This window comes from Dryobates pubescens, chromosome 9 (assembly GCF_014839835.1).
Source record: "Dryobates pubescens isolate bDryPub1 chromosome 9, bDryPub1.pri, whole genome shotgun sequence".
Taxonomy (NCBI): Eukaryota; Metazoa; Chordata; class Aves; order Piciformes; family Picidae; genus Dryobates; species Dryobates pubescens.
The window spans coordinates 22345059-22489237 of record NC_071620.1 but is presented as its reverse complement, the minus strand read 5'-3'; the positions used below and the strand labels follow the sequence as shown (position 1 = coordinate 22489237).

At 39.9% G+C, this 144179-nt stretch overlaps 1 protein-coding gene and 1 long non-coding RNA gene across 6 annotated transcripts; both read right to left on the bottom strand.

The window, feature by feature from the left end:
• Window positions 1-56732: 56732 nt before the first annotated feature.
• LOC128897447 (uncharacterized) lies at window positions 56733-62678 on the bottom strand. Its single transcript, XR_008462388.1, has 3 exons — window positions 62583-62678; window positions 62055-62077; window positions 56733-56776 (listed from the first exon to the last, which is right to left on the bottom strand). It is a non-coding gene; the product is annotated as an uncharacterized LOC128897447 (long non-coding RNA).
• An 8988-nt stretch (window positions 62679-71666) lies between these two features.
• Window positions 71667-128928, bottom strand: TENT4A (terminal nucleotidyltransferase 4A). 5 transcript variants are annotated; one of them, XM_054164166.1, is made up of 12 exons: window positions 127770-128928; window positions 115259-115382; window positions 112541-112587; window positions 111096-111216; window positions 109447-109554; window positions 108615-108743; window positions 107445-107658; window positions 101360-101486; window positions 95567-95667; window positions 95144-95316; window positions 84996-85154; window positions 71667-73940 (listed from the first exon to the last, which is right to left on the bottom strand). In XM_054164166.1, exons 1-12 carry the CDS (start codon window positions 128597-128599, stop codon window positions 73764-73766), a joined length of 2310 nt encoding a protein of 769 aa, XP_054020141.1. In that variant the 5' UTR covers window positions 128600-128928; the 3' UTR covers window positions 71667-73763. The 5 variants fall into 5 exon arrangements, with proteins under 5 accessions (XP_054020141.1, XP_009904867.2, XP_054020143.1 ...); XM_009906565.2 differs by having other exon boundaries at window positions 71667-73943; window positions 127770-128927; XM_054164168.1 differs by lacking the exon at window positions 84996-85154 and having other exon boundaries at window positions 127770-128926.
• Between the last annotated feature and the right edge of the window lie 15251 nt (window positions 128929-144179).

Below are 144179 nucleotides of genomic sequence, written 5' to 3'. Positions count from 1 at the left end.
AAGTAGATAAAAGAAAATTACAAATGATCACAGAATCACAGAAACATTCAGGTTGGAAAAGACCCTCAAGATCACTAAGTCCAACCAATAACCCTACTTTAAAAGGTTCACCCCTAAACCATATCCCTAAGCACCACATCCAACTGACCTTTAAACATCTCCAGGATTTGTGACTCAACCACCTCCCTGGGCAGCCCATTCCAATGCCTGACTACTCTTTCCATGGAAAATGTTTTCCTAATGTCCAGCCTTCTAGAAGAGAGAGAGAGAGAGAAAAAGACAATCATTCATGAAACATATGAGTATCTATGTGTGAAAGTATTTATGTATTTTTGAAATACTAACACTATGGATAGGTTTATAACGGTATAGCAAACAAGTTGTTTGCGATACATACCATTATATATATATTATATATAGTTATATATATTGCTATACATACCGTTATATATATACCATTATGTATACCATTATATATACCATTACAAACATATCCATAGTTTTAATATCTTTCCAAAATATTATTGCCATTTTCATTGGTACTGAAGTTTACAACCGGTTTCTATAACCTGAAGATTATTTTCTCCTTGGAGAATTTCTGGATGTTTGATACAGGAACTAAAATTTAATGAGAGGAACAAGTGGCAGTAAAAGTCTGAAAGTGGTGACATATATTGAGCTGGCTGAACTGGTTGAAGTAGATTATTATATATCAAATTCTGAATAACATCTACTGGCCAGTTTTCTTTGGAGGACTTTCTCTCCAGTGGAGTAATGGTATATCAGAACTGATGGTGTGATGAGTTGATTTAATTTTAATAAATCAGTCAATCTGTACTTTGTGGTATTTAACGGGATGCTGCTTAAGTCTAATAATGTGCAGACCTGCTGGTGCTGAGCTGAGAAAAAATACAGTAAAATACCAGTAACAGGAAAGGTCAGCGAACAATGCCCTGATACTGCAGATAATTTCATCTGGAAAACAAATGAACAAATCCTCCCCTCCTCTCCTTCCTCCCCTCTCCTCCCCCCCACTCCACCCCACCCCAAGAAAAAAATCTAAGGGAAAGTCTCTGATCAGTAAGACAGAAGAAAACTTTGCTGTGGTATGAGCAGCATTGCCATTCTACAAAAAAACCCTTACGCTAACTGTCCTGGTTGGCATCAGTTGTCTTTTTATACATACACTCAGAAATTCAGACTTAAATCTTGGTCCTTTGGAACAAACCATATTGCTTTAAAGTCAACTCTTTTCCATCCCTGCAACCACACACAGCACGTGATTTTTTTCTGCTCTGTTCACATGCTGCAGTATAGATCACCATCTGGCTGGCAAAAGTCACCAACAAAGATTGCTTGTTATTAATTTCTTGTAAGCTTAAATCCTGTATAATATTACTGTTACAGGCTTTTGAAAAGGTAAATTTACAGCATTGATCAACTCACTTCCTTTTTACCTATTTTTTGTCATTATACTTGTGGAATTCTGTGTTACCTTATATTGCTGTCTTCTGCTTTCACTCTATGTGTGCTAAATACTGTTCAAAACTGGAACTCAGTGATGTGTAAGGAGGTTAGGACTGCTCTTTCCATGTGTGAAAAACTGAAGCACATATGTTGTAGCTAAATATCACCAACTCCTCATCCCCATCCTTCCTTCATGTAATAAATCAACTCACAGAAGACACATGGGGCCATAAATTAACTAGATGATCTATATTTAAATCTTTTGTATCAAGTCTAGTTCAATGCTGTAGAAAAGTGCCAAATGACATTGCATTAGTTATTGTTAAGGATCATTTGAAATAAAACATACCTAAAAGTTTAAACTTCACAAGATGAACTACCAGAAAGAACATAATAACATGGAAAACAAGAAGATAGAAATAATCCCTCATGGTGTTAAATTATATTTAGAAAATATATGTTGCCTAAGAAAATCTCTCATCTATGGAGACTGCCATCAGATCACATAAAATGGGATCCATTGATCTCTTTAAAATGAACTTATGAAATAAAATGCTTCTTGTATTTTTCTGATAGAGAAGCCAGAGTTGATTCTTTCTAGCTTCCTAATACTGGACTGGTATTTAGATAAAGATTTTATTAATTCCATAGTTATAAATAGTGTTGTGCTGAAATGATTTAGTATCTCTTTCTACTTGGGTGGGAGCCTGCCTCCACAATGACCTTGTCCATATGTTTTCAAATCCTGCTGTTTGAGCCTTGTTGTGGTGAAGGAGTACAGGAGGAAGCTGTCAAGATACAGTTTTAGAACTGCATAGAAGTGGCACAGCAATATAGTTTATTTTCTGATATTTTCCCAATAATTTACTAGCACTCACCATGGGTTTTGGCCATCACTGAGCAGTGATCTTGTTTCTGTGAAACTTATTTTTCACAAAACAACTAACTCTGAAATATGCAAAACAACACATACACACAACCCCCTGCACCACCACCCCCCAAAAAAAACAACAACAAAACCAAACCAAAAATAAACAAGCAAACAAAACCCCAGAAAACCGAACCCACCCAAAACCATTATAAATTGTTAATTTAAGAGGGATTGCTGTGTGCTAACAGAATTTGTTTAGACCAGTCCTAATTCCTGGGGGGGAATCTGTATTATTTTATTTCTTTTGTTTCTTGAGGGGAAAGCTGTAGGGTTTTATTTAAGCAATAAGGAAAATTCTGGAAAAATAATTTCAAACCCTAGAAAGGCAAGAATCCTGTATTTTGGGGGGGTCAGTAAATGTTGTGGTAAAGACAGATGGCTCAGAAACTCTACAGATCCTTTTTGCCCCATTACATGGAACTGTGTCATTTAAAAGAGCCAACAGTTGGATAACATTTTCTAAATGCATCTGAGTCTCAACTCAAAATGAATTGAATTGCAGATTTTCTGCATGAGTTTTGTTTGTGTGGATTTAGTACTTTGATCTGCAATTCCATTATTTTTCCATCCTTTTTAATCTACTGGTTTAAATATATGTCAGTCTCTGTCAAATAAGGCACGAACTTGAGTTTAATACTTTGAAGTGTAACATGGAACATAAATGTTTAATTACTTCTATAACCTTAATGATTAAGATTTCCTGATCACTTTATCCATGAAACAGGGGGGGTGGGGAATGAAAGTGCCCAAAACTTTTTCTACCAGCAGTAATTTTTATGGCCTATTCATCTGAGCTTTCACAGATTATTCTTTAAAATTTCTTTTTTTATTATTATTCTATCCTCCAAAACTGGGAAATAAACAACAGAATCTGCTACTAAAACTTTATTTAGTATCTTTTAATGCTGTGAAACAAAAGAAAGTTTGGAATAATGCTTTTGGGGAAAAAAAAGTCTGTAAAATCTAGCAACTTACTGATCCATTGTACTTCGAGTTCATGTAAACATGATGCCTAATCAGAAAGCAGGAAAAAAATCCTTATATAAAACTCTATATGACTACTGAAGTAGATCAAGTTTTATTAAAATGTGTTTACCCTTGAACAGTATAGTGAAGAACAGTTACCTTCACTTAATGGCATGTTATATTATTCAATTGGGTACTCATTTACATGAATGGGATTATCAGTATCACTTGTGCAATAAGAACACTAATAAGCACACAGATATACTGCCTGGACTTCAGAAACATTGGGTTTATTCTGTGCTCAAGTGAGGCAACTATAAAAGGAAAGACCCTATTTTTCAGAGTGAAGCTTGCTTGAAGATGCCTATGAGACACCCAGTGGCACTGAAAAAACACAAAGTACAAAAATACACACAAAAAATGTGGCAACCCAGAACTCTCTGAAAGACATGCCACATCCACAACCTGATTCTGTCTTCACCCATTTTACTTATGACAACACAGCTGCAACATTTCAGTGAAGATCTATTGGCATAAACTCAGAGAAACACATTAGTTAAGCCCACTTTGCAGAGAGAACTCTAGTGTCAAGGAAATGGGAGATGCAGTTCCCAAGATCTACACATTTGTCCAGTGACTGGAAGATACAAGGATGGCAGCTCCAGGCAGTGAAGCAAATATGGGGGGAAAATTAGGGAAGTTACTACAGCTTCTACTAAATTCTGGGTTTGCACTAAGGGGGAAAAACAAACAAACAAACAAACAAACAAAACCACCCAAACATAAAACCCCAAACAAACAACAGCACACAAAACCCTCACAAACTAAACAACAAACAACAATCTCAACACTAAAAAGATAAATCATCATTTCTCATTTCATACTTTAGATTTGCTGGGGTTTTTTTAGGTTAAGTCTGTCTTTTTTGTTCTATTCCATTAGTTTTTCCCTTTGTGCTTACTGTGGACAGGTATTATTACTATTTGTACTGTAGCAATGCCCAGGAGCCAACAGAGATCAGAACCTTGATATATTTGGAACTGTATGTACAAGTGGTAGAAACAATTCCTACTTCTAAGCATCTGCATCCCAAAGGGCCATAGTAAACAAAGTGAGAAGAGAAAAAGAAAAATTATTGTGGTTTGGTCGTCTTAGAATTACAAAACTGGTTAGTGGAAGAAGCAAGAATAGATCAAAAGATGATGTCTGCTATTGCTTTTGCAGCACAACAGAACAACTATAGTCTCTCAGAGGGGCACCGAAAAATGGTTGAGGAGCTAGTACACATGACATAGAGTGAGAAGATGGGAATTTGTTCATTTAGATTAAAGAGAAGGCTTGAGGAAATCAGCTCAGACTGTGTTTTACCCCAAAATAGAGAAAACAGAGTCAGACCCTTCTCAGTGGTGCATGAAGAAAGGAGTGGAGACAATACTTACTGGCTGGGAGAAGGAAAATTCCAAGTGGTTGGAAGGAAAAGATTCAACTCCACAAGAATGTCTGAGCTCTGGCAGAAGTTACTGCCATGGTTTAAGCCCATTCAGCTGGAAACAAAGCACCATGAAACTGCTCACTCATTCCTACCCTGCCCCAGTTCAATGGGGAGGGAAAACTATAACAAAATGCTCAAGAGTTGAGACAAGAAACAGGGAGACCACAGATATTGGTTATGGTCACAGGCAAAAGACAGACTCAACTTGGTGAAACAAACCCAGTTTAATTTAAACAAAATGACCACAAATTCACTAACTGAATCAGAATAGGGCAGTGATAAATACAAATTAATCTGATATACAACCCTTCCCCTGACCCCTCTATTGTCCGTAGGCTCAAATTTGCTACTTCCTCCCCTCCAGTGGGTAATGGGGATTGTGGGCATCCACAATCCGTCCTACGTTGTTTCTGCTACTCCTTCCTCTTTGGGGGAAACACTCCTCATAGTCCTCCACTGTGGCAACATGGCAGCCCTCTCAGCAGAGATAGTCCTGGACTTCTCCAACTGGTGTGATTCCCTTCCACAGGCTGTGATGCTCTCACTGATAAACCACTCCAGCACAGATCTTCTCCCTCAGAGTCATGGCCTTCTTTGGGATCAGTCCCTGCCCATCACAGGGTACTCCACATGCTACAAATAGGATTCTTCTCCACTGTTGATCTCCAAGGGCTGCAAGGACTCAGCCTGCCATCTTGACATGGGTCAAAGGGTGTGCCTCCTCCACACCTTCTTGGTGTTCGCATGGAGCTCCCAAGTCAAAGGCATTTGCCCAAGTGGTTTTCCCACCTTAAATGTGTTATTGCAGTAGTACTGAATGGCTCATCCTTGGCCAGAGGTGGTTTCAACTTGGAGCTGGGGAAGCTTCTTGAAGGCTCTTCAGGAACCACACTAATAGCCCCTTCTCCCTCCATTAAAACCCCATGAGACCCCTTTGGTCCAACCCCTGTGGTTGTCCAAAGACAATGAGGAATCTCCATCCCTGCAAATTTTCAAAACATGTCTGCATAAACTCCTTCACAGCTTGATCAAGCTTTGAAGCAATCTTGCCTGGAGAAGGGGCTGAATTAGATATATCTGAAGTTTCCTTCAGTCCTGCATCCCTCAATAATTACATGGATTCTCTGTGGGATTTTGGTCACACTTTCAATAGATGCAGTGCTGTTCATTACCTGACAACAAGATCTAGCAGGTTGTGAAAACATCTGCATTTCCAACAGGGAACCAGGTGAGATGACAACACAGTTTGGGAGAAAAGCAATGATACACAATTGCTTAAATAGTAGTCATTTTGTGATCTGATACAGGGGTTTTCCTGCAGCCAAACCAGCATCCTTTTCTTTTGGCCAAAGGTCATACAATTCTGTGCTATCACATTGTCTGACTGATTATAATAAGACTCTCTGATGTTTTACCTCTGAACTGAGCCTCTGGTCCTGTAGACAAGGCAAGTCATGAGTAATCCTGATAGCTAGGACACAAGGACTGAAATAATTGCTATTGTCATCCTCTGTTACAACAAACATTTTTCTAAGATATTAGTGAATCTCTTTCTGCTGTGTTTTATGGTGAAACTTACTTTTTTATCACTGTTTCATTCAAGCTGCATCTGTAAATGCTTTTTTTATTGCACAGCTGACAGAATCTGAAAGTAAATACGGAATAGTTGGAAGTGAAGGAAAATAAAAACCAGAGTCTTCCTGATTAGCAGAGAGAAAATCTAAAATATCACTTTGATGCTGAGTAAAAAAGTCTCATTTTGAATCCTTTATTATTCAGCATTAGTTAATTCATTTTTGGCAAACAGTCAGAAGCCCTTAAGGAACTGTTGGCATGGTGAATATAGTGTTCTCTACCACTTCCATTAAATAAGTATGGTGTATTAATGTGATGTATTTGTATTTTCTTTGATTAAATATCCATTTATATGTCCAGGTCTTTAGCAGTTATTATCTCAACAGGAATACCACAAGAAGGTGGGTTTGTTTGTTTGTTTGTGGGGTTTTTCTTTGATTCAGCATGAGTTAATGCCTTTAAATATAGAATACATAGAATAAACCAGGTTGGAAGAGACCTTCAAGATCATCGTGTCCAACCCATCAACCAATCCAACACCAGCCAAACAACTAACCCACGGCACCAAGCACCCCATCAAGTCTTCTCCTGAAAATCTCCAGTGATGGCGAGTCCACCACCTCCCCAGGCAGCCCATTCCAATGGGCAATCACTCTTGTTAATTTTTAGGATGCTTGAGTGAAGCTCCATACAAATAGACAAAATCTTACTTTTTGACAGAGTGAGTGTATGATTGGTGTGAGAGGTCTCTTAACAGTGGCCAAAGAATCATTAAAAAAGGTCAGCCCATCCTCAGCTTCTCTAATTAAACAGTTTGCCATAAAACAATGTACTTAATGTAAAATATTTGGCATTTTTACCTGCTCTGTTATGATGTGGGTTGCTGCCTTTAACATTTCAAACAATATGTTCAAACAAAATTTCAAGCAATATGCTCCAAACAGGATTCCAGTATATTTTGCATCAGGTCCTAGATCTCTTTAGGAAGAAGCTATTTTAAACACACGTAACAGAGCAGACTGTAGATTCATGTCTATTACCTTATGCTTTAGTTTTAATCATCAAGTAAAAAGGAAAGGGTCATGCCTAAGTCATCATGAAAGCTCTTGCATTTTAGATTGTTTTGGCATACTCTTTATGTTTCATGTTTGTATATAAATTGCTCCTCTAATAATTTTCCACAGAATTAATTATTCCAATAAACACAATAGGTATTTATTTATTTGGTTGTTTCTTCAGAGGAAGATGGTATCTTCATACATTATTCCCAAAGTAAAATGTTTCTTCTTCTTTTTTTCTCTCTTTTTTTTGGGGGGGATGGGGGAGTGGGAGGCTTGTGGTTTTGAAACACAATAATATTTTACTGATTTGTGAACTTCCTACCATCAAGTGTTAAAAGTGCATCAAGTGAAACATTTGGTCCATAATATTGACTGTGCTAAACCCAGGTACTTAGCCAGTATTTTTTGTTCTAAACACTGTGTTCATTTAGAGAAAATAATGATGGAGGGCAGCTTAGTCATTTAACAGAGGATCTCTCAAAGTGGCATATAGTTTTACTTTCTCACACTACCAAAGTTAACATTTAGTTTATTTTCTGACAACCCTGGAGCTCCAGGGACAGTGAGTTCTCAAAGCCATGCAGTGTTTTCTGTGCCTGAGGCTGTGGTTATTTTTCATTCTTCTATAACAGCTCTTTTCACTGCTTTTTTTATCTGGCTTATGGAGAATTAGCTTCTGGAAATGCATGACACAAACATTTAAACCCAATTCTGACAAACTCTTTAGGAAACCCTCTTATTGTTGGGACAGTAGGCTGAAGTGTTGAGAGTCCTGGTCTTCTTTATTAGCTTGATCCTAGCTTTCCACAATATTTGGACAGTTAGTTTTACTCATAATTTGACATTAACTCATGGTGGTCCAAAGGACTCATTCAGGTTGGGGGAAGCCTAAGTTGGAATCAGTGCTTTTCCTGACGACACATTCTCTCAAGCTGTCTAGTAAGCTCCAAGGACGAGTATAGTTTAAGATATCTTTCTCTCAGAAGCACCTCCTGAAGTGCAAGATGCTAACTCTTCAACAGTGCACTGAAATCAGAATTTTCAGATTTTCTTTTTCATCAGCCTTCCTGGAGTAGGAACTATATTTGCACATCTGTCATGTAAAATGGGACAACAGTGATGTTATGGGAGGAGTTCTGATCATATCAAAAGATGGCTGCATAAATTAATGTAGTTCTGCAGAAGACAGCAATTACTCTCCTCAGTTAGATTGCTTGTCTGGATTCAAATAGGTACTCTAATAATTCTTGAAGTATTTTACATCAAGTATTCATTGAATGAGAAACTTGAATCCAAGTCACTTTCTCCTGAGTTGAGAGCCTCTGCTGATAGACTGAAGAACCACAGGAAGGGGGATCTGGGGCACTACAGGCCTGTCTGTCTGACCTCCACGCTGGGGAAGGTTATGGAACAGATCACCTTGAGTGCCATCACATGGCACAAACAGGACAGCCAGGTGACCAGGTGCAGCCAGTTTGGGTTTATGATAGGCAGGTCCTGCTTGACTAACTTGATCTCCTTCAATGATAAGGGAACCAGTTTATTAGATGAAGGAAATGCTCTGAATGCTGTCTACCTAGACTGTAGTAAAGCCTTTGACACTGTTTCCCACTACATTCCCCTGGAGAAAATGGCTGCCCATGTTTTGGATAGGCATATGCTTCACTGGGTAAAAGCCTGGCTGGATGGCTGGGCCAAAATAGTGATGGTGAATGGTGCTAAATCCAGATGGCAGCCAGTCATTAAGGTTTTCCCCAAGGCTCAGTAGTGGGACCAGTTCTCTTCATCATTTTTAGCAATGACCTGAATGAGGGCATCAAGTGCATACAACACCAAGTTAGGCAGGAGTGTTGATCTGATTGAGGTTAAGGAGGCTTTACAGAGGGATTTGGACAGGATGGATGGATGGTCAGTCAGGGCCATTGATATGAAGTTCAACAAAGCGTCCTATACTTGGGGCACAACAACTCCATTTAAAAATCCAGGCTTGCACCAGAGTGGTTGGAAAGATGCTTGGCAGAAAGTACCTGGGGATATTGATCAACAGCCAGCTAAACATGAGCAGGCAGGGTGCCCAGGTGCCAAGAAAGCCAATAACATCCTCACCAGTATGAGGAATACTGTGGCCAGAAGGGGTGTGGAAGTGATTGTCCTCCTGTACTCAGCCTTGGTGAGGCTGCACCTTGAACACTGTGTTCAGTTTTGGGCCCTTATTACAAGAGAGCCCTTGAGATGCTGGAGTGTGTCCAAAGAGGGAAATTTGGTGAAGGGTCTAGAGACCAAATCCTGTAAGAACCAGCCAAGGGAACAGACTGGAGGCTGAGGGGAGACCTTATTGTTCTCTACAACTACATGAAAAGAAGTTGCAGCGAGGTTGCTACTTTTCTCCCAAGTAACAAACAATAGCACAAGAGGAAACAGCCTCAAGTTGCACATGGGGAGGTTTAGGGTGTATATAAGAAAAAATTGCTTCAATAAAGCGTTGTAAAGCACTGGAAACAGGCTCCCCAAGGAAGTGGTGTAGTTACCATCCCTAGAGGTATTTATAATAATTGTTGATGTAATGCTAAGGTATAGATATAGTTTAGTGGAAACCTAGTGGTGCTAAATTAATGGCTGGACTTGATGATCTGAAAGGTCTTTTCCAACCAAAATGATTTGATGATTCCATTCTCTTTTAAATTCAGTAAATTCACAAAATCATAGAAAACGTATAAGCAAGTTTTCTGCCTAGGTTGCAGCATATTGTATCTGTTGTCAATTGTAATTAGCATGACATGAAAGAGCTAGTTTATCTCTCATTCCTGCATGTTAACATCATTCTCTCCTTTACTGTTTTAATTATGGCTTAATAAAATACACAGAATGCAATATAACCAGAGCTAGCACAATAAACACTCTTCAGAGAATAGCCTGTAGGCTATGCCAGGGTTCACATCCCTATCAGAATGTGGCATCCTTCTTGATTCTACAATTGTCTCACTAGCCTGAGAACCCCAGTATCATCAGATTTTGGCAATTCTGACAGCTGCTTGTACAACAACTGCCTAAAATTCTTCAGAATAAGTCATTTTTACTCCAGTGAAGAGAAGAAAAATTGTTTCTTACACAAATTTAGATGGGTTTGTCTGCCAGCCAGTGGCTCTGATAAATGAGTGAAGTGGGACCATCCAACAGATTCTCTGGAGTCATGGGCACTTGGAGAAGATTGATGGGGAGTGATGGATAGCAGGAGAAACAGCATTGTTGTCAGCAGCACAAGATGTCCTTGATGTGCTGATCACTGTGCTTGGTTTGCTATAGATCTGAACTACCACTGCGTAAGGGGTGCTTTTTCTCTAATGCATCATCACACTGAATTTTCTAACTGTCAATGTCCTTTCAGTATCTAAGAGTAGACTCACAAGAATCATAGAATGGCTTTGGTTGAAAGGGATCTTAAAGATCACCTAGTTTCAACCCTCCTGTCATGAACAGACACACATCCCAATATGCCATGTTGCTCGAAGCTCCACGCAGCCAGGGATGAGGCATCCACAACTTCTCTGGGCAACTCATTCCAGTGTCTCATCACCCTCATAGTGAATAATTTCTTCCTAATGTCTAATCTAAACCTACCCTGTTCTCGTTTAAAACTATTGCATACCACCACCTGCCCTCATAAAATGTGCCTCTCTATCTTTCCTGTATCTACTCTTCAGGTACTGGGAAAGCCACTATAAGGTCTTCCTGGAGCCTTCTCTTGTCCAGACTGAAAAACTCATCTCCCTCAGCCTGTCCTTGTAGGAGAAGTGCTCCAGCCCTCTGATCCTCTTTGTGGCCTTCCTCTGGACCCTCTCCAGCAGGTCCATGTCCTTCTTGTGTTAAGGACTCCAGATATGGACACAGTACTCCAGGAGAAATCTCACCAGAGCAGAGTAGAGGGGCAGAATCACCTCTCTTGACCTTCTGACCATGCTTCTTTTAATGCAGTCCAGGATGCGACTGGCCTTCTGGGCTGCAAGTGCATATTGCTGGCTCATGTCCAGTTTCTCATCCCATGGCCTTCCCTGCAGGGCTGCTCTCAATCTCATCATCCCCTAGCCTGTACTGATGCTGAGGATTGCCCCTACCCAGGTGCAGGACCTTGCACTTCACCTTACTGAACTTCATGAGATTAACCTGAGTCCACTTCTCCAGGCTGTCTAGGTACCCCTGGATGAAATCACATCCCTCTGCCTAATTTAGAGAGAAGGATATTGTGGGAGAATGTCAAAGGTTTTACAGAAGTCCAAATGGATGACATCTGTTGGTCTTCCCTTATCCACTGATGTAGACACAACTTTGTAGAAAGCCACTAAGTTGGTGAGGCAGGACTTGCCCTTGGTGAAGACATGCTGGCTGTCTCAAATCACCTCCCTTTCCTCCAGGTGCTTGAGCATAGTTTCTAGGAGGATCCATTCCATGATCTTCCCAGGCACAGAAGGCATATGAGACTAAAAATGTACAAAGGCACCTCCTGGTAGATGTTCTTTTTAATAAGAGGGAGGTTGGGCATCTGTTCACACTCCCACCCCCTTTTAATAGCAGTCCTTATAGCTCTAAGAAGAGACATGGGCTCCCTGCAGCTATTAGGTCCCCACCATTTTGATTGCATCAATCCCCATGGCTTGGCTGTATCTGAGGAACTTCAAAAGGACCATTGCCATTGAGCTGCAGAAATAGTGCAATACAGTGGCTCAAATTATCAGCCAGAGCACCAAATGTTCTCTTGAAATACCAACTATGGGAATTTTTAAACTTCAGTCTATCAGAGTTGCAAAGGCTCTTTTGTACTTGGTTCCTCAACCAGAAGAATGGGCCTCCCCGTAAAAAGTGTAAGAGGAAAAGTTAGGGGAAGGCATTTTAATGTTTTTTTTCATAATGCTAGCAAATCTTTGACTAAAGCAACAATGGAAAAACCTCCATTAAACTGGCAGTTACTGTTTCAAAAGTGAAGACAAAAATGTGTTTCACATACATCAGCAACCAAAAAGAGAAGAACAGGGCTAGCAGAGAGTAACATTTTTCTGTCAAATACTGGAAAGACCACTTGTAATGGGAAAAAAAAATACAATTAATTATTCTTCAGTTAAGGCACTAAGGAAAAAAAAAGCCCAAAATCAAATTATAGCTCCAGTAAGAGCAAGAAACTCTCTGGATGTGGTGGTAAATTCAGTCTTCTGTTTTGATAACATAATTCTTCAGGCTTTTTGTTTTCTTTTTTATGTTGTAGCTGGTTCTATTCCAAGATGCCAAGGCTTGAGCTTCAGTATGGCTGGATTCATGGCAATACACTAAGTGTGTTTTGCAATATGTCACATCCTTTGTGTAAAGCAAACACAGGCACTTAAATCATAGTTTTCATCTTTGCGTCTGGTCAAAAGGGATAACACAATTTATTAGGCACATTTCATTTGTTATCTGGCCAGACTGTTTACACAGTCACTTGTGAATGGATGAGAAAATTTACCATGGGTGTGCTCATGTCAACAGGCAAAATGGATGTCCTCAGGCTGAAGTCACTTCTTTGAGGGACTTCCCAAGTCAAAGGCTATATCCTTCTTTTTCTTTGTGATAATATTTTTTGGGGTGATCTTCTGTGGATTTGTCTAATCACTGCTATTAATTATTTAAATTTTGGACATTTTGGAACAATGAATTCTCTAGTTTAATCACACTTTATGTGGAAGAAGTCCTTCATTGCTTCTGATCTGCAGCTTAGTCATTTATTTTGATGTTTACAGTAGTTATTGTAAGAAAGAGTGAATTATTCACTCTTTACCTTTTTGAGGGCAGTGATGACTTTACAGACATTGTCATTTTGCCTCCTTCAGTTATTTCTTTTCCATGGTGAAAGATCCTGACTTCACTTGCTCTCTGCTTTCTTGCATTTGCCTTGTCACGTGTCCAGCCCTTCCATGAAATAAATTTTAGATGTGAAGTTGTGCATATGTAAACCTAGGAAAACATTTGTCAAACATTTACTCTGAATAAGCAGTCTGTTGAGCTTGCTGACACAACAAGGTAGAGTCTCTAGTTCTCCAGACCTACACTGATTTGCAAGAACGAAACTTCTTTTCTTCCTAAAAAGCTTTCTTCACTGACTTCAGTAGCTGCAATGAGTTAGAATCTGGCCTTCACAATGCTGCCTTCCCTGCCTTCTCCACTGCCTTCATGTGACTGAAGCATAGGGCAATGCTTCAAAACAGTCTAAAAAACTTCTTAGTGGGAGCAATCAGATCAAAGTTGCAGAGATAAGAAATATCAGGATTAAAATAAACTTTTTTCTGCTTGATTGTGATGTAAGTTTTCGATTTTTTTCTCTTCCAATAGAAAATCCATATTCAATTCACTGAAAGATAAAAATAGGAAGCAAATTTTGCCAGCCTTCATCCACCCTGCAACAGTGAAGCTAACACAGGTTTCTCAAGGTCATGTCCAGACAAGGTTTTTACTGTCTTTAATGACAGAAATTTCACCATCTCACTTGGAATGTTTTTCCACTGTTTAACCAGCATCATTGTGGAATTTCTTTGCTAGTATCTGAAAAGTGATTTCCTATTAATATCTCATGTGACAAGGGCTTGAACATTCATGTAGATCTGATAAAGGGGTCCTTCTCTAGTGTCCCATAGTCATTAGCTAGACCATGTAACGTGAAGGCTTCTGGAACACCCTGACAAAGGCCAGAATATAGCATGGTGAGTGCACACTTTATTTGAACTTGTCTGGGATGCAAAGAAGTAAGGCACATGAGTGGAAAGCTTACTCATAGAACCTTAGAAAGACTTTTTTGGAGAGAAGGTTGGCACCACATGGATACACCAACTAGTGCTAATGATAGCTCTCCAGAATATTATCTCCTCTCTGCATTTCCCCTTGTTATACACCATTAGCAGGGAAGGGAAGTGACAACCCACAAGTTGTCAGGGTTTTATGTTGATTGCTGATGGAAAGTTACTCCCACACAGTGATTAACTACTGTCGGCTACTGATTAGCAGTAGTGGGACTGTGCAATAGCATGACTGCCAGACAAAACCAACCCTCAAAGGAATCAAGGCTCAGTTTTGCACCCAGCTGTGTTCAAGTAGCCTTCTCTGAGTAGAATTGAAAAGGAGCTTGCTACAAATACCATCCTTTTCCTGACACCTCCATGTTTTCATACACAATTTTAAAAACTGCACAGTGCTTTGTCTGTTTGAAAGAGTCATCAAGACATCTATTACACATGGCCCCACCTCACTTCCTTCCCTCAGAAAAGACTTTCCCTACTCACATTCCACTTAAGATATGTGTATACTTATAATGTAGTTCATAACTAATTGAGCAGTCTGTGGATAGGAAAGCTTCCTAAATTCACAGGAATTTGCATTCATTGTAATTCTTTCATGGAAATTGCAGAATACACAGGAAGTAAGCAAGGTTTTATTTCACAGAATCACAGAATCATAGAGGTTGGAAGAACCCTCTTAGGAGATCATCTAATCCAACCCCCACTGCTAATGCATGTTCACATAGAACAGGCTGCACAGGGGTGTGTCCAGAAGCATTTAAAAATTTCCGGAGAAAGAGACTTCACAAAATCTCTGAGTAGCCTGTTCCAGTACTCATCACCCTTGAAGGGAAGATTTTTTCCCTTATGTTTAGGTGGAACTTCGTGTCTTCCTGTGTCCTAGTTTGTACCCATTGTCCCTTGTCCTATCACTGAAAAGAGATTGTCCCCATCCTCTTGACACCTGCCCTTTAGATATTTATAAGCACTGATAAGATACCCTCTCAGTCTTTCTTCCCTAGGTTAAATAGATCCATGTTTCTCAGTCTATCCTAGCCCCCTAATCATTTTTGCAGCCCTCAACTGTATTCTTTACAGTTCCTTGTCTCACTTGACCTTGGGAGCCCAGAACTGGACACAATACTCCAGATGTGGACTCACCAGGGCAGAGCAGAGGGGGAAGAGAACCTCCCTTGACCAACCAGGCACACTGTGATTAATGCACCCCAGGATATGATTGACCTTCATGGCCACAAGAGCAAAATGCTGGCTCATGGTGAGTGAACTTGCTGCCCACCAGCAATTACAGGTCCCTCCTTGCAGAACTGCTCTCCAACAGGCCAAATTCTAAGCTGTACTCGTGCATGGGGTTACTCTTCCCCAGGTGCAGGACTCAGTACTCATCCTTGTTGAAATTCACTAAGTTCTTGTCCACTAAACTATCCATCCTGTCCAGGTCTCACAGCCTTCTGATGTGTCTGCCACTCCTCCTAGCTTTGTTTTATCAGCAAACTTGCTCAGAGTATACTTGGTTTCTTCATGCAGGTAGTTGATTAAGATGCTGAACAAGGCTGGACACAGTACTGATCCCTGGGGAACACTACTAGCTACAGGCCTCCAATTAGACTGTACTGCTGATTGCAACGCTCTGGCCTCTGTCATTTACTTAGCTCTCTGTTCACTTCACTGTTGTGTCATAGAACCCAGACTTTGTAAACTTAAATGAGGATGTTACGGGAGAGTATCAAAAGCCTTTTCATAAGCTTTCAGCTGTGAAAATTTCCCATATAATCAAAGTTCAAAATTTAGCTTCAAGGCCTATTCAAAAGAATGAATCAACAAATAATTCCTTCATAAAATTCTGTTAACGGCAAAAATAAGCACCAGGTAGAAATCAAGTTTGTGTCATCAAGATTAAGGTATTACACAAGTAACTTTGATCTAAATTGGTAGAAACAAATTAGTTGAAATCAGCAACTAAGGTAATATACATTTCCTGAAATACATGATGCACAAAACAACCCACAAAATTCTGCCATCTTACAAAACGTTTCAAGGCATGTCTTCCCAAAATTTGGTTGTACTTTGTTCTCACTAAGTAAAAACCAGACAGGCTATATAGGTTTAGCTTTAGCTGGACTCTAATTCTGCACTACCACACATTTCAGTGAAAATTTAACTTCACTTTTACAGTTCATAGTAGCTTTAATACATGCACACGAGCATCAGCCTGGGAGTTGCGAAGGAATGAGGTACGTACCTTCAGTGTGGTGAAAGAATACAGCCCGGTAGTCAACATGGAAAATTCTGGGATACTTGACCTTGTTCAGTGAAAAACAAGTCTTCAGAGACTTTACTGAGTAAATTCTCAACATTCTTTAATAATATCCACAGGATGAGCTTCTTTCAAAATACTGTATCTTAATGTCCAGTTAGTTTATTTCTATAACAGGAAAAATTACATTTATGATTAAATGTCTTTTTTTTTCCCGTCAAGATATTTGCATAAATAATACAGTCTCTGAAAGATCATCAGACCATTTTCATGAGAAATACATGTTTTGTCTCATTAGATATACCTGGGATTTTTTGTTTGACTTTTCCAAAAAGTGTGTCCTGAGGTAGAGCTGTTGGATGAGATCTAAATGTTAGTTTGGTAAAAATTATTAGTGGATGCAGACAAAGTGTGACATTTCAGAGGAGCCCCATAAAACTATTTGTGTTTTCAAAGTTAACTACATTTCATAGACCAAATTTTTAAAAATCAGGTTTAGGAAAAACCAACATGGTGTATCCTGAACAACTCAGGCTATATGAGTTCACTAATACCTTCTGTCAAGAGTCTCCATCTTTTAATAGACAATGATTTGAAGACTTCAGATTCCAGAGAACCATTATGTGCTAGGAAAAATACTTCAGTGATTAAAATTTAAGTTGCCACTAAAATTTGCAGTTTTGAGTTCATCAAGATTCAAATTCAAGTTCATATTGAAAACACACTAAATCTTATTTCAGGTGGTTTTCAGTTACTTAAGGAGAAGTTTACTATCCGAAACCTTTCTCCTATGGAGTTACTTGCGGGTTTAAAGTTTTGTATTTGATTAATTGCATCATCCTTTTTTTTTTCTCCTTAAATCCTTAATGACGTTCTTGTTCCTAACCAGAAAAACTTGCACAGCATTTTCATTTTGAAAGTGTTTTGGTTTATTATGCAGACACATAATATGCTTGATTTCATGGAAAATGTATGAATTGACATAGTTATTTGCTACACTTTTTGATTCCTGCCTTGGGCACTTTCATTAATTTCATCTCAGAAAGATTAGTCTAAGATTTTCTATATTGAAAGCAATGGTTGAGTATGAGATGTTTCAAGGCACAAGGATGTTTGGATGCTTAAATTCTTGCAGATTAATGGGCAAGTTATAATTGTAATGAACATTTCAGGAAGGCATGGATGCAGCACTGACTCTACATTGCTTTTAGCAAAGTTTGGTTTAATTTTATGATTTCTCCCATGACTGTTTCAGATCAAAATTTTATACTAAATTAATCAGCACAACGGAATATTTCCAGATGAGAGGAAATATGCACATGCAAAATAAAGCAACTTTACATACTAATTGTTACCAAAATTGACTTTGCAAGAAGTGAATGAGCTTCATCTGACTTACATTTATTAAAAGTAAAAAAAGAAAAATCAATTTCTTCTTATGAATTAAAGTCATAGTGTTTTCTAATATTCTGACAATGAATTTTTCAATGGCTGGTTCACTTCAAAGGTAATCTAATTAAGCTGACAATGTTAATAGATAGAAATGGATAGAAATAGTAGAAAATGGAAATGGATAGGGATGGGTAGAAAGGGATGGCAACAGAAAAAAAGGATAGACATACTAATGTAGAAGATGAAGCAGCTATGCAAGAAAGATAAAACATCAGAAAGCCCATGTGAAAATCTACCTGTCTGTGGTTAGGATTAAAATAAATTTCTGCTGTTGTTAATAGCCCTTTTAAGTCACCCTAGGCTTCTTGAATTAAGTAAGGATAATCCAAACAGCAACAGTTTTCTTAACATTTCTACTCTGGTTAATCTGTGCTTTTCAGTTTCATTTTCTTTCAATAGTGATCTTACAGTTAAAGGTGTGATTTATTGTAGTAATAGTGTAACATGAACAGCCCACAACTTCAAAATCTGGCTTTACTTGACTCATGTTCTAGTTTTATCATTTTTCTTTCTCTCTTTAGTACCATGACTTTTGTACTCATCCCTACAGATGGTGAATACTTCAAGATCCTTGAAATGAGGACGCTTCCCTGGAATGTCAAAGATGTAATTCAACCCTCTGCAAACTAGGAAAGCTCAGAAATTAAATGTTCCACCTTCCAGTATGACAACTAATAATTATGTAAAAGGGAGCCACATGAAGCATCAAAGTTACAGAATCACAGAATATTAGGGCCTGGAAGGGACCTTGAAAGATCATCTAGTCCAACCCCCCTGCCAGAGCAGGATCACCTACATCAGGTCACACTGGAATACATCCAGATGGGTCTTGAATATCTCCATGGAGGGAGAGTACATAACCCCCCTGAGAAGCCTGTTCCAATGTAGTTTCACCTCCACAGTGAACAAATTTTTCCTCATGTTCACATGGAACATCCTATGCTTCAACTTCCACCCACTGCCCCCTGTCCTGTTATTTGACATCACTGAGAAGAGCCTGACTCCATCCTCTTAGCTCTCACCATTTGCATAGTTATAAACATTAATGAGGTCACCCCTTGGTCTCCTCTTCTCCAAACTAAAGAGCCCCAGCTCCCTCAGACTCTCCTCATAAGGAAGCTGTTCCACTCCTTTAACCATTTTTGTGGCTCTGTGCTGGACTCTTTCAAGCAGTTCCCTATCTTTCTTGAACTGAAGGGCCCAGAACCAGACAAAATATTCCTGATGCAGCCTCACCAGGGCAGAGCAGAAGGGGAGGAGAACTTCTCTTGATCTACTAACTACAACCCTTCTAATACACCCACAAGAGCACACTGCTGTCTCATGGTCAGCCTTCCATCCACTAGGACCTTCAGGTCCTACAAAGTTACTTGTAAGTGAGCTAAAAACATTCTGAGTACATTGGGCATAGGTCTTTTGTATACTTAATTTTACATGTTTCCTGACGATTGGTGCAGAACTGACCTTGGTTTCGAATCATACTGGGTACACACATGTTTCCATCTCTCTCTTGATTGAGGTATGCCCAAGCTTACATAGTTTGGAATGCTAAGGTACAAAATCAAGATTATTTGAACAATTGTTCAAATATGTTTGCCAAGTTAATTAATTATTTCAGTTTGAATTCTTAACCTTCTAGTCATTCACAATGCTCTGATTTTGAACAATCCAGCTAATCCTTCTCATGAGGCTGAGGTCCTTATTCTACAGCTTGCTCACGAATCATCAGTAGATTTTGCTACTTCTTCCAATTACAATCTTCTAAGATATTTAAGGATATCTCCTGTGCTCACAAGTTTTGCCATGGCTTTATGTGCAAACCAGGAACTTGTCATTATGCTGTAAAACATTGTTTGTCAGGCTTCACATGGCACTCCTACTATATGTAACATTGTGCTTATTAATTTTCACGGCTTAGTATCAGAGGAAAGTAACTTGAAGTCCAGAGGGAACAGGTGTCAGAGTCTGCATTTGGAAAGAACTTCCTCTTGGCCACAACTCTGCTGTGTTATGAGTCTATGCTGTTAGACCCATGAAAAGCCTTGTGGACAGTTCAGCACTGCTTGTTCCCTGTATTGCACCAAGCAATGCTATTTTAAATATAAGAAATTTAAATGGCCTATTTGAAGGTATAAAACCACTTGAACAGGCAAAAGCATTAGCTAGTTATGTTCACCAAGACTTCTCTTTCTACAATCTGCATCAATCCTTTTCTAAAATAGAAGCGTGTATTTGTGAGATGCTCTGCTATAAAGGTGCAAAGGATTATCTGGTCCTGGCCAGAGGTCTCTAGATGATAAAAAGAATGGATGTGAGAAATGTTATACCACTTGATTCAGAAACCAAGCTGTGTACACAGTGATGATGGAATATATAGAAACTAAAAGCTTCAATTTAGAGACAGTGAAGGGGCAATGTACCCTGCAGGTACACTTAGAAGTGTACCCAATTTCTATTAACTTTCAATATCAAAATGTTAGACAATTTTTCAAAATGTGGTCTTTTTTTCATGAGAAAAATAGGATATTTCTGATAACTTTTCATTGTAACCTGCATATGCATTCTGTCTATCCATTCACCCAATTTATGCAGACCTTATATTACCTTATATTCCTGTGCTTGCTTTTTCAGAAGTATTAAGAAATCCTGGAAGGATTGTTTTCTCTATCAATTGGAATCACACTAAGATTTTTCAATTTGATTTTTTATAAGTGGATCTAAACACACCCTTTTTTATAGTTCCAAGTTTCCTCGATTTCTTGATCAATTGAAAGCCATGACAGAAAATGTATTTTAATGTATTTGATCATATTAACTTAGCAATTCACAGTAATCAAAATATTTTAATCTAAATAACTATTGAAAGAATTACATTTATTACTTGAAAATGCAGGGACAAACATTTCAAATGTGAAAGAATCCCAAGGTCAAATCCAACGTTTTCAAGAAGTTAGATGGTGAAGGAGTCATAGACCTAAAATTACATAAAATTATCTCAGAGGATGCTCCCATTACTATACAAACTTTCATAAGGTTCATAAATCATTTTCATAACTGAATTCCCATAACAATTTAAGATAGTTGCTTCTGTCATTCCTCATTGTTGATTTAATCTATTAGGTTCCAAATTGTCTAGAATTGCAAAGAATCCAAAATATATGCTAAGCTATTTCTACCTAACTCAATTTCTTTATTAAAAAAATCCCTTAGGTTTCGGTGCAATTACTAACAGTCTCCAAAGATGTTCTTCCATAAAGGAAAAAAATATTTTGGAAAGATCACAAGAACATTTTGGTTTAAAGACTTAGAGACAATTGTTCGCTTTAAACTAATTTTACCTAACACTTCACCAAGGGCATGCTGCCTACCAGAAGGCAAGGAAGTTCACTTCCTTGGTGAACTGGAATTTATCACCTGTCATTCCAGACTTACAGTCTGTAAATCCATTTTTACCTTATTACAATTGTGGTGCTCAGCACATTGGTTTAAATCACTTTGGGTGCCTAAAATTATCGCACTGAATGTGCAATAACAGAAGCCTGGGTATGTGAAAGTATAGTTGCTACCTTCCAGGTGATGTGTAGTGACACGGCTGAACTGCAGGAACTTGGTTTTACATGCTTCAGCTCTGTGTCACATTGCCTCATATAAAACAGTGTTTGTCACTTAAGTAGCCATACAAGAAGCTTTCACAGATGGTTTCTTCATTTTGCTGGCTCCAGAGATCTCTCCTTACAGCTTGGTGATATTGTCACTATCTCCAGGTGACATGTGTGCATATGCTACAGTTTAGTATTTTTCTGTCTCATACTTCCCTGTGACTTCAAAGCATCTGTGCTTCCCTGAGAGCCGTGACATCTCATCTCAGAAAGGTCAGCTTTGAATAAGCCTTTCACCTCTTTCTGTAATTGTCTCTTCAGCAAGATGATAAAAAAAAAAAAAAATGGATTTTCCTTCTACCAAAGTAAAGACTCTTTCAGAGCCCTACCCAGCTCTGCAATACTTACTGTTGCAATGATATAATTCTGAAAATGCAAAGCTATGCTATGTAGTTGAAGAGGCAGGAAGTTTGCTAATTTTGGAGGTAGCCATTGCAAGGAATTGTGTTAGAGATGTTTGTGGCATGAGCTTGGTACTTGTAATTTCTTTGTGATTAACACTGTTGGTATTTTAAACTGGTGTGTTAGATGTTATCTCATGTGAGCAAAGTTCCTGCCTGACCATCTCAGACCACTTCTGAATAAGAGCTTTAAAAAAACGAGTGGGCACTGTCACAGATTTCAATGGTTCCAATTCAGTAAGCTAAGAATGTATTTAAGTGGTTATTTAGCAGCTAAATGAACTGGGGTTTTGAGATATTACAAATCAGAAGCATTCTTCCTGGAACTAGCAGGGTATTCAGTGTAAAATTAGGCCAGGTGAATGCTTTATCTTAGAAGTCTGAGAAAGCAGATTTTAGAGGAAGCTGAACTTAAAGGAAAGGCTAAAAATCAACTTTGTTCTTCACTGGTATGAAGTGTCCATAGAGTTCTAAAACTTTCCTCTAAGAAAAATCTACTTTGCAAAGATAATTATTTCACTGTATGAGTAGAGATAATTCATATAAATTAGTGCAAAAATCAATAGAGGGAGAAGTTTTAATGGAAATGCTTCATTGCTTGTAGAAAATATGAAAAATAATTAAATAATTCTTTCATTTTCTCCCTTATTACCATTTAGATGAGCTCAAAGTGAGAACTTAGCACAATATAATGTGATTACTTTTTAAGTTATTCAAAAAGACCTGAATAAAAGGCGGTGTCTAAGTGTCATATCACAAAGCATTTAGAATGCAATTTTTGCCATGGATTTAATAAATATTATGTCTGAATAACAGATGTGCTAATGATGAGAAATAATTCTTTTCCACTTTTGGTGAATGAAGCCTTATATCTCACTTGTACAGCAGTAGCAATGTCAGAACTCAGGCTTTCATTGTGCGTATTGTGATACATGAGACAGAGTCTGAAACTCCTTTCTCTTTATTGCATACACAGTTCTGATATTATTTTAGGTTTCATTTTTGAAACCAGTAGATTTCCAGGTCTTACAACCATAATTTAAAAATAAATAAATAAATAAAAATAGTTCTCAAGGAAGCTTACTATCAAACAGCAAATGCCAGAGATTTTAGTTGTTTTGTTTGCTGGGAGGACTTGTGACTGGGAGGGGACTCATGCTGGAGCAGTGTGCTCCTGAAAGACATGTACTCCCTGGAAAGGACCCATGATGAAACAGTTTGTGAAGAACTGGAGCCCATGGCAAGGGCTTACATTGGAGAAATTCATGGGGGGTTATGTCCCATGGGAGAGACTCCATGATGGAGCATGAATGCAATGAATTGACCACAACTCCCATTCCCTAGGGCTGCAGGGAAGGTAGAGGAATTGGGAGTAAAGTTAAGCCTGAGAAGAAAGGAGAGGCATGAGGAATATGTTTTATGATTTGGCTTTATTTCTCATTAGCTTACTCTAACTTTTGATTGGTAATAAACTAATTTCCCCAGGTCAAGTCTGTGTTGCCCGTTATGGTAAATGCTACACAATCTCTTTGTCCTTATCTCAAACCATGAAGCTGTTGTCATGTTTTCTCTACCAGTGGCTTTGATGGGTACTGGCATCCAGCCAGGGTAAGCCCATTACACATCCTCAGAAATGAGCTGAAGATGTATAGACTAGATAAGCCTACTTCCACCACTATCCTGCACTTGTTATGTGAGTGCACACAAGATGAACCCCTCCATAATCTTCTCCGGTACTGAGGTCAGACTGACAGGCCTATAGTTCTCTGTATCCTCCTTTCCACCCTTTTTGTAGATCAGTATCATGCTGGCAAGCCAACTTCATGGTGGTGTATGGTGGTAGGTTTAGAAGTAATGCGCATAAGTTAAAAAAAAGAGATTCACACTGGCTATATGGGGATTTTTTTTTCACCTTGAGGACACTGTGTGATGGAACAGGTTGCCCAGAGAGTTTGTGCAGTCTCCACCTTTGGAGATTTCCAAAGCCAGATGAGATAAAGCCCAAGGTAACTGAACCTGGCCTCATATAGCTGACTATTATTTTTTTAATGAAATCCATTCTTTCAGAAGGAAGAGTATAAATACAAAGTTTTTTAAAAACTTGTTATTCATTACATAAATCCCCCATACTAAGGCCACTGTATTTCACAGACACCTCAATAGTCATTTTCCCCCAGGTTATAAAGGTGAAATTATATTACTATCTAATTTTGCAAGTCTGTTCCAGATCATGTTTAACTGATGTAAACAGTTTTAAATGTATTAAAGAAAACAGTTGCTATCAGCACTGACCTTGCAGCACTCATCAGCTTTTAGATGTCCTGTTCTATTATGTTTTCAAAACCACAGTCAAACATCATACAAAAATCTTTGTGTTTCTGAGTACTTAAAAACTCTCAGCTTTGAACTCCTTTTCCTGATTTGCTTCAATTAGTCTAGTGAAGAGATTAGTTGAGCCCTCCGAATGTTGTTATATATGATAGCTTTCAAACTTTAAACTGAACCTACCCAACTGTTTTTAAGTTGTTCAGTTGAACAAGACTTTGGGTTTTGCATACAATCCCCTCAAAAGTATGTAAAAAAGAAAGTGTTCTGAATTACTTCTGATGTTGATCATTATTTGAAATTCAGAGCAGACAATTATTCTACTGCTAATATTTCAGATTTCTTAAAAAAGCTCACAGGAGCACTGAAAGGATGTGCTTCAGTTGAACGCTGTGGGACTCTCCGTCCACATCGGCCATGTATGGAAGGAATATCAGGAAGTGCGGAAAACTCAAGTTTGCAAATTTCTTTGTGAAAACTACAATAATATTGTAGTCCAATAATATTGTAGTCAAAACTTCACACTCAGTGCTAAAAACATATGAGTTGGCTTTCTGGGTTTTGGGTGGTTTTTGGTTTGTTTGTTGATGGGTTTGGGTTTTTTAATTATTAAAAAAACCCAAACTTGTGCTTATTTGGCATACAGAACGTATTATTAGAGCTTGAAATGAGGAAGTCTTAATGAGTGCACGCTACTCTGCTTTGCTGCGGCTATGATTAGAATCACCACCAGGTAGCACTAAGATAATGAAGGGAAGCTGTTAGAAAGGTGGGTACCACTGAGAAGACATGAGGTGGGAAGGGTCCCTTTATTGGGTTGTCCACCTTTTATTGGATGCGGGGGGAACATTGTTATCAAGGATGAGGAAAACGCTGAGGTACTTAATGCCTTCTTGACCTCAGCCTTTAGTAGTCAGATCTGTTATCCTTAGGGCATTGAGCCTCCTGATAGGGATGGAGAGCAGCATCAACTCCCCATAATTCCGGAGCAAGCAGTTTACAGCCTGTTATGCCATCCAGAAACTCACAAGTCTATGGTGCCAGATGGGACTCATGCAAGAGGAGGGAGCTCATCCTGGCAGATGACCTTGCCAATTCACTCTCCATCATCTATCAGCACTCCTGGTTAACAGGGGAGGTGCTAGATGATTTGAGGCTTGCCAGGGTGACACTGGTCTACAAAGTATGCCAAAAAGAGGATGCAGGGAACTACAGACCTGTCAAGCTTGACCTCAGTACCGGGGAAGAATATGGAGTGGAGTGGTTCATCTTGGGTATGCTCATATGGCAAGTGCAGGATAATGGTGGGATCAGATCCAGCCAGCATGGGTTCATAAAAGGCAGGTCCTACTTGACCAACCTGATTTCCTTGTATGACCAGATGACCTGCCTATTGGATGAGGGAAAAGCTGTGAATGTTGTCTACCTGGACTTCAGTAAAGCTTTTGACACCATCTCCCACAACATCCTCCTCAAGAAACTTGCAGCCCGTGGCATACACAGTTATACTCTTGGCTGGATGGCCAGGCCCCAAGAACAGCTGTAAACAGTTCAGTCCATTTGGTGGCCAGTCACTAGCAGTGTCTCCCAGGCCTCAGTATTGAGGGCAGTTCTATTTAATGTCTTTATCATTAATTTGGATGAGGGGATCAAATACACCCTCAGGAAGTTTGCTAACAACATTAAATCAAGTGGGAGTGTTGATCTGCTTGAGGGTAGGAAAGCACTTTGAAGAGACATGGACAAGTTAGATCGATGGCTCATGCCAGTGGAATAACATGACCAAGTCCTTCACTTTGGTCAGAACAGCCACAACCAACAGTACAGGCTTGAGGAAGAGTGGCTGGAAAGCAGCCCAGTAGAAAAGGATCTGGGGTTGCTGTGGATGGACAGCTGAACATGTGAGTCAGCAGTGTGCCCAAGTGGCCAAGAAGGTCAACAGCAGCCTGATCTGTATCAAGAACAGTGTGTTCCACAGGAGTAGGACAGCGATTGCTCACCTGTGCTCGGCCATGGTGACGCCACAGCTTGAGTACTGTTTTCAGTTGTGGGCATCACAGTATAGGAAAGACAATGAGGTCCTGGAGGGTGTCCAGAGAAGAGCAATGAGGCTGGTGAGGGGTTTGGAGTGCATATTGCATAAGAAGCAGCTGAAGGAACTGGGCTTTTTCACTCTGAAGAAAAGGCTAAGAGGAGATCTTATTGCTCTCTACAGCTACCTGAAAGGAGGTTGTAGTGAGGTCGGTGTTGGTCTCTTCTCCCAAGTAACTAGTGATAGAAAGAGAGAAAATGGGTTTAAGTTGTGTCACGGGAAGTTTAGACTGGATATTAGGAAAGCTTTCTTCACTGAAAGAATGGTGAGATGTTGGAACAGACTGCCCAGGGAGGCAGTGGAGTCATCATCCCTGAAGGTATTCAAGAACTGCATAGATGTGGTGCTTCAGGATATTGTTTAGTGGCCATGGTAGCTTTTCCAACCATAATAATTTTGTGATTCTATAAAGGTACAGATGATTATAGTTTGGGAGAACTCCAAGGGAGTTCAGTGGGAAGCAGAAGATGTCTGCTTCTTGACAGAATGCAGAAAGGTTGCAGCACTTGCTCCCACTCTTGAAGCTTAGAAACTTCTATAAAATGCCTTCTTAGCCAGTGAAGACAGCCACAGTGATCTGACAGATAGGGAGAATGTGTTGTAGTAAGCTTGAATGTGTGGCCCTTGTGTAGCATATAGTCTTAAACATCTGAAGGAGAATTATAAGTTTCATTGTAATAGCAATAGCTTCTAATTATCTGAGCTGGAAATCTAGAAAATGAGGAAGGTGAACATATACCTTTAAAATCTGCCAGGAGATTATTTTACAGTCATGACCAGATTTGTTACCTGTTCAGGAGAAAAGAAAAGGGGAAAAAAAGGCAAAATAAACAAACCAGAAGTTGTATTACAGAATTAGAAATAAAAAAGTCTCCTGGCACCACAAAGCATTTTCAGACATCATTCTCAGATGCAACACTTCTGAGCAAGTTGGAAGAAAATTGTGCCCACTGCCTTTTAAAAAAATCCTGTAACCTCTGAAAAACTAATTTTCAGAGATGTTCTGTATCATAAGCACTTAGAGCACAGAAGTAAACCTTAATCCCTCAGCACTTGTGCTAAAATAGCAAGGCACAGCCACATTACTTCATTCTGTTTGTTTATTATATTTTTATAATTTCTGCTATTGGACATGGAGAAGGTGCCTAAGGCTTTTCAATTCTGTGCTGGGTTACACCCATCCTGGGGTTGGGTTGCGAGAGCCCTGCTTCCCCCAGGGACAAAAGAAACCTGATCCAGGAGGATGTGGTTTCTCTCTCCTGGGAGGAGGGGTCCCCTGAGTCTAAGCTGGTCTGTTCTACTCCCCCTTCCTGTCCAGCAAGACTACAAAGGGGAGGCCATTTCAGCCATCTTTTTTTCTTTGCTCCTGCCTTGCCTCTTGGAAAGGACCCATAGCCACTGCTGGCTTCCTGTTTCTGCCATGCGGTGGGGCCTGATCTCCCTGCCGCACCCACGCTTCTCTAAAGGGCTGCAATCCACATTCATAGAGGGAGATACAAGGCCATATTCTTTACCCTTGTAAACTCTCCCTGTCATTGCTATATATATATTTTGTTAAAAAAATGTACTTCTCCTACTTCCAAGCCAACTCCAGATTAATTTTTGGTAGATTAAACTCCAGTTAAGGCTTAAACCACCACAAATACTTATGTGCTTAGCTTGTTTCTGCTGTTCCTAGAGAAGACTTGAGTCCCTTTCAGACTAAGACTAAGGCTAGACATGACTAATAACAGGCAAGGTCTAGAATGTGGCAAAAAAACATCTCTGGGAATGTTATAAGAATACTTTTTTTTTCCCAACACACTACTGCATTGCTTACCCAGCCATAACTCATTGGCATGTGAAGTCCCAGGTAGTGGTACCTAATGTAATCCTGTCTAGTATCTGCATTTCTGGCTCAGTACATAGCACCAGATAAGGCAGGAGGGTGAGGAAGTCTTTGTGGGTTCCCAGGTGTAAGGAAAAAGTTAAGTGTTTATGGTAGAAGGTGGTGAAATTGTGTTTGGATTCCTGGCTTGGACAGACAAGACCTGGAACATAAATAGTGGCAAAAATGGGGAGGATGAACCCGACATTCCATTTTAAGAAGGTAGGTTCTTTTTTCAAGCGGACTTTTTTTTCTGTTTGTTTTATCTGGCAGACTGAGAAATATACTATTCTCTCCAGATTAAAAGGTGAAGATAGACTTCAATGGAACTGAAAGAGGTATTTCATTCACTATGCTAATGATATCCGTGTTAATAGAACTATGCATTGTAGTGCAAAGTCTGACTTGCTTTTGTATTCAGAGCAGTTCAACTTGGTAGTAGAACTTCACGTTCCACTATTAGAAAATCAGATTATCCATCCTGAAAGTGCTTTGGGGATGAATAAAACAGGCAGGCAGGCAGTGTGGCAAAAATGTTTTGTTCTTATGTTGATTTTTTTTATTCATAAAGGAGCTATACATCATGCTCAGCCTATATGCAAATGCTGAAATCATTTGCCTGTAAAGTTGTGTTTGATAAAACCCCTCCATACAAAACGTTGGAGCTATTCCCCTTCTGCATGCAAAAAGATGGAAAGTGTCATGGAAGAGTACTATGAAAGCATGTATGTTTCTCACCATTCCTTCACTGAAAAGTTTAGCACCTGCACATCACAAAAGACACTCTATCTCTCAAAGCCTTAAATGACTTGCCTAGCAAAGTCTTCAATGTAAACAATATGAACTTCTTATGTTTCCCTTAAAGAAACTACTAGCTTCTCCTCCTCATAGAGCTGCTCAGTGCAGGGCTCTTTCTGGATCTCAGTATGAAAGGCACAGCAGCAAATGATGTAACAAAGCTGTTACAACAGAAATAGGAAATCTAGTTAGTGATGAAATATGACATTTCTTCAGGCTGGGAACCCTGCTCTCTTGCAGCATTTGAACAGACCCCAGATGCATAGCCACAGCACACTGAGCAGATCCCATCCATGGAGAGGTTCCCATTCAGTTCCATGTTATCAGAAAAAGGTATACTTGAAAGAGGAGTACAGATGGGAAAACAGACAGTGATGGCATGACAGCCTGAGGCAACTGATGTATCTTTCCACTCTGGAAAGTATAATGGTGCTTACAGTTCTCAAGTTGTATCATTCCTCTGCTGTCAGCAGATATCTGTGAAATGAAGACTGATTTAAATAGAAGATAAAACCAGCTGCTGATGTTAGTCTTTCTGTTGTCTTTAGTGACAAACAGGTGTGCAAGAGATCTGCTTATGAGGGGCTCTGTGACCATCCCCTCTCTCATCAAATCTATGTTCTTTTAAAGCAGAAGAAAGGCTTACAAATGTTATATAAAAGAGATGTTACGACTACATTCAAATGCAAAAGGTTCAGAAGCATGAACATGTAAAAACCCATTTTTTTTTTTCTCTTAAGTAGCTAATTCAGCACATTAGACGTTGTCTGCCCTGTGGATGAAACAGGACAGTATAGTAACAAAATATAATGACTACTGTCAGAGTCTGAAGGTATGATGTGATCAAGGCAGAGAGCCATGTCATACCACATTGATCCCCTGACCAAGGAAATTAAATGCTAATTAGTAGACTTAGTATGCAGCCTTGCCTTTTAGTGTTCCTGTGAGCTTGTTAAATTAGTAAATTAAGTTACCTGAAGGTAATAACTCATTTATGTTCCTTTATTCTTAGATTCCTTAACTAAGACTCTATTGCTTTGTTTAAATTCTTTTTTTTTTTTCTGATTTGGGACTGTACCAAGTACTTGCAGCTTGAAATTAAATGAATAGTGCAGTTTCTCTAAATATAGGAGAGCTTCCTTCCCCTCAGGGGTGCTGTGAAGATACAATAGAAATGCATCATATATACTTGTAATACTGTGATGAGTTCCAGACAATATTTTGTGAAGAAAATGTTTGTTGTTGTTTTTCATCAGGGTGAGTTCTGAATACTGTACAGCGTATAAGATTTCACTGAAAAACAAGGGGGGAAGTAGACAATAAAGAGGTACTTTCTTAAATTAATTCATATACTATATACTGAATGAGGTAGGATGACCATGAGAAATATCTAATGAAGTTCTAAGGCTCATAGTGGACTCAGAGATAGAAGATTTCAGGGTCCAAAACCTCATTACCTTCTGTTTGTGTAATGTTAGTGGCTGTTCTTTACTGTTCTAAGTGTGAGAGCCCTGAGGGCACTAAAAAGCCTTGGTCTATTTCACCTGTGGGCTCCATTCACCCTCACTGTTCATGAGCCCATTTAAGCTCTGTCCTGGGCTGCTAGCCCCATTAGCCTGATCTATGTTGTAGGTTTGCTCGTATGTAGCCTATAGAAGGTCTATGGCTGTACCTGGCCACAGACTTTCTTTTGCTGTGCCTGAGATGTGGACTGACTACCTAGTTTGACTTCAGACTTTTTTGTTACCTGCCTTGAAACTGATGGACTGGATCTGACTGAAACTAGCGTCAAATGATTTGGCTTGCACTCATAAAGGAATCCTTGTCTTACTTAAAACATGGTCATGTATTTTTTGCTCTAATTTTGAAATCTGAGGAAAGTACAGTTTTCTTGGGACTTGAAAAAGTGCTACACATGAAAAGGTTGTGATCAAGTCACCTTTAGTGAGCTGGATGACAAAACACTCTTCCTTGAAAGATACATAAGTTGCATCTAGTTTTCTTATGGTACTCAGGAAGTTCCAGATTATATGTTTGAAGATAAGCATTAAGTCAGGGGGGAGGGTCCATTTACTTCTGTGGCTTTGAAGGAGATTTTGAATGCCATATGAGGCCAGTTATAGTGAAGGGCAAAAGAAAGACTTGACTTGGGAAACAAAATTAACTTAATTTAAATCCTCCAGAAATTTGCTAAATTAATCAGAGTAAGACAGTGATAAATACAACTGAGTCACACCTATTTCTCTTTTTGGCTTCAAATATCATTTATCTTCAACAGGTAATTTTATTTGTGAATGACATCTTTTGTTTCCTTTATTTTTTTGAATAATTTTACAGTTATATGCACTTTAAGACAATATTTAGACAACTAGTAGCACCAGTAACATAGAAAATTGTAAAAAGCTTCAGTACTTGATCAGACTTCTGAGAAGATTTTCACTGGCTTGAAACCAAACTAACACGGGTTCAAAGAAACTAATTCCCCAATAGCCTGTTTCTCCTACAGCACTGCCAAGTTCCTTGTTGCCAGAATTAGAGTCACAAATGCTTTCCAACTTTTTGACCCCATATAATAGATAGAGGGAACCAGACCATATGTGTCTCTCACCAGTTACTGCATGTTGCAGCTCATATCAAACATAGAAATAATAATTAGTGTAATAAACATTTAATATCAACATGTCCAGACTTCTCACCATAGAAAATATCTAGAGATCAGAGAGTATTTATTTGTTTCCTGATTTGCCTCTTGAAGGCTCTGCTGGCTTTGAGTTTGGTGGACTTGTTTTTCTTCACAGTACTTAATGTGGAGCTATTTTTTCATTTTGTGCTGGAAGCAGTGTTGATAACACAGGGATATTTTAGTTGCTGTTGAGCAGTGCAAGAACAGAGTCAAGGCCTTTTCTTCTCTTCACACCACCCTACCAATAAGTAGGCTGGGAATGCATAAGAAGTTGGGTGGGAACACAGCTGGGTCAGCTGACCTCAACTGACCAAAGGCACATTCCATAGTATATGTTGTTATGCTCAGCCAGCATATAAACCTGGAGAAAGAAGAAGAAAGGGGATGAATTTTGGAGTGATAGCATTTGTCTTCCCAAGTAATGGTTAGTGGTGGAGTCCTGCTGTCCTGGAGATGGCTGAACACCTGTCTGCTGATGACTAGTGGTGAACTTTAGGAGAGAGGCAGATATGATACACCTTGGCTTTAGGTACTTCCTCCCACAGCATCCAGCATCCTTATTTGAAAACTGTCAATTAGTGTAATGGACAAGACTGTTACATGGGCTTCAAATCATCTGGACTAACATGCTCAGACAGTTCAGTGCCCAGTGGGTGAAGATTTGTACTCATGGATATATTGTTCAACCTTTTCATCAGGGACCTGGATGGTGACAGAGACCACCTTCAGCACTTCTGTAGAGGACACTGACCTAGGTGTATGTTTATGACTGTCAGGGTTTTCCAGACCCAGTAGCCTAGTAAAGAAGTGCTGCTGCAGCTCCATGTCTCTAGGGCCAACCAGAAGAAAGGCTGAGTGCATACTGGCCACAGACACATGCACATGTGAACAATACATATACACATATAGGCACATGCGGCTGCACAGATCAGCACAGACAGACACACTCAGCCCACACACACAGACAGCAGCAAAGGCTTTGTTCCCTTCTCTGTCTGAGAAGTATTTGGCAAAGAGACTGTGAGAACGACGTGATCACTGCCTACACTGCTTGAAAACTACAAAATCAAGGGGAAAAAAACATTTCACCATTATGCTAGCAACATAACAAACAGCAATAGCATTCTGCCTCTTGTGGGCTTCTCCAGGTGCACAATGCAGCACCAGAGCAGGTTGCCCATGGAGAGGTGGACTATGCACATTTGGAGAGTTTTAAACTGTTGCTTGGCAAAAATCTAGCTGGTACAACCTGGTGCCGTTACACTTGGTAGAAGGAAGCTGAGGAATAGAATAGAATAGAATAGAATAGAATAGAATAGAATAGAATAGAATAGAATAGAATAGAATAGAATAGACCAGACCAGACTGGGTTGGAAAAGACCTTCAAGATCATCAAATACAACCTGTCACCCAACACCATCTAATCAACTAAACCATGGCACCAAGTGCCTCATCTAGTCTCTTCCTAAACACCTCCAGTGATGGTGACTCCACCACTCCCTGGGCAGCTGAACCTGCCTAATCTGATTTTCATAAAGTGAATCTGATTATGAAAATGGAGAGTGCTTGCTAATGCAATTAGCATTTCAAAATATGTATGATTCTAATGATCAAACTTGACAAAATTATGTTTTTAAACATATATTCATCTTGAACTTTCTGTATTCCCATACTGTCTGCAATGTATTTTGTCTGCTGACATGTGAATTTTCTGTAGTATTCCTTCTTAGCTTTTTCTGTGAACCAAACCCACTTTGTTCTGTAGGGAGAAAAGAAAGAAGTATCAGTTTAATTTTTTTACATACTGGGGTAGCAACTATAAAAATAGAAGGACCAAGTAAATCATATGAGGAAGTACACTTTGGTTTCAGCATTAAAATGATATATATGAAGGCAAAATAAATATCTCTGAGTGATCAGCTACTCAAAGTATTGCAAGAGAGAAGGGAATGATAATTAATCATGAGATGTGAAGCCAAATCTGTAGTTGTGTGCAAAAAAACCTTGCATAATGAGGGGCAGAAAGGGAGGCATGATGAGAGGCAGGCAAGTTTAGCACTATGAGAAAAGGGAGGTATGTATGAGATATGCCAACAAAACCTACTGTGCAGCAGAAAGGAACCCATTCAGTGAGAAGCAAAAAAGCAAGGAGAAAAAGAGAGAGAAAACTGTTTTCTGCAGAGATACAGAATGAAAAGTAATACAGAAAAATGAGCATATATATATAAGTGAAAACTGAAATCTTCAAAAGTCATGGGTGAGTAGAAAAAGGCATGATGAAAAGGAAAAATCACAATGAAATTCAAGTATGGAAGAAGAGGAAAAAGGGAAATAAATGCAGAAAGAATCAGAGACTGACGTGTAATATAAAAAAAATTGTGAACAGGAGGCAATGCAGAAAAAAAGATACATAGCGTTGTATAAAAAAGGAAAGATAACAGCCTGAGGAGGAGAATATTCAAAGTAAGGTGACAGAAGTAGAAGAGGTAAAAATAAGAAGCTCTAGTGTGAAACAAAAAAAAAAAGTGCATGTGCTCTGAAAGTAAAAATGTGCAACGTTGTGGCAAGTGGGAAATAAGAGATGCAAGAATACATGCAAGGGGATGTGAATGCATGTGATGGGAAAATTAAAACAGATGCTGAGCTACAGGGAAAAGAGTATGTGTTAGAGAGGAAAATATATTCTGAATTGTAAAAGTGAAATGCATTAATGAGAGGTGACAAGCTCTGGTGAAACCCCACATGGAGTACTGTATCCAGTTCTGGAGCCCCTGTTACAGGAAGGATCTGGACATGCTGGAATGTGTCCAGGGAAGGGCCACAGGGATGATTAGAGGGCTGGAGCAACTCACCTATGAGGACAGATTGAGAGTTGGGGCTATTCAGCCTGGAGAAAAAGTGGCTCTGAGGAGACCCTTATTGTGGCCTTCCAGTATCTGAAGGGGGCCTACAAGAAAGCTGGTGAGGGACTTCTTAGGGTGTCAGGTAGTGACAGGACCAGGGGGAATGGAGCAAAACTAGAAGTGAGTAGATTCAGATTGGGTGTTAGGAAGAAGTTCTTCCCCATGAGGGTGGTGAGACACTGGAAAAGGCTACCCAGGAAGGTGGTGGAAGCCCCATCCCTGAAGGTCTTTTAGGCCAGGCTGGATGTGGCACCGAGCAACCTGATGTAGTGTGAGGTGTCCCTGCCTGTTGCAGGGAGTTTGGAACTAGACGATCCTTGAGGTCCCTTCCAACCTTAACAATTCTATGATTCTATATGCAATTTAAAACCTAATCAATTGCAATAAATAAATAAATAATGCCAAAAGAAACCTATCATAAGAACATACATAACAAATAGAAAATCTGTGAAATATATAGCAAGATGATAGACAAATGGATAATGAAATGAGGAAATATCACATCTGGTACATATAAAGCTACTCAAAAACACAAGGAAGTACTCATAAGTGGGAAAATGCAACATAAGCAATGCACAAGGACTTGTAAAATGGAAATGTGAAATGGCATTTGTAAAGACAAATGGAGAACAAGACATGACTAACAGCTGCATAATGAAATGCAAAACAGATACAAACATTAAAAGAGGAAACACAAAAATCTAAAATGGGTAATGTTATGTACCAAAGGAGGTACAGAAGTTAATTCTTTCAGCTAATTCAGGAAATCTTATAAAAAATATTTAAGCTTGGTAAGTGGCTAAAAGGAAAATTCATTCTGAAAAAAGAAATCCATATGGAAGTGAAAAAGTAAAAATTAACAAATAGATAACTAAAAGCTTGAGAGTATTTAAAATCAGAAATGTGTCATGAGCTACAAAATATGAATCATAAGTTCTTTACTATGAGGGTGACGGACCACTCTAACAGGTTGCCCAGGGAGGTGGTGAAGGTCACAGCCCTGGAGACATTCAGTCAGGGTTACTTATGTTCTGAGCAACCTCATCTAGTTGGGGATGTCCCTGCTTACTGCACAGGGGCTAAACTACATGACCTCTAGAGGCTCCTTCCAATACAGTGCATTCTATGATTCTATGAAATAAATCAAGCTGCATAATTGTGTGCATTAGGGAAAGTGCAGGAGCAGCTCTGAGAAAGAAAACACAGGAGAAGATGCACACTCTGAAAAGGAAACTTGGGAGGATCTGCAGGTATGAAAATGTGCACTAAGCGGCACCACCACTCTCAAGTCTCAAAACCCACAAAAATGGATGTTCGTTATACATTCTATAAATGAAAACTTGGTATGAGAGAAAAAAGTGAAATCTACAATATGACACTATTCAAATTATTAGTGAGATATTAAAAGAATATATTTATTGAGGTATAAAAAACTCTACAGATCTCAAAAATCATAGTAAGATGCTAGTGGGAATATATTAAATTTACCGTGAGGCATATGAAGTTAACTGAAGAACGTGAGAAAAGCAAAATGTCTGGGTGTTGCAAATGAAAAGGGGTGAGGTGGGGAATTAGTACAAATATAAGTTATTTATTCATTTAGCTCAGCCACCCATGTAACTGTATGCAAAAGTTATGAAATATTATACAGGTTCTTATGTTCGGTTGAGAATATCTTCAGGAGATAGGAATGGTTACAAATGGTTGGAGAAAACAGTGTTTGGAAAAGATAACTCCAAAAGCAGTATGCTACCCCTGCTAACAAAAGGCAGGTATTTCCCAGAGATTTAGCAATACTCCAATTTACTCACAAAGCTGCTTGCTGGTTGTAGGAATTTCTCTGGTGTCTCTTAATTAGAAAATCCTCCTGTAACTGCAGCTGCTTGATCCACACATGTAGGGGGCGCAAAACCCAAGAAGAGAAGCGCGAGTGTTCTGCATCTTACCCATTTAAATACCCATACTGATTTGTTATTATAAACAGCACCAGAAAGTATATCCCTGCTTAACCATGCCCAGGCTTGCCCTGGCACGGGGGTCTGCACCTGATATGTGGTTCAGCAGGGGAAGAGCCCATGTGCATCCACCAACCACAGCCTTGGGGAGGGGGGAGGTGCCTTCCCCCCTGCTCCCTTTTCCCACACTTCTCTGTTTTCCCCCCGTTCCAGAACCACAGCAGAGGAAAGGGGTTTGGATGCATTGCCACCCTGGGGAAATCTAAAATCTCCTGCTCAGAATTCTATGCATAATATGCAATGGGCAGTAAAAATGAAATTGACTAATAAGTGATGATACATTAAATTACTAATTAGATCTAAAAGTACATAATGAGGCACTGAAGCAAAACCAAGCAGTGAAATAAAAATGAACATGAACAGCAAAAACCAGTGAAAATCTTTGGAGACTTTCGAGGCCCATCTGGAGGTGTTCCTCTGTGACCTGAGCTACATTGTATGGTCCTACTCTGGCAGGAGGGTTGGACTCGATGGTTTCCTTTGGGTCCCTTCCAACCCCTGACATCCTGTGATCCTGTGAAAGGAGATGGGAAAGAAAAAAAGCAAACATTCATATCAAAAAGCAGAATCAAAAAAGTTGGTAATATCTACATCCAGTCCTTCTTTATTTGTTAACACAAGGTCCAGCATCACACTTCTCATGGGTTCTTCAATCACCTGCAACTGAAAGTTGACATCGGTGCACTGCAGGAACCTTTTGGAGAGTTTATTCTTGACTGTTAGATCTTTCCAACTAATATCAGAGTGACTGAAGCTGCCCATGAGCACCAGGGCAGGCACTTGATCTTGAGTCTACTTCCAATTCTGACTTGAAGAGCATTCACCCTGGCATGCTGGTGATGCTAGAGCAGAGTCCCATCTGCTGGGCAGAGTAATCTGAAAATTCTCACATGGTATCTCTAGGGTATTTCCTTATTTTAGGATCTGGCACCAGCAAGAAGTGGTCTATCATCTCTGTAAATGCCCATTAAGATGTAGGAAGCGATTAGATCATCCATCACTCTCATCTTTGTCAGAACCCATCAACATCCTATGTTTCCTCAAGTTAAGTTCTCTGATCATCTTTGTCTAAGTGTTGTCATACACAACCAGCTACTTTAGCTTAATTTTTAGCTCATGTAATGCAGCCATTTCCAAGACAGATGTGGCAAAGCACAGTTTCCCCCAGTCTGAAAATAGTAAGTAAAAAAAAGAAAAAAAAAAAAAAGAGAGAGATAGAAATCCCTTCTTATAAATGTTTCTTTTAAAAGCTTGAGTAATTTTGCCAATGAAGGAGTTGCTACAGTCACTACATATGTAACAAGAAGGCTTTTTTTTTTTTTTTTGTGGTTCTGAAGGCTGCCACATTCAAAGGATAATCCTTTGGAAATGAGGACATTTAAAAGCTAAAAAATTGTCTAAAGATGCGCCCTTCACCAAGTATGGTCCATCCCTTTGCTGTTTCACATAGAAAGCAAGCAGCAACTGCTCAGCGAGCCACAGAGCAGATCTGTGCATACTTCATTGCTGGGCTGAAAGGACTTTGCCGGCTGATCTTCCTCCTGACTGACAAAACAGAAAGTACCTCTGATTTTTGCAGTGCTTCCTCTGACAGCAAAGAGCAGGAAAAGAGGCAGGCTCTTTTTCTGCTTATCCTTTGTATGATAGGAATGGGAGCCCTAGAAACAGAAATAGGAACAGATTCTCAGCATCTCTCTGCAGACATGGGAATACCACCAGCAAAACATATGTCTCCATTTTTGTAACTGCAAATTCATATACAAGCATCCCATTTAACAAAGGGATAGAGGACTGTGCTCTGGTGCTTCAGGCCCCCATTCTGCTGATGACTCATCTAAAGTAATTTAAAAGGCAAGCTGAATTCTTTTTAAACATTTCCCACTAAATTCGAAGGCAACAAATCTAATTACACTTTATGCTTTAGAGCACTTAGAAGAACAGCGTGATTTGGAAACGGTGCTTTTCATAAAATGGCTTTGTAGAACACATTTGAAAGTGACTGCTTTTCTGAAAGGAAATGTATGAGTTCTTCTAATTATATAACTGGGGGGAAAGAGCCTATTTTTAGACTGCAAATATCTGAAGAAAGTATGAAAGGAGACAACAGCTTCACCCAGTATTCCTTTTTTAGTATATTTTCTACTCTAGCTCTACATACAAATAACCAGTGAGAATGGCAGCACTTTCTTTCTGTTATTTATGTTACTCTTAAAAGAAAAAAAAAAAAAAAAAAAGCAATATTTTAAGTTTCAGCTTGTCAGCCCTAATTATCCAACATTGTCACACTGAAGTTGAGAGCCCCTGCACGCTATCACATGGAGTTCAGAGAATTATATGGAGTGTCTCCAGGATTTCTTATATACAAACCTTACTTTGTCTTTATGCTGACAGGTAAATAACCTCCCTGTACTGAGTACAGCATCTGATTATCTGAAAATGCAGCAGTAGAACTTGTATTTTTAGTTTCTTTTAATGTAATCTCACAGCAGGAAGCTGGAAAAACAAGCATCTGCCTCCACCTGAGCTCATTTCAAATAAGATTTAGAGAATAAAACAGCTTCTACCCTCACTGCTTACAGGTGAGATCATCATCAGAACTGAATCCAGAGATCTCTGCTCAGTTTTCTGGAGTGGGTATGGGTAGGGTGTCCACTGCAGCTTTTATTTAACACTCTTCAGAGTCAGTCAGTCAGCCCCCACCCCCTGACCCTTCTGTTAATGGTATCAGGCAGAAAATTATAGTCTGCATGTCTTTTCTAACTACAGGAGAAGGTATGGCATATAGGTATTAAGAACTTGATCTGAACGCTTGTCATACAGGTGTCTGCATCTCTGAAAACAATATCTGTTACTGCTCTTCTCATGATTTGTACTGATGAGGAAGCCCAGGTCTCTCAGCTGTTTTCTGAGACGGCTGCAGTGGGCAGCTCAGATACAGATGGAGTCTGAATAGCCCCTAAAGAAGCTGTCAGTCATGCCCCTGCATCCTGATCTTCCAGCTGCCTCTCTGCTTACTATCACAAGTGCACTCTAATCTGTGCTCTTGAACTCTCATTTAAACTCCAATCCATCAAGACTTCTGCCCCTGAGGACCAAATTTCTTCCTCTGATCCTACTACCTTATTCTTTTGTAGCCAGTAGGACAGAAAGTGGAATAATGAGAGGTTTTCTTTGCAGCTCAGTGGAATTATCTTTTCATGGTAAATGTGCTGGGATTTGTTGTGAAGGTTTCTCAGCGTACAAAAGGTCTTCCCACAGAGCAATTGACTTGGATAAAGGAAAGTTATTCTACACTACTGAATATAGACTGAGTTAAATTAATTTTTGCTCTATAATTGGCTTTCTTCCCTCAGTCACTGTTTGGGTTCCTCTGGATTGGATGCAGAGGATGACATAATTTGCGTGCAGTGGGGACCAGATCTCTGGACTACCCCGAGCAGGTGATCTGACAGCATGGTGGCACTGGGAGCACAAGGGAATTCTAGAGATGGTGCTCATTCAAAGCAGGACATGGAGTGTGGCTGGAGATTCACAGCACTTTTGTAGTGTCCTCTCAGTTCAGGAACATTCTCCAGCACCCCTGGGTGTGCGGTCAGATTTGCTTCAGGGAGGTGGCAGAGGCACACTGTGAGCACTAGTGACAGTACTGACAGCAGCAGTCCTCCCTTGTCTCTGAGATGTTCTTCTTTTTTAATAGGACATTGGACACTGCACTGCTGCAGGCCAGTGTGAAATTGCACCTCTTTTTTATTTTAATGTAAATCCCCTGTGAATACAGTTTTCCAACAGCCTTAAACTGCATTTGCTTCATAGGCCATTTCATTGCAGAGTGCTCTCTCCTGTGCTTTGTGCTTGCTGCTTCCAGACAGCTCCACCTTCAAACAATCATCAAAGGTCGATACCCTAAGAAGCAGAGCTTGGGTTTTGTTGGTAATTACCCTTGATATTTGCTTATTTTTCTTTCATAGGTTGTACACAGTTTAGGGCAAATGTAGTGGACATTATCAGAAGACTATTGTTCATCAAGACAGTAGTGAACCACAGAATGGTTGAGCAGACACAAGCCTGTGTGCTGACTAACAGGCACAGGCAAGGTTAAAAGGACAGGTCCAAGCTCAAGCCAGGAAAGCCAAGCAACACCCCAAAGACTTGAGCTGCTGTTGCTAACAAGGTGTAAGAATTTTGAGGGGCCCTTGCAAACCACAGAGGAAGGAGATCATGGTGCTTGAATGTCACATGTTCTGTGAGAAAGGGTGGTGAAAAAGATTAATCACTATGCCACTCTATATTGATAAATCTTTCAGTAAACTACACTGCTCTGTAGTTCATATCCACTTAACTGGTTTATGTTTCTTAAGCCTAACATTGTGACACTCTTGCATGCAGATGACTATTAGAGAAAAAGCTATTCCACTCTATCTATGCAGTGCCATATTTATGTGGCCAAAAAGGCAAATATTCTAATCTATCACACATTACAAAATAGAAGATAGAAAGCGGGCATCTAACTTCTTGGGTGACTGACAAGCTTTTGAATTTAAGGGGTGCTTTTCCCACAGCTGTGCCAAATGTTACCATGGAAATGATTGAAACTCTCTGGCAAGGGCCAACTCCGGGCACTTGAGTTACACAACATAACAAAGCATGGACCACCTGAAGAGAGCAGGTGTTAATGTGTGCTCTCTGCAGGCACACAAGTGGCCCTCTGTGACAAAGCCAGGTGGAACTCACGCAGTTCTTGGCTGGGAGCAAATGCTGCTGATCCTCAGAGGTGTGTTTCTGGGCAATGGGTTGTATGCCTTTTGTATGATGCAGCAGCCACTATGATTACTATGATTTTACTGATCTTCATCACCATTAAGAAAGCAATTCTGTCTTGAACATCGCAGAGTTGTTTTTGAGATCTTTGACACCCTGACAGCACGCTTTGAACTGGTGAAAGAAAGCACTTCTGCTACCAGTAGGAAACAGCCAGATGACATGCATGGCTACCTCTTTTCTCTGACACTTGCTGTGTCTTCCTATGGTTTTGTTGAGGTGTGACCCTGGAACATAAGCACTAACACTTTTGTAGGTTGTTTTGTCCATGCCTAGAGCTTAATGACCTCTTAGGTGCCTTCAAATTCCACTGGCTTTATCATAATGCAGACTCCAAGATTTTTGCGAACTGCTCAGTGGACATGAACGCTCCCAACTTGGTGACTGTTTAGGTGACTTGATTAAATCTTGGATTACAGCATAAATTCAGACAGTAATGCACCCCAAAATATCATGATAATGCAGGAACAAGAAATGTGTGACAGAAACAAGGCTACTTCAAAAGATGCAGAGATGCTCTATGACAAGAGGGTACTCAAGAATTTTATGGCACTTAGGATCCGTGGTCACTGTTAGGAACATCCTTTTTCTGCTATTCTGACAAGGCAAAGCAACTGTGGAAAAGGTTATTTTGTAAAAAGTCTTGAAGAATGCCAGCTGATTGCTTTTTGCTGTTCCTGAGAGCATCATGTTCAGTTATAGTTGTTGGTAATTGTTAGATCAGAACTATGATTTTAAATCAGATCTGTGGAAGACTTAGCCAAAGTGACTGTCCATATGAGGAGAAGCTGAGAGAGCTGGGATTACTCAGACAGGAAAGGAGTGGTCTTAGAGGTATCCTATCAGTATATATAAATACCTGATGGGAAGGTCTAAAGAAGATGAGGCCAGACTCTTCTTAGTGTTATTCCATGACAATGAACACATATTGAAATACATGGAAAGGTCTGCACTTTCCCCCTCAACTCAAAATGCAGGGTGTTGTTTAAGAACCCCTGAGGTAAGCTCCAGATTAGGTTCTTAGCCAGGTAGGTGTATGCTATTAAGGTCTACTTTTTTTTTTTTCAGAAGCATGTGGGTGGCTGGCTGACAGTTTAGATGCCTCCTGAAGCTTTTTGGATAAGAACTAATTTGTTTGTTTCCTTTTTTGTGAGTGCAACTGGCCATTAATATACTGAAAACATCTGCTAATATTCAGCATTAAATGTTGTAAGGAGGATCCTAGGAAGGATTCAGAACAACATCCCGCCTTGCCATCAGAACAGGCTTAGAAGCACGATAACCCAATGTGTGGTGTTTCACCCTAGCCGGGGCCAAATGTCCACCAAAGCTTCTCTATCACTCCCCTTCTTAAATGGACAGGGGAGAAGCAAATTATAACAAAAGCCAGAAGCAATTTAATAATAATGATAAGCACAAGCAATAGCCCACACAGAAGCAAAAGCAAAGAGATGTTATTCTCTACTTCCCATCAGTATGATGATGGTCAGTCTTGGGAAGCAAGGCTCTCTACACATAGTGGTTCTTCTGGACAACAAACACCATGGACAAATCCCCACACTTCCTTCTTTCACTTCATTCTTATATCTGACCTGACATCATATGGCATGGAATACCCTTTTGGCCAGTTTGGGTCAGCTGGCTCAGCTGTGTCCCCTCTGAGTATCTTGTACTCTCACTGCGGGGAAATGTTGGAAAAACACAGCCTGGATGCTTGCTCCTCAGCAGCCAAAACACTGATAATATTACCGTACTGCAAAACACAGCACTAGAAGGATACTTTGAGGAGAGTTAATTCCAGTTCAGCTAAATCAAATTCACACTGGTATACTCAGGACTATGCCATCAGTCATTCCATGCATGCCTAAAGATGTTTCTCTGGCACAGGGGGTTACTGAAAAGAAAAAAAAAAAACACAACACCAAAACGCAACTGTTTGACGTCTCTTCACAGTTAGTCTAAAGGCACATATCTCCTCTGGTTCATTTCTATCATATTCTAAATATGCTGTCCATGATCAAATTAACAGTGGTGGTCAAAGCCCCTGCAAAGTATATTTCTGCTTTTGTGTCTTCTGTTTTAATCAAGGAGTAGTGATCAGCACATTGCTGATCTGGAGACAAGTTGAAGTCACACAGGTTATAACCAGGGCTGAACTCTTCCCTGTTGGCTGACAGCATGTATGTTCTTTCATACAGCTGCCAATCCTCTGTATGCAACAGAGGTTTTCTCTCACAAAAAAAGCCTTTACTAACATCAAGCTGCTGTGGTTTCACTAAGGTCTGTTCTACAGCCACAAAATTTATACCTCCATGTTTAAAGTTGATAGCATTCTAAATATAATTGCTGTTAAAGGCACCATTATCTACAACACAATAACAACAAACTCCAGCAGCTGTCCCAGAAACAAATTTTCCTGGTTGTTGACATGGCTGCCTGCCTGTTATGTTGGATGCTTTCATGCCCATGCAGTCAGCTAGGTATCTAGCAATGGTCATGTGTAAAGACTTGATGTGTCCCAAATGTATCCTGCGTGCCACCCACACCCTTTTCACAAAGAGCAACCCACAGGGAGTAAGTGGCTTGCAGGCCTCGTTTGCCAGTGAGCTCATCAAACAAATGCTGTCTTTGCTGCTCTTCAGCCTGATTTTTAAACCCATTCAGTTTTACAAAAGCTTTTCTTAAAAGAACAGATCATGGCAGAGTGCCTAGTCCTCCTACTCTGGGCCATTGAAGTTGAATGTTGTCTTGACTGCTTTCTATTTTCTGATTCCTGCTGCCCAGCCATGTCTTTGCAGAACATCCCCGTGAAGAGATGTGTGGAGAGAGTCACTGCTGTAACTGGGGAGTGACAAAATTAGTGTACAAGAGGGGTTGCTGTTGCTCTGGTGTGTAAATCAGTCCCTCAACATGAAAGATGGAAAACAGAGGCTGGCAAGACCCACAGCTTCACTGATGCTGAGGTTGGACCCCCTCCACCTACCACATATTTCTGCCCTAAATGCAGACAAACCCTTTCCATTACGCTAGAGTTAACACAAAATTATTTAATTCAATGAATGTAGAAGCTGAAAGCTGTATTCTACTTCCCTTGTACTTCAAGCTTGTTTTTTTTTAGAAGAGGTTGTACGTTCTTATCTGGAAAATCTTTTCAATGAGACTCCAGACTGGAGGTTGGAGGTAACTTTTTGCAGCTCAGTCCCAGCTGCTTGCAAACTGAAGTGCTAATTTCCCATTGTCTAGATCTGCACAGACAGAAGCTGGATCACAACAAAAACAACTGTTGCTTCTGACTTAATTTCCAAGGCATACATATCACCCATAGGGAAGCTTAGGGTTAAATGTAGCAAAGCTGATATTTGTCTTACTTTGGGAAAGTATAAACAAATCCACTGTGATTTATTACTACTGACAAACTAAATGAAATAGATAAGGAATTTCCATTGATGAGGTACTTAAAAAGTGCAGGAGCAATGCTCCAATGTGTGAATAATAAAAACGATCTATCAAGATAGACTGCATGATGCACAAACAATTTGTTACTCACTACAGTTTTAAAAATCCAAGTTTTATTTTTAACACATTTTTGCAGAGCAAAGTACACAAAAATCGGCAAAGAGATTAGGAAACTTCACTGTAAGGGTGCTGGAACACTGGAACAGGCTGGCCAGGGGGGTTGTGGAGTTTCCTTCTCCAGAGATATTCAAAACTTGCCTGGATGCATTCCTGTGTGATCTGGTATAGGTGATCCTGCTCTGACAGGGGAGTTGGACTAAAGGATCTTTTGAGATCACTTCCAGCCCCTAACATTCTGTGATTCTGTGATTAGTCTTTTACTGGATTATTATCATTTACATTTTTGTTTGGATTGAGTTGCTGGACCGTGTCCACAGAAGGGCAACAAAGCTGGTGAGAGGTCTCAAGCACAAGCCCTATGAGGAGAGGCCAAGGGAGCTAGGAAGAAATTCCTCACAGAAAGAGTGATTTGCCATTGGAATGGGCTGCCCAGGCAGGTGGTGGAGTCATCATCACTGGAGATGTTTAAGAAGAGATTGGATGGGGTGCCTGGTGCCATGGTTTAGCTGATTAGATAATGTTGGGTGATAGGTTGGATTTGATGATCTTGAAGGTCTTTTTCAACATGGTTGAAGGCAAGCTTACTCTTTCAAAAGTTTGCTAGCAAGACGACATTGAACAATTTCTCTCCTACTGTATTACTGTCAATATACTGGGAGTACTTCCTTCAGGTATTTCAGGTCTGTTCACATTTTTCATTTCCATTATCCTCATCTGTTTCCAGTATATAGATATATTCATGACTTGAAGTATCTGTAAGCCCTGGATGGTGCTTTCCAAAAATATTTTTTATGGTTTATTTGGTTCTTCATCTTCCCTAACTGCCTGTATCCAAAATCATCACAATGTGCAACAGCCTTTGAAATACACTCTAATCCTTTGCCAAGTAAATTTGGCGACTTTCACCCTTTTAAACATCTATTCTTACTTTGGGCTCGGTTGTATCACTGATTTCCTGTCTTTGAACCCTTCTATTTCTTTTTCCACCTATCTTACCCCTTCCCACTCCAGCACTCTCTGAGCTTTTCCATTATTTTTAAGTGTTGGACTGGCTGAGCTCTTATTGCAAATGACAAGAGAGAAGATTTCCAGGCAATAATTCAGACATCCAGACTAGAAACAAGAAATCTCTGTATAAATCTTGAAAGCCAAGATGTTCTTGCAAAATCCAGGCACTAAATTACAAAATGCATAATGAATTTTTCATCTATTCTAAACCTTCCTGTACCTGAAGGGATGATTTTTTAAAATTATTTTATTTCCATGTCAAGATCTGAATGCTAAGAGACAGGAGACTTGAGACTCAAAGTCCTAAATCTCCAGATTCATAATTGGTTAGCTGGATCACAGTGATTCCCTTACTCCCCTTAGCAAAAGGACAAGAGAGTTCTCCCTCCCTTCTGGGTGTACTAAATATCTTGCCTCTTCCCCAGTCACTGTTTACAGTACTAACATATCTTCTTTTAACGATTATTGTAAACAGGAGCAGACACAAACCTTATCCAAATACAAGTGCTGTATAGCACTTATACTACTGTGCCATATAACATGTCAGCCTGCAACACTAGCAACAGTTCAAGTCTTATCACAGCAGGAGCTAAATATGAGTCTCAGCCTACATCCTTTCTTTATACAAATAGGAGCAAGGCTCAAGACAATTTTGCAATTCTTTTTAGCTTGAAAGTGGAGGCAGTGAGAGCACATGTGCATTTGTGCACATCTTGTACTCAAATAATTGCATATTGGTATTAAGTTATTCTTTGTATTACAGAACATTTTAGTTACATCTGCGTGCAACTGCTCTCACTTTAAATTCCTTGCATTTTAAGGGCCTGTTAAAGGGGTACCACCTATGCTGTGATGACAAATATTTAGTGAAACTACTGCTCTTTTAAGTGTTTCTGTCAGACAGAAATTTCAGGCTGTTATATTAGTTACACTCAAACTTGTAGAGCATGGTGTTCAGTCTGTTCTAACAGAGTAACACCATTGTCTGTATGGAGAGCACAGTGCAGTCTCCAGTCTAGCAAATCAACTTGAAGATCACATGAGCACTCAGTGCTTACCTTGACCCACCCCTCCAGAAGGTAGAGCAAGCACCTTGGAAAGGTGGACAGGGCAGCTGCTGGCACAGCACTCAACCAGCAAACCATGCTGGTTGGGGGTGTTACTAGAATAAAATACTCTGTTCTTCCATAACTCTCTGCTTGGAAAGTATTATCTACACTACTATCTGGCTGTAATTGTCCCAAACAGTGAGGACCTCACTGCAGGTGCTGTTATTAGTGAGGAAGAGGAGCAGCTCAGGTCTTCCTGAGGTCTCCAGGTAACCAGGCATCTGATGAGTGAAAAAGGGCTTCTGGTTGACAAGGCATGGGTCAAGCCTTATTTTAAGTAAAGCCACAGTTCAGGGATTTATTATAATATTAATTTTGACTTTGAGCACAAAGCCTGCTAATAAACCTTTTTGGCCAGCAAGCAGGTAAAAGACCTATCTAGAGCAAAGGGCCTTCTGGTCTCTCATTCTCCCATCAATCCAGAGAACCTTAGCAAAGATGCTCAAGCTTTTCTGTTAGAGGACAAGAATTTATGTACTTGATCCCATACATCTCAGATAACACTTTGGAGGCAAAACCAGTGGAATGACAGGCACAATGTAGAAAGCCAAGGTGGCTTAGCAGCAGTGCTATGGTAGCAGGCTAAGGCGGAATTAGTCAGAGTCAAGTTCAGATAGCTACCTAACAATAGGTATATTCAGGTTACTGTTGTACAGACCTCTGGACTAGCTGAGGGACTTTGGTGGGGCTTTCTTACTCAGTGTCAAAAAGCAATGGAGAGATGCACATACACCGTATTTTGGATCCACAGTGAGCAGAGAGGAAGTCATGAGTGTGTAATGAGGCAAGGCAAGGATGCTGCAATGATTGCCTTCGTATTGAGCATTTATTCACTACTAGCTTTCGCAGGTGCATTATCTTCTCTCAGTGAAGATTAATTGCCCTCTCAGTGAAGTTCCCTTGGCTTTGACAGGGGTGTTAGTCATAGTGGGAGCCTAGATAATGGAATTCAGTTCCCTTTGTTTGCAGCTTTTCTTATTTATTTTTAAGGAGGATATCTCCTCAGCTGAACTCAACTTCTCTTGTTACTTCTGCCAGCTGGGAGGACCACTAGAACTTTACCACTTGTTAGCTCATTAGAGTTCACTGCCTGATTTTCTTCTTTTTTTCATTTGTCCCTGCTAAGGAGAATGCAATCAATGTAGTTGTTTCTTGAACACAATTTTCTCTTTATAGGACATTAAGAATTTGTCATTTGATTCTGGCAACACCTATCTTTCCTATATGCAATAAATCTGTCATTCGGCAGTAGGACACTTAATCAAACATGCAAAAATTCCTTATATTATTGACTTCTGGCTTATTGAAATATATGTCCTTCAGGATCCATAATTAGTAAATCTCTGAAGAAACTACTAAATCTCAAGATTTTACATGTTGCAAATTCTGTAGATGTTCATTTTGTACAAAGATTTATATCAGAATATGCACAGGAATAAGAAGCTACATCATAAAATTAGACAACTTGGTAATAGTTACTTAAATGCAAGTTCAATTCTGGTTAATATTAATCTCCCCCTCGTTGTGATAAATTGAATTTTCAGGTCAGCTGTAGTTGTGGAATTTGAAACTTAGTTGTGGGTACATGGATGTGTGGTGCATGCACACTAGAGACTGACTGAAGCAAATGAATAGCTCCTTTTTTTGTGGCTCCTTGTCATATTCCCTCACTGAAGAGCTAAAAGATTGTTATGGTCCTTAATACGAAGAGGAACATTTTGTTTTAAAATTTAATAGTACAGTTTTTCATTTCCCCACTACTTTAAATGTTTATTACTATGCAGTTTTTCATCTTCATCTGAATTAAAAAGTAAAACCTCTCCACTGACCATCAAAGTATTACTTCACTGCCAGCGTATTATACATAATCCCTTCCATCTATGTTGTCTTAGTAACCAATAGCATACATTTGGAATCCCTCAAGAAATTTAGGGAGTGCCAGAGTAGACACTTTTAAATATTGTCCTCAAAACGAACTGTGGCATCTTAATCAAACATAGGGAATAATTTTTCCCTTGTGGATAAGCTAAGTCAATTTTTGAGCATTTTCTGTTTGTGACCTGAACAGTTGGACCACTTCAACTTAATAAATTTGTGGCTTAATAAAGTCATACCAGCTACAGTAAATTATTTTAGAGATAAACAAAACAACAAGTGGAACAGTAATGGATACATGTTCTAAATTGAACTTCTCAACTGTGATTTCTCCTGCACTGTGATAAATGTGCAGCAAATTAATTTCTATTTTACACTCAGATAACATTCCAGGCTCAGTCTGGGGTCTGGTTCCAATTCACTACAGGTACCATCTTTGCAGTCTTTTGATAGACCAGTCACAGAGAAATACTAATGATGTTGTAATTTCCTTTCTTATTTCTCTAAATATAATTGCAAATTCTACATATACATTGAATTTTATGAGGGGGAAAAAAAGTGATTTCTGTTTGACTTCCTAATGAATAACCTTCATGATGGCAAATATGATTTATGTTTATTTTAGTGTATCTTCAGTCTTGATAGTTTCTAAAGCTACCTCTTTGAGCTTTCTAAAGTCAACAATTTAAGAGTCTTCAGTTTACAGCCATCATTTGTCAAGCTGATCCATCCTAAAGAGACAAAAATTTGGTAATAGCTTATTCCAGAAACAAAGTGCCAGAACCATCAAGACATCCACAAGCCATCATTAGAGTGTGATGGCTAACCATGAGCCAACATTCTGCCCCTGCAGCCAAGAAGGACAGTGTCATCCTGAGATGCATTAAAAGGAATGTGACCAACAGTTCTGCTCTGCCCTGGTGAGACCTTGTCTGGAATACTTCATCCAATTTCACGCTCCCCAGTTCAAGAAGGACAAGGAGAGTCCAGTGGAGAGCCACTAGGATGATTAGGGGACTGGAACATCCACCTTGCAAGGAAAGGCTGAGAGAGCTAGGTCTGTTTAACCTGGATGAGACTGAGGGGAGATCTCACTAACACTTATAAATGTCTAAAGGGCAAGTATCAGGAGGATGGAACCAGACTGACTGGTGTCCAGTGACAGGAAAATGGGCAGTGAACACACACTGGAACACAAGAAGTTCCACGTAAACATAAGTTAAAAATCCTTCACTTTAAGAGTGGTGGAGCACTGGAGCAGGCTTTCCAGAGATGTTGTGGAGTCCCCATCACTGAAGGCATTCAAAACTCACCTGTATGTGATCCCGCTCTGACAGGGGGTTGGACTAAATGATTTTCAGAGGTCCATTCCAAACCCTACCATTCTGTGACTGGAGGAAGAGAGATTTGTAATGTCAGATCAATCACCATCTGCTTCAAACAAGGTGCTGGCAGTATGTACAAAAGGGAATGGAGTGCAGAAAGCTATTTCAGATGAACACTTGTGTATATGGGGGTGACAGAGATGAATCAGAAATTTGGTGATCTTTTCCCTATCCCTTCTGCTCCCCACTCCTCACCCAATTCTAGAAAATCCCTAGCTGCTCTCCAGCAACCACCCAGTCCATGTGCAACACACTGGGACCTCAACAGTAACTTAGGGCAGGGGACAGAAGAAGCTTCTGACTTAACTTTGGATGAGATGAACACTGCTGCTTCCACATGTAGATATATAAAGAAACAAGCTGGGAAAACACAGTAGAGAACTGCTACACCATCCAGTCTCTCCTGCAATTTGCTTGCTACCGGTGGTAATCATTGCAGTACTGCTCTTCTCCACAAGGTTAGAGACCACTCACATCAGTGTTTTGTAGGCTATCATGCCCAGAGTTCTCCTCCAAGTAGTCCTCTTTGGTTAGGGTTTGTAAAAGAGCAATACAAAAATTTATATTAATAGATACACATAAGTGTGACAGGAGTAGCAGCCATCCTAGGGCAATGGTTTCTGACTGAAGGTTATGGAAATTAGAGGCTGAAAAAAGGGGCAGTAGATTGGTTTAGAAATTTGCTGTAAACTGTGAAGTAGTCACCGATTGTTGTGCAAGCTACAGTACTGTAGTCAAGACTGAGATCTCTCTCATGATTTAGAATCAAAATAATATGTTCAAGCATCTCCTTTCTGCATTACTGCAGACCCTCCAATAAGGACCTGAAATAACAAGGAACTGTTAGAAAAAGTGCAGCATCAGTTAGAGCAGCAAGCACAGCAAGAAGCAAGTGTGGTTTGAAGAGCAAGTAATGAAGGAAAACAGCAACAAAACCAGCAGAAACTGCTCACAGAACAAGCTCTACAGCAGATCTTCAGATGTGACTGTAAGTCTCTAAATATAATTGTTGCAAAAAGAGCAAACTTCTTTTTGTTTATTTTGAACTGTTTCAGTGTTAGCTTAAGTTGTTTAGCCCTCGAGGGTTTATTTTGTAGAGCAGCAAACAGATTTGTAGACTGCTATGATATCCTGTCTTTTCTAAGCTGTAATGTGATGTGGTAGGTGAATAAATGTATACAATGGAATACGGTTTTTCCCCCAAAATTCATATTTGGTATGCTATGTGGGCTATTAATGGGTGCTGAGCTAATGTCACCACAAAACCATTTGGCATAACCCCACCATCTTACCTTCAACTTGTACAGATCAGCTCTAAGCCCATCGTTTTATAATTGAACCTATGCATATCTTCCTTCAACATGCATCATTTCACACTTACCTCTGTTGAATTTCATCTGGGTAAGTTTCTCGCAAGACTGAGTGACTTGGAAATGTTCTTTAAATCTTTGTAGCCTGCTCTAAACTTTATTGCTGTAAATAGCTTTGCACTGTCGGCAATTTTCTTAACCTACTACTCATCCTTTCTGGTGAGAAGCACAAGTCCTTGTAGGTCCATTGGTGATCTATCTTTAGCCTGACCTAACCATTTATTCCCTATTACTCACCTCTTATACCAACTGTATATTGATGCATGGGCCTTCTCTCACAGCTAGCTAGTTTCTTTGAAAGATCTGGGGAGACTTTCTCCAAAAATAGCATTCTGTTCTACTTATTTATCCATACTCTGGAAGCTCTGATGAACCAGGTGTCCCAGGAAATAAATCAGCCTGCTGATGAAGCTGGCTCACTAATAGGCCTCACGCAGTGAAAAGATTCCTCAAACACAAGCAGCACACAGCGCGTTTAAGAAGTGCCAACACCAGCCGCAGCTGATGCAACAAACACAGTAATGAACTGCAGGCTGTTGCAAAGCGAAGTATGCTTAGCTGATATGAAAAATAGGGTGCAAAATCTGTAGGGCACATGCTGAGGCAAGGTTCTCTCTAAGAGCTATGTTTTATGAACAAGGCTAGTCATTCATAGTGGAGAGCACTGAGGATAGATCCAAATTATTTAGACATAAGCCAGACTCTGGCAAAGGATTATTATGGTATGCCACAGTGACCATAACTAAACATATATGTGTGTGTATGTATGCATACATCCATATAAAATGATAACAATATGTAGATAAATGCAATAAGCATTTCAGATGCTTACTTCAATAATCAAACATTGAAAAAATATTAAATCATTGCTTATTAATGGAATCATTAGTTATAAACTATAAGTAATTATTACTAAGTAAATAACTATTCACATATTTATTTTAAAATTATTAATCTTTTCAAATGAATTTTAAATTTCTCTGTCAGGAACTTCCATACCCTTTCACATCTAACTTCCACCCCTTAGAGGGAACTGTCAAGAGTTCCAATATGATATGAATAATACAGTTGCCAATGCAGAAAGAAAGTCTACAGCTAGACAGATGATTTTCAGAGATGACTGAATCTAGAAAACCCGAGAGGTTAATTTCTGTTGCTACCCTTCTAAATCCAAGTGCCTGAAGGTCCTGGATTTTGCAATTCAGGGCAGCCAAGCGTACCACTGTGATGGATGTGATGAAAGAACCAGAAAAGAAATTTTATTGCTGGGGGGTATCCAGATCCTCACAAATGATATAATAAAATCAGATTTACTGAAAGGAAAGCAATGTCTTGAAAGGAACTGGTTTAACAGTGGAGTTCAAGTCACATGTTTTTTCCCTGAACAAGAATTTGGAGGCAAATTTTCCTCCACCTAGCACTGTGAAAACTGCATTTCAGATCTGTTTTACGGTAGTATAGCAATACACTCCATGCAATGTCATAAGACTGACAGCCAATGTGCAGAAAGTTAGCAAACAAGGTCTAAAATAGATCCCTGAAAATATGTGAAGGGAAAATATCATAAATATTGAACCAAGAACATCCTTGGGTGTTGAAATGTAAAATTATGAAAATTTTAGAAATTTGGTCTTTGTTCTCAACATATTTTTTACAAAAGACATTCTTTTGCTAGTAAAATATGTTATGTAAGATTTTTCATTTCTCTTGCTCTTTATGATGAAAGGTAGAAGAAGAATTTGGAAGAACTCTGTTGTTGTTACCCACATCGTGAAGAAGTCTTAGGGAAAGCTTTGCTTTCAATATAATCAATGCATGTCACAAGACACTACATCAGGCAGAGCTGTGCTGGTTTTATGACCAGAAACCCACTGTTGTGTTAGCTTTTCTTTTCATAAACAGTGCTGCTGTGCTCAGGAATGCCTACATAAATTGCTGGTGTGATACAGTACTAAAAAAAACCTACGAATACAGTCATAAAATCTGTCAGTAGAGGTATTTCCAGTAGATGGAAAGTTGCTGTTGTGGGCCATCATCTCAGTAGTGGATCCAAGTTTGACGACTTATATTCAAGAAAGATTAATCTTAAAAGGCATATGGAGAAAGCCTACCTGAAAGATGTAGGGGAGGGGGGCTCCACTGAGAGAGACTGTGAGAAACTATTTGCTGTTTGGTTCCAAGCAATCCTTCTCTAAAAAGCAAAGAATTATTCTAGTGTGTATACCTATACACATAATAGCAGATATCTGAATTAACATCAGGGAAGAAAATTAACTATTATGCATGAGAACAAATAACTCTTAATGAGCCATGAATAAATATCCATTTGAAATGAGAAGAGGATATCTAGACTATTGATGCAATCAAGTTCTGAAATGGGATTTTGAGACGACAATTAGGATCAAAAACACCAGTTTAAAAATGCATCTTAGTAGGCTCATGTTTGTAGTACATCTGGATTCATTTGGCCACCCAGGAGCTGTTTGCAAGTTCCGTTCAACAGTGACAATCAAAGTTTGGCTAGGACCATAAGCATATTACATGGCTGTTTCCCTATCTGTAAATTATTGTGAAGTTGAAAATTAAACCATTTAAACCCATGAGAATGGCCTTTATGAAGCAGAAAGTGGAAGAGCCATACTAAAGAAACTTTCAGATAACTGAGTCTTCTATTTGTATTTTTGAAACTATTTAACTAGCTTTATATTCAAAGTTTTATTCTATTTATAGGCATCTGCATCTAAATTCTTATTAGAACTGCATCTTAAATAACTGCTAGTGATAATTTCCTATTCCTAGCCAGCCTCATCCTTGGTTTTAACTGAGAGATTTTTATTCAGGTCCACAGCTAGGTGCATCATGCAGTCTCAGACCTTCCAACAGAGTCTTCTGAAGTTTGGGTCTTTAATGAAAATTAATTGACTTACATGATACTGAAACTTTCAGAGCCTATTGTAGAAGACCCAAGGGGAAAAATCTTCCAATAGACAAAATGAAGGGTAAATACACAGTGGCTAAAACCTACAAATAATTATAGAGTCGTTTGGGTTAGAAGGCACCTTAAAGATCACCTAGTTCCAACCACACCTATCATGGACAGGGACACCCTCCACTAGACCAAGTTGATCAAGGCCCTGTCCAACCTGGCCTTGAGCACCTCCAGGGAGGGGACATCCATAACCTCCCTGGGCAGCTATTTCCAGTGTCTCACCACCCTCATTGTGAAGAATTATTTCCTAGTAGTCAGTCTAAAATTATCCTTTTCCAGTTTAAAGCCATTACCCCTCATCCTATCACTACAAGCCCTTGTAAAAAGTCCCTCCCTAGCTTTCTTGTAGGTCCCCTTCAGATACTAGAAGGCCACTATAACATCTCTTGAGAGCCTTCTTTTCCCCAGGCTAAACAGCAGCAGCTCCAGCTCTTGCAGCCTGTCCCCATACGGGAGGTTCTCCAGATCCCTGATCATATTCACAGCCCTCCTCTGCACCCACTCCAACAATTCAATGTCCTTCTAATGCTAGGAGCACTGGAACTGGACACAGCACTCCAGGTGGGGTCTCACAAAAGCAGGTGAGAATCACCTCCCTCAGCCTGCTCATCACATTTCTTCTGATGCAGCTCAGCACACGGTTGGCCTTCTGGTCTGCAAGAGCACATTGCCAACTCATGTTGAATTTTTCATGAGCCAACATGCCCATATCCTTCTCCTCAAGACTGCTCTCAAGCCAATCCTCACCCAGCCTGTATTTGAGTTTGGGATTGCCCTGACCCAGATGTAGGACCTTGCACTTGGCATGGTTGGGTTTCATTTGGTTGGTATGGGCCCACCTTTCAAGCCTGTCCAAGGCCTTCTGGATAGCATCCCTGCCCTCCAGCATGTCAACCAGATCACACAGCTTGGTGTCATCTGCAAACTTACTGAGTGTGCACTCAATGCCACTGTCCACACTCAACAGCACTGGTTCCAGTATTTTAATGATCACTGGAGCATCCCTCCCTTCAGGAGGTTTGCCTGCACCCAGCTCGCCAGCTCACTGGATAGCAGAACAGCCTGATGGGGTGTCAGCCACCCCACCACAGTTTTGTATCATCAGCAAACTTGCTGAGGGTACTCTCAATCCCCTCATCCAGGTCATTGATAAAGATATTAAACAAAACTGGACCAAATACCAATCCCTGGGGAACACCACTGGCCACAGGCCTCCAAGTTGACTCTGTGCCACCAGTCACAACCCTCTGAACTCTGTTGTCAAGCCAGTTTGCAATCCACCTCACCGACCAGCCATCTATGCCACATCTCCTGAGCTTTTCTGGGAGGATGTTGTGGGAGACAGTATCAACTGCCTTATTGCAGTCAAGGTGTAGGACATCCTATACATTTGATCATGATTTTGTAGAAGGCTATCAGATTAGTCAGGCAGGATCTCCCCTTGGTAAACCCATGTTGGCTGCTACTGATAACCTTCTTGTCTTCCTTGTTTTTAGAGATGACTTCCAGAATAAGCTGCTCCATCATCTTTCCAGGGATGAAGGTGAAGCTGACTGGTCTGTAGTTGCCTGGATCTTCCGTCTTGCCTTTTTTGAAGACTTGAGTGACATTTGCTTTCTTCCAGTCATCAGGCACCTCTCCTGTTCTCCATGACTTTTCAAAAATGATGGAGAGAGGTTCAGCAACAGTGTCAGCCAGCTCTCTCAGCACTCGTGGATGGACCCCATCAGGGCCCATGGATTTGTGTGTCTTTAATTGGTATAAGAGATCTCTAACCTTGCTTAGAGATCTCTAAGTCCTTCCTTACCAGTAGAGTGTCTTCCGCCCTCCAGTTCTGATCCCTTGTTTCCAGAGACTGAGGTTCCTGAGGGATGGTCTTAGGAGTAAAGACTGAGGCAAAGAAAGCATTCAGCAACTCTGCCATCTCTGTATCCTCTGTTACCACATCTCCCACATCATTCAGTAGTGGACCCACCTTTTCCCTGCTCTTCCTTTTGTCATTGATGTATTTGAAAAAGCAGTTGTTTTCTTTCACCTCTCTGGCAAGACTCAGTTCCAAAAGGGTCTTCTTTTTTATCAAGTATTGTTCCTTTCAGATGGAAACCTTACTTTTCAACCATTCAATACCTTCTGCAAGTATTCTGGCTATTTAAATTTATTATGAGCAGTTAAAGCTGGTCTTTCAGTATATTCTTTTCAGTTAAGTCAAACTGAAAGCATGGATTTTTCCACTTGTAACAAGAATAGCTTTTACCTAAGCTAGGCATCAAAAATTAAATGGGCTGGTTCCCTCCCCCTAACTCTTCCACAGTATTCTTTGGATGTCCACCTAGCTTCCAAACAAATAATCTTCCTTGTTTTTCTCTCAGTCATATCTAACGTTGCAGTCCATGTTTTTATCAATAGTAGAGAGTTAGTTGTTATCTAAATTTTTCAAGTTCTTGACTCCATATTGTGGCTTAGAGGAAAAGAATTCCCACCCATTAATTATGCAAAGAGAAATATTTCGCTCATGTCACAGATGTTATAAGCTGCCTTCATAAACCATCCTGATATTTAAAACCAAGATCCCATCAACTGCTTTGCATCCAGAAAATACATATCAGGATATTAAAAAGTCACAGCAGCAGAGAAAGTGGAAACAGCAGTCTCCAGCCTTCAGAATGCTTAAGACAGATGGAGCAGATTTACATATTAAAAAAAATAAAATTACAAAATTTAAAAAAAAATCTCTCAAGGAGAAAGTCCATGACAGCCTCAGACTTTTTCTACATTTAAATGAAGAAAATTGTCAAGAAATATGAGTACTCCTGATTACCTAAACTGATTCCTTCCTTTTACAATTTGGGAAACATTTCATGAATGGCTGTAGAAGAAAAATATGCTCTGCGAGATGTCAGTATGCAAGACAGTAACACTTCTACTAAGAGAATGATATATTACAAAAGAGGATTAAACTTTAAACCTATAGCTATTTTATAGACAGTAGGATTAAGAAACTAAAGACAAATTGTATTAATAAATGCTAGAACTGTTAAATAGTAGGGAAGAGAGGTGTTTGAGCTGATTGAAACTCTTTACAGGAGAAAATGAAATACCTAATCATTAACAGCTTTCTTCAGTTCATCTTGCAGTGGTCTTGTTTCCTCACTGCCCTTATCTATGACTATAAGATATGGTGTAGGAAAGATTTCCCCCACCCCAAGTATTACCAGCTTGTTGTGATGAGCAAAATGAAGCCTTTTTTTTTTACTCCTATTGTTGCAGGTCCTTGTATATTCCATGCAGGTATCTCATGAGGTCAGAAAAAATGGGATCGTAAAATAGCTCAGACTGAAAGGGTCTTCAGCCTCAGAAGGCCATCTAATACAAACTCCTGCTCAAAGCAGGATTAGCAAAACATTATTCAAGGTTTTATCCAACCTCATCTTGACAACTTCTAATGATGGCAACTACACCGCCTCTCTGGGCACCCCAATCCACTGTTTTGATTGTTGTCATGCTTAAGAAGTTTCTCCATAAAAACAGCCAGAACCTGTCATTTTATACCCATTGGATCCTACCACCTGATTCCACCTTCTTCATAATCCCCTTGTGGCTCCTGGCAGTCCATCAGGTTCCCTGAACTCTTCTCCACGCTGAGCCAGCCCCAGTCCCTCAGCCATTCCTCATGGAGGAGGGGTGTACAGTCCCTGCAGTAACTCACTTTCTACAGCTTCCCAGAAATCTGCAGCTAGGTGAAAGGTAATCACGGATACATGAGCATCCTGACATCAACTCAGAAAATGTGCCATCCGTAAGGCCGGTCAGCAGGAAAGGTACAGCTCCAGGTGAGTTACAGGCTTCTGCCCAGTGGCGATATCAGAGGTGACATGATGCACTGGGATGGAGAGTAGGAGACAGAAGTAATTAAATCAGAATGAAATTCATTCATTCTGCTGCTCATAAACCAGCCTGCTTCTGTCAGGTTTTGTTTTCCTCAGATACAAAATTCAATGAAACTCATTATGTAAGATTTGTATTTGACACAGGCCTTTGAGCTTGTTGCTTCTGCATAGATATTAATTGTTCTTTTTATAGTTAAAAACGAAGCATGAAGCAAACAGATTAGCTTGAACAGTTTTATTCCGCATTGTTCAGCTCAATCCAAATCATCAATATGTGACTTTTTCAGAATGGTAACTACTTTTCAGTTCTTGAGAATAAAAGTAACTTTGGCAAACTGGAAAGAATTTATGAAAAACGAAAATAGCTTCAATCCACAGAATGGATATACCATGGCTATTCCTGGTAAATTACAAACTTCTATGTGGACATTTTACTTCCTGGGACTCTTCGGGGTGAGCTGTACTTTTTTAAAGACTATCAGCTCAAATTAGCAGCAGGATTTATGTTCAAAGAATACACAGAATGTGCCTGAGGCAAGAAATGAGAAAGCTTTAATTAAAACATCCTCTGATTCCAAATCTTGAATGTCTGTCACAAGGGAACCTCCTATGCTCCAGCTTGCACCCATTGTCCCTTGTCCTGTTGTTGGACATCACTGAGAGGAGCCTGGTGCTGTCCTCCTTTACATATTTATAAACATTACCAAGGTCACACCTCAGTCTTCTCCAGGCTACAGAGACTCAGCTCCCTTGGCCTTTCCTCATAAGGGAGATGTTCCACTCCTTTAACCCTCTTTATGCCTTTGCGCTGGACTCTCTCAAGCAGTTCCCAGTTCTTGAACTGAGGGGCCCAGAACTGGACACAGTATTCCTGCATATAAAATAACTGGATTTTCAGGATGGAAAGTGTTTTAAGTTTAGGTATTATTAAGTACAGGCATTAAGAGTATCCCTGCATACTTCAAGTAAACACTTCACAGCATGAATTAAATACATTGACAGAGTATATATTTAATTTTAAAAAGAAAAAAAAAAAAGGCAATCCTTTTTAAAAGCATGATCAAAGGGCTGGAGCACCTCTCCTACAAGGATAGGCTGAGAGAGTTGAGTCTGTTCAGCCTGAAGAAGAAAAGGCTCCAGGAAGACCTTATAGTGGCCTTCCGGTACCTGGAAGGGACCCAGAAGAAAGCCGAGGAGGGTCTTTACATAAGGGCATGTGATGACAGGACAAAGATCAATGGTTTTAAACTAGAGCAGGGCAGATTTAGATTAGACATTAGGAAGAAGTTCTTCACTATGAGTGTAGTGAGACACTGGAATGGGTTGCCCAGAGAAGTTATAGACACCTCATCCCTGGAAGTCTTTAGGACTAGGCTGTATGAGGCTTTGAGCAAGGTGGTCTAGTGCAAGGTGGGGTTCTGCACTATGAGAGTGGGGTGGAAATAGATGATCTTTAAGGTCCATTCCAACTCAAGCCATTCTATGATTCTCACACACAATACAGCAGCTCTCACACTGCAACCAGAACTTTCAATAGTCCAAAGCAGAGAGCAGACACAATAGGCAACACTCAGAAATTTGGTGAAATGAAAATAATCAGTGGAACACTGAAATAATAATGTACAGATTACACACAGAAGAGGCTTCCACACTGTTCAGAAAGCTTGATTTCACATATACAAGTACATTACCCTTACTAATATTTACCACAGAGGCTACTGGCCTGCATCCTGCATGTGAGTAGGAGCAGTACCATACTAGAAACAGCACTGGCCATGCAACAGAGTGCTTGGCAATGACAGGCTGAGATAAATCAGAGAAGTGGCAGATGGCAGAAAAGGCAATCATAACCGTAGGGTCTAGCACCGCACAGTATTAACGCAGTAGGTCAGTAAGCGGGGTAGTGGGGAACAATGGACAAAGACAGTATTAAGACGCTATAAATTGCTGCGAATTTTCTCTTTTGATTTATTCTACCACTTTTCACTCACCTGCCACAAACCCCAGTGATCTCTCCCTCCACTCCCCCTCTCTGACACCTTAGTGCTAATAATGTATTCCTTATTTTCCTCTTTATTCTAAACCCCTTTACCACTCCCGCTCCCCTGGCCAGTACCACCAGCCTCTTTTAATGCAATTTTCTTTAATTTCATTTTATAGTGCCTTTTCCCAGATCCTTGTCATTGCAGAAACTCCTTTTCTGTTTTGTCCCTTTCCTTCTCCACACACCAATCTTAGCTTATCTGGAGACAGCTTACCTCACCCTGAAGCCAGCCAAAATTCTGGAAACTGCTGCCTCTGAAGAGAGATGAAAAGAGATATAGCAGGAAAGACATGCCTCCATCTGGACCATACAGCTCCCCTTTCCAAACCAATCCCCTTGCAGCTCTGGTTGTTGCATCCAGAGGTGTTATCTCACATTTAATACGCCTGAATGGGTTTCTTGAGATTTGTCCAACTGCTTTTCAAATTCAGATAAGAATTCACACACAGAACCTTTCAGGAAGAAATTCTGCAGCTAAATCAGAGTGAAAAAAATCATTCCCTTTCCTGCCTTTCAACCTACACATGTGTGATTTGTTTGATGCTGTTCAACAGTTACTTGAGGAGACTAGTAATACACCTTCACCTGATAGTTTATACCTTTGTCATATCCATCCTCTCTTACCTTTCAAAGGTGAGAAGTCCTATTCTGTATATTCTATGTAGTCTTATATGTAACTGACAATATGTATAATTTTACTAAACAGGACTAAACTTGGCCTCTACAAATATGCCTGTGCTTTGGATTAGGTTAACTTAATCTGAAATGACTGAGAACTAAGTAGAAGCAATTTACATAGAAAAAAAAAAGAAAAAAGACATATGAGATAAACTTTCAGCACTGCAGTCTATTTTAAATATATACAATATATTAATAAACACAACACTAAATAAAATACGTTATGGCCTTCCACCAGACAAAGATTTGGTAAAACACAAAAGGTTTTGCTACACAGTAGTGACAAACCATGATTTTTTCTAAAGCACTAGTCATTGTAACCATGATTTTTTTCTAAAGCACTACTCATCGTACAGCCTACCCTTCTACTGCAGCAGAATAAATCCTTACTTCTGACAGTGAAAGCCAAGAAGCTCCATAAACCCACACATTTCTCTCCGTATCAATATAAACACAAGACAATTAAATTCTTAGATGCTCTTACTATTAGTCTAAATGGAAGCAGTATCCCAGCAAAAAAAAAAGATACAAGGTAAGAAATAGATATTAGCATGCTTACCTCCAATAACTTCCAGAATGAAGCTGGGAGGAAGATAGAAAAGATACACTTTGGGCAGGGGGACCCCAAACATAAAAGCAACACTCAAACCCAGGGTGAAATAACTCCAGTTCTGGGGCAAGAAAAGATAACCTTGAGAACAAATACAGTTGTGTTTAGAAGTTCCTTCAACTAAACATAAGAGTCTATTTAAATAAAAGGTCTATTGATTCAGTCTATTTTACTTGCAATTCCAGTTCATCTTTAAGCACACAAAAATAAACTGATGCTGATACAGGCTCCCTGCATAAAGCCCAGGCTATGCAGAAGAATTGAATGAAGCTCTGGCTTGCACATATCTTTGCTGTATTTCAGAATGCCTATTCCCATTTATTCTTTCCCATCCACATACTCATTTCTTGTGGTAATTCCTGATATTGTATTACTGACCAAGGATTTCACTCTATCAACTCTCTAATGTTTAGAAAATAGCATTAATAGTACATTGACCATTGAACTAAAGCTGGACAACAGAAGGAAGATAGGTACCTGTTTGCACAAATCACAGAATCCTCTATTTGGGTGATGTTTGGAGCTATTTTCAAGAGTACCTTTTACATCCATGCTGTGTGTGCTCAATTTTCAGCTGACATCTTGAAGGAAGGGTTGGGGGGGGGGGGGGGGGGGGGGGAAGAGAAAATAAAAGAAAGAAAACAGACATTTCAGGCTAGTTAGAGGAACAATCTGTCAGTGTGCCAGTTCCGTTCTCAAAAGCGCTTAGGAATAAAAACACCTCTTCTGCATGCTAAAGCAATTAGGAGCTCATGCACCTCAGCTAGACGTGTGTAATCAAGGGACTGAGAGACCACTAAGAAGGAAATAACAGTTTAATATCTGGAAGTATAAAACCTTATGCAGCACAGTGAGAAACAAATACAGGGTTTTCCAGGTACAATTTTGAAGGACAAACAACTTCATTGGTGATCCATTACTTACTACAAATAGGGCATTCTGAGTATTACCCGTGAAATAAAATGACAATACGTTTAAAGCTACCCTGTGCCTCAAGAAAGGATTTTCAGTCAGGGTAGCACCACCTCCAAACCAGAAACCGATGATCTGTTAATTTAACAACAGGACGCAAGAATGGTGCAAGAGCGCACCCTCCCTGCAGTCAGGGCAAATTGAATTCAGCAAATTTAATTTACCATATTAACAGCAGAAAATCTTGTCATATCCTGTGAAGAAATAAGGGGGTTTGGTTTTGGTTTTTTTTTTAATTTAAAGCTGTTGCTAGATAAGTAACATTCAGTTGCAGATCTCCAAGGGAAATTTCACTTAAAAACTCCAAAACTTCTGCAAAATGCAAAGGAATAAAAGCTTTTCTCTCCAGATTCAACGTTTACCTAAAAAGAAACAAGGACAAGCTAATTGTGAAGTACCCACTGAGACCAATCTGCTTAAACAGTGCTGCTTTAAAAAAAAAAAAAAATCATGTTCACTGCAATCCTTTTCATAAAATATCTTTAGAAACATTCTGCTGAGCTCCTGCTACTACATGTGCATCGAAAGAGTCTCTGAAATTTAAATGCATAATGAATAGCACATTTTTCCTTGGTAATTAAAATAGCATTCATGCCTGCAGGATTACAGTCCTCACAATCTCACATGTCTACAGGCCCCTCTTCCCCCACATTCTTCTCTCAGATCATGAGAGCCAGAAAGTGCAGGTTTTCAGTTCCTGCAACAGATAAAGGGCTATAGGGTAAAAGAGAAGATAACTGTGAGGTGAATGAACAGATGGATAATATTGAGAAGTGTTTATCAGCCTTTTCTTTCTTTGAGGTTGGTTGGTATGACTGTAATACCTTTGAATGCTCCAGACAGCATCTGGCATCTTAGGGTCTGTCCAGGCATTTATGAATCTTCCAAGCTAATAACTTTGTTAGTACTACTCTGATAAAATGCCACTGTACACTTAGGTGTCTCAACAGTTTCATTGTGTACCATGAAGGTACACATGGACACCCCATCGGGCTGTTCTGAAAGCATCAGAGATAGAGACATTTCTGAGCAAAGCTTAATGTATGGTTTATGCCACGGTGAAACATTCTCTGATCTCTAAGGCTCATCTTACGATAACCGTGTGATTACATAGCAGACTTTTAACATGATCTAACGTGCGCCCCCCAGCTTGAATGACAACTGCATAGCCAGGGTTGGTCCCAACATCCCGTTTGCAGTAGATATATTATTCAGACTAAGGCTTATTACCATGAATACCTCCTAGATGTCAAGAAAACTTTTAAAAGTCCTCTGACCTGGAAGTCTCTGATGTGATAAAAAAATAAGCCAGTGAAATAATTTCCTAATCCAAAACACACCTGAGAGAAAGCTACATCAGATGCTTGAAAGGACTGAAAATAGGAAACTAGCATGGATAAAAATTCTGTAAAGTCAGATTTGTTGTTAAGTCCCAAACCTTGACTCTCCAGGAGATGGGTAAAAGCCACCAAAAATTCTGTTGTATAAAGTTGTAAGACCGTACTTATAGTCTGAGGGCATATGATGACTGATACTTGAAGTATCAGATTTAGAGAAGCTGCAGGGAATGCACAGACAAAACAGACAACTAAATCCTGTATAAGTCTGAGAATACTGATATTACAAACATTGTAGATGAAGTAATAGGCAAAATTAGTCTTAAAGGAAATAGTTCTCCCATTGGGACAGTCTAGGCTACTCATACCAAGTCAAACCAAGTACCCTAAAACAGTGAGTAAGAAAATTTTGGGGGTCACTAAGACTGACTGTATAAATAGATGGGAGAGAGTCTTGGGGAGGAGATATTAAATACAGCAATCCTGTAGTAGGACCTTTCCTGACTAGGTCAAAGAGTGTAATGAAATTCCCGTTTCCATTTTTAGCACCAAAGCACTAAGGGTTATTGGCAGGGTCTGAGATGTTCCAGGACCTTGTTTCCCAGATACCACAATTTCTGACAGGAAAACACATGCATTTTTTTTACCAAAACTGAAAAAAAGGAGGACTGGCAACAGTCATAGCACATTTCCTAGACCCATTTAATCCAGTTAGGCCTCCTACTTGTCATGCACAGATCTGAAATGACAGTCAGCTAACATATTCGGCATCCCCAGGAGGCAAGTCACTCTTATGTCAAAGCAAAAGATCATAAGTTTGTCAATATAGGAGCAGTGCAAATTGATGTAAAAAGCTAGGTGATGGTATCTGTCATCCCTAGTGTTTCACATTATTTTGACATGCCATAAAAGGTGACTTTAGCTTTGATGAATCTCCAGATTAAGGAGACCCTCCAGTGTCAGAAGATTCTTTAAATCTGTGTCTGTAGCTCCTGCCTTGACTGAATAAAGAGGATTGCATTTCTTTTTTGTTTGCTTTGGTTTGGGTTTTGTTGTTGTTATTTCCACGAAGTGAGGAAAGCCACAGATAATTTTAACCAGTAAAACTCCGGACTTGTAATAAAAGAAAGTCATTAACACTACTGGAAATATTTCATCTAATATGTCTCAGATTCAAATATCTTTATGAGACATGTTAGTGAATTCAGTCATATTGTCAATAAATATGCTCAGGTATCTCTCCACTTTTTCTAACCCATAAGCTTTCACCATTTGGAAATAGCTATAAATGCTTAATTGCCAGTCTTGTGCTTTTCTGTTTTGTCCCATTTCTAATACTTGGTACTATTAAATTCTAACACTATATTGGTCCCGTTTCCCACACTTATCATATCAGTAAATTCAGCCAGTGCATGGCAGGTCTTGTGTCATGATCATTAGCACAGTAAAAGTAATTAATTTCCAACATTAAATCTTAACTAACTTGTTAGTAGATTGGCAGCTTGACATGTCAGAATTCCCAGACTGCTTGGATAGTTACATTTCATGTTAAGATCATTAAGATCTCATCTTTTTTTTTCCTCCTTTCTTCTTTATGGAAATTTCCTTTTCTATATACCCACTCCTGATAAACGCTCTCACTCTGATTTCTCAATGCAAAATAAGGGACAGATATAATCTAGTTATTGAGGTAAAAACTTGGGCTAACAGAACCTTCCAAATCTTGCCTCTACAAAAAAACTTTTCATGATGAGAAAAGTTTTTTCATCTCTATCAGTACTGTTTTAGTATCACAGTATCACTAAGGTTGGAAGAGACCTCAAAGATCATAGAGTCCAACCTGTCACCACAGACCTCATGACCAGACCATGGCACCATGTGCCACATCCAATCCCCTCTTGAACACCTCCAGGGATGGGGACTCCACCACCTCCCTGGGCAGCCCATTCCAATGACAAATACAGGCAGTATGAGTATAAGTAATATACCCACTCCTTTACTGCAGAATAAATGCAAACAAGCAGATTTTTGTCAGGAAGAAAAAGTGAAGAACTTTACATTTTGGAGTATTTTACTGATATTCTACACAAACTTCATTTACTTGATCAGTAAACTACGTTTGGGGACTATGCATTTCCAAGGAATAACAGCTTCAGAAATCAGTGTGTTCTTACCTGTTGAATCTGGTACTGAGTATTCGATACCAAGTGTATGTCACGCCAGAGTAATCACAAAAATGCTAGCTGGAGCAAAGGATTATGGGGCTTGGAGTTCAGTTCCTACAAGGCTTTCTTTTGACTTCCCGTCTCTTCCCCTCCGCAGGCTGCTGTCTTAGATGCTGCCCCTTTCTGCTAGCTTGGCTTGTTTGCTCCTTCGCACGGTATTGTACATTGTATCATTTAATGAAGCGCTATCTCAGCCCTTTTTGTTCCTCTTACTCCTGTTCAGGAGTGAGCCTTGTTAGAGCAGACTGTGTTGAACCAGTGCAGTCTATTTTTGGCACACAAATGTGTGGCATGAAAGGGTTGAGATAAGAAGTGAGATAACAAAAAGATGTAATTAAGGCTTGTTAAAAGAATTTCGTATCCCTGTCTTTTTCACATAATATGTTCTCTGTCTTGATGCATTTGGTTTCCAGGTGTGGCTGCAGCCGATGTGCTGGAGCTTGTCTCTCTTGATGTGACTCAACAAAGATAAAATCACCTTTGCTGCTTGCCCAGACCATAGCTGATGTGTATTGGGCAGATGCCACTGGAACGACTCTTGGGAAGGTGCATACAGGAGAAAGACCTAGACGATGACACTGAGAAGGAAAACATGAGAGAAGACCAGGGCAATGCTGCTTTGAAGAAAAATTGAGAGAATACCAAGAGAGAAAAAATGACAGAGACATCACTATGTAGCCTAGAAGAACCGGACCAACAAAAACCCTCTCTCTGTGTCCTAAGTAACACCTGCTGCAACTCATGGAGCTGAAGAGGCTGCTCAGAGGACAGCACAGCCAACAAGAACACCAAAGCTACAGCACCCTTCCTCCACAGATCAAAACTGTCTTGGTGGGGTGAAGGGTGTGGTAATATAATTCCTTTCCTCTTTTTAGGTTACATAAAATCTTACACACTTGTATTCATAGTGTTCTCTGTGATGGTACTTTTCACCTCAGAAGAATGGATTACTGCTATTGTGGCTGACCTGGATACTGTCACATTATGATATGGTTACTCCACCAGGTACTTGGTTTAGATGTTATCTCAGCCAATTGATGGGCCAGGTCTTGTCCAAAGTAATACAGGTCTTTCCCAAGAATAGCAACTGGAGATCTGCCCCAAGGACGGATAATGATGAGCGGCAGGGCATGCAGGAGAGTATGGGGTAACTGCCTAGGAGAGTGGTCACCTCCGGTGTTTTGGAATTTCATCCCCAAACAAAAAAATCCTGACAAATTGGTAAAATATTTTAAAAGGTATACTGTCAGCCCAGAAGTTCCCAAGAAACAGAAATCCCTGCCTTGTATTGGGGCTTGCCCCATACCTTATAGAACCTTTATCATCACTGTCCAGAGCATACAGGAGCAAGAGAAGGTCTCTGAATCGACAGACAGACCTACAGGCACTGTGGCTACTCATACCCCAACAGCAGACATGGCAGCTGCACCAGAGAATCAGCCTGTACCATTATCAGTTGTCCCTGTATGGAAAAAGAAATATACAAGGAAAGCAGTTTGTCTTGCACAGGATGAAACAGAGTCATCTCATGAACAAGAGGATGTGACAGAGATGATCACTTGGTCTTTATCCCTGACCTTGAAAGACGGCCAATGACAGTGGATGAGTAGCAGGCTCCAGCAAAACAAGGAATGTCTCTTTTCCTCTGTACAGGCCTGTGTTTCAGCTGTGAAGGAACTGTCCTGGGAGGTCCATAAACTTATAAAAAACATATCCTATTCCCCATTTACATGGTCCTGTATTTCAGACAGGTACTTCCCTGTCCAAGAGGGAATCTGGGAGATATGCACAAGTATATCCTGTGGTTTTACTTACATGACTATGAGGAAGAGAGACGGAAAACCCCCTCCAGTCCAACCTCTGTGACTCTGTGAATTACAAGAAAACTTCCCAGAAGAGCACTGTCCCAGTTTCCCAAAACAGCAGACCAACTGGTACACTTCTGATGCTTCTGAAGGGACTTCCAAAGCATCTTCACAAGACAAAAGTGATTCCAGTCAGAATTAGAGGGGCCCTGCCTCCAACCAGGTGAAGGAAAGGGACAATCAGGTCTATTGAACTGTGTGGACAAGATGACCTAGCACATCAGACCCACAGGAGTATAAAGCTTTAGTAGATACAGGTGCACAAGCTACTTTGATGCCATCAGACTATAATGTGTGGAACTCACCAGTATCTCTGGTGTGACAGGGGGATCCCAACAGCTGGATGTGTTGGAAGCTGAGCACCCAAATGCAGGCCACAAGTTGCTTTTATGTGGAGAGGTGAAGTCACTGGAATAAACTGCCCAATAGGTGGAAACACAGCCCCACCCTTTGGACCAGTCATAGAATGATCCAGACTGTAATGGAACAGGGTGGAGCTCCAGAACACCTACAGTAAGACCACCAGTGTGTACCACAGGGTGATCTAATTTGAGTGGGAATAAAGAGTGAATGATGCATGTCATATGTTGAATTATGTTAATTACTGCTGGGCATGATGTAGATGGTATAGAAGGAGGGATGGAGAACATCCTGCTGTCAGCTGGAGGGACCTGTCAGAAGCGCCTATTGAATGTGCTGATGAGTATTTGACAGCATGCTGATGCCAGGCCAGATTTCTAAGGGAAGTGCTAGCCAGAGCAAAGGATGATGGGGCTTAGAGTTCAGTTCCAGGGGCTTTCTTCCTGTTTCTGGTTTGGGATGTGGGTCTCTTCTGCTTTGTTGGTTGCTGGCTAGGATGCTGTGCTTTCCCACTTGCTGTCCTGTTCACTGATTGCTTTTCTGGAGGCTTGGCTTGTTCACTCATTTGCACAGTATTGTACATTGGATCATTTCAGTAAACACTCTGTAGCTCACGGTGTGAGGCCTTTTGTGTGTTCTAGGTCCTGTCTGTGCGAGTGAGACTTCTTAGAGCAGACTGTGCTAAATCAGGACAGTGATATCATAGAAAACCATAAGATTAGGAAGTACCCTACAGGTCAAGTGGCCCCGTCTCACAGCAGAGCAGGACTGGTTTTGGAGTTTTACTGGGTTATCTGAGGCCTTGTGCAGGCATAATTTCAGTATCTCAAAGGATGAAAATTTCACAACCCCTTTAGATCATTTGCATTCACTGCTTAACTACTCATGATTTACAACACTCACATCCACATGGAGAATGTAACTCACATAACTTTGTATTCCTTGATCATTTCTTTTTAATGGGAAGATAAGGAAGTGCAAGTCATTTTATCCAGTAACTGTACCAGGAACTCATATGAAAAGCAGCACAGACCTGCCCTTGAGCAGAAGCATCAGCATTTCCTCTTAATCTGAGGGTCAAACAGATGCCCTTGTCTTATGTTAAGCCCCTATTGTGCTGCTGTCCTTACAAGGGCCTAATCTCACATTTGCAGCTATCTGCAACTCTGTTCATTCACAGAAGACTGCACATACTTTTATATGAATAAAACATTGAGCTTCTTTGTTTCTCAGTCTCCTAAAACAATGCCCTGAAAAAGACAGAGGTGATTTGGACAGGTAACTCCTGACTAGGGTGATATTTCACTTACACATCTTGACTTCTCAAATTAGCTGGATACATCCAAGAATAATCCTGAAGGGGTGGGATGTAGCCCATCAAAAGTTTCAGCTTTTCCTCTCCAAAAATCCAAACCAAAACAAACAAAAACTGAAAAAAACCCTGACATAACAAAAAGTACCCAAAAAACCTCCGAAACAATAAAACCCCACATAACCCAAACAAAACACACACACAAAGTTAACAAACCAATTTAATACAAATTAATATCCTGGTTAAAAAAAAAAATCCTGCAGCCATCTGAAAAGATTACAGGACAGGTCAGCTACAACAGACTTCTGCCTGTGTAACTTGAGGTTCAGTAAACAAAGCAGCATTGCCATTCTGACACCACTTTCTTTTACAGGCGAGTTAAACAACAATCTGTACTGGGTCTGAATACTGGGATTTATTCACAAAAGACAAGATTGGAGCTTTTATCCCAGCTGATTATCTCGCACACTCATCCACACACTCGCTGAAAGCATTACATTTACTAGGATCTCAACTACCTTCCAATCAGGGAGGCTTGCTGCAGGTGTATGAAGGTCAGGTAGAAACCTGTGTTTTCTCACATACCATACAGCCTACCCCACACTCAGAGTGAATTATCCATTGCCTGCTAGCATTTACAGTTTAAGCTTTTCTTTCTGCCCACAAATGATAAAGAGGTGACATTGCTTGAAGGCATACTACATTTCAACACTGCTGACAGACCATTGCTATGCCCATTCAAGATGCTGTCCCATAAGCTGTTCCTGTGGAAACAAACACTGCTGGAGGAGCAACGCTGTACCAACAGTCACAGTATCTTCTTATCCTGTCTCAGTGCATGTAGGGATGGTGTTACAGCAACGCAACACCAGCATTGACATCTCTTATAAAAGGTAACAGATAGTAAGTGTGCTGTTTCTATGATGTACCATGGGGGTCCTGTTCATCCCTTCAACTTGCCATGTCTTTCTTCTACATGTAAATAGCATGGCTTAATTTTGCCTGTGAACAGTGCACAAAATAGTAGGACTGAGAAACATCTGAAGACTTGATACCTGAAATTTTGACTTCAAGTCAGTTGTTGACATTTCAGAGTCCTCTCAGAGGGTTAATAGAAATAAACAGAGAAAAAAAATACATCCATTTTCTGAGGCTGAAAATGGAAGACTTTGAAATTAATTTAGAAACTACCGGGAAGGATTAAAAATAACACACTATGGAAAGTCAAGGTATCCCAAGGGATCGGTTAGTCAACCTCCTCTTTCAATATTGATGAGAAGTACCTCCTGCTCCTTTGCTGCCTGAACTATCAAGGGATTGAACCCACAATTATAAAACCAACGGCCAAGCTCATTATTCCCTTTATACATGTCACAAATGTTTGTGGAGGGCATCCATCCACAACCCAAGCTCATTCTGAAGGTATCCAGTATGAACAATTCAAAGCAATGTTCAAACTGTTCATCAAGCAATGAGATAGTCAAATACTATGACATTCATTAAAGTTCCCATAAAAATGTACAGAAGAGTGACTGGTCTCCAAAGTTTATTAAAAATCAAAGAATAGAAAACTTTACATAAAAATATGTCAATTTTAGCTTCCACGTAGTTGTCCACACAAAAAATTTAAACATTTTCAAACCTGTAGCACATAACCACAGTGATAGCCAGGCCAATTTATTTGGTTCACCATGACTGAAGTGTTACATGATACCACTTTTCAAATGAGTTTCGCTTCAAAATGGACGCTAGTATAAGACACCAACTAAAGCCTTTGAAGGCTCTTTAATGTAGTTATGCTCAATATTGCTAGTGTGTGAAGACTAAGCAGTACAGGCTCATGTAACAGCCCTTAGATATTATTTATGAAACAGCTCACAATTTTTAAAACCTTTTTTTTTTTTAAATTGTGATGAGTCTGGAGCATTAAGACAAACTTTTTGCAAACAGATATGCACTACTCTACTTTGGAATGTTGCCCTCTCTCCCTTCAAGGACCTGTTTGTGTTCGACAGATTCAGTAATAACATGAACTACTTCTGCTTCAAAGGCATACAGCATATGAAAAAGCTTCATGCTTGACACCTCATTTTAATATTCAGATATCAGTTTTAAAACCTTCTATATCTGTACACAGTATAGACGTCCTGTTAACAGGATTCTTCAGTTTTCTCTGCTAGTGGACTTATATAACTGATCTGTAATTTTCTATATAGCTTAAGAACTCTCATTAAAAAAAACCCAGGAAGTCAGAGGGCATGAGATGTGACCTACTCCCAGGACAACTGTGGTGCTGTAAAAACAGGGTTAGGCAGGATGTACATTTTTCAAAAAGTTAAAGACAGTGTTTGTCATGGCAATACACACTTGCATAGTATACCTGTATGCATCTGTAAATTAAGTGCCAGCCACTCATACTGCGTACAACACTGGGCTGTGCTCTCCTGCAATACATTAAAAGATACTTCTTGTAATGCTTAGAGCAGCTGAAGTACTTTTTATATATTTGCTCTTAACAGAACTAATGCATACTGCTATACAGATTCCTTAATGGAATCAACATATTTCCTTTCTCCACATTCCTTAAGCCGGGTACCTCTATTTAATAAGATTGTTTGAACCCAAACATTAACAGGTTACGTTACTAAAATGTATCAAAGCATGTAATTCACAACTTCAGTTTCACATCAGGGCTTGCACCAACATTTTTCCTCTCCCTCTTAAAAGTTTTACTTCTGGTACTACAAATGCTGAATTTGTTCTTCAGTTAAAAGAATAAAATTAAAACTCATTGGTCAGAGCGAGACCATTGATAGAGGCCAGACAATGAGCTAAAAAACATGGGGTCAAAATGCTTTGGAGCTCAATACCTTCTTAAAACCAAAAGCCAAATCGCACTTTCATTGTGAATCAAGAAGCCTCAAATATTACCAAATATCATGTTTGTAACACTGCTCAGACAACCTGCCAAAACTATGAACCCAACTTAGATAATGCAACCTGGGAAAGGATCTGTAAATTAAAAAACCTCTTCCCCTTAAATATAACTTATGTGACATATGAAATTAAATTAAAAATTCCAAGTTATTGCACAAATTATACTTCCAGTATTTACAGAGCAAAAGATCCTGAACTTTGAAACAAAAACAGAAGAGCAGCAAATTTAATTTTATGAACTCCCAACTTGATTTGCTGCAAAGAAAAAAAAAAAAAATAAATTCCAGGGGGCCGAAGTTTCTTTCACTTCTAAAACAAAAGAAAACTGAACCCACAAAGGAACAGATGTAGCCACAGCAAAAACGCCACAGCATTTGTAAATGTCCTTGCAGTTCCATTGTCAGAGCTGCTTCAGCACTGTATGAACCATTGTGGGAAGGCAGAAAACAAACTTCCACATTTAATAAGGCTTCACAGATAAGCACGACTACTTCTTGAAGATGGACTGAACCACCACACAAAGAAACATGCAAAGAAGTCAGCTGCAGATATTTGGCAACACCAATAAAACGATGTGCTGGACGCTGGTCTCCATCCCTCAAGTGGCACTCAGTTTGTCTGAACAGGGAAGGTCATTTTGGCATCTGCCATTATCTGCTCAGACTAATAGGCAAACTGTCCCTGTGTTTTTTTCTTCTCCATATATTACGATTGTACTGGTGGTGTCCTCGGTTACCAACTGGTTGCCTCATGCCTCCACTGCTGACAGGGCTGTAGCTGTTGCCTTGGTTATGAGTTCCTTTCATGGAAAATTTCATTCCACTGTGCTGCTAAAAAAAACAAGAAACACAACCCACATAAGATAAGCACTCAATTTCGGCATACAAACAACAGAACACATATATGACCAGTGATATTTCCTCAATATACGAGACATTCCCACAGAACGCTGCCTGAGGCAACTGGTGGTCTCAGGATTGTCTAATTTGAACTGAGCAAACCCAATGGCATTAGCAGCTTAAGATGTGTTTTCTGAAAATATCCTGCGAATGAAATGGTGTCGATTTCAAAGCATCCTTAGAAACCCTTGGATTTCAGTATGAAACACACTTACTATACATCACGCTTATAAAAACAGAGACCTTCCACATTAAATATTAATTTGTGACAGTCAAGCCTCTTTAAAAGGGTCTTAGCAAGAGCATGACCAAGTGAGATACTCGATAAGACTTTCAGAAGCATCACGGATAAATGGAAGGGCACGATCATGTTAGCTGACAAAGCCCAAGTGTGTTCTGCCCATAATCTCACTCAGCTACAGGTAAACTAGTTATGACTTGTAAGGACCTTGTAAATCCTACTGGCCTGATCACAGGGCTACACAGCTCCAATACCATACCCTCATATCTGAACCAAGGCAAAACAACTAAATGATCAAGAACATAACAGTGTGACATTGGTGTGAGCAGCAGGGGTGGGGGTAGAATGGAATTTCCAGTTAACTTGGAACAGGAACGACAAAATGTTCAGTGACAATCTGAGTAAATCTACCACACCATGTTAAAAGGTCTTTTCCAGCCTGAACAATTCTATGATTCTACAAGGTACTAGTAGTCATTCCTAACATTTAATGGCAAATAGTCGGTTCAAGGCATATGTACTTAAAATAGATACAGTTTTCAAAGATTAAATCAAAGCAGACTTCCCAAATAGTGGCAACTTCAATGCAAGCAACCTTTTCTGATGTCTGCAGCAAGACCTTTTGGACTGAAAACTGGCTGTCTTTAATAAAAAGCTAATACATCATTTTGTCTGCTATAAGTGGTTAAACAGAAATATCACAAAGCTAAATGATTAGGAATGTGAAATATCTGCAGCTACTTTAGTAACTTGTGTTTCCAAAGAAGTAGAAAGAAATATAAGAATGCTACACCATCCTTACAATACAAAACCAAAACAGATATTGAAGGCAAAATTCCATCAGTAAGGTTTTACTGTCAAATTACAATCAGAAGAAACACTGAGCATACATAAAGACAAACCCATGAAGACTAGAATTGAGGAATAAAGTTAACTGTAGGGTGGTAAAAAAAACTGAATTATAAGAAGTCTGTCTTGCAGTAAAAATCAGCCTTCAACATGCAACTTTGAGAATCATAGGACAGACATGCTAAATACTATCCTCAAAATACCAATGGTAAAATATTTAAGAACAAACAGGAAAAGGGAATCCAAGCTGAGAATCCCTGTCTTAAACAGGTGTAACTGCTTTGCTAAACTATCTACTAGAAGCTACTTATGGAGGTGAACATGAGATAAAGAAATTCAGGATGTTCTTTTTGGCAAGAGGTCCTTCAAGTAAACACACCATCTTGTCAACAATCTTCCGCAGCAAAATTTTCTAGTTCAACAAGTGTGCATCTGACTCAATTATATAAGCAATTAAGCATCTACATTAAATTATGTCAAAACACTGAAAATGATCTTTCAGCAGTCAAAACACTAAAAGCAGCTGTAATTACAGTACTCTCAACTACAAGCTAAAAAAAATAAAAAGACAAAGGCAATCTTTAGTTTTGCTACCATATAACGGGAACAGAACTCTGACCAAAGAGCATACAGATTTCTCAGCAAACCTATCCACTTCTGCTGGAAATGTGAAAAATTTGTCAATTTCATCCTCAATTTGAGGATTACACAAAAAAAAAAGCGCAGCAGGAAGGTAGGTCATCACAAGATCAAACACCACAATTTGACCATGCTTCATCCACTGCCTTTCAGCTATTTCGCACAGCACAAACTCCTGCAGGACTTCCCTGCCAAGTCCCATTGCCGCAAAAACTGAAGCTTTGATTCTCATCTTCTGACTAGTTGTTTACAAGAGCACACAAAGTTTCTTTCAGAATCTTCAGTAAAAATAAATTTACTTGATGTCTTTTGAAAATCCAAGAGGCTGTATCAAACAGCTTTCGCTTGTTCACACAGTTCGGAGTATTCACATGCTCATGACGCCCATAATCACCGAGAAATGGCAAGTCTGTAAGCAGAGGATGGGGTGTTTTATCTTCTTTCAATCCATTTCTTTTGATAGAATAACCTCTTCTCCCATCCCAGGGCTATTGATCCAACAACTGAATGATAAAAAGGGCTTGTTTGGGTTGTTGGGGTTTTTTTTTTGACAAGTCTATTGAATTTGATCCTCCACAAATAAAAGCTATTAGATATGGAGGGGAAACTGAAAAATATCATTTAAGACAAGCTGGTAGGCAGGGACAGAATGGAATTCTGTATCACATACCAGGTTAAAAAAAGGTTCCCAGGTATTTTTACAGAAGTTTAAAAAGAAAAGGATGATACTTTACCACACTCAACGAACGTGGTAGAAATTTAAATACAAAGTAATTATTTGCTAAGGAAACCAAACTTTTATTCTTAAATACTAGCAAATTTACTCTACTAAACTACTGACATTCAAAGACTGCTGTTATTCAAAAAGAAAAAACATAGCCAAACATAGATACACTCTGAAATTGCACAAGTAACATAACAAAGCTCAGGTGTAAACAAAAACAGCTTCCAAATGGCTTTAGTGATTAGTGTTTGTTCTCTGGTTTTGGTGGGATTTGGGGTTTGTTTGGGGTTTTTGTTTGGGGGGGGCGGACGGGACGGGACACACTTATTAGCATCTCTAAAAGAAAGAAAAGAAGAGTTAGCAGTGAAAAAGAAATATCAGTACTCAGCTTGTAAAGAGGTTATATATACATGTACATCTTTTTTTTCAGTGAAGAAAGAGAAGGAAGCATTGTCATTTCACCTGTGTGACAAGTCGTAGTGCTGTTTCCACAGAAACAGTGATTTCTTTTACTTGGAGCCTAGCTCTGTTACTGGCGTTACAAATTCCAGTTTCTGTGTGCAGTGACTGTTGCCAGTAGAAGGTGCGTAACACTAGGTATTCATTGGGCTTTTCTTACTCAGATCTTTAATACCACTAATAGTGATGTTAATATTTCCTTAAAATAGTAAATGACAAAAAGCATTTCAATAGCATTCATTACCTTTGTTGTTGAATCAATGATATTTAAGGTTCAAAAATAGAAGATACAGCAGGTAGACAACCAAAGGCTAAAGGGAGATCTTACTGCTCTCTACAGCTACCTGAAAGGAAGTTGAAGTGAGGCCAATGTTGGTCTCCTCTTCGAAATAACTAGTGATAAGATGAGGAAGTGGGCTTAAGTTGTGCCAGGGATGGTTTAGACAGGTACTAGGAAAAAACTCTTTACTGAAAGAGTGATCAGGCATTGGAAGAGGCTGCCCAGGAAGGTGGTGGAGTCACCATCCCTGGAGGTGTTTAAGAAGTGTGTAGATGTGGCACTTCACAATATAGTTTAGCAGTTGTTAGTTACAGCTGGACTCTGATTCTATACAGCGCTCAGATATAATTGTAAGGACTTCAAGCTAAAGGAAAAAAGCTTTAGAAAAGTCATAAGACAGTTTCAGAAATAATGTAACTCTACTAGCTGGTAAAAATTACAGGATTAATAGCCATGACTGAATCTAGTCTGCAGTTGATCAGAACTGCAATTAAACTCATACACTTCAGAATCATACCACATGAAATATTAGGAGTATTCAGAAGAACTTGAATGCATCATTAACATTTTAAGTTGTCCCTTCAGTAACTTAACAGAAATCCTAAAAATACTCCACAAAATTATATTCTGTTTCTCATCGTATTTACAAATTCTCCAGCAAAGAAAAGTAACAAAACCCCCAAAACCAAACAAGAAAACCAAAATCAACCAAAGAAACAAAAACACAAAACCAAGCAACACAAACCTTTTTGAAAGCATTTATGCTCCCTTTCCCACTTCCTGAGCATAACATCTGGAAATATATTAAAACCCTGCATATTACATGTAAGTAAAATTGAAGTTCTTGTTCACTATTTACATACTGTTTTGCCAAGAAACAATGCTCACTTACCTGACCAACATTTTAGTCATTACTGCATGACCAAAACAAAATAAATCTCAAGTATCAGGCAATAGTTCAGCTTAACCTCATTTACTTTAAATTAGCTAACAGGATTCCCAAACAACAGCCTGGTCTCCAAGCTGGTACAGTATGGGTTCAATGGATGGACCATTCAGTGGACAAAAAAAAAAAATGGTTTGTTGGCTGCACCCAAAGGGTGGCTGTCAATGGGTCCATGTCCAAGTGGAGGCCAGTGACAAGTGGAGTCCCTCAGGGATCAGTACTGGAACCAGTCTTGTTAAGCATCTTTGTTGGTGACAGGGACAGTGGCATTGAGTGCACACTCAGCAAATTTGCTGATGACACCAAGCTGTGTGATGCAGCAGACACACTGGAGGGAAGGGATCCATCTAGAGGGACTTTGACAGGCTGGAGAGGTTCAACAAGAACAAATGCAAGGTCCTGCATCTGGGTCAGGGCAATCCCAAGCACCAATATAGGCTGGTCAGCAACTGGCTTGAGAGCAGCCCTAAAGAAAAGGACTTGGGGGTGCTGGTGGATGAGAAGCTCAGCATGAGCCAGCAGTGTGCACTTGCAGCCCAGAAAGCAAATCACATCCTAGGTTGCATCAAGAGAAGCATAGCCAGCAGATTGAGGGAGGTGATTCTCCCCCTCTACTCCACTCTGGAAAGACCCCACCTGGAGTACTGCATCCAGTTCTGGAGACCCTATGACAGGAGTGATCTGGACATGCTGGAACATGTCCAGAGAAGGGTCACAAGGATGATTTGAGGGCTGGAGTACGTCTCCTGTGAGGACAGACTGAGGGTGTTTGGGCTATTGTGTCTGGAGAAGAGAAGGCTCTGAGGAGACCTTATTGTGGCCTTCCAGTATCTAAAAGGGGCCTACAAGAAAGCTGGTGAGGGACTTTTTAGGGTGCCAGGTAATGACAGGACCTGGGGGAATGGAAAAAAATAGAAACTGATTCAGATTGGATGTTAGGAAGAAATTCTTCCCCATGAGGGTAGTGAGATACTGGAACAGGTTGCCCAGGGAGGCTGTACAAGCTTCATCCCTGGAGGTTTTTAAGGCCAGGCTGGATGTGGCTCTGAGCAATCTGATCTAGTGGGGTGTCCCTGCCCATGGCAGGGGGGTTGGAACTAGATGATCCTTGAGGTGCCTTCCAACCCTAATGATTCCATGATTCTACAAGATCTTTGAACCAACTCCCTAGGTGTATACTTAGTAAGATTCATAAGTGGTTTAGATTTCCAAGTTGAAGAGTAGAAAAAACAAATTAAGTTCTTACTCAACTGGTATAAAACTGGTCATCTGGGAAAATAAGGACCAAAGCACTGAAAACAGAGACAAGTATCCTTCTTTGGACCTACTGGCTACCATCAGCTAAAACTGACAGGATCTTGAGCCCTGAAGAGATTTTGTAAAATGAGCCAAAACCTCATTCTGTTTCCATTAAAGAAAAACCATGGAGGCTAGAAAGAGCTCAAAAGCAAAAGGGGTTTTAGATGTTTTACCATTTAACACTAGAGAACTGAAAGATTTAATGCTTCAAGGGAGCAGGCTATAATGGTCCTTCATATCTCACTTTACTTTGTATGGTAGTTCTACTAGGAGCCTGTGACAGAAGGAAGCTTTTGGGCTTTTGCACCTTGAATAACAGGCCTGGCAGCTACTAGTATGACCAGTTAAAAGATAAAGTACTATTTGAGAGATTAGAGAGCCTAATCTCCAGATTAAGTGACAGCAGAGACTACCATCATAGTCTGAACATATTTTAAACTACCTCATGGTAAAGAAAGTCTGACACAAAAATACCCTTTCTGATCTTGTAAAGTTTCAAAAGTGAGGGGTGAGAGTCAAAACAACACTACCAGAAGACGGAATTCGTCCTGCAACTTTGCCACCTTTGTAACATTATCTCCATACTTATCACCAAGAAGAAACAAGACAAAACAGCTTCTCTGGCATAAAGCTATCAAATTTAAACCTTAAAGAACAGTCCTTACCTCTCAAGCTTCTGACCTTTTAATTTAGAACAAACATTGAGCAGATCCAAAGCACTTTCCAGATGAGCTGATATCAATTACAGCACATGTGAAAGTCAGTAGAGGAAACGTGAATATTCAAGTGAATGTCAGTTTGGGAGCAATCTGAATACAGTGACATTAGAAGAAAATTGTAAACCATGCTAATAAAAATCAAATTACTTCTACATTTAGGTAAGTTCACATGTGGTGGGTTTACTTATGCTCATAGAAACTATATTTAGAATTCACACCTTTTCTGCAACTGCAAAAGCCATCAGGAAGCAACTACCACAGTGGCCAGAGACTTTGAGTCATACAAACATCTAGGATGGATGTTTACATGGAAACCTCTGGAGATAATTTAATACAATAGAAGGCTGTATTAGAATCATATTAGGTTATTTAGGGTCCAGTCAAGCTGAGTCAGTTAACGTACTCAGAAGGACATATCCCTATATAAAGGCAATTGATATAAATATATGACAAGCTATAATGAACAATATCTTGAGTACCACTTTTACCTGAACAGCCTCTGAAACTCAGATGCAGTTTTTTCTTCTCCCCATTCTTTAGTAGAAGAGGTAAAACACCATTGTCTTTTCCTAATTTTGCATCTACTAAATCAAACCCCGATGTTCCGTCATACACACGAGTTGGGAGTCTGACATTTAGAAATGGGAACTGTTTTGGAAGTAGACAGTAGTATCCTCCTTTTGTGCATGTAAACACAGACACCAAAAAATGAGTATTCCACCCTAAATGAGAGCTCTAAATAAAAGGATAAGAAAAATTACATTTGGTTGACTGAAGAAACCTTCAGTACCCAGTAATATACTGCAATCTCTGAAACATCACTCCATACTAATTGTACATCTGACCAGTGATGACATCTGCATTCTCAGAAATATTTAGTAAAATGCACTAGAGCCTTGACATGAAGTAAAAGGTTATCTTTACAAATGCATTCTTCAAAGTGAACTACTCTTTAACCACCTGCATTCATCTATCAAACATATTTTTGATTCAAGCCCCTGAGCAATGTTATTTTTGTTTCTAATGGTACTAACTTTTGAAGAATCATACATTCCAGACAGACCAGCATTATTAGTGAGACTAAGCAACAATTGCTCTGGGTAAGAACAAACTCTGAAGCCAAGCATTTTAGCTAGTGAAGTGCTTGTAAAGCAATATAAACAAGCAGTATCTAAGTCAAAGAGCCTGACAGTAAATGGCCACACACAAACTTCACCTAATTAGACTGTGGTATTTCAGCACTGACATTAAGGATTGATTTCACAGTTGTCTCCTGTGCTTCAGGACTGAGCCAGTGAATGTTGCTATGAAATTTTCAGTAATCATACTCTCTATGAGAAACCATTGATCTAAAGGTTCTTCACTGGAGGTTTTCTTAGACACAGTAGAAGCCAGCACAGTAGAAGGACTGGCATCTACTAGCTTTGGATACTAAAAAAGTCCATTCTCTTGGGAAAAAAAAGGGCAACTTAGAAAGTAAAAGAGTTCTGACCTAAACAACATGAAGTTTCTTCTGTCTTCATTGGTGACTAGGTTACCAGCAATCCAAGAACAACCTGAATTTACCTCATCCCTGAATAACAAGAAAAAGATGGAGAAGGAGCCTTCTCCATGGGAAATCACCAAGCAATTCCCATCACCTCTATCCATCAGGATACACATGCCAGTATTTGCTTTCCTGGTTATTCCAGTTGGCAGCACTGTTTCATAAACTGTTCTAGTCTCCCAAGTGAAATTTCAAACTGCTTCTCAGCAAAGTAGAAAAAAGCTTACCTTGGAAAAATGAACTAATTCTTCAATTAATTATGCACTATGAAAATAGAACTGGTAATCACACCAAAGCTGTTTAAAAAGAGTATTAGAGACCTCTAATAGCAAAGAATTTGCCCAGGTTTTGCCCCACTCCCTGCCCCTCTCTCCTCCCCCACCACCCCCGGAAAAAAAAAATTAAAAAGCAAAGCACATTAGGAATGAGCTCATGGGTGGTCTCCACACCTTCCATGGGAGCACTGCATACAGTTGTCCAGTGGAGAGTTGCCCACGCCCAGTAAAATACATCCATTAAAAGTAATTAAACTAGCATGGTCTAAAGTTAACATCAACTGCAAAAGGAAAGTCATCAACCTTATCCAGCTAAGTCATGCTCCTGAAAGCTGCAAATTAAAGGAGACATTTACAGTACTCTGAACTGTAAATTGCAAGAAATTCCTCTGACTTCACACCAATCTCAGAGAACATCTTTGTCAAGCAAAAGCCACAAAAATATTCCCAATTTTGAATGTACAAGTACTGCACAAACTACCGAAAAACCAGTTAACAAGTACTGGAAAGGGCAGCCAAGTAACAGAAAGCCAGAAAAAAGTGCTACAGAGCAGTTTTCCAAGATTCAAAATTCCAACTCAGATCCAAAATTCATGCAACACATTGCCTCCTCACAATTGAGGCAAAAACTCTGAATGCCAGCTTGTTTTGTACTAACAACTGCATGCCTTGCAACTGGAATCTTCTAATTTTGAAGTTAAGCTCCAAGCTACCTCTTCAGAAAAGCAGAGTTAAGGAAATTAATAAACTAGACTAAGTATGCATTTTAGATTTAACTTAAAATAGCTCCCATTTTAAATAAACTTCAAAAGTTTCAGATTGTATACTACTAGCATGTGAATGCTCAATTGCAGACACTAAAGAGCAATTCATTGTTCTAACAGCTTCTCACCAATAGAAAACATTCCTGTACAGATGGTCTGGTTTTGCACAGGTAAGACTAGCAGCAGGGGAAGACAGGTAAAAGGAGAAAGGAGAGGGTAGCAATCTGTGCAATAATTCAGAAGATTAAAGGAAAAGGTTCATTTCAAAATACAAGCAGTGCTTAGCAGGTGATTGAGAATTGCAGGGTTAACTGGGAAGAGCTTTCAAAGGTGGTGCCCCTTCCATGTTAGCTTGCCTATAAGGAAATAGTGGAAAACCTGCAGTATGCAAAGATAAAGTATCCTGGTCCAGACGAAAAAAAGCAAAAAGTATTGCAGTGAAACGCCTAAAACAAGCAACTGCGTAGTAACAAGGAGTAACCTACACATGAAACTGTAACCTATCCTAACTCAATGCTGGTATTTCTGAATACTGAAAATGCTTGCCCAGGTGAAAATTCTTCATTACTCATCCAGAAGTTCCAATTTTGCAAATAAATGTTTCCTATTTTTTTTGTGGCAGTTACCATTTTCTTGACACATAAATCAAACTCACAGGCCAAATAAAAAGTTCATGGTCTGGATGATAGGAGAGGTGACTCTCAGCACAGCTGCAGATGACAAAATTGGAAGAAGTGGCTGATAGAAAAGATGGTAATGCTGCCGTCAGGAGGGACCTCACCAGGTTGGAGAAGTAGGCCAACAAAAATCTCATGAAGTCTGAAAATGGAAATGGTAAGCTCCACATGCCAGGACACACTAGGCACTAACCACTGGGAAAGCAGCTTGCAATAAAATGACCAGGGATTTCCAGTGGACAACTTGAATATGAGCCAGCAAGGAACCCTTGCATCTAGGAAGGCCAACAGCATCCTGTGCTACATTAGGAAGACTATCTCTAGCAGGTCAAAAGAGGTCATAATTTCTCCTCTACTTGGCACTATGACACTCAAGGGGTTCTGGCTCCTGAGTAACAGAAACATGGACATACAGAAGTGAGTCCAATGAAGGTCTATGAAGATAAATAAGGGAACTAACACAGTTGTCGTAACAGGATATTATTAACAGAGTTAGGGCTGTTTAATCTCAGGAAGAGAGAAGCCAGGAAGGATTTTTTTGATGGGTCTCACTAATGAGAGGGTATAATGAAAAATGAAGCCACACTTGTCTCACTAGTGCCCTGGAAAATGAAAAATCTTATGTTAGGCCCAATATGTCAAGAAAGTGATGAATTGAATCAAAAAAGACAAGGTCATTGTTGAAGATATCCTGCCCCTAGATTCTCAAGAACTGTGACAGGAGGACAGAAAAAAACAACAAACAACAAGTACCTGAATAAACCCAGGTTTCAAAGAAACCAGCTCATTATTTTATCACAGGCAACCTACAACCCACAACTTGCATTAAATCTCCTATGAAGCACTTGTTCTGACTAGTAGTTTTAATAGTCAAGATTGAGGATGTTTTCCTACAGAAAGAGGCACTGAGACCAAGGAAAACTGAGGACTCTTCTTCCTGTTGTACTAAAACAGGTACATCAGCTAAAATATTTCAGGCTAATTGAGTAACACAAAGTTCCCTCGTACATTCACCTTCCAGCACATTAAATATTTTGGTAAGAATTCTTGTACACATGCTCATAACTTTCTGTACCTATAATACATTTTAAAGGTAGAGACATTACAAGTGTAGGCAAGATCTACTCTAATAATCCAAAATCAAGACAGCTAAACAAGCCTAGTCAGTACTATTTCTTCAAACTCAAAAGCTAGCTTACAGATACACCACCTATGTGAAGTTTCTATTTTTAGAAGAGGAAGTTAAATAACCTGAAAATCTGCCACTGGTTTGGCATCAGAAGTCTCAAATGCAACTTCAGGAGTCAGGCATCTGATACCTCCCCTTCAAATATTTCTAGGTGGCAGCATGCTGTGGAAGGGGTCTTAGATACATTCAAACACAAGCCCCTTTCCCACCCACTCTTCACCCCACACTTGTGACATGGCAGATAATTCTATGATTACATGAAGCTTAGCACATGCTATATGAAGGCCATCTTCAGAGGTTTTTAGACTGACAGCACAGCTCAAATATTTGAGCTACACTTCCTATGAAAAAGTTGCTCCATTTAGTTGGCTCATACCTGATTACTGGCGGCCATTATCAAGGTTCTCGTAGGCGCAGATTGGGGTTTACCACTTGGCATAGGCAATGTGGGTGGTAAACTGGCCATAAGCTGAGTCGCTGCTTGCAGACTGAACTGGTAAACATTAGGAGCTGTGCAAGGTGGTGTATCAGAATCCTTTTGGCAGAGAAAAAGGGGAAAAGAAAAGCAACTTTACAGAAAGTACAGTTTATACAGGCTCCGCACGTGAAAATGCACCCACATATCAACTCGTGTGAATACTGCAAAATTCACTGTGGTGTTTGTTGGTTTTTTTATAGTGGTTAAAGATAAAATACAAACCCATACTATGTTTATTTTGCACGTATAGCAAAAGTCCAATTGAACCTGCATCAAGGAGACAATGTCAACAGGTCTATGGCAATCAGAGGTCAGTTTCAGTCAGGGAAATCTAAAGCCTTATACCTCTACCAAATTTGAATTCAAAGATGGGAACTACCTTTAGGAAAACAACAAGAGCAGCAACACTGTTAGTGATACAAGGACTAGAATTTTAGGTGCCATGACAAAAATCAGTCCTCTGAACAGTGTACATAACATCAGTACAGCAAAGTTACTCACTGTAATTGTTATAGTCTTCTCCCATTCTACCCAGCAACAGCAAAATTAGGGCTCCACCTACCAAGAAACAAGGAGACGGTCTGCCAGTCAAGACTAGTATATGTGCACCAGTCACCTGCTTCACTGCTAGTTAGGAGTCCAGTTTCCCAGCCTTACCATTAGAAATGTGAGCGATAAATCTTCCAGAGAAACAAGAGGGATGTAGGAGTACAGGAAAAAATACTGCAAAGAACTGGGGTTTCTGACTACTATTTGCCCTACTTCCAGTCTCACTAACAGCAATTACAATGTACCATAAAGCATAGCGATGATGTTAAAATACCGTGTGCCTGGAACACTTAACCATGGAGGCAAGCAAAAACACAGTGATACATAGGAACTACTGAAGTGTAAAAACACCCAGCTATTCTTTATCCCAGACAAGTGTTTTTTTCCATTCACAGCCATCTGACTCGCAGTATAGCAAGAGACAGGGCTCAGCCAATTAGTAATTTAGAAGTTATCATATTAAAAGACATTATTGGCTCAGGTTATCATGGATCTTGACTGTTAAAGGTAATGATTGAAATAGTTTATTGATTGTTCTCTGAAGATTAATTACCTGGAAGCAAAAGCTCTTTATTTAAATCAAGCAACCTTTAAGCAGACTTTTAGCACTACACCACTTGCCTTTACATGACCTTGCTTTCCACATCAGATTTTTTGAGGGCTAAGAGAACAGGCTGTCTAGGAAAATATTCTCAAGAAGAGGAACAAGAAATTTTAAAGCTGTCCATCTACCCAAACCAATGCATTATCTTTTGAGATGCAACCTTCACAAACTTGACAAAAAGAATAGCTTAGCCTCTCCACTCAAAGAATCTTTCCCTTCTGTTTAGATACAACTATAACCCTAATAATTGACATACCTAACCCAAATGGGACACACCTCATACATAAGATTTCCACAGGGTTTTGTGCAACAAAAAGTTAACTCTGGCATGGAAGCAACAGCAGATGGAAAAGAAAAGAGCCCTAAGGTTTAACTGAGACTAGATAAATCTCAGCATAAGGAAGGTTATGTTACTTTATTTTAATTTTTGTAATACATATATCATGGTGCCTCAAACTTACTGATAGGTGTCTCATCCCATACAAGTATATTGTAGCTCTCTTATCAGGTACTGGACTAATAACAAGACTTGCTGTATGGAATCCATATGCTGACTTAACAGCATGAAAGTCCTTTTGTGAAAAAGAACATTACCATCCTCACTCAAATTGGAAGGTTAATCTCAGTGATGAGAAAACGAAGCCTAATGGGAACAAATCTGGTTTTCCACAAGTGCTGCCTACACTGAAGGTTTAAGTCTTTCTTGGTCTTCTGGACAGGACTCAAGTGTAATGTGCAAACTTGAAGGTCTTCTGAGTTTCTGTAAGTAAATGCATAAAGATAATACTCTGACACTTCAGATCCATCTCTGGAAGACAACAGCTCTGACCCTTACTGGGGTTAAGAGCTACCTTGTAAAAAGACAAATGTAAATTGAAGAGGTAATATCCCTTAATTGATTTGAGCAAATAATCTAGGGATGAAGCTACAATGATTGCACAAAGAGTCAAGTTCTTGATCTCTTGAACACTACTATTATGAATACAAATCAGAGTCCCACATCACATAAGGAAAATATCTTGTGAAGAGATGCGTCAGGAAACAAAGAGACCGATAGATACAGGTTTATCCTACTGAGATGTTTCCAGTTTAAAATATCCACCTTAAGCTAGTTTCAACTTCCTGAGTAAAAACTTAGTATCTTGAAGGAAGATTTCTACTATTCATAGTCTTTAATGTGGGAAAGAAGAGAAGTTACTGAAAAGAGCGGTACTGACGAACTCTCATCTAACTGCAAACATTGCTTGTGAAATGAAATCCCCTAGCCTTCAGTCTGGACAGCGTGAAACACTGTGACCATATGGAGGATGAAGAACTGAGACAATCTTACAATCCAGAAGTCTCTTCCTGACAAAAACCAACAAAATTCATATCCCATTGTAAAATATACCAGGATCTCATCAGCAAGATAATATTTACTCACCAGAAGCTCTTTACTAACTAGGTAAGACCTTATTTCACTTGCATTAGTAACTCAAGTTTTCAGATACAAGGTAAAATGTACTGGTAGGTTTATTCACTAAGAAAATAGTTCATTTTCCACAGATTTCATGTGCATTTGATTACACTCATAAGCTTCCTTTCCGTGATCCTAAATGCAGGAAAAAGCAGTGCCTTCTGCTTTGTTTCATAATGTCATCAGCTGAGGTTTCAGTTGACTTTTGAGCTATTTCCAAGCTGGAGTGGCCTAAGGAGATCTCACGCTATGTTTTGGCGCAGCGGTAAAAGTTTAATTATCCTAGAAGTCAGTACTCAGAAATAAAAACTTCAACAAGTTTCTTGCTAATATGACAGATTTGGGCTTTTACCTTCAACTCCCCATCTGTCAAGAATAAACTATAGAGGCCCTGGCATAAAGGTTCTTGTTCCCATTCTGAAACTTCCTTTTATTAAACTTTTTTTCTCTCTCCTACAATATTCAGAAGATAGAAGATGTGAGAGAACAACAACCATTTCAGTAAAAACTGTGCTCCATCTTTAAAAGCAAAGAACTGAAAACAGTGAGAAAACTGGTGTTTGTAGTTAATGCTTCAAACTTTTGTTCATGTGCTCTTTCTTACAACTGAAATGACTTAACAGAAAACTGCTGCCAGTCTTACTCCTCTGAGGCTGCTTTCCCCATTCTAGCCTTATCCATTATGCCAATGGCATCCTGGCCTGCATCAGGAACAGTATGGCCAGCAGGAGCAGGGAGGTCATTCTGCCCCTGTACACTGCACTGGTTAGGCCGCACCTCAAGTACTGTGTCCGTTCTGGGCCCCTCAGTTTAGGAAGGATGTTGACTTGCTGAAGCGTGTCCAGAGAAGGGCAATGAAGTTGGTGAGGGGTTTGGAACAGCCCTCTCAGAGAGACTGAGGGAGCTGGGGTCGCTCAGCCTGGAGAAGAGACTCAGGGGTGACCTTATTGCTGTCTACAACTACCTGAAGGGAGGTTGTGGACAGGCAGAGGTTGGTCTCTTCTCCCAGGCAACCAGCACCAGAACAAGAGGACACAGTCTCAGGCTGCACCAGGGGAGATTGAGGCTGGAGGTTAGGAGGAAGTTTTACACAGAGAGAGTGATTGCCCATTGGAATGGGATGCCTGAGGAGGTGGGGGAGTCACCATGACTGGAAGTGTTCAGGAAGAGACTTGACAAGGTGCTTGGTTGCATGGTTTAGTTGATTAGGTGGTGTTGGATAATAGGTTGGACATGATGATCTTGAAGGTCTCTTCCAACCTGGTTTATTCTATTAGCATTTGATGTTATGAGCTAATTTAGAAGTGAAACACAGAAATCATAATCCTCATTTTACTAGCTTCACCTTCTGCATCAACTCATCACAGGGATTAGGTGAAGACAAGTACAGAAAAGCAAGAGCAGCTAGTGAACAGGAACATCCCTAGCAAGAACATGGAACTATGAAGCTTAGTAAAACATTAAAACAATACTCCTTGGAACACAAAGCAACACCAGAAAGCTTTAGACTTCTCATAGTTGGGGCCCACACACAGGACCAGAACTTTGATGCATGCTCTTGCTTAACAGGTTTTACCCCAGCACACTTAACTCTGCCTGACAAAAGGTGGTTTCATGGATTACACCCCTCCATCTCATCCCTTCACATCAGCTTGTGCCATTTCACTTTTTGGTAGGTGGAGCCATAACTTTAAACTATGATGTAAATAAATTAGAATTCAAACAACCAAAATTTGTAGTTCTATGGGACATGACATGGTAGAAAATCTGTATCAATGCATTTGCACCATTTCCATTTAGCTGCCTATAAACAACACAAAACAGCCTCAAGTAAGATGCAACTGGAGGATTTTTCTGCCTTCAGGTCAACTGCATTACAAAAGGAAAATATCTTGGTCATTGTGCTTAGAGAAGTGAAAGATACACAAGCTAGCTGAAAAATATGCATCCTCCTAAAACATCAGTGTTCCTTTTACAGAGACACAATTAAAGGGTAACCTGATTAGTTATCTACCAAGAGTAGGCATAAGCACAATACCCTTTGAACCTCTCTTCATTATATCCTGCCAAGCCTGACTGCAGGCTTATTCCATGTTACATCAATACTCACTGTATTTCAGATAAGTCATCTTAAGTATTTTCCAAAAGTGTGCCAATTCCCTTTGTTACCTTTAAAACTTACATTTAAGAGGCTCTTAACTGGTTTACATTATTTAGAGTACAGTAATATTTCAAGTCAGTGTTTATCAAGTTAAGTCCCAAGTTATAGGACTACACAAGCTGAACATACACCACACTACAATGTCAATACTGAATTTAGTTATTCTTCCACCCTGAAATGGCTTAGGTACCTCTGTGTGGTTTTTAGGGGGAGGAATCTTAAGATATAGCAAGAATATGACTAGCCTTTGGCATCACAACATTATCTGAGCAAAATTGTGTGCTTCTATCCTTGATTTATCGACACCATAGCAGAAAAGTGCAATTTTACTTGCTGATTCACACATGCCCTCTGTACCCTTTGCAGATTATAGTAATTTAATGAAATTACTTTACAATTTTGTGTTCAAAATTGTGCCTCCTGTGACTCTGCAGAAATTTACTCTTGCTTCAGGTGGATACAGATAAAAGACTGCTCAAGCAATTGAGACAGAAGAACTGAAGGAGAACACGAGAAGGTATAAAACAGCACATGGCAGAGAAATGGATTTTTAAAAAAACGAATGTGGGATTATGTTGTGAAAACAGTCTATGAAAATGCTAAAAAGTTAGAGACAGAGATCATCTTCTCCCCAAAACCAGACTACAATAGTATCTTGTTCAAATTTCAACCACCTTGACATGACTGCATGCTCTTTGAGAAGTCAGAACTCTTAACAAAATTTTGCTGCAGAAGCCCAAAGAACATTATCACCAAAAAGACTGAGATATGATGTATGATATTTTCCAGATCCAAAAATTTTAACAAAATTCTATAGTGGACTAGATATAAGAGTACATATCCATTATGTGCCAGAAAAGAGCTTTAAAGCTTTCCTATGAGCCATCGCATCTGTTACTGATATGCAGGTACCACTGTCACAAAATGCTATGCTTTGGCATTACAGCAAGAAGACTGTAGAGTATACTTAGTACAAGAAATTATATGAGACCAAAACGAGACTGTGAAGACACCTAGGAATATTTTTCACTTGGAAGATGTACTTCAGCACTACTCCACGAGTTCCTAAGATAATAAAAAAACTAGATTTCCAATCTTAAGCAACAAAAAAACCTCACGTTACCAGTTAGAGTGCAGAGCCAGAACAAAAAAGCACTCAGGAAAACAAACCAAAAAACATTTCTCAAGAGAAATTTGGTCAGCACTTAGGTTCTCAGATTGAGATCTGCAACTGGCCAGAGCAAGCAAAGAGCTGGGGGCAAGCACAGATAATTTAACCTGGTTTCAGATTCTCATAATAACATAAGTCAGTATAAAGGTTAAAGTGAGATTCTTCTAATGCCAGAAGCATATTTTCTATTATGGAACAGTTTGACTCTTGCTCCCATAAAGCCAAACCTCACTTGGCAGTGTCCCTGACAGCAAAGATATTTTTTAAAGCATCTTCCATTAGTAACTTGAACAGTTGTTGGATCACATGGAAATTCATAGTATTTTGCAACTTACCTGTCTGCCTGAGTAAGTACTGCCTTATTGTCAGGGCAGCATATGGTATTTTAAACACCTGCACAGCAGAACACTTTATTGAGAAAAGACATTACTACACAGGTCAGTTTAAGAATTAACAGAATCCAGAAAAACACATGCACAGTCAAATGACCACCACAGCTCTTGTAGCCATAAACTTATTTCCATGTGTTTCTCAGTTTGCTGATCACTAATATTTATATTCTTCACAGCTACGGTAATAGGGTGGTAACTTTACCAATCAGTATTTTGCAAGGAACTACACTAAGTGCCAGTAAGAGTGAGAATTCTGCACTGGTATGTACAGTAAGAAACTCAAACTGAAAAGCTATCTCACTAACAACAATGGCATACAAATTTCTCTTCTACACTGGCCCTTACAAAAGTCTTCTTTCGTGACTAAGATTTTGCAGTTTGCTAGGACACTTGTGAAATTCTAGTCATGTGGTCTTTCATAAGACTGACAGTGGCATTTTGTAGAGAACTCTGCAGTTTTGCAAAGTCAGTAAAAGGATATCTTTTGTACAGATTATGATTCAGTCTCATTAGACCCAGTTCTTAGTTTTGGGCTGCAGAGTCAGAAGTGCGCCCCCCTGCAGGCTAGTCATGGAAGTGCAGAGATGAAAGCAATAACCCTGAATTTGAGGTGGTGTGCTGAGAAAACACACATATCTGAAATACATGGGGGGAAAAAAGACTGCCCTTGAAGTCACTTCTCTTGCTCCTCAGTGGTACACAAGTTCTCATCTTCAAAATACTACCATCACTATGGTCCTCAAAAGGAAGGAAAACAGTAGCAGAAACAGAAAGAACTTAAGGTACTAAGTTCTTGTATCCCTATGCTTTCATTTTTGTGAGTACATACAAAAGGTAAGAGCTTGACTTCTAAATGTTCTCTGGTTTGTTCTCTGGTTGATTCTTTTTTCTATTCTGACAACTGTACTCCAGCTGCTGGAACACACATGTATCCACTGCTATCTACAAAGTGCCTCTATGTTCAAGACAGCAGGAACCTTGTCTTTTCAGCAACTGACCCGTATTATGGAACAAGGCAAAAAGCTGTAATGCTGCCAGAACTTCAAGGGAGCACATCTTCAGAAACCATATAGCATGCTGTATTACAACAACTGAACCACACTGTTTGACCAAAAATTCAAGAATCCCTATGAGCAATATTGCACTGCTTTGATAATACTTGAATAAGCAACACTGCCAATATTGCTTCAAGGACATATTGACATCTATGCAAGGCCTCCAGACTCATGGCCAGCATACAGGGTTGTGACAACTTCAGAATATAGCTACCTCTGTCAGAGTGGACAGAGGGGTAATATGACCAAGTCACAAATTGCCAAGGTCATTTCCTCTTCCTCAATATATGCAAGTTGACTGCTATTATACCAGTAGGCAGACATCAGAAAGGTCAAGGCACACCTAATCACTTTTACCAATGAAACTGTAGCAGTGAATTGAAAAGCAAGTACACGATCAAGTCCCTCTAATTTGACAGCTAAATTCTCATAGTTGATACACAAAATTCCGTAGTCATGCAAAATACATTTCCAGAAAGTGTCCTGATGCAGATCTTGTGCTTAAAGATAATGGTCATGTTACAGGGGTGAGGGTTTTTTTCCTATCAAAATAATATCTTAATTATTGAGAAGACATCAGCAAACTGTCAATCTAGGATCTCTACCTCCTGCACTGTCTTTATAATCTCTGCCTTGCTTTCAGTCTTGAGTATCAGAGAAGGTCAGAAGATTTAAATGGCTATAGAATCATTCCTGAGAAACAACCCTTAAACAAGGATCAGTTAACCACTACACATTAATTCTACAGTGATGAAATGCAGCACCTTCATTCTCTCATTCTGAGACCGTTTTAGGCTGTGCCTTTAAGAAATGGACAGTGCTGAAACACTCTGGCTGAATATTTTGAAAACATTCAGATATTCTAAACAAATTTCATTGGTAGATAGGTAGAATGCAACTTTAAGTTTTAGTTCAGTTAGAATCTTTCTCAGTTCCACTCTGTTCTCCCTTTCCAGCCTGTCTGCTTCTGAGCAACTAGCCAGAATGACCTTGAGTAACAGATAAGCAAAACTAATCCCTGCATGCACTTTGAGGCCTAACAAGAATTCTCTCCCTTAATAACTGCCTTTTCTCTCTCTAACCCTTTTTGAGAAAAAAAAGGAAGGTAGGGGGAGAGAGGGGAGGGTATAGGGGAGGAGCCCTCCTCTGGACAGAGGAGGGTTTTGTTCTGTATTATTTTCTTTGCTGTGTATTTCTGCATATATTGTAAATACTGTATATATTGTGTATATACCACCTGCATTCCATATTGCTTGTGAATACAGCTCTACCCTTTGCTTCTCCAACTGAGTCAGCCATGGTTTCTTTCTTTGTGGGGAGGGAGAGCTGGGCCTTCTCTCACCACCACACATTCTGAAACTAGTACCAAAGTTCACTGCATCATACCTGCATTCATTGCAGTACACCAGAAATTTTGACACAAATACCAGTTATCAAACACACTACGTGTTCCTCTGCTGGAGGCTGGGAATCATCCTATTATGCCAGATCATGCCACAGAAAGCCTCTTCAACCCAACCAGGACTGCTCAACCAGAGCTTGATCATCCTCACACACCCAAGTGCGAGTAGGATGAACTTATCAGCTATTTATCAGAAACCTGCCATTCCATTCCAAATTAAGATACATGCTGGCAGTCTACTAATGACATGATACCAATAAACAATCAGGGCCTAAACCAGGGTGTCATAAACACATTGGCATAAGGCTTTTTATTTTGTTAAAAAGGGTAGCATTTCCATTTACTTTATGGATGCTCAAACTGATTTGCATGTCTTACTTGTTGAGAGCGTCCTTTTCAATTTATATTAGTTTCTTTGCCATCAGGCAACAAAGTTTCATCCTCAGCAACAGGCAAAAAGGGACTAAGGGGAGCTCATAAACACTATCCATTACATTGGGAGTGCAAAATAATAAGTAAATATGTGCATTTTCTCATGAAACCTATTACAGCAAAATACTACATCCTGATGCAACCAATACCTCTATCTACCTCACACCATGCAATACAATTTTGTGCTTGAGAGTCTACATTGCCCAGTTCCACGTTGATTTAACTCCATACCAAAACAAAAGCATTTCATTGAATCTGAGGAGTCTAGGAACATACCTCAAAAAACTACATCTTCCTCTTTCAGGAAGTTATAATAAAGCCCTGCAAGTACTTTCAAATTGCACTTTTAAACAAGGAAGCTGACAGTAAAACTTCACATGATGGTCTTATTACCATTAAAACATGAACTGACTTCTTGGCTGAATAAGTAAGGAGTATTATTCACCTTTACTGCACAACATCATACTCACATTCAATTTGGAGTATGGGAAAAAAGGCCTAGAATTTGACAATGGAGATTTTTTTTGATGGGAAGATTTCTGAAGTTCTACTACTTCTGTTCTACTTAAATGGCTGCTGTTAACTTGGGTTTCTCATTTTATTACATCTAACTACTACCACAGAGTAACAAGAAATTAAGAGGGAATCGAGACCCACTCATGAAAAAATTTATTTTAGTAATTTTTCTGAGCAGGGGAAGCAACTAGTTTGCTGTACCAGCTTAGGGATAGTATCACGTTAGCTGCTGCTGTATCAGTTGAAACTTTGAGTGTGATAAACTGATTCTTATTAGCTTAACCTATTATAAAAACCAAACAGCTTACAATGTCACTGCCGGAGAGTGATGATACAGAAGAGGCAGAAGAACCAGAGGATAACTGTTGTGTACTAGCCAATGACAAAGTCAAGCGTTGGTTGTAAGATGGTTCAGAGTCTCTGTTCTGTTGCTGTTCTCCATTGCACGGAGCTAGCTGGTCTCTTATTTTCAATCTATTGTCTGTTAACAGAAAACATAAGCATCATTTAAGAGCACAGAACACAAACATAAGGGCCTTGAAATTGAAGAGCGGCTCCAGTTTAACAAGCTAATTGAAAAACAGAAAACTAGTCTTCGGTTAGGAAGTTAAAAATGCCTTTGATTTTTTCCTATGTAACTGAGGTGACGAATTTCAAGGCATAAGTATTTTGAGTTACATCAAATTCAAGAAAAAGTTTAAGTTGGTTCCAAAGATTCCTGCTATACCTACCAAGTTCAGGTGATACATTAATTTTGCTCCCCCACTTCTTTTTAATCCAGGCCCTGTAGTCAATCACTTCTTGGGTCACTTTGATGATTCTACCTAATGTGCTAAAAAAATTTTTTCGATTAAATATTAAACAAAGATTGCTGGTTACATATTTGCAAGCATTTCAACAAGCAGTCAAATTATGCTAAAAACAATTTAAGACACCCCTAAGCAAATGACACATTTGAGTTTTCATTTTAGTGTACAATTTAATGCACCGAATCATCAGTTTTTAAGGTAGTTATGTTACTTATCTTCCACCATACTAACATGCAAGCAGACACAGCCAGAATTTTTACTTTGTATTTCTACCAAGAATGTACATGCAGATACCAGTATACTTGATGGAGACAACTGACAGGTTCCTGCATTTCTCCCCATAGAAAATATTTTTCCTACAACATTTATGAGATGCACCCAGCCCTCATGCTGAAGATAGACCTTCGTTAGTTCATCCTTACAGATTTACAAGACAATTTAGAAGGTGTAAGGTCTCCACAATTATAAGTGAATTATTATGGATCATGAGGCAGCAGAAACAAAAAACAGGTTGACTCCGAAACCAGAACAAGGTTAAAATTGAAGAAAATTTGTAACATTAAGTGGTTCAGAGAAAAAGCCTACCTGGTCCTTCTGAACAGTGATTAGTTATCAGCCTGTTCAAGTAATATTTTTCCAATATACCTTTCACAGCATTCAACTATGTGAATTGTACTTCTTGAGCGGAAGTTGCATCTGCATTTGAGAGCTAAGCTTTCCTATCATCATGGTCTAGTGGCCTAAACACTAACTGCTCAAGATACATGAACGATGGAGTATTGTACAAAAATGGGCTGTGGAAAGTTACCATCCTAAAGAGAGTTATGTTTTAGCTTTGAAAATCTTTAACATGTCAGTATGTTAGTACTGAAAAAGGCAGTCCAGCATTTTAAGTAAATATTGAATGAAACAGTATCTAAGTTACAAGTCCAATAGCTGCAGAAGGGCTGCACAGATAATGTCCACTGTTCTACATATGCAGATAACATGATGCATGTTCAAAAATAACATCTTGAATTTCACATGCAGAATTATCAGCAGGATTCTCACCACTCAACACCTAAAGATCTGGGTTATAATAGGCAATTCTTGGAAACCACAGTTTGATAGTCAAGTAGAGTGCATTAACAAAAGAAATAAAATAGTATAGTATTTTGCCCATGTACACACCCATGACTTGACATAGTTCAAGTTTCTCAAAACAGAAATTAAGCTAGAGGAGACAACAAAGACTGGGATGATCAATACTGCAGAGAATCAGCTGTGGCCCAGGAGTTGCAGTCCCAGGGACCAATGTCAGTATTAGACTCAAACACACATGGCAAGTTTCTTCAGCACTGTGACAGAGAAGGAAACCTTACAGCTAAGCAGCCTCATCTGATGCTGCCTTCAAAAAGATCTGAGCATTTATTCTGGGATAACCTATACATTTAATAGCTATTACAAGCTGTGGTCTTAGAACATGAAAATGACTATGGATTGAATAATGCAAGCTCTTCTGGAACAGTTAGTCAAGTCTGAAGCTTCATGGGAGCACATTCCCAGAAGCAAATAGTCATGCCTTCACAGATATGATGGAAAATGAATGATACAAGCTGGTATTTATATCTGCTAGAACAAAAATGCCTATCAAATTTGTGTAAAGGGCAAAACTAATGCTACACCAATGGTTACAGAAGAGATGCACATACAGAACCTGAGAATCTATTTGTGAAAGGAGCTAGAGACAGAATAAGAGGTCAAAGCCCCAAGCTCTCACTTTTCGTAAAAACATTGAAAAAATTTGCTAAGCCATCTATATGCTACCATAAAATTCATCCAAAGAGAGTACAAGAGGGTGGACAGAAGAAATTGTTATTCCGTCCCACAATCTGCCATCCCCATATAAGCAGACCTCATAGCCAATTCTGCCTCTTTCTCCCTCTCTGCTCCAGGCATGCAGCAGCTGCTCTCTCTTTGGTTTGTCGGGGAGTGCAGCCTTTCTGGCAAGCTATTTTCTTGCTGCACAGCTGGGCCTAGTGTGCCAGCTAGCATGGGGCAGCAGTGAGGCCTAGTGGGGGGAAGGTTTAGATGGCTGGGGGAATATTTTTTTGATTCATCATTGAGGCCTAGTGCTGGAGCAGGGGAAGTTTGTCTGGTTAAGACCTGGTGGGCCCATCTGGAGTGCCAGGCCTGAGCTAATTTTGATTGTGTATATATCCTTTTGCCTTTGTACCTTTTGTATTTGATTTATTTTTGTAAATAGTATTTCTATTTAACCTCCTGTTCTGTGCAAGTGTGTTTACTTACTCCTTTGCGGTAAATTCATTCTGTCCTCAGTCCAGAGCTGTTTCAGCTCAAACCAAGACATGCTGATATTTTTTAGAGACAGGAACCCACCATTCAAGACAAAGAAAAGGCCTGTTTCAGACAGCACATTTCTGCTTTGTCAGCAAAATTTAACACACCCTTTGACAGCTCCCAGGACTGTCTTGGCAAACCAGGGGCAACCCAAACATGACATACAGACCTATTAGCAGTAGCATTATTTGAGCTACGCATTAGAGACTAAGTAACTTTGGTATTTTTTGAGGATTATCACCTGTAAATGACAACTCCAAACATCAAGTAGCAAAATCCTGCCAAGACTTCTCAGATTGTTAACTCTGGCCTGTTGGCATGACAGTCCCTTTTCCTCACCCACCTGCACAGACCACATCTGGTTCCAGAAAGGTTACCAACTGGCAACTCTAGGAACCTAAAAAAGGCTTCAAAGTCTTAGTCATAACTGGAAGGGCACATGACACCATGACCAATCTTCATTTCATATGACCACATGACCTCAAACGTGGCTATACTGCTGTTTAGAGATGCAGTCTAAGCACACATTTGTATCTGAATTATGCGATAGGTCAACACATCAGACAACATCCTGACCCACAGAGGTACATATTAACCTAAGGATGCATCTTTGTCACATTTGGATTAACATAATTTATGGCTGTCAAATGGTACAATAACCTTCTCCATCTTCTCCAAAACATGAACTCCTGCTCCTTTCTCTTGCTTCTGATCACATAGTCACAAGCCGAATGAACTTCTTGACATGACAGATGTGCTGCTGTATTTGTTTTCAGACTAGAGAGTTCATCTGATTCACTGGCTGACTGCAAGATTGATAGATCTGATCCAACACAAAAGACAGGAACACACACACTGAGAAGGAATTAAAATAGAAGCTGATAGGAGATAACCCAAGCTGAAGTCACAACACCAAATTTGACCTTGCATACAAGATTTCAAATGGATCAGGCTCCTTATTTTTCTACTACAAAAAACTACCAAAGATGATGGGCATCTGTCTGCCCTAACAAAATCCACTGAACTGTCTACCAACATTTCCTGAGCCATTTGTGAAAGAGTGAGCGAGACAGATGAGGGACAAAATAGTCTTAGGGTAATGCCTGTAGCTGCAAGAACTACCTTCGGGATTCAGCTAGTGTTTCCACTCAGAGAAGATAACTTTTAACTCCTATGGTGCTCCAGATGTTACATTTTGAAGGCTCAAATACACCTGGATTGCCAAAGCACATCAGGTTTAACAAAAAAAAAAAAAATAATGAGACTGAACATGAACTGTTGTTGAAGTTCTGCAACAAACTTGTTAGCAAACAGTTCATCATCTATCTATTGGTCCTTTGGCATTGACAAGGCTGGAGCTGGGGGAAATACACAGTTCAATGCTATTCCTCTCACAACACCACTCCTACTGACAGGATGACAAGCCACTGGCATGATGAATTCTGAGACTCAGACATCACTGGCACAAACAGCCCAGAACGAGCAAAAAGGTAAAGTCATATATATGACTCCTGAACACTACTGCTGGGACTTCTCCCCCGGTTTGAAATGATGATAGAATTCAAACATGTTCCCAAATACAGTAAGAAGTGAACATGTGAAATGCAAACATTGATGACATCTGAGGCTCCCATCAAATGCATTTACAAATACACTTTCTGATGTTTGTAGGTTCCTCATAAGAGAATGACTATATCCTTTGGAGAACTGCAGAGAACTTAAAGGCCAGGACCCAAGACAAGTAACATTTCAGGATTTCTTAAGTTGTTCTCTCTATACTTATGTAAAAATGAAGTTTCACTCAGGATTAAGAATTGTGTGACAGTATATATTTAATCAATAAACTTTTCATCTACCTTAAAATAGCTTTCTCAAGTGCCAGTGTGTAATACTCTGTACCACTCTTCCTGTAATCTCCATGACAGGTACAAATGCAGCCCCAACCTTTATGAATTTAATACCATAGAAAACCTAAAGTTTTACAGGTACTATTAAAATACTGTCAGTTTTACACACAACTGAGACTGCATCCACTTTTTGGTGAACTTACTACAGGAGAATTATTTCACCTTAGAGTGACATTAATGCTGGAAATTAACAGCTTGACTACATATTACAGTTTGAAGGGGGAACTTTAGCCTAGATCCTGACTGCAAAGACTGAAAGTAAAATAAATGACCATTGGATACAAAAGGAAAAATAATGATAAGGTCTATATAATTCATTAGATTGTTAATAAGACTATAGAGAAGATGTATAAAACAGTTATTTTTTCTCTTCTTCTGTTGTTTCTGCTTTCAACTCCTCTCTCTTCTGTGGCCTTGCCAGGGTATTTCTGTTGTGACTACTGTGTGAGTTAACAGGAAGGAGTGAGTGGGGGAGGAGATGAATGGGTCTCCTGGAGCTGCCCAGGGGTGTCTGAGGAGTTTGTGTTGTTTATAAATGGTAAATATATGGTACATACATTGTACATTTTGTACATATTCACTACATTTCATATTGGTTTGCTTGTAACTATAGCTTCATTTGCTTCCATCCCAAACTGGGCTGGTCTGGCAATTTATTTCAGGGGTAGTGTCTCCAAATTAGTTAGTGGGTAATTTCAACCCACCACACTGGAGTTTGGAATTGTGTCTAAACGATTTGAGACATCCTTTGATCTAGACCAAATTTCTACTGAAGGTGAGAATAACATATGCTAGAGCAGATACACGAATGAAAACAGAACACAACTGAAATGCCTTAATTTTCTTTCTCTTTCCACTTTCAAAAAGCAGAAAACTTGCAATGGTGAGAGCTGAGAAAGTACTAGCTGTGCAGTGTTTCTATGAAAGGCATTAAGAACTGCATCAAACCATCAAATTTAGATGTATGCTACTTTTTATGGCAGTTAAAACATTATGGCCAAAGTGAACTGATTCCTTTAATAGCTTATTTACATATGAAACTTTTAAACCTTTTAAAATAGCTTACGGAGCATGTATTAAAGAACACAAAACATTTCTAGCTGTGTTATCTAGTTGCGTCTAAACAATCTGTTTTAACCTATACATTTCTTTCTGCCATAGTACCGACATACATTGTACCAAATATTAAACCAGCAAACCTTTTGAGACACTTAAAGCAGAATGTTTGAGGAATGAACAATTGTCTTTCAGCTCCCTTCAACACTAAGAACCCCATGCTGGACTCAGTGGGTTTTCTCATGTTGTCTTCATTTCAATGCTGCACATTGTGGTCTTACACTCTCACACCACTGGGAAGCCTAAATTTCTGGGTAGATTGCAATTAATAAATAACATTCCTTTTACCAATTTAGACCCAAATATTCCTGATTACACAGACAAATGGATATTCAAAAAGTGGACTAATTACCTCTCAGAATCTCTATTTGGATATGATCTTGCAAGTGGTGATACTGCATGGCTAAGAACAATGTAGGCATAATCAAAAACTTGTTTCACTTGCATGGCACCGTAAGAACTTCTGCCAACGTCGTTTCCTGAAATAATGTGACAGTCATCAGATCATTTTTTTTAGTATCAGTAACCAGAAAAAAAATCATTTATTCTCAAAAGCTCAGAAGCCTTAGCAATACAGTTTAACTCTTTACATTGGTTAGCCCATCCTACTAATATCAGGAACAACTATATGTGCCTATCTTAATAAAAGAAACCAACCTTAGGAATGACTCTTAACATTATGCATTCAACTTACCACTTTTTATATGTATATATGCACACCAGTGTGTGAAAGAAATGAAATGGAGGGTCTTAAAGCACTTGTAGCTGTTTTTTTCAATAAATAGCCTCCTAAGCTTGAAGCATCATGTCTCACTTACCAATAAGTTTCTGCAGGCCAAATTCAGCTTAAAATTCCACTTGTGCAACCACATTATCTCCATAGGGCCAGGTATACTTACATCAACCCCTACTTAACCTTATTAAAACTACAGAGTACTAAATCAACTCATACAGATTATTAATCTCCACAGGATAAGCCAGTTGGTCAGTAACTGACAGAGGATTCTGGAAGTTTGTATAGCATTATTTTTTGATCAAGTTAGTGGCATTTGACTGCCGCTCTTTAAGCAGAACTCCCAGTGTGTGAGGAACTGCAGAAGTGAAGAACACACTAAAGTGTCTGTGTGTACAAGCATTTGTCTCCCATTTGACACCAAAAAAGACCTTGCTAATAGTACCAAAAAGAAACATCTGTTTGGGATTTTTTCGGTGGGGGGTGTTTCAGTTTGGGGGTTTTTGTTGTTTTGTAGATACATTTGGTACCAAAGGTTTATTGTCACCACTCAATTTGAGAAATACTAATAAAAACTTCCTTCAAACTGCATGCCTAAACTACAGACAACACATTTTTATCCTTTGAGATTCTGCAACCATAACACCACCTTGACGCATAATCCGTGGAAACATGGGAATGTAACAGCATTTTGGGAACAGAATTTTTTCATTTATATAGTCAAACATCAGAGCAATAAAATTTTGTGTTTACTAAAGCACCCGAGCAGCTTGTTCTGCGCTGCTGCAGTACATAGCAGCTATCATGCTCAAAATTACAGAAGCTTAAGTGGCATATTTACAGCTGGACTCTGTCCTGAAGTAGAAGCAGAGACTAAAGTGGACCTAGAACAGGATATTTAAGAAGAAAGAGTACTGTACTACAAAGCAGTGAAGGACCTCCTCCAAAAGCAGCTTCCAAGGTGTTTCAGTGGTCAAGAAATAAGGACACAAAAATTTTAATTCTGTAAGATTAATTCATGTTTTAGTACAGGTTGTTCCGGAGGCAGGACACATTGTCTTGCATATGTTTAGTGCAACAGTATGTGAAGGGTGGTGGTGTTGCAGGATGTAACAAATTGAGAACCAATACAGAAATGGAACATATTCAAGTCGCTACACACACACACTATTGAACCTACCACTAAATTCAAATGCATATGCAGTTTGACTCAATGGTATTAATGGTCTTTCTCAACCTATGTCATTCTATAAATTCATAGAACAGGAACTACAAGTACATACTGCACACTGCAATAGTTTTATCTAATCTTGTGCTAGGCTACATTTTACATGCATCCTGCATGAAGTTAAACCAAAATGTTGTTGCCACCTCTACTGTTGTGCCAGCAAAGAAATGCATGAGTTCTCCCTGACCCACCTGCAGCAAAGTCCAGCAGTTTAGCTTGAACCACTTAAGTTGTGTATGAGTCTTGACTGAAGGAGATTTGAGCAGAGGCAAGATAGCTCATGCTATAGCATGCCTAGGCTCCTAGACTGCCTTACTCTGCACCCGTAACTAGTTCATAAAAACATCAGGATAAACGCATTTCAATTATACCATCTGCAGAACTTCTCATTTACACTGCAGCTAAAAAGTAGGTATGGATGTCAAAGCTACCACGTAAGCTAGTATGAACTGTATCAAGTCACGTCTGTATAGAGATGCCCCTACCCAATTTAGAAAGCAACATATTAAAGAAAACAGAATATCATATATTTGCATTCACTTTCCTGAACATATTTTCTTCTGAGAGATCATTTGTGTCAGTAGATCATGTCTTACACACCCAAGCCTCCTTTTGTCAAAATCTACAGACTGATCAGTTAAAGCACATACCCAAAATGCCTAAAAAAAAAAAAAATTCAATCCTCAGATGTATGTTAGTAGATAACAACGGTGTGTGATTTCTTTCAGTCCTGGCTCTTAGAAACCCTTCAACCCTAAAAAAGCATGCTTAAGATTCCTGACAGCCACTACCAGTATTAACACTGTCAGGTAGCCTTCCATTACATGCAGCAGGTTTAAGAACATGTCCTGAAAGGCAAAGTTAAGATCATACACTAGGCCTGAAACCGATCCATTTGTTATTATGTAGAAAGTACCTTCTTTGCAACATTCTGTATTAAAACAGATCTTTCAGATACTAGCTTCAATCTATTTGTGTATTTTTATACATACACATATTTTATATACACATGCATTTGTACATTCTAATGAGAAATAGCAGATATTGAAAACCTGCAATGAGTAACTTTGGGCAGTCACTAAGGATAGAACAAATAATCCCAATAGCTGTTGCCAATTTCAAAGCTTATTATTTCCTGAATTTTTATCTAGCTTTGCAGTTCTAAATGAATGCTTTCAGTTTTTGCACACCAAACAAAAGACAACTGTTTTGAACAACAGAAACAGTGGCAGTTTCTTTGGATTTTGCTAAGGCAAACATTTTAATCTCATTACCCTCTCCTAAGACACTGTCATAGGCTGAGTTGAATCTGCTGACAGTACCATGCTGCCATCATGCCATCTTCAAAATGAAAGTGCTGGCTGGAGCAAAGTATCAGAGAGCTTGAAGTTCAGATTGTAACATGAGAGGCTTCCTGTTGTGGTTGCTTCTTCCAGTTTGAGTTTGGGATGTTGATCTTTTCCACTGTGCTGGCTGCTGTGTGCTTGGAGGCTGCTGGAATACCTGGGTTGGGGGACAGTTTTATTGATGTTGTCTGCTGCTGCCTCATTTTGCTATGCATCTTCTGCACCGTATTATCTTAGTAAACTACTTATCTCAATCCAGGTTTTATTTTGTGCTGCTTTCCCTGCCGTCTGTGTGGCAGGAGTGGAGGGGCTTGTGAGAGTGGGATGTGTTAACCCAGGACAGACTAATTCAAGATGAAGAATCTTAGCCTGTGTATGAAGAACAAGCATAAGCTTCCAATGGATAAATGTATCACCAGCTAGATTAGTTTCACCCATCAAATACAGCTTTTAACAAATTTCCCACTTGAAGTGTAGACTCCTTACAAGTTCTGGAATGCTGGTTCTCAAATCACAGAAACTATTACTGCCTTGCACCCAGTTACCAGTCCTCTGAGGCTCTCAGAGGAAACCCTTCAGCACCCTAAAGAACTTGAGCAAAACCCATTACAACCAAAACAGTAACACAAATGGTTGATGCCTGTTCCCCAATCCAGGAACTAGCACAAGGTACTGAGCAGGTAGAACTAAAGTTATCATATCCTCCTGATGACATTTATGTTAGCCAGACATCAACATTTCACACTGAAGAAAAGTTCCAACTTCAAAGAACTAATTCTACTGAACATTAAGTTAATCCTGTCCCCTACAAGACTGTCTACACTCTCTACAGCTATTCTTATGAGTTATACCTTTTCACATCTTATTGCTGCTCTAGTGCATACATTCACAGGAAAAAACTCCTACACTACTTGGATAATCTTGACAAAGCAAGTGTCTTTTTCTTTTAATCCCTGTATTTTTTTGTCTGATTTCTGGATTACTAAATCATCTTTCAAAGTCTTCTCTAAGGCTTAACTAGCATTTCAAAGCAAGCTGTGAGCAGGATAAAACGGGGTGTAATAAAATAAAATATTTCAAATGTGCACATACAGGACATGAGGGAAAAACTTTATACTAGAGTTTATGCTAACAAGTCAAGAAATATTTATGTCCACTCTTTACCAAAATGCTTGATGCAATGTCCTTCACAGTTTCGCCACAGACCCTCAGGAGTCAGACACCGAGTGGATCAGATCACAATCTAATCAAGCAGAGATGACGACTTGTCAACCAGGCATGGACCTGAACTCTTGAAAAAGACTTTTGTACTGGGACACATACAATAACAACTACACTAACAGAACTCTCAATGTTTTCTACATTGACAAGTACTTTGTTTGACATTGTTTTCTACATTAACAAGTACTTTTCTGTACTCTAGGAACATAATAAAGTCCAGATCTAATAAGGCTGTATTTGTGAGATCTGATTCAAAGAGCCATCCTACACATCTTGTACAATCTTCCTCCTAGTTTCATCAGACAAGTTCTGAAGCTCTGTTGTAGATGCCCCAAAATATCCCTATGGGACACAGTGTCCAGATAACTTAAAATTTAATGTCAGCTTTCACTTCCCTTGCCAAAACACTTACCCTCCTTTTAAGTATTACATTATTCAGCCCACATAACCTAACCCAAAACTTAATTCTGATTAACTCTTAAGAGCAAATAACTAGATCTTTCTTCTACAATACAGCTTTTTGCTTCTTCAAGATTTATGCTAGGAGAAACAGTTCAGAGTCCCTGCTGTACTTGCAATATTTTTTCTTCACTGAAGAGTCAGAAGAAAAAATTCCAAAGTGCTATTAGCAGTGACTAAAACATCCGTAATTTCTTCTCAGTCCTCAGCATAGAGGAAAGAACAGAACTGGAGAACAGTGAAGGACTTTGCCTCTAAAGAAATGTGGCTCATACTGCTACTCAAATGGATCTTCAGGTAAGTAAGTACATAGCTACTGAAGCAAATCAATAATGGAACTGAAGTTCTGCAAAATCACACCTAAGCCTAGCCAAGTGCAGTAGTCATGATGGACAGGAACTCAGAGCTGCCAAGTATCAGGTGTGGTTACACAAACAAGTATCTTAGCTTGCAACTTGTTCTAAACTATGAAAATTCAGCATATCGAGCATTTACAAAGTTCTACAGACTTCAGCTCCTGATCCATGCAATTTGCTTTAAGAGTGTTGTACATAAGCAGTCTACCCACAAGAAGTGACAGTATGGAGTTTGAGTGGCAATTACATTCTAGAAATACTAATGCTGAAATCCAAATTAACAGAAAATTGAATGTGTTAAAAAGCTGGTTTGGAATTTCAGCTACTTGTGACAGTCTAAATAGGACCCAAATTGACTGTAAAGCTGGAATTATTTTTCAGGAGCTCAGACAAAATTAAAATTAACCTTGATTACTCTGAAGATTACTCAATCTACATGATAGCTTAGAGAAAAAAAAAAGCTTGAAGTTAGTTACTTTCAAAGTACATGCATCTAAAATTAGGATTCTCTAAAGGTCTCTGTGCAGCACAGAAGCCAGTTATGCAAACCACTCTTCACACCAACACTGTACTACAGCTGCTCCCTTGCTATATAACTCATGGATATACATACATGTCTCTGTGCAGTCTCTACTGCACCACCTTGTACGACACATCCTCACCTGAGCCTCTCTTTCCTGTACGGTACGATATATCTGAAGTGTGGCACTATAGACTGAGGCAGTAAGAGAGACACCTTTCATTCTCATTCTCCCATAATAAAAAATGGAGAGGTGTTCTAACTAACAAATCCCCTTCCAGGATTTCCTTGACCTCCATCACTGTTAGAGAATCTTAAACACTTGACAGTTCTGAATTTCCAATGAATTATGTATATACACTGTTTGTGTGCAATCCAATTTACTCAGGCTAGGAATCCTGGGAGACTTCATATACTTCATCCCTTAGCCCATCTCTGTAGCTCAACACCAGCAACGGTCTCTTCCCAGTGCAGTTCTTAACTCATTTAACAGACTTCAGGGACTGCAATATAAGCTGTGAGTGCATGAGTTGAGCCAGAGCTCCAGATCATTGCAAGAAATGTACAATCTTACCAGGCAGAAGAGGATCTTCAATACATAGCATGGATGGTCTGTATCCATTAGTCATGACTTTCATGATTTCTTCTTTGGCAATATAGGCACCTCCATTTTTTATTCTAATACCAGTTTTCAAGTAGTTAAAATTCCTTCCATAGAGTTCAAAAAATTCTATCAGAAGCATTCCAAGGTTCTCATCAGCTCTTCTGGCATCAATTCTTGGATGCAGCTGGGACACAGAACAGTTGTGAATTATTAAAAATTAATGCTTTTCAGACCACACCAGCACAAACAAAAGCTCTCATTTAAACAGCTGAGTAGAGTATCTGCACAAATCTTGAGTCATTAGTACTTAAATTGCTTCCACACAACCAAGAGAGGGCAGCACACTTCAGCAGTATCCAAAAGCCAAAGGAATCCCCCCTCTTCCAGCTTTTAGAGGTTTAATAAATTGTTCTCCGTAAGCCAAAACTCAATTAATAAATACAATGTACCACATACAGTTTAGTTAGCAAGACTTGATCTTCCACACCAAATCCACCAGTCTGTGTTTTCAGAAGCAAGGGTGGGGAAAGAAGGGAGGGAATCTGTTTACCCCAAATCAAACATTTACTGCATTATCACAGCAGCAGAGAGACAGTACCTTGTCATATTTGTACAAATCTCACTGTCACACCATTCAGAAGAAATTCTAGCTCATTAGCTATTTCATCAGTTACTTACAACTGTCATATTTTAGGTATGTCAGAAACTAAACAACATAAACCCAACCGATTTCATAATTTTAGCAAACACTGAAATCAACTACTCTGGACATTCAGTATCAGTAGTGCAGGAAGCAACATACTTAAACTGAATCCTAGCAGATTTACAGAACACCATTGAGATTATTCAGGTAATGGAACAGGCTGCCCAGGAAAGTACCATAGCACACACCACAGGCCTTGGTATAGAAAGCAGTGCAGTCTCTAAGCTTTTCACAAGGCTCCTGCTGCTGTTTTAATTCACATAGCAAATAGAAGTTCTTGGAGGTCTGACAGTCCATAGCAATTGCTAATGATCAGACAACTAGAACCCTAATGGTAAAACTGCCCATTGCTAGAGGAGTCTGAACAAACAGCACTATAACAGGGTATAAGTGCAGAAAGCAAAATTTTCAAGATGACAAATAAGGAATAGACTTACCTGCAGGAAACTAATTGCCATTAAAATTAGGCTGTAAGAGCTAATTCCACCAGTAAAAACTTCATTCAAGTCCCTCTGAAGAAGGAACTGCTTTAATACTAAAATCAAGTAAGGAAGCAAAGAATATTTCTGCAAAGCAAGATAAGTCTTATCAATGACAATGTCAACATTCCCAAACAAAATGAAATACAATCTCAGCACAAGTTTCATCATCTAATATACAAATGTTATTCACTAATGTGCTATAAAGTGGTTCCAGAGGAAGTAGTAAAACTTTTTTTTCTTTTTAATTCTAGGAGCAGATGAATAGGCTTCAACTCTCTTTTGATCAGTTTACAGACCAAATTTATCCCACTCTCCCCCCAAACAAGATTTTTTTTATATCCTTCTCCAAATGCCAGTGTCACTTACACTCAATGCTTTCCTTCTGAACACTACTGACACTGCAGAGCATAAAACCAAACTTAAAATCAAGTATGTCAATACAGAAATGTTTGCTTCAGACATTGTTTAGCAAGACAGTATTCACAACTAAGCATCTCGTAAATTCAAGATCAGCAAGACTTGAACAACTTGTTTTAGAAGCAGAACCTATCTGCAGATTTATATATGCTTGCAAAAGACATTCAGTGCGCACGTTTATCCACACACCTAGCACTTGAAGGGAACACTCAATAGATACTAGTAGAAAAATTGTAATAATAATAAACCAGATGTGTGAAAATGAACTACAGCAATACATTTTTTTAAAAAGTCTTAAGCAATACCAAAAGAGGTTAGCCAAGCAGCACACCCCTGCTAAGTAGTATAGCACATATTATATGGTTGATACCTTCATGTACTCCTTGATAAATCGAGCTGCCTTCACACCAGTTTCTACATTAAAACTGATGTCAACTTTCACTTCTGTTTCCTGGTCAGTAAGTTTTATTATTGGTACCTGAAAAGATTCAAACAAGATTTTGTGAATCCCCAGAAATGCAACACTGGTGCTATTCTCCAGTTTATTTACTTAAGACACATGGATATTATCAGTCCAAATAAATGCAACTATCAAGACGCAAAATGTGTTTGGGAAAACATAACAAACCTAACTTGGTTGACTTTTTATTGAGGTCATTAAAAACACGCCTGTATGATCACGTTAACTTATGTACTCTCTCATAGCTATTAGATCTCCACCTTCATAACTGCAACACCAATATTTCAAAAGACAACAAAATTTACTTAGTTCAGTGACTCACTGATGTTAATGGGAAACATTCTATTCATAACCAGCAAGTACTGCATTCATCTGACCAGCACTGCACCGTGCACTTGCTGAACTGTCAGAAAACTTGCCCAGCAGAAAAAATAAAGGACTATTGGTTTATCAAGATGGACTGGTTCACTGAAGAGTCAAATGAAACCCAGAATGGCAAAGACCAGAGCAGAAGTAGCCCTATTTGCTCTTCCAGTAGTAGTAAATTATTACAGAACTACTAAGTAGTTATTAGATGAAGTCTATGTTATTTTTAACTGAACTTGAATTTTTAATCTGAAATGGGAAACAAGAAAATAGTATGAACATCACTTTATACCAAGAGCACAGGGGATACAATAAGAAAGGCCAGAAAAAACTGGTACGTCTATTCTAGTACCTTATTCCATCACTAACTGGTACTACTGATTATGAAAGTTCCACTCATTCTCAGGTAATCCAAAGGTTATCAGATCTACTGTTACATCCTGCTACTCCAACAGAAGTCACAGAAATCTTCTGGACCTAAGAGTGACCCTATTTCACAGTATCACAGTATCGCCAAGGCTGGAAGAGACCTCGAGGATCATTGAGTCCAACCTGACACCACAAACCCCATGACTAGACCGTGGCACCAAGAAACCACAAAATATAACAGCCTACTAACAGAAGTTTGGAATACTTTAAGTCTCCTGGAAAAAACACCGCTGGCCCAGTAACATGATTCTCATATTTTTAACATATTCAATGTGATCCATTAGGCTTACAAGACATGCAATAAGTAATAACATTGGTTTAACAAATGAAATAAAGCTCTTACATCGCATGTTTTGGAAGGGAAAAACAAAAGTTTGGAGCACTTCACTATGCCATCAGAAACAAGCAACCTGAAAAATCAGGGTTTTAAGCCAGACAGCTCTAATTACTGGCCCCTGGCTACACAAAGTCCTCTCCAAACATAGTGATTTTATAGAAATATTTATTTTATATATTTCACAAATACTGATCTTTATTAACAATGTAGGTATAAAGTATGGCCTCCAGCAAAAGTACACCATTACCCATGTAAAAAACCTATGTGCCTATGTTCCTAAGCACGCACACACTAAAACCTTGCGAAGAGCAAAACATGGTGTTTAAGACTAATTATGAAGCAAATGACACTAGGAACAGTATTTTCCACCAACACTTTATGTGGTCTGAAAGATTTTCAGTTCAGTATTCAAAAGACTACTACTCACCGTAGCTTTATCAAGTACTTTAATGGAATATGGCTCAGCCACATTGTGTTTTCTTAGTGCTTGCTCCAGCAGCTGTAAAGGGGGCCGTTCCCATTTCCCAAAAACAACTAGATCAATATCACTAGACAAAGAACACAGCACAAGATCCATCAGGTCTGAAACATAATACTCCAACAACAAAAAAAGCAAAACTGGTATTCTACACAGCAAAAATACTGCAAGGTGACCATTTTGCAACTTCAATCTAGGATCCTAGTAAGCTTGTGGCTATTGATGGTTACAGGCTGTTCAGAAGGAACAGGAAAGGAAGATGGGGTTGGACACATTGCCCTCTACATCAAGAAACGGATACGAACTGATAGGTAAGAATCAAAAACCATGGCAACGGGAAGCTCGTGGTTGCTGTCTTGGCCACCTAAGCAAGGGAAGCTACAGAAGGCTCTGCATACTCAAAGCTCTACCTGCTGAGAGCCTTAAACCACCCTGACATCTGCTGGACAATTGAAAGGTAAGCTGTAGTCAGTCCAGGAGACCTCACAACACAAAGGTAACTCCTAAGCCACATAAAAACAGTTCTACCAGAGGGAATGCAATGTGATGCTTACTAAGCCAACTGAGCTAACCAGTGATGTCAACACTGGAGGCAGCCTGGACTGCAGTGATCATGGACTGGTGGAGTTCATTCCTGAGGGATATGGGTCAAACAAGGAGCAAAGTTGGGACCCTGAATTAAAAAAAAAAAAAACTGAGAAGTAGGACTGTGTGCATCTCATGAGGTTCAACAAGGCCAAGTACAAGGTCCTGCATCTAGATCCCAGCAATCCCCACTATCAATCAGGCTGAGAGATAAAGGAATTGAGAGCAGTGCAACAGAGGATTTGAGTACACAGGTAGATGGGAAAGCTGGATTTGAACCAATAATGTGTGCTTGCAACCCAAAAAAATCAAATCATATCCTAGGCTGCAACAAAAGAAATGTGGCCAGCTGGCTGAGAGGTAATTCTGCCCCTCTGCTCTGGTAAGACACCACTTGACATAGGAAAGACATAGACCTGTTGGTCACAATTGTGATGATGACTGACTCCGCAGAGTAACTCTGGTAAGTGGCATTCTCAGTAACTCATCATACTTAGCAAGACAATCTTTACACAGGAAATACTGAACATTGTTTCACTGTATCTTGAAAAAGTGTCAGAGATTGATGCCAGACACAAGAAGGTAAAGGGAATTCACCAAAGGCTAAGTACCTGGCGCAGTATAATGATATATCAAATACTTATCTCCAACCTGTATGTTCAAAAGCTCTCCCCTTTGCCACTTGGGACATTAGGCAAAAATTCTACTGGATGTTTGATAGGTTTATGCATTCCTACCTAAATTCTCCTTTGAAATTTACCACTACTCTAAAACACAAGCTTTTAGATAAAAAATAAATTATTACTTACCTAGTTGGAAGATAAAGCCCTGTACTAAAGCTGCCAAATATCTGGACCTGAAAAAGAACCCACAGCAGTGAAATATTTTTTAAGTATGGACACTCACTTCAATTTATTTTCATAAGACAATCTTTTTCTGGACTTCAATGACAAGGCCCAGTAATAAAGTTATTGAACTTTCTCCACAACATACTCTGTTAAGCCTGTACAAATTCATTTTCTCTTACAGATGTAACTTCAGAGGAAATTGGGGGTTTAAACACGAAATGACTACCAATCCTGCCAGCAGCAGAGCATAAACTTTTGAAACGAGTTCTTTGCACTATTTTTTCTGATTCTACAGAAGTATAAGCTGTTAAATATTTCCTTCCTTCCTGCTCCCTTTATTCCTCATAGGACAGCATTACTGAAACAAGAAGAGTTTAAAGGGAAACGTTTTGTGGGGTTTTATCCTCCAAATATGTAGGTTTAAAGAAAGGCACATGCATCTAAACATTAATTCAGATAAATATCACTATTCCAGGTTTTACTATCAGGATTACTATGAAATTGTGGTAATGTCTGTGTATGGAAAAGAAGGCATGATAAAGAAATCTCCACAGTCCATATTGAAGACTTCTCTAGTATGCTTCCAGTGTAGAGAACTGAGACATTCTTCCCATTCCACTACAGCAGAGCACAATTTAAAAGTTCACTTCAAAGAAGTGACCTGTGAAAAGGCTGGGCAACACTGAGCCATTTCACTGTTTGCATCTGTTCCCATGAGCTAGAAAAACATTAGCAGTAGGAAGACCACAGGTGAGGATAAAGTAGATGAGCTTCACAATATCTTTAGCTAAGCAATGCAATGCTGTGGCCACAGCCCTCACTCTTCTTCCTGAAAAGCTTATGAAATCATTGGTCTGATTTCATCGTAGCAGTACAAAGCCCAAGTGCAATTAAAAGATTCTTTAGGGTCCTATGACAATTAGTGAGGGAATCTGAGGTGTAGGTTATCTTTTTCTCTCTTCTTCCAGTGGTGGGCAGAGACACTGGAAGGAACAGGCAAACACACTGTATTAACACATGGCTCTGTGGCTGGTGTAAGCAACACAATTTTGGATTCTTTCACAATGGGTTAGCCTACACAGCACCAGGAATGCTGGCATTAGATGGGAGACACGTTTCTCAAAGGGGAAGGAGGGTCTTTGCCCAGGAACTGGCAGGACTCATTGTTATGGCTTCAAGTTAGATGTGAACGGGGAAGAAATCCTATTAAACACCTCAAGGGAATCAAGGGGAGCTCTGCTAAGAAAGTGCAGCTGCAAATAGCGCAGCTGAAGTGCTGCTACACAAACAGAGATGATTCCATCAGTGTGCTCTGGTGAGACCTCACATGGAGTACCACATCCAGCTATGGGACTCCCAACAAGACAGGAGGGCCACAAAGAGAATCAGGTGGCTGAAACGCCTCTCCTAGGAAGACAGGCTGAAAGAATTGGGGCTGTTCAGCCTGAAGAAGAGAAGGCTCCAGGGAGATCTTAAGAGCTACATTTTAATATCAGAAGGGGACCTACAGGAATGCTAGGGAAGGACTGTTTAGAAGGGGTTGTAGTGACAGGATGAGGGGCAACAGTTTTTAACTGGAGCAGGGAAGAGTTAGGTTAGGCATAAGGAAGAAATTCTTTATAATGAGAGTGGTAAAATACTGGAACAGGTTTCCCAGGACATGGTTGAGGGTCCATCCCTGGAGACAGTCAAGATCAGACTCAATCTTGCTCTGGGCAGCCTGGTCTAGCTGGATATGTCCTTATTGACTGCTGGGGGCTGGATGACATCACCTTTGAATGCTCCTTCCAAAACAATGTAACCTATGAATATGAATCTGTGAACTGTTTTCCTGCTTGATAGTCAGAAATGTGATGCTAGGAATAGTTAACATTCCCTTTTCGACATTTTTGTTTTAAGGAAACTTACTCTTTGGGTAACAAAACCCAGAAGGCCAGGAAGAGCTGCAAATCTGTGCTCAGTCACAGGGCTATGACCTTATCACAGTTACTGTGACATGGTAGAATAGCTCACATAACCGGAATCTTGTCATGGATGGCTACGCACTACTTTGGATGGATTGACCAGGCAGGCAAGGTGGTGATGCTGCTCTTTATGTATGTAAGCAAGTAGAAAGCACTGAGCTTTGCTTAGGGGAAATAAAAAACCTGTTAAAAGTTTCTGGGTAAGAATCAAGGAGGTGGCCAAAATGGGAGATATTGTTGTGGGTGCCTACTACAGACTGCCAGACCTGAAAAAAAAACAACCGTAGACAAAGCCTACTGAAGGTAGCCTCAAGACCACATGCCCTGATGCTTATGGGTGACTCCAATCACCCTGGTATTTGCTGGAAAGGCCACACAGCTAGGTACATGCAATCCAGAAGGCTCCTGCAGCCTATCAATAACTTTCTGACACAGGTGGTAGAAGAGGAGGAGGTATGCTTCTGGACCTTGTATTAATGAACAAAGACTGCTTGGGGACATAAAGGTTGGGGGTAGCCTTGGCTGTACTGACATGGTGGGATAGGAGCCCTAGACTTCAGGAGGGCTAACTTTGCCCTCTTCAAAGACCTACTTGGAAGAATCCTGTGGGCCAAAACTCTAGAAGGTAAGGGGGGCCCAGGAGAGATAGGTTGTTAAGTTAACTGAGCTCTATGATTTACTAATGAAGCAAATCAACACTTAAAATTACACTCACATCAGCTGTAGGCCAAAGATCTTTGATGACTGTTTCTATCCTTTTTACCACTTCTCTTCTCATAGCTGCTTCTTCAGGACAAGGGGACATGAAGTCATAGAAGTCAATTATTTCTTCATGTAGGCTAAAAGAGAAAGTAGCATCAGTTATAATGACAACTTAACTATTACAATAAAAATTTTTAAAAGATTTTATTTAATATCATCTAACTAAAAATAGCTGTACTTTTAAGAAAGGTGAATGCCTAACAATTAGGCATTCCACATGGGAAACCAAAGGGTTAGAGATCTGGGATTTAGGACAGATACTCATACTTTATTTTCATGCCAGGACCTCACAGCAATTTCATTTTCAAAAATTCAACACATCAGCCCTCATCACATCACCTAAAGGAAGATGTCAAAAGACACCAGACACAAGCACTAGCAGACATTTACAAACTTTCTTACTAGCTCAACAACGAAGGTCAAATTCAGTTCACAATTCCTGAAGGTTACTTCCTTTGAAATCCAAAACTGTTTTCAAAACTACACAATGATCCAAACATGAAGCAGCACAAGAACAGTTAAAATGTTCAAGCTGGCTTATTCTTCCAGAGGTTTTTTCTTCTGTGCAGGTGGAACTTTACAGAGACTGGAAACAGGCCATAGCTGTTAATGTGTTTTCATAGAGGGCAATAAAAGGGACATGAATATTCCTTGATGTGAAAACATCCACTTCAACAAATGGGGATTATTTTGACCACTCAAACCCTTTATCAGCCATTCATTCACACAGGAATTGATCTTTCAATTGAACTACAAAGTGAGAAGCCTTAAATCAGTAAAAGTACATAGTACGTTAATGCCAGTGTTACCTGCAAACTACAGACCTGTCAGGCTGACCTCAGTGCCAGGCAAGATTATGGAACAAGTCATCTTAAGTGCAATCACACAGCACTTAAAGGATGGCCAAGGGATCAGGTCCAGGCATCATGGGTTCAGGAAGGGCAGGTCCTGCCTGACCAACCTGATCTCCTTCTATGATCAGGTGACTGCCTGGTGGATGTGGGGAAGGCTGTGCACCATTACAAACACGAAGCCCACCCACAGGGTATATTCAGCCTGAACTATTTTTCTTCAAATTTGTAACTCCATATTTTTTATAGTTTTATCAGCAACTTTATAACTAATGAACTCCAAGTGCAACTGCCTGCAGTCAGCCCTAGCCTTCTGTTATCTCTAGCTTTCCCGCTCTTTTTCTCATTCATTTAATCTCTCCAGGGTTGGTTTTCTGTTTGTTTGGGGTTTGTTTTTGGTTTGTTTTTTTTTTTTTTACATGTATCAAGCAAGAGTCCTGAGTAATTCTACTGGTGTACTGTGCTTTTTATGAAGCTAATAACTTACTCTTTCTTTGGTTATTTCTAATAAGCAGCTAGCCTATAAGCCCAGCAAACCTGTGACTGTTCAGTTTTCTTCGTCTTCAAAAAAACCCAAAACTCAGAAACATTCTCCTAAAAAAAAATAAAAATCCAGCAGCTGTATTATCAGACTGACCACATTAATAAGGATTAACAGCAAATCCTGCAAGGAAATGAGACCTGCAAGGCAACTATCAAAGCACTCATTAGCCCCTTTATGTTTACTCACACAAACAAGTTTTGTTCTGTTATGCAATCAACACCATCCAATCACTCCAGGAGATCCAGACACTCCTGAAAACAAATGTGGAGAATAAAAGAGCCCTGCTGTGTCAGCAAGGACCAGAAAACAAGCAGTACAGAAGTACTCCTCACTTAAATGTCACCCGAGCAGAAGCTCAGTGGGGCTAGCACTGTCAAATTCTTAATCAAATCATGTAAAGACTCAAAAGAACCCACCCACCACCAGTCTATATTTCCTTCCCTGATTCACTTTAAGAAGTCAGATTGATATATTTTACTTTGAACTGCCAAGTCAGCACTTCATTTAATGCTTCAGTTTGCATAGGACAATAGCACAAGAACTAGGTAATCAAAACTCATTGGAAGTTCAAATCATATGCCAAGTTCAAATCACAGTCAAGTTCTTCAGCACATACTACTAGCAATGGCTGTACAACAGTTATTCTGCTGATGGATTTAAACAATCCTTACTGAAATTTGAAGTTGTACTTGCCTGAGGTCAAAGTTCTGATGGGAAGCCTCTGAAGCCCTTCTCATAAAAAGCAATGCAAATCAATTCACTTAGTTTATACTACATGATACAACTTCTCCTAGGTGCCCCTTCATGTAGCAGTAAGCCCTACTGACTCTGCACAAAGTTGCTTCTTTCCAATGTGCTAGGTTTTCAAGTTTTAATGCACCTAGAAAATTAGTTCTCAAACCTTATCTTATCAGAGTTGTATTTTGTTTGCTCTTCCCAGTTTTCCTTAATTCAACAGCTTCTAGTTCTCTGAGAATACCACCTCCTGGTCTATGTCCTTCTGGATAAGAATCAATGTCATTTTCTTAGTAAGCATATGACAATATAACCATCTAACACTGCATTTTCAAGCATGGTATCCTTCTGGCTTCCTCTAGAAGACGCCTCTCAAAACTGAAATGCCTTTAAAATAACCTGATGTTACTGTAGTTTGTTTTTCTAAATGGCTTTGCTCAGACAAGGTTATGGAACATAAAAGAGCAGCTCTGATATGCATAAAACACAATGTTGTGTGCTGCTCAGAACTTATCTCAGAGCAGCTTCCCTATTAGTTGAAGGAATAATTTGCTATCTGAAAAAAACCTGATCACAACAGGATATTAATCTAGCCAATACAGGGATTTTCAGTGTTTTGCCTGTGTGATCTTCCTAAGCATGTAAGTCAACTCATTTTTACATAAGTCAAGAAAAGTTTACAGCACATTATTGTTCATGCAGATACAAGTACAATTTTAACTCTCTCTTCAAATAAACCCCAGTACTTCCCTCAACATATAGCATGACTCAGTTTCTCCACATCCTTCTGGCTTCTTGAAGAATTTGGGCTCCCACACCATCCCAGCACCTAGCTATCTTTTATCACATTTAAAAATTATTATACTACCTTCCTAGCAAAGCCAGGCATGTTTATTTACTTTTTCACAAGGAAGTTTCACTGCAATTATAGAAACACTGGGAACAAAACTTGTTGGTGAGATGTAGCCATTCAGAGTATAAGGTGAAAAAGATTATTACACAGGGATGCAGAAGATGCTACTTTGTACTTGCTAAGCTGTTCATCTTGCTAATTCTAACAGCTGGGAGGAACCTGCCACTTCCTAATGCTATTACTGCCAAGCACAGTAAACATCTGCTGCTTACAGGCTGTACTACACAACAGAATTGACACCTTTTGCTTATCAAAAATGTATCCCTGCTAGTGTTTTAGAAAATGCAGACAAGTAGAGTTTATGTCTGAGTAATACTGAGGAAGACATTCTCAGACTTCTGTAACATTTTACCATAAATGCAGGTTTCCAAGAAAGGACATAATTTACTTATCACTTACTGTATCTACTATTGTTGCTTACAATTTTGACTTGTTACTTTAAGGGCTAACTTCAGCATAATGAAGTGAAATTCCCAAACAGCATCAACAAAATAGAAGATGAAGAAAAAGCTCTAGAAATGTTCTTCCCTCAAAAACAGCATTCTGCTTCATTTTAACATCATATATTATACACTGCTACATTACTGTAGAACAGATAGAAGCATAACTGCATCATTTAAGGAGAACAACTGATTCTTTTTAAAAACACTCTAGTAAGTAAATAAGATTTTTCTGAGAAGTCTAACAGTCAAAAATCTTTTCAGAAGGAAAGAACAGACGCCACAGTTACACATGTGGGCGTAACACCAAGGGTGAGTAGGAAAGCAAAAAAAAAACCCCAATGAAATTACAGGCAGCATTTCAAGAGAACCTTTGTTGAAATGAAGGTTCCAAATAACAGGATACAGAGTTTTTTGATGAAGTGAACTCTGAAACATGCTCATGGACTTCACTGTCTCAAGATTAAATGGTAAAAGCCTCAGTAGCCACTGTGTTTCAGAAATCTGTTGACCTCTACCTTCACCTGCAACTACTACAATTAAATGCAATCAATAGTTGAAATGAGTGTTATAGTCTAAAACTAGGGAACACATTGGTTTGAAATAAGGAACATAAGATTGAAAGCAATAGTATACTCTGAGATACAAGCTTTTTCCAATACAATCTAAATTAAGACAAGTGCAAAAGTAGCAAAAATAGAAGTATGACCAAGGAGACAAACTTGCAGTTCGTCTCTTCCCACCCCCAAACATAATACCCATAAGGGTGTCTTTACTACTAAAGTCAATAGCACTCTGTGCTCTATGCAATGTTCTAGGCAAACTCAGACTGGTAGAATAAAATCTTGGCTGTATAGAACTTATAAGTCAGAGCTGTGAAATGTTTTATAGGTAAGTAAATTAAATACTAAACTCAAGTAAGAATCTAGCTTACTTCGCAAGTTAGCTATTAAGGAGAGAAAGGAAGGAAAACAAGTATTTGTTCCTATCCACAGAACAACAAACATTTATAAAATACACTGTAGCTTTGCCACAAGTGATTGTATCATTCTTATTTCCTCTTCAAACTGTCCCACATTCCTGCAAGTCAGAGCCAACCCTAATTTTAGGTGGAGTCTCCTGCCAACTGAACTTTACCTCTTAGGAGCACTTAAACAGTTCATGCACTCAAGAAACTAAGCTTGTTGGACTGATTTACACTGCAAATTTGTAGAGTTAAGGAACAGAATTTGTTCACTATTTGGAAGGGGGGAAAAATGTAATCAAGAGCTAATCTGCTTTTGCAAAGCATGCCAAGCCAACAAATTTCAACCAACTACCTTATTAATGGCTGGAGGTACCTGAAAAAGCTGCATTATAGAAATCCAGAAAAGAAACTGGCATATCTCTCCAAGTTAATACATGGCAAAATTAAATCCCCTACTTATGCTTCTGAATGGCTGTACATTACTCTTGACTTAGGCTACTGTGTACTTCGCCACACCATCAAGAAAACATCTCATCAGTATTTTGTTGCATCAGTGAAGGAGCATACCATATGGTAAACCTTGGAACTGAATCAGCAAGCTTGCTATGACAATAAATAGAATGGCTAAACACTGAAATTCCTATCTTAATGCTATTCTTCTCCAAATGCCCAAAGATAGCAAGCGATTAACATCCCAGACAAAGTCAAAAAGATTGCAACAACAGAAACACATTAGTGATGAGAGACTAATTATACCCATGTAGATCAGGTATGCATTATACCAGGTTAGCCACTGAAACATTTAAAAGAACGAACACTTGACAACCTCAAACAGTAGAGTCTAATTGAAAACGCATTCAAAGCGGTGCTAGCAGCAAAAACCTGCAAATCCAAAGTCAGTATCTCTGTGAGGCAAGGAAAGACAGAAAAGCCTTTTTAAATACTGCTGCAGTTCATGAGAGGAAGCTTCACAATTTAGGAATCTCAACGAAAAGAAAAATGTGTTTCAGACACTAATAAAAGGTATCATGCTGGTTGTTTAACAAAAGTGTGCATCACTAATCAGATTTTCGGGGGGGGGGAAGCTTCTACAACATTGTCACAAATGTCTTCAGAAGGCCTAAAGTCACGTACAAAGCGGGAAAAGAGGATTGGAAGATTAAGGATATCAAAAAGGATTATTAAGAACAACCTAACAAGATGCCAACCTATGCTTGGAAAAGATAAACTAGCTCAGGAGCTGAAAAGCCTGCTTCTCTTAAATGAATTAAGTGATCAGAAGAGAGAAAGTTAAATGTTCACAGTGCATGACAAGTAGAGAACTTTTTGGTTTGGTTTGGGTTTAGTTTTGTTGGGGTTTTTTGTTGTTTGTTTGTTTTGGTTTTTTTAATCTCTGTGTTTTCCCTGATCCCTGACTATGCAGGGAGCACTTGTCCCAGGCCTACTCCTGGTCATTTGGTATTCTCCAATAGCACTTCAAACTGTTTATATCAGAAGGACAGTAAGCAGCAATGGTGAGACTTTCCACACAGATAAAGAACTTTGTTAAACAGAAAACAAGAAGCTTGTACTCAGTTTCCATATTAAAGGAAGGTCACTACTAAAGCCACACAGTGTCCTACACTAGTCAACATTCTCATACATGAACTGGCAAGACAGGAAATAGTAAAGCAGAAAAGCCTGAAGCTGCAAGGTTATCTAGAATAAGCCAGCTCAAGAACTGCAGATGGACATTAAAATACAGTCTGCACCACAAAGCAGTAGGCAGAATATGAGATAATAAGCACGAAAAACTATCTTTACCAGTATTCAATGAGGTGCTCTGAAAACCAAGATCTTGAAATAAGAATTCTGTTAAAATATCTGTTCAATACCAAAAAGAACAGTAAGTCCTGCATTAGTAATCAGCAAATGAGGTACAAGGTAGAACAAGATAGCCCAAGACATAGGAATACAGTGACACCATCACACACAGAGCTTGTTCACCCAAGTTACACAGATAAAACAGAACTGTAAAGCATACAGAGGCAATAAGTATCTAGAGGCAGGAAACATCTTCAATGGAAGGTTATCACTAAATATACTAGAAAAAACAGACAACTGTCAGGTGATTTCAAATTTTTTTCTTCCCTCTTTCAAGTCAGCTGTAAAGAGTACTCATGAACTGCCTTATTAATACTTAGACCTGTGACTGGCAGCAACTACAACCCCAGTGACAGCCTTGGGACAACAAAAAATTAGATCTTTGCAGAATGCATTGCTTCACTGAGGAATACCTTGCCTCAGGACACAGCTGATTCCAGCAGCTCGTACCAGCTCAAGGCGAGATGGGACACATTCACACAAAATCCACAATAAACTTAATGCACTGCCTGCAGTCCAGGTAGTCCAAGAGCCACAGATCATTTAAACCTGGTATTATTCCAGGAAACATCACTACAGGCTCACACTGGTATACTCCCAACATTTGGCACTGGCCTCTACGTCTCACCTCGTACAGCTGTTTATATTCTTAGTGCCAATTATCTCTACTGCCAAAGCCTACCAACTGCAAAAAGCATCACCAAGCTGATGCCAGGATTAAACTGCTCCAAACATGTCCCATTCTCTTTTACACAGATGTGAGCACCTATCATACAAAGCCTTCTCATATTTCACTACTGTAGCTCAGCCTTCCTGGTACCTCTTTCATTCCATTACCAAAAGCATCACTGTGCTATGCATGCATTTTGGAAGATAACTTCAAGCTCTACCTAATCAACTTCATCGACCACAAAAACAAAATGTTTTGTTCCTTCAACAAGAACAACCCAGCAGCTATCCTTGAACTCCGCTGTGTACTGACCTTTAGGCATGAAAACAATCTGTTCAACCATGTCTGACGCTCTCAAGCCTCTAGAAATTTACTACAACCAACAGAAAACTACTCACACCCTCCTCCTTCCATTCTACAGCACCTACTGCCTACTTCTGTCCTGACCCTACAGCCAGACAAAACAAGTATACCTTGCCAGCACTGCCTGCATCTTACATGAAAACCTTCATTACAGGTAGTCATTTAACATTGCAGATTAAATCATTAGTGTCTTTAACAGTAGTGTGGATGAAGCATAGTCCACTGTGTTGAGTCTTTATTGGAAGGTACTAAAGCAAGATAGCACTATAACACACCCCAGTACAGACAGCAAAAGCTTCACAGTTTCTAGTCTGCATTTTTCAGTTTAAAGTACAAGAAAAAATTTACAAGAGGTTGACAACATGTCATCCCTACACATCAATTTGCATTATCCAGCTCTGACAGCAGCACAAGCAGCAGCAATGTTTGACAAACATGGAACTGTGCTATGGAAGGTCCTGGATGCAATGCAATTGTAATAGCACACAGCACAAAACCCATTAAATTTACCTTGGTCACCAAAGTTTGGCCATGCATCATAAAAACAAGAAATGCACCAAGACTAGAATTAGAAACCCTTCCACATACAGGTAAAGGAACAAAACTAAACATAATGCAGACTTACTATATAGTATTACCACATATGAGAAGCTACAAAAATTAATCTCTGGACATCACTTTTTGCACACAGTATCCTTCAGCTGGTGAACGCTGAACCCAGTTTTCTGGGGATGCATCATCATAAGCTTACTTCACTTACGAGAGCTCTCCCCAGGTGTCTGCCACCGTCACCAGACAATGCTGGCCTAAATCCTCCTTCAGCTTAAGCAAATATGGAGGTCTTTGCACTGTGGTGCTCTACAACAGAACTTGTTACAATCAAGAGATGGTTAATGATAACAGGTATGGAGGAGACAATTAATGCAGTTATGTCATCGGATGCTTTGCAACCCTAATTAGTCCAGGAAGAGCACCATTCCAATGTGTCACAGCACTTCTGGTAGCTACAGTAATCCTCAAGTTCTTTCTGCACAGTACTATAATATACAGCGTAGATATACCAGGTATTTCAGCACCAACCTCAGTCAACATCTACAATCAATCTGAAGCACTTAGTTGAAACAAAGTTTACTGTGTTAAATTCATATCAAGAATCAGGATATAATTAAATCAAATATTTTGTACCTAGTAGCTTATAAATAGCATATCTTAAAGCAAGTGCCCTTTTACCTATGGACCTAAGCAGCGCAAATCTAGCAGCAGAGTCCTTAGTATAAGGTCTTGAATAGTTTGGTTTCATATTCTGAAATAAAATTCCAGCAATCTTGAACTCTGAATACTTAAATTAGATGTATTTAAATACTGATTTTATGAAAGCAGAAGATATTATGTTTATGTACAAAGACGGCAGACCCCAAGATATTAAATGTAGTTTAAAGCCACTCAAGAGGCTAGTTCACAGTAGCAAGAAACCACACGTAGTGCTGATCAGTCACAGCAGTTTAAGCTAACCTCCTATTAAAGGACATTTTAACTGCACCTGAAGGGAAAGAATTTTCCCATCTGTACCCCTAATCTAAACGCAGACATTTAAGAATTTACACCGACACTATTTTAATCATTGCTAAAGCACTGGAATAAATAAAGCTTAATTCTCACATCTTACCTTTAAAAAACCTGGGAAAAGGTAACAATTTAATCTAGGGTATCCTAAAGCTATGAAATCTAATTGAGCATGGCTATTCACAGTCATGTTTTATGACAGAAATTCCTTTACAACACAAAGATTGGCATATTGCTGTCAGAAGGTGGTAAAGGCAATAGGTGCAAGTACACTGGGGAAAGAAAAATTCTGTATGGAAAACAGCACAAAACACAGCCATTACAACATCAGAGAATCACACCATGTTAGGGGGTGGCAAGGACCTCTAAGACCATCCAGTCCAACCCTCCTGCCAAAGCAGGATCACCTAAGGAAGAAAGCACAGGAAAGCATCCAGGCAGGTTTTAAGAGTCTCCAGAGAAGACCACCGCCTCTCTGGGCACCCTATTCCATTACTCCATCATCCTCACCATAAAGAAATTTCTCCTTATGTCGAGATGGAGCTTCCTATGTTCCAGCTTTAAGCCGCTGCTTCTTGTCCTGTCCCTGGGGACCAACAAAAAGAGACCATCACCTTCCTCTTGAGACGCACTTTTCAGATACTTATAGATGCTAGTAAGATCCAACCTCAGCATTCTCTCTTCTCAAGACTGAGCAGAACCAGTTACCTCAGACATTCCTCATAGGAGAGACGTTCAAATCCCATTATCATCCCTGTAGTTCTCTACTGGACTCTCTCCCATGGATCCATTTAACTGGAAAGCCCAAACCTGAACACAAGTATTCCAGGTATGGTCTCACCAGCAGAGAGCAGCATAAAGCATTTCTAAACATCACCACACCTACCATCATAAAGACACTGAATATGATCCACTTAAAAACCAGTGACAATTTACACTCTACAGACTACATCCAGCTCTGAGTGAGAAAGTGGAGAGAGCACAGTATGCAAGAACTTCATCAGAAGTACTACTACAGCCCGGGAGACAGCAGATAAAGAGTATTCCTCTTAGTCTACTACCAAAAGGCAATTCAGTAACACTGTGAGGTACTGTGTATCACTTAAATTTCAGTGTATTTTAAGAAAAGGTTCTGCAGAAAACAATATTCATATCCAAGTAAGCTCTAACATTCATGCATCATATAAGAGCATGTATAATCAAGTCTTTCTTCCTGTATCTATGACCAAAACAGACTACAACTGAAGACTGTAAGGATCACATTTTTTGATAGTTCTGTACACCAGCTTGACACCTCTGAAGATGCTGTCAACTATCAATTATGAACATGATGCTTCGGGACTGGGCTGACTGTTCCAAGTAACACCATGCAACAAATCAGGAACACAAAGAATCCAGAAGAAACTTGTGTAGGCATCTGTTCCCACCTATTTTTAATGTGCATTTTCCCTTGGACAGCCAAATAATACAATAGGCTGGCTTTGGGAAGACTAAACTCACCAGTAGTGAAGAATTACTGCAGAAGATAAGACACCTAAAACCACTCCATCAGGGGCAGATTTTTTGTTATTTCAATCGTATTTCGATATTTTCAATAGTACTTCATAAAATAACTTCTAACATCAAACAGAGTATTTTTTTTAAATACACATCTATCCATGATTTATCTTGGGTAACAGAACTTGAAAGTTTAAGGTAGAAATCACATCTCATATTTAAGTCTATGAACTTCCATGCTCTCCTTCAGCACTAGTTTCCTGCTGTTCTAAGAAAAGATGGGATCACGCACATGCTGCAGTTATTGGGGTCCCACTCCCATAATCCAGCCTTCCTCTACTAGTACAAATCCTTGACAAGATTGGGAAATAGCTTCCACTAGGAAAGATATTTAGCCAAAAGCTTCTCATTAACACATCAGCAAAAGAACAACATGTATTATGGAACTAAAAGTGCAACCGATGCTTGGCTAAACAATTGTCTTGTGTACAGATTCTCTGTGAATTCATACCTGAAAAGTAGTATAACCTGGATTAAAGTCACGCTAACAGAAAACAAAATGGGAGAAAATTAAGGATACATGATTGGCATAGATGGTGCCACCTAATAGCTAGACAACAGAACCTGCAGTGCCTGGATCTGATTCCCAGATTTGCTACAGACCCAGCTAGGTGACCTCAGGCAACTCCCTAATCCACCTGCCTGGCAATGTACCTCAGTAACACAGACTTGTCTTGGATAAATTCAAATGTTAACTCAGTGTTCTACTGTATTGCTAGATAAATAATACCAAGAAATTCAGACTACTTGGAAGATACTATTGAAATTTTAGACGACCTTATTAGTACAAGACCCTAAGCTGCTAGCACCTGCCACCTCAAACATTTTCTTTCTCATTTTCAATGTCAGTTTGGAATTAAAAAGCAGTGTCTTGTCTTCCCCAGGAGAGTTATGGCTTGCAGAAACAGAACTTTAAAAACATCTTTCAGTACTTCCAGACAAGTTTAATGTACTCGGTGCCTGACTAACAACCAAAAGAGAAGACACATCCTTAAGTTAAATCTCCAGCTCTGAAAGTGTACCCTATTACTTTTACCTATTTCACTATACAAATATGCAGTGTCTTTACTCCATGAGCATCTAAAGATCTTGGATTTTAGGTATTCCAAGAAATTGATCTTCAATTATATCTGAAATCTGCTAAGGTAAATCAGTGCAGCTAGCACTTTTTCCATGAATAAAATAACCTTAACATCAAAAGTAACATTTCTGCTTGTGAAATGTGACACCTGAAATTCGGAAATTTCATGGAGCACCCCAGAGGTGCTTTGCTCAAGTTCAGTTCCTTCCACATACCACCAGGCCTTGCTAACTATTTATACAGAAGTTATGGCCAGAGAATAGGATAACCTCCATAGAAGTGTTCTCTTTAGAAAATCAAGATTCCAGTTTGACTATTGGCTAGCTCAATCTATTCAAGTGCTATAACAATTCCCTCAAAAATGTTCTAAGAGCACATTGACTTTCACACCTATTTCATCCAAAACTGGTCACTTCCCTTTCAACTGATGTTTCCAATGTTCCCCCAAGTAACCAGTCTGCTACAGCCTAAGCAATGGCATTTAAAAAATAGTGCAAGGGTTTTCCTCCAGATTTTAACTCAATTGATCCCCAAAAGCTTTAACAAGAATTTCCCATCCCTGTTTGTTTTTTGGGTGTTTTTTTTTTTAATCACTGTAGGTGCTATCTGATAATGGCACGTCTCAACCTACTACAGGACAAGGCCTAACCCCCTACTATCTATGGGTGTCCAGGTCCTGCCTGCATCGCTGCTTCGGCCAGGAGCCACCCACCAGGCACAGACCAAAGTGATTTACAGAAGAATATGGGTTTGTTCCACTCCATCCCCTATGATCAACCTCACTGCCAGAGCAAGCTCCAGAGCAGTCTGAGTGACCCCAACCAACCCGACCCCGCGCCCGGGGGGCCGCAGGAAAGGTTGCTGATGTCCCCCTTTCCTCTCGGACTGCAGCAGCCCCAGGTGCCCCGGCTGCTCACCCCTGCACGCCTGGGCTGTATTTCCTGGTTTTCCAGGGTGTGCCGGGGCTCTGCAGTGCTGGCTGAGGCGGCTGCCGTTGCTGGTGGGGGGAATTGTTGATGGCGACGCCACGACTGCCGGAGAGCAGGTAATTCATCCCATAGGTGCTGGCTTTATTTTCTCGTTTCCTCCGGCCCGGGTGGTACTGATGCTGCTGGGGAGACGCCGGCGGCTGCGGATGAGGGCTGCGCGCCAGGTGCGGAGGCTGGTGGTGCCCGTTAACACCGTTTACTTTGTTCTCGTGGAAGTTAAAGAACTCCCCGGGTCCGGCCCCGCTGCCCAGTAGCCCGGGAGGAGCCACCGCCGCCGCCCGGGGGCCGCAGGAGGAAGAGGAGGAGCCGCCGCCTCCTCCGCCGCTGCACGATCCCGAGGAGGAGAAGCCGGGGCTCTCAGTACCAGACTCCACCGATGAGCAGGAGGACGAGGAAGACACGGAAGGCGACTTCTGAAGCCGCCGCCCTCCCTCGCCGCTGCCGTTCACGGTCGCAGAGCCGCCGGCGGCAGCAGGAACGAGCCCGGTCAACAGGGCCGGAGGGGAAGGCGAAGGCGAAGGCGGCGAGGAAGAGCAGCAGGCGCTGCCGCCGGGTGCCCCGAGCCGCACGCAGCTGTGACCGCAGGGTGGGGACGCGGCGGCGGCAGAGTCCAGCGCCGGGGAGTTAAGGCAGAGGTAGTGCGGAAAGCTGGCACCGCCCCGGCCCCCCACGCCCTGCGAGGTCTCCCAGATCTGCATCCACAGCGCATTCGCGGGGCCTTTCTGCTCGGGCTGGATCCAGGCCACGCGGGGATCCATCCACGCCCGCCCACCTCCGACCCTCACGGCCCGGCCAGAGCGCCGCGCCGACGACCGCTTACCGCCCGCCGCGCACTCCCTCGCCGCGGAGCGCCGGGCCCGGCAGCGGCACTAGACGCGGAGCGGGAGCAGCGGCATGTGTCGCGAGGAAAAGAGAGAGCGGCCACAGGCAGGGAGGAGAGGCGGGCGAGAAGAGCCGGGCGAGGCGAGACGAGCGCGGCTCGGGAGGAGCAGAGGCGGTGCAAACAGTACCCGGCCCGACGCTGCCTAAAGCGCTCCCCTCGCCGTTCCAATGTGGCGTCCCCCTCGCCAGGGCCAGAGCCAGCACTGCGCATGCCCCGCAGATTTTAAACCTTCACAGGAGACGGCCGCCCTGGCAACCGCACATGCGCGCTGGCCGCCCCGGGGGAGGGCCTGGCCCGCCGAGTCCGGGGGGAAGGAGGAGGGAGAGGGACGCTGGGAAGGCTGCATCTGCGCTCACGCACTGACAGTGGTGCCCATGCGTACCCAGGCAACGTGGAGGGAGGGGGACTTGGAAGCTATCGGGCGGGAGGAGGGGGCTCAGTGTGCACCACACTTCCATGGACGCTCTCGCGGGTGTCGCTCAGGGGGGCTGCACTGGCTCCGGACGCCACCGGGCAAGGAAGACGGTGGGCGGGCGTACGGACAATGCTGACACCGGGCGCCACGAGCTTGGCGGCTGCTGTTGGGGGGGTGTGGGAGATCGCGGCCCCGCCACAGTTTCCCAGAAGCACGACGCTGTCATCTAGGTGCTGGGGCTCATCCGTTTGAAGAGGTGTAGCCCTGATCCCACATAAATAAAAGAGTGTGTTTTGGGGTGCAATTGAGAAGCGATTACGCACGTCTTGAAGGGCTGAACGGCCGGCAGTGTAGGAGCTGACAGCCGTGCTGACCCATTAGAGGAAAGGTGAGGCCCACAAGCATGGCTGGAGGCAAAAGCACACGGTTCATAAAGGAAGGGGAGGTGTGCTTGCTTGTCCTTCTAGCAGCAGCAAGCACCGTGGAGTGCTTTTGCATGGGGTACTTAAATCTTTATTTGTCTGGAATCTCTGGAGGTCAGTTGCTGTGCCAGAGGGTGTCTGTAATGGACAGATTTCATTTGCAGTGATCACTGGCTAAAATTCATACGGGTGTTGGCACGCACATAACTCCTCTGGAGTCTAAAGATTGGCTTTAACAGCCAGCCTTCCAAATTATACTGTTACCTGTTCTCTTTATAATGCAGCGATTTGGCCTTTTCCATCAGCAGCTTCAGCATGTGTATGGGTCAAGTGTCTTCTCCCCCAACTACCCAGAGAGTCTCCAGTGGTCCAGGAATTCCTGGTCAATTTGATACAGCCCGCACCCAACTGCAGAACAGCAGAGAGAAGGGTTGTATGTGCATAATGACAAACACTAACAGGGAATCCCAGTTACAGCAGCCCTTGGTGGTCTAAGGTGATCTATCTTAAGTGATCTAACACAGCCACAGAAGAGGAGAAAAGGTCCCACTCTCCATAATCCTGCTATGCTCCTTCCCTACTCACTTGAGCAAGCCCTGATGATGACTGGTGAGTTTGTTATTTCATTAGAAAACTGCGCTAAGAAGAAAAGTAATAGCTTTTGGCAGTTCCTTTTGAATGAGCTTACTCTCTGATCATCCCTGGAGGTGTTCAAAAGGGGACTGGATGTGGCACTTGGTGCTATGGTCTAGTCATGAGGTCTGTGGTGACAGGTTGGACTTGATGATCTTTGAGGTCTCTTCCAACCTTAGTGATACTGCGATACTGTGAGATGGTGCCAAAGAGGGGGTTGAGAGAGCATAAGAGAGCAGGACTCATTTTTTAGCAAAGGGAAGTTATATTCTCTAAATATACCCTTAGACTTCAGAGCAAGAGAAACTGATTTGAGCCTGATGTTTATTATTGGAAGTATTTAGAAAGAGCAAGTCACTAATTTGTTAAGAAACCTCTATTTCAGGAATATCAGCCAAACTACACATAAAAGTACACAGTAAACTAACCAAAACCAAGCCACAAGAAAGAGCTGCTAAGCTTGTGTCATAAACTTGTCTCATGCTTTTATGTAAGTATTTTCACCAGAATCTCCACGTAATGAAACCAAAGCACCCTTCTAACATGCATGGTCACCTGGGTATACAGATCTTCAACACAGATTTCAGCCACTTGTGTTACTGATAGCAGTCCATGGTTTTACAGTTCATCTTCCCAAAGGATTTGGGCTATTTTTCAGTTGGTTTTAATGGAATGTGAATGGAGACAAATAAACATACCTCTTAACCCTGTTCTTTTTATATGGATATTGTACAAAATAAACCACAGAATTATGCTGTCTTATTTTAGCCCTGAATACTTTGCATTCTTGCCTTTAGGATAGCCCATAGCGAGGAGAGGTGAAGATCAGCAGTGTTTCCCTTACCCTAGCCAGTGTGGTACACTGGTTGTTGGGATGGTTTCTTTTAGATCCACTTTGAAGTATTGAGGAGTCTGAAGAGGTCATAGAGCCCAAATCTTGACCTTTTTCAGTCTGTGTTCTGAGTTCAACAGGTGAAGACCACATCTTCAACCTCCTCAGTTAAAATTCTTAATAAAAAGATATTTATCAGTGTTTTGAGTGGGGGGGGCGGGGGGGGGGGGAAGACAAGGACTGATCTTCTGGAAGCAGTTCCAAGATTTTCAGTGTCATTACCTGTTTTACTTTGCTCCCTCCCCTGCTGCAATCTTTTAAGTCAGCATTTTCAAGAAACCCTAGTTTCACACTACTCTGAAATTGCTCAACTTCATTTTGAGGTCTAGCTGGTAGAGACTATTGCATTGTAAGAGGCGGTAACTCAAAAGCAGATTTTGATTGAGTGAGTGACACAGTATTCCTACGACTTACCAATCTCAACACTGTCTTGGAAGGGGCCAGGCTGTTTCTTGAAGTAGTACAGTTTTCTCAGAGGGAGTTGTCTCGCACTAACATAAACTATGTTTTGGTAGACAGGATTTCTAAACCTACAGTGGTGCTTTGTCAGTTTCCATGGGGTCAAGACAGGAAATGACATGTGAGTGTAATAGCATGGGATAGGTGTGGGCACAGCGTGCCTGGGAGTCCACATCTGAAGAACATGGAGAAGTGTTCTTAAAAGAAGAATACTTACTTCTTCAGAGTCTATAAGCAATAGTTTGTTAATATGCCAGTTCATTCATGCATCCCATGATGATGCATCACCATCAGCTTGCAGCAAGTCACTGAAATGCCTCTGTAGCTTTTGCTTTCCTGTTTCTAATCTGTGATGAATGGAGTGATAATTTGTGTCAATAAGATGATTTTGATTGAAGCAAAACCTTAAGCAGGAGCATGAATGGTGAAACAAGGGATCAGACACTGAGAAGTGACATATGTAACTAGAGTAAGATTTTTTTTTTTAGGCTTTGTTATAACCACTTGTTTATGATTAATTTGATTTGCTTTAATATAGAGAGAGATTTTTAGTTTTTTTTATAACCTGTTGTTTATTAATTGCCTTAAAATTGCTCTTTTCAAATGAAATTTGTATTTAAGCGACTTAATTGGCTTTGTCATTAATAACATAATCTAAATAAACATGTTTCTAATATAGTCCCCTTCAAATGAGAATTTCCCTCTAAAGGTCCTGAGAAGGACTGATTTTTTTTAAAACTGGTTGACTTTAATTCACTTGTACTTTACTGAAGTAAACCACTTACTGAAGGTAAGACTCTCAGAAAGATGGAACATAAAATATCATTTTAATTGTCAGAAAAATTTGCTTTCTTTTCAAAAGAGCTGCCTTCCCACTGGTGAACTTGTGAGGATGCAGATAATGACAAGATCCTAACCTCAGGAGACACAATGCCTTGTTTGTCATGGGGAAGTTCAAATGCTTGATTCATATTATTAATATCATTTAAAATGGCAATATTATCATTGCCTGTCTTATGCCAGTAACACAACATCTTTGTCTACTTTTTTCACTACTTAGGTTTCTTTGGGGTAGTATCTAATTTTGAAGGTATAGAACTAATGACTTTTTTTAGTATAGTGTAGTCTCATTATTTCTGAGGACATTTAATTAATCTGTTATAAAGTGTTGTCATCTGGCTGCTTGTCATAAAGAACACAGCTGCAATGCCCTCTTGGGTGATTATATATCCATTTCAGCTTCAGCCACATACATCTTTAATTTGGTGACATTAACAGTCCTTGTAGTTGATGACTTTACAGAATTGGAACATCAAGATGTTATAAATAGTTCATATGTTTTGGTAAATAATGGCAATTAGGTTGAACACCTGAGTGGGATATACAGAGGGTAATATTGCCCAGTCTTTGTTATTAATTATTTTTGTGATGAACCCTCTGAACTCATTGACACAGATAGTGTCCCATACCTTTAATATGGCTCAGTTTATACTCCCCAAGTATACTCCCCAAGTCATCTTTTCATCCTTAAATCTTCCACTTTGCTCAGTCCTTGCTCTCTTTGTGCTTCTGCAAACACTGAGCTGATGAACACTGAGCATCAGGCAGATTTAGAAACATATTCAGAGCCAACTGAAGTGCAGTGGCTGAAACAGCTGTCAACCACCAGCCATCTCCTCTTCCCACTCCGTCTTCCCCCACTTTTGCAAGGGTTGCCAGGCCTGTGTCAGAGGAACTGAACATGATAAATCAACAGCTGAACAGCTGCAGCTTCCAGCCAGGCATGTTCGTACACAGGAAAATCCTTTTCTAGCTGCCTACATAACATAGCTAGGGGGTAAATGGAGAAGGTGTGGGAGGCAATCCACAAGCCATTCAGTTGTGCTTGCAGTCCGGGTGGCAGCATAGCAGGAAGAGGTTGCATGAACAGCCAAGTATGATTCTTGCCTCATATTGCTGGATGTGTGTCAGCGCTTCTGGTAGGAATGGTCTATACAAATGTTTAAATTGTTCTTGTGTCCTATTTTGTTTCTCATCTAGAGAAAGTTTGGAAGGATACTGATTTTGGAAGGTCTGTTTTTTTAACTCAGAGATTAGGAATTTCTGCCTTAAGCTTTATTAAGTGGGAATATGCTGTCAGCACTAGCACCTAATTGAAGACAAATCCTACAGACTTGCTTCAGAGGCTTATTTAAACATGGAAAGTAAATTGTGATGACAAGCACAGAGAGAGGATTAAGAATAATTTTAGGTGTAGTAAATAATCCATCATAAACCAGTGATGTTTATATTAAACATCTATAAAGTTCTTGAAAGTATTTTTCTAAGTGGAATCTGAAGAGTTGTATGGTATCAGTTACTCCATCTTCCTGTCTTAGTTAATGCAGAACCCTGCAGAGAGTTGCTTTTGCGAAAAGGATCACTTGCCTTTGAATGACAAGTTGAAAGAACACCTTGAACAGACTCATGAATGTTCATAGCAGCTGGTCAGGATTCCTCCCTTACTCGTGTTTGCAATCTGCTTAAGATGTCGTTCTTCAGGCCATTGTCTAGAGGACAGCTGAGGACATACAGAACCTACTGTGTGAATCCTGGCTAGTGGAAGAGATCACAGTGTGGTTGCATGTGCTCTAAAATGGAAGGAAAAAGTAGATCCTGCTAAACCTTCTGCTAGGAAAAGAGTCTCTAAGTAATGCATTGTTCCTCCAAGGAACAATGTAACGGTAAAAATGCTTTCCTTTCTGCTGAGGAGAGCAAGACACTACTATAAAACTAGGATTAAGAAGTGTTAAGACATGGGACAAGCTGTGAGAGAGCTGATGTAAAATTTGCTTAGTGAGGATATACCCTGGAGCCCTCATCTGCCATGCACATTAACACAGCATCGGGTAGGGTACCAGCTGCTTCTGTACTAAACCTGATAGAATCATTTAGGCATACAGGATGACTGTGAATAGAATTAAAGAAAAGTTATGTTGGGTGTCAACAGGCTATTGTGGTGAAGGATGTAGCTCACTTTTGTTAGCTTCCAAGCTAAGTCAAATCCATATTTGATCTTGCACAAATTTCTAGAAGCTAATTTATCTTGTGTGGTCAGCTGCCCAAGTATTTTTCACTGGTTCATCGTGCCCACTGTTTCTCATCTATAGGCAGCACATGCACACACCTACCAGCATTTGCCCTTAAAATAGAAATTGCACTGTGTTGCAATGTACCTCCCTCTCCTTAAGTGTGTCTATGTCCTGCATTTCCACCTTCAAAGCTATTATTTTTAACTGTTCTTGGTCCACAACTAAATCACTTGGACATCTCAGGAAGGAGATTTCCAGATGAGAAACAGCTTGATGCCAGTATAAAAGTGCTGACCTGAGCCATATTCACACTGGCCCATGGATAAGTGAGCAGAGAATTACAGAAGATCAAGGTAGAGCAAGGTTTTTTTGGCAGAGTTTTTAGGTAACATTAATATGTAGCAGCTGTAAGATAGATAGCTATGGACTGACAAGAAAGAATAATATGGTTTAGCAGGTCCTTTAGGATGAAGAAAGGGAAAAGTGTAAGTCAGTAGGAGAGAGCAATAGCTGGACATTTAATTTCATGTAAGAGAGACCTGGATTAGGAATAAGAACAAAGGAAGTGGAGCTGGCCAAGGGGCAGGATAAGTCAGTGCACTGACTCATCCATCAGCACACACATTTGCCATTTTTTGCTCTTTGAAGGAGTTGAAGTCAAGGCCAGGGACCAGAATAGTACTCAGACACCTCTTCCCCAGACTTTCTACCAGCACTCCAACTTTCATTCACCAAATCCTCCTAGCTCAATACTGGAACCATGAAGCACTTCACAACATCCTCTCTCTCCCTTAAGATGTGATAAACAGCCTCACCATCAGTTCTTTCCAGCACATGGACAGACTGTGGTCAGAGATCAGCTGGGATATCTCCAGGACTTCTTCAGTTTGTCACTACCATTTCATCTTGAGATGTTATGAACATGCAGTGGAACAGTATTTCTCAATATGTCAAATGTGATGGCAGTACCTGTATCTCCTATCTGTGAGTATTTGCCGCAAACAGGTAGTTATCTATAATGGCAGTCTCCACTCCACAGCCATATGACCTGAGTTAAAGAGTCTACTCACAATACCAGTGTCCAGTCTCTGCAAGCACCACCTCCACAGTAAGGCTATGCCTCTGAGCTCCTGGGCAGATGAGCATTCTCTGGTCATGTAGGTAACATTGAAGAGACAGGATTCCTTTACTGTGGTGAGAGCAGAAGAGGCATGAGTAAGGAGTGGTGAAACGTCAGCACTGAAATAGATCAGGACCTCTGGTTGCTGTGCTTAGGTTGAACTAGGACAATAGTTGTTACCCCTCCAGGCAGGTAATAGGCTGAAGGCCAAGGAGAGGCTGCCATTCTTGCTGCTGTGCACCAAGATGAAGAACCTATGTAATATCATGAAGGAGTAACTTCATTTTATCCCTATACCTCTAAACCACCATTTGCTCAGAGCATCCAGGAGGCTGAAAACAGCTCCAGATTCCTCCAGTGAGGCCTCACAGGCTGGTCATCCTCTCTGCTGAGTCCTCAAGTCCAGACAGTTTACTGATGATTCTTGTGCTTCACAGCTGAGTGAGAGATCTGACTGCCCTGCAGCCAGGAGCCTGCCTTTGAACAGTTTGGCTTCCATGGCTACAACTCTAACTAGAAGTTGTTTGTTTGTCATTGTTACTACTATATGAAGGTAGATAGTTATTACGAGATGAAGTCTCTGACAGAGCTTATGGTGTGGTATTGAGTGATATCATGGAACAGGGAGATGGAGGACTCATTCTGCTCATAGAAACACAAAACTTGATCATCTGTCTTTTTCATTTGGTGTGGTAGCAACACCTCCTTCTCATTAGAAAAAAGTTAATTTGGACACAGAACAGATGTGCTTGTGGCTCTAGAGCTGCCTAGTTGGACATGGAGAGCCTCTTTTCATCAGCAAGCTGAAGCTATTTTCTCGTTCAGAGCTGACTGGTGGTATGTACAAAGTTTATCCCAGATTGTTCCCCTTGAGATGGTGACAGGCATGGTTCATTCATGGTAATATTACTTTGCTCCATTTGATATGCTGTTGTTATTTTCATCTGCTGCAGAAGACAAAAGTCTCTTCTTTGTGGCAAAGGAATTGCAAAGGAAAGCTCTCTATGTACTCTAAGACTCAAACACTGAAAATCAGTCTCTGATCAGCAAGACACATCAAATCCTGTTGCCTCAAAACTAAATGTTTTTAGAAAGCTCAGACTGTGTGTATATCATACACTTTGAGAGATTTCCAATTTCCTCCTTATATTGTGGACCTTCACGCTTGTTTTCTAAGACGTTTCTCTAACACCACACACATGCTCTGGGTGGGACGACTCATTCCTCCTGCCCCCACCCTCCCCAAAAAAACCCCATCTAACCATAAAAACAAACCAAACCCAACCCAACCCACATGAAAAAAATTCCAAACCCAAACAAAAATCGTAGGCCTCTGAAAGGCTGAATTTTAAAATTCTCAATCCGTGTTTCAATTTTTCCTGACATGCTTGGCTAAGCACCACGTTACTAGTTGAGGGTCTACGCCCCTTAAGTGCTAGCAAGGAACTGGTCTAGTCAAGAGTGAGTTTGCAGAGGCTTGTCTACCTTACCAAGGGTGACCATTCTCTTGGAGGACAAATGAGCAGGAAGGTTAGTATCCCTCATTCTACATGTTGTGCAGCATAGACATAGATGAGTGACAAAGATCTCTGCTGATGACATTTGGGTACTGGTTTGGGAGTGTGTTCTTGCCTGCTTCTGTGGTCCACATCGGGGAGAAGCACACCTTGAACCACAGATGGGGATTGTACTTGGAAGTTTCTACTGTGACTAGTAATTTCTGCTCTAGGAAGTACTTACTGGTGATGGATGCTGTGATGCAATAGGTACCCAGTAGCCTGTGCAGTGCCATAACAAGACACTTGAGAACACTGTTTGACATGTAACAAAGTAAGTGAGATAATCAGTTCACGTTTCTAGTTAGCCTAGTGTTAATGCAGACACCAAGTGGTAGAAAATGACCTTATTACTTGATGACGAATTAGGCATGGTTTGTTGTCTGCAGTGTGTCTTGTAATTTATCTTTTTTAAATCTGCATTAGAAATGGGAATAGTCAAGAAAATCTCTGAGATTTATCCAGAGTAGCAAATTGGGGTTTCATCTACTTTGAATTGAAACGAAGTGCTCTTGTGTTGGCAGTTCATCTAGCACAAGGAGTTAAGCAAACAAAGTACAACTGCTTCACTTTTATGAACTTTTGCTAGTAATCCTTTTAAAAGTAGTTAATTACAGCACGTTATCCACTAAGGTTTGAAATGTCTGCCTTCCAAAATACTGCATGACAGTTTCAGTTTAAAAAAATTGCTCAACACAATTGGAGAAAAATAAAAAAGGAAATATCCAACAACTTTTGCCTGTAATTGCTTTATTTTACAGTTTTATAAATGTAGCTTTGTATTGGGTTTGTATGACAGTGTTTTGGTAGCAGGGTTCTGTGAGAAGATGCAAGAAGCTTCCTCCACACTGGTAGAGCAAATGCCATCTGGGTCCAAGATCAACCCACCACTGGCCCCAGCTGAGCCCATCAGTGACCCTGGTAGCTCCTCTGTGAGAGCATGTTTAAGAAGGGGAAAAGAACTGCAATCAAACAAAGGCAGCAGGAGAGAGGAGTAATAATATGAGCAAAACAACTCTGCAGACACCAAGGTCAGTGAAGGAGGGGGAGGAGGTGCTCCAGGCACTGAAGCAGATTCCTCTGTGGCCCATGGTGAGGCATGATGATCCCCTAAGGCCCATGGAGGTTAGTGGAGGATATCCACTTGCAATCTGTAGAGGACCTCATGCCAGAGCAGGTGGATGTGCTCAAGGAGGCCATAACTCCATGATATATTTTTTGCTCAAACTGATAAGCCAGAAATATGATAAAATATTAACATGATTTATTAGATATAAACAATTATTTTTCTGAGCCACGTTGATCCAGGTTCATTTGCTCGGTCGATGATAGGTTGATTACACACAATAGGATGCTAATAAACAGTGGAACAACACCCTGGGAAAATCAGAACTTGGAATACAGAGGAACAAACTGGAAACTTGTTATGAGTGCGAAACAAGCAGCAATGCCGCCCCGGGTGGCAAGAAGGACACCTCGGGTTCACAACGGAGCTAACCAACAGGTAAACAAGCTATAAACCTTAGAAATAACCACGTAGATTAGCGTAAGTTACTCACGAGCTGCCGAGCTGTTAACTACCAAAACCTTTGCTGAATAAAGCAATGCTCCGAGTTCATATTTGTAATCCAAAAGGCAGGAATCATCCAAAAGGTAGTATCCAAAATTAGAGGAATTGAGACAGAGGGAGAGGACGCTGCTGTGGTGATCTATGACTCAAACACTATGCTGCTAGGACAAAAGAAGCGAATTGCCCTGAAGACAGGAGCACGAAGTAGGTGCTTGTTTCTGCCTTGAATCCCATTAACGAACAGTTGGGGAGAAGGGAGAGGAGAGATGTGGGCTGTAAAATCATCTCCTATAAACTCCCTTTTTAAAAACTGAACAGCCCAAAGGCAGATTACCTATTCAAATCTTGCCAATCTGTTCAAAATGTCTGGCGGGCAAAACTGCACACGCCTTCTCTCATAGTTTCTGACATGTGCAGTTGCCGCTCTGAAACGTGAGGCTCAGGGTCCAGCTTCCACCCCCTCCAGGCAGCCTCAAAGGCGCCTGCCTATTGGCTCCTCAATCTCAAACCTGCTGCGATATTAGTGAGTAGAGACAAACATTATTGCAAGGCTCTTGCTAGTGCAGTGCATCACCTCTGAAGAAGCATTATGCAACATGTTGTACCAATCATTTTCTTTCATCTCTGTGAACAAATAATCTATTGCTTCCACCATCCACTTATACACAAGGAAACCATGTATAGGGTGTGCTTTCATAACAAACACGGTAAATCAAGTAAGGGATGTACAAAACATGCTTTTTTAAAAGAATCTCAACAGCAAGTTGCAGTTGTGCAACTCTCTCAAATAAAAATCTTGCTTTAGGCATTCCTCTCATTGTCTTGCAACAGGGAATTTCCACAACTGCATTCTCAAGTGTTTTTGTGCAAGCACATGACCACACAGATGCTGAAAGGTACATTACATCACTGCAAAAAGTGGTGCGCTTTTGCACAGAGGTCTGTTTTCCTCACAAAAATGACTGATGTATGTGTGATTGCTCTTGCGTAAACTTATGAGCATGGAACAGCCTGGGACATTGTTAGACTATTAATTAAGTTAATAAATAGATTTTTTTTTAGAGACATTTTTCCCCAAGGAGGTTGTAAAACCCTGTGGTAGGCACTCAGGATTTCTTGCTTGCTGGAAGAATAAAATTTTATATAACAAGTCATTTGTACACTGTCTTCATTCCTCAATATGACAATATGCTGCTAAACCTCAATTAAAACAGGTGCTACAGTTGCTTTAAATGAATAGTTCACCATGCCCTAGCAGAAGAGGAACCCAAATGAGTAGCCTTCTGTTAATCTTTGTTCTAACTGAAAGAGTCCATCTCAACTACACAATTTTTTTTACATAATTAAACATGCATTGCTAGACAAAATTGACTTGTGACTTTTAATAATTTCTATTTGGAGTGCATCTCATCAAATTCATATATGCATCTAGGTTATTTTAATACAACTTTATTATTACAGTCCTCAAGACCTCATTTGGGATAATGAAATAGTCACTAAAATTGAGACTAACACTCCTTAACACTGGGTTTAGTATTAATGATCAGGCACTCTGTTTATTTATAACAGTAGTATGTCCCATCTTGTTTGAGGTCCCCTCTTATTCCCTTTAAACATTTTGTATCTACTGGGACACACTGAATAAGACAACAACACAAGGTGCATATTCTAATTATGGCTATGGCATTCCATAAATGATTCATTAAGCCATTTCAAATTGGGTAACCAGGAGGTAAGCGCAACTCACCAAAATGAACCCTCAACAAACAGGTGGTCACTTCTTTACATTCTTCAACTGAATCTGCTCCCAGCAGAACATTAACCACATGTTACAAGATAGTAGAAGCTGTCTTACCCTGCCATTGCTTCAATTTTTTTTTGCTAACACATTACCAAAGACTGTAGGACTGTTTTAAAATCCTTGAAGCAATACTGTCCAGCATAGCTGTATTTTTCATCCAATTATTAGGCTTTCCCATTCAAAAGGAAACAATTTCTGCTGCTATTCCTCCAACAGAATAGAAAATAAGGCATCTTTTAAATCCAAGATGGTAAAACAGGTGCTCAACTGTTGGTGTGAATAACAGAATTAGTTGCTACTGGGTGTACATCCATTAAAATCTGATCTATAACCCTCAGATCTTGCAGCTTCTTGATACACAAAATTGGAGAATTATATTCTAACTGGCACTCCCATAATAATCCACATTTCAACAAATTGTTGCTTATGGGTTCCAAACCACACAAGTTTTCAGTTTTAAAGGGTATTGTTTGTGTCCTACTGGTTTTACCCTCAGGTTTAGTTCCACTTTTACTGGTTCTGCCAACTTGGCTCTTCCAGGCTTCTCAGTTGCCCATATATAAGGAATCACAGTCCGGTTTTGGCTAAAACTACTGAAGCAAGGCTATAGAACAGCAAAACGTGGTTCATAACAAAACCACTGGTATAAGAGCCTTGGTCAATCTCCACAATTTATAACAAGGATTATTAACAGAATGAAAATATTCAAGTAAGACACTGCAAACGATACTTCATTAGAAGATTCCTTGGAAAGGGGTAGACAGTTTGAAGTGTCTCTGTTAAAAATTGCTACGCATATCATACCCAATAACAAGGACATATTTTATTCTCCTGAGACGGGCAGAAGAGAGTTCATTACACTATGTATTTTCACAAGAAGTTTTTCAGTATCAAATATTTTCAAACAAAAATTGTCAAAGCTGCTGAAAGGAGCACAAATGATAGTGACAAAGGGATATTGTTTAAACAAAAGGCAGTTCTAGCATTTGATGAAGTTGATCATAGGCTTTTCATCAATGTACCTTGGTCTTGAAACTCAAGAATCATAGATTAGGTTGGAAAAAGACCTTTAGGATCAGAGTCCAACTGTTAACCTAACACTGCTAAGTCAACTACTAAACCACATCCCTATGTACCACAGCTACATGTCTTGAAAATATCACCAGGGATGGCAACTCCAATCTTCCCTGGGCAGCCTGTTCCAATACTTGATAACCCTCTCAGTGAAGACATTTTTCCTAATATCTAAATCTCTCTTCACATAACTTGAGGCCATTTATTTTTGTCCTACCACTTACTTGGGAGACAAGACTGACACCCAGGTCACTATAACCTCCTTTAGGTAGTTGTAGAAAGCAATAACATCTTCCCCTCAGCCTCCTTTTTTCCAGACTTAAAACCACCAGTCTCAGGCATTCCCTGTAAGATTTGTTCTCTAATGAAATGAGTAAAATAAACAAACCCTTGTTTGTTGCGTTTTTGGTTTTCAATATTTCAATTAACTAGCATTTATAAAAACAGGCATTCACATTGCATAGACCTTAGTTATTCCTTTTCTGTAACAAGAGATAGAACATGGATAAGCTGTCAGAGCAACATGTCTCAGGCCCCTATCTTGCTGTAGGTAAACCCTAAATCAACACTATGTGAGCAAAGTGACTGAAATTTTAGTCAAGATAAATACCAGAATAGCACCACAGGAAAACTCATCAGTACAAATTTTTGGTAAACTAGGATAAAAACTGGTGACAGACAGGTACAATTTTGGAATATAAGGAGACATACTAAACACGAAGCAGTTTCTTTCACTGTTGGCTATTAAAAGGATCTTTGCCTTTTCATAAAAAGCCAGGAAAAACAAAACACAACACGCAAAAACAAATGAACACAAAAAAGGGCTTTAGATTAAGAGATTAAAGTGCTTCAGTCAGATCTTTTTTGATGGCTGGTTGTCCCATTAGTCTTTTTTTTTTTTTCTCTTCAGTGAATATCTCTATAGATGCAAAATACTAATTCACCATAAATAGGCAAGTCTTTAAACAGCTTAGAGTAGATAGTGGTCTTTGAGTTCCATGTGTTTTTTCCCTAAACCACATTTTGATAGTTAGACTATTTAGATACCAAGATTTAAAAAGTACCATAGGGATGTCATATAGTTTAGAAATATCTTGATATGCAAAGTTAGTTTTCTGTAATTCTCCTGAGAATATGGTTTAAGGGATTCTACTGAACTTTTACTGTCCACTAACTCCATTTCAGCATTGAGGAGAAAATCACCCTCACGCCCCATCCTCTCCCCAGGGAGCTTCACGACTGAGTGTTCACCAAAACAGCCAAGATCAAATGTCAAATGATAGCACGATAACAAATGCAACAGGGAAATCCTCAAACTTCCTGTAAAACACTAAGGAAATATGTAAACACTGAAGAAATTATTAAAGAATTTGAAAATCAAGTAATGACACAGACAAAGGCATGAGTATTCTTATGTTCTCCCAAAGCTGCACCTTTTGGATATTGGCTGAGAGCAGTCATCCCAACCAACACTGAGGAGCTAGGCTCTAGGTAAATTGCCATCACCACAAGACTGACAGTTTCTCTCCCCTCCTTTCTTTGACTATTTCAGTCAATAACAATAAAATTTTGAGACACTTATTTACACCACTAACTATATCCTTAATGATAGCCAAGATTTCTGTGCAGAAAGAACTGTGTAAATGTGGCAAGGAGGGGAGGAAGAAGCAACTGTTCAGTAGAAGCTTGGGTCAAAGTCTTCTTTTGCTGTTTCCTAAATACACTTTTTAAAAAAAAAAATTAGTATCTAAAATTTTAAAAGGTATAGTTCATCAATTTTGTTACTTTGATTACTACAGCAGTGTAACTCAACAGCAAAGACAGAATTTTGAGTTTTACTTACTGCAATACCATACATTTGGCAAATTATATTACCAATTCATTCTGAAGACTATAACCCAACATATAGTGTTAACAGATGAGAAGACACTTTAAGAGGTTGATTTATTTCCAAAGTATGCTAGCAGCAGAGTTTTACAGTTTGAATTAGGTTTTTGGGGGGTTTGTCTGTCTGGTTGTTTGCTTTTTGTTTGTTTTTGTTTATTTGCTTTGGGTTTGTTTTTGTTGGTTTTTTTTTTTTTTTTAGAGTTGGTCAGTTTTGATTTTCATAAATTAGCATTATTTGGTTGTTGGTTTGGGATTTCTGTGTTTGTCTGCCTTGTTGTCTGGGGGGGGTTAAGTTTTCTGTAGAGTTTCTTGGGTTTTAGCAATTCTAAAAAATTGTTTAATATCACAAGCATGCAAAGGATAAACCTGCCTGAAACTCAAAATTCAGTGTGCTTGAGATCCCACATTTCCAAAACCTTTCTGGAGTCTTCCCATTAAAAAAATGTAAGGGCATAAGAACTGAGGTTAATAAAACAAGCAACACAAATATTTCAGGTTTTTAAAATAAAAAAATCTAGGCTGTTACCAACAGAAAGAAGACATCTGATTTTTTTT

Coding starts and splice junctions, on each gene's coding strand:
- TENT4A (XM_009906565.2), bottom strand. CDS start 128,599: ATGGATCCCCGCGTGGCCTGGATCCAGCCCGAGCAGAAAGGCCCCGCG. Junction 101,487..107,444: donor TGAAGATCCTCTTCTGCCTG/GTAAGATTGTAC, acceptor ACATTATTTCAG/GAAACGACGTTGGCAGAAGT. Junction 73,944..84,995: donor TAATGGCCGCCAGTAATCAG/GTATGAGCCAAC, acceptor TGTTTTTTTTAG/CAGCACAGTGGAATGAAATT.